This window comes from Channa argus, chromosome 8 (assembly GCF_033026475.1).
Source record: "Channa argus isolate prfri chromosome 8, Channa argus male v1.0, whole genome shotgun sequence".
NCBI classification, from domain to species: Eukaryota; Metazoa; Chordata; class Actinopteri; order Anabantiformes; family Channidae; genus Channa; species Channa argus.
Window position 1 is genome coordinate 12870523 of NC_090204.1, and position 144179 is coordinate 13014701.

Genomic DNA, 144179 nt, shown 5'->3' on the forward strand with positions numbered 1-144179 from the left:
ACAAGCGTACCTCTTAGAATTTGCGTATTGTGCCAAATTTCATTAATTTCACTTTAAAATGCTTGCTCCCCGTTTGGCTAATTAAAATGTTTAAGGGTGAAAGGTGACACCTGCTACCGCAGCCGTGACATGTCTATCACGGTCCAGCTCTCTGCCAGTGTTCATTTTAAACAAGTCTCTTATTTACTCCAAATTGAGACAGATCATCACCACTTAAAATGAGTTCCTTAGCATGCCGCTCTTTAGCAAAGCAACATAAACGTGTTTTATCGAAATGACGAGCAATAAGAGCACGGGAGGAAGCCATACTCCCCTTAGTGCCAGCAGGCAGGCACGTAGACGGATCTTGTCTCTCTGACTAAATTGTGCTTTTTTTTTCCTGAAAATTGGCAAGCTCTGGCTCACTAGAGGCACACTATGGTGTTGTCAATAACAATAACTGCCTGTGGCTTATTTATTTTCCTATCAGCTTTAGTCAGTCTGTGTTGACAGTGACATCTGTTCTCAGCAATATCCAAATGCTACCAGTTAAGATCCATGTACATATTTGAGTTGTTTTGTGTCATATGGCTCTAGTGTATAATTGGACATTTGTGTTTAAAGATTCAATTGACCATCTAATTTGGGTATAGACACACATGTTCTTAAAGAAGCTGACTTGTTCTGTATGTGGAGAGTGTGTTTTAGGGACAACACAAATTACAGGACAAGTATCAATAATCCAAAAACGCTTATGGCCTTAACACACACAGATATTTGTGTCAAATCCTTTTGGATGCTACCCTGAAAACAATAACTCACCATTGATTGAGGGAGAGAAGGCTCTTTAAGCACAGCTATTTCCTTTAACACAAAAGGTTATTCAGTTTAGATTTTATAGTTGACGAACGAATGGAAGTTGAATAAAAAGAATCTGGCCTTTTGCCCTCTTGTCTCTATCTGAACAGATAACTGCTGGTTTTGGACAGCTGTATGACTGGCATCTCCACTGAGGAGCACATTTTTCCACTTTTCTGCCCGGCTCAACCGGCGGGTATGCCGAGAGGCGTTTGCCTGTCTGGAGAAGTGACGCTGGGCTTGTGGGCAAGTGTGTCCGTGTGTGTGTGTCCATGTGTGCATACAGGTCTGTGTAGTGCATGTGTATCGTCCATGTCTACCGCTCTCACTTGCTGAAACATATCGGTCCAAATTTGACAGCGCGGGGGCAGACAGCCATGTTGCAGAATTCTGATCATTTAAATGCTCAGAGGCCTGCTTGAATAGCAGAGGTGTTAAAAAAAAAAAAAAAAAAAAACACACACAGAGAAAAAGATAGAGAGCAGCCCTTCACATGCCTCTATATCACATAAGGGACTGCCTGACACTTTCCTGTGAAAAATAATGCTCACTTGTCAATCTTCCAAGAGCCCGTCAGATAGCCGCAAGTCCCAAGGAGACCTATTGAGGTGTATGCTTTGTTTCATCTGGGGCACGCCTCAGAGGAGATTGGAACTGTTGTATCTATGAATTGCTTTCAAAATATAGGGTAGGAAAAAGAGGGCACGTTTGATACACTACTTGAGCTGATGTGCCCTCTCGCTTCAGTAAAGAACATTTTACTCATTTGCCTGAACAGAAAGACACTAAAATTCATTTTAGTGTCTTTTTTCCTGATGAAGGAACTACAGTCAAAAGCTGATATAAAAATTAAAAAGCCAAAGATAAAGAGCATTTACAGCCTGTGGACACTTCTTTATTTTGTACAAAACACTGTTTGAAGTGCTATTCAAATAGTACAGTTGTTCCTGATCCCTTTTGGAAAAAATTAGATTTATCACTGCCCTAATTACTTAAATTACTGTCTGATGATAAATTGACTAGCACACAATTATGTACAGAAAGGTACTGCATTCCTCCAGAAAAAGCAATTCTCTGTAGTCCATAGCACAAACTATAAAGGTGTCAAGTGATTTATCTATGCAGCAATGGAAATAAAGAAAAACATACCCAGCAGCTTGAGGAAGAGGCCTGCATACCTGTCCAAACAAACATTTCCATGTCATTGTGAAATACAGTCCCTATTACAGTTTCATGATGCATAGCACTGATGCAAGCAAAAAGATCTTAGTTGTACAACTGTGGGAAACATAACTTTCCCAACAAAAAGCTACGTTGTTTTTTCCTTAATAACGTTAACAACTAATGACAATGCTTTAAAAAGCCCAGATCAGCCGACCATGTCTTCAGCCTACAGCGGCCGCATCCTAAACATCCCACGGGTCGTCTTAAATGAGAAGGCTTATATCAGCCCATCTTGTACAGAAAGAGAGAGAGAGATTGAATGTTTTGCAAATTATTCACAGGGATTATAAATCACAGGGGTGTCAGTGTTTCCAGTGATGGGAGAGGATGCTTCCTCATTTTTTAATACAAATGACATGGAAAACAACAGCTGCAGCAATAAAACGCTCTGCCGTAAAAGAAAAGAAAAAAAAAAAAAAAAAAAAGGATAAATACACGTTCAAAAAAAAAAAGAAATGCTGGGGCTCATCATTAAACATGTCTCTCTGCATCTCAATGTCACCTCAATGACTTGATGCATGTTTTATTCTTGTCATAGTTGCTTGTGAAGCCAATTGTCCGATTCATTCATCTCATGATTATCTTATTGGATTTTAATTGTTATCGTTTTCCTGTCCGTAGAGTTTTCTCAAACTCATGAAGAGTGTGCTTTACAATGTGTAGAGTGGTGATCTTGATATTGGTCAGTCCCCAAAAGGCAGTAACTTCAATATGTGTCAGCCTCATTTTTCCTCAAGCATACAGGTCACATAACGTGCCACAATTTAATAACGATGGTATTTTATAGGCAGCACATTCCCTTATACATTGTAAAAGTGATTAAGATCTAATAAAATAATTTGCTGCCTTTTCTAAATGATGGAAAATGTACACTAGTCTTAATTTGCAGCAGCTCCAGAGTCTCAATTTATTGTGAAAGTAAAAGCAAATGGGCGATTCGGAATTTCTTGAAATGACAGTGTGAAATGGCTTGATGCACTATTCAGCACAGCACACTAGTTTACTCCTTTTTGCATTACAGAGACGCACACCACCACGATCTGGTAGAGGCCAATGAGCACGATGGCAGGTGCTCAAAGACATTTTTGTAGCTTGAAATTTAACCAAAAAGCAAGAGCTCTATGACTGTCAAACTTTTAGCTGCACTGGTACAGTATTGATAGACACACAATGCTGCCTTCCTGTCTAACGCTAACCCTGTCAGATCCAATGTAGGCAGAAATATTCATACAAAAGAAATTTAATTATACAGTGAAGGAATTACATAGGGAATTATGCAATCATTTTATGGCCAATAGGTTGTGGAACAAAAACTTTTATCTACCTACTAATGACTCTCCAGGGTTTGACTTGTGCATCTCAAGACATGATGAGCTGATTGCACCAGTGGCAGGTTTAATGACAGAAAAACAGTCACTGACTGTCAGTAGTTGACACTATGCCACTACAGCCAGTCATGCAATATTATAAATCATAGTCCATACCAATGGGGTTTTATTTGAACAAATATTTTACAGTACACTGTGACCTTAATCCCTGAGTTTGAATCATAACATGAAAACTCCACAAAGTAAAGTTACTGTAGCAACCCCCCCCCTCCCTCGCTGACAGCAGTGATAAAATGGCTAATAAATGAGTGATGGGGGACGATATTCTCCAACAGTCAGACCCTCCCAAGGCGAGTGTCACTCTGTTTCTCTCGCCATTTACTGCACTTTGTCATTATGCAAGGCAGCGGCTGGGGTAGTTAACTACACTAAGGCCGGGTGAGAACATGTGGTGACTCTGGCTAATGAAGGTGAAACACAATGACACTCCATTTCCACATTAGCCTCCCCATTTCCCCTCTTCACTTTTCTCTGTGGGTTCGCACTGACCCGATCCTCCCTGCTCATATGTGCTGTGCGATGACTCCAAACACAGGCTCACATGCTCAAACTCATGTTTTTATTAATATACTTATGAGGACCAGCTTTACTTTAACTTAGCATCGTGTAGACGTTTGCCACTGAAATACACTGCAAATAAATCAAATGCTTCAACCATCAATGGCTTTGTCTTGGGTTTTGAAAACACTATTTGTTACCCTTTTTTATAGATGCCCAGAGGACGGATTCTTCTGCCTGCTTTCTTTGCTTCTGCTTAGATTATGAAGCTGTACTCAATGGTGTGATTAGCCTAGATGTCAATGTCATTAGCATCTCTAATTAGTAATAACATTACCATAAATTAAATAGGTTGCTCAAATCTGATACAATTTTGTTAAACCCAAATTCTGGTGTTTCAGTGTTGCTTCTATACGTTATGAGGAAAGTATTCACAATGTGTCTGAACAGAGCTTGCTTGGAGCTACACTATCAGGGTTGCAACAGAGCCATAAGTGTTTGATAAGGACAGTGATTCAAAGATGTCGAGGCTTCGGACATGGTAAAGATGTAGGGCGATTGACCTAGAGGAGATATCTGGGGCAGATGAAGGAGCAACATCAAAGGATAGTGTGGAGTTGTTACCTGATACTAACTGAAGACAGATTCATTTTTTTTCCTATTAGTATTTAAATATAAAACAATGCATACCTCTCCTAATAAGTGTCCTGCAAATATGAACGTTTGGAAAGAAGCCAAAGTTTCAGCACACATAACAAAACAAAAGCCCCAAACCACCTGGGTGATTTATAGTGTGGGAAAGGTGAGGGGAAATATTGAGTAATTAACATCAGCATAGAATTAGTAGATAGAGAGATCATTCAGAGCTAAGAGAAGCCGTGAGCCTCATTTAGTCCATAATTTAGGAAGAAGCAAAAAGATAAGTAAAAAAAAAAAAAAAAAAAAAAAGTATATATTTTTTTAAACTTAATTCATGTTTTGGGGTTAGATGACCTTAAAACAGTGCAAATTAACAACTTTTTGCTGCTTTTCTTTTGACATTTCTTCTTTTCACAAACCACACGGCAGGAAGACACAGAAACAAGTTCAATGTATTTTACCTCCAGCTGGAAACTAAGACTCCCTCATTTTCTGCAGCTGGGAGGTTGCATCTTTGTCCTGTTGGCGAGGTATTACGCTCTACCCCTCAGACATATCCGTTACGTTTTGTATTAATAGTGGACCCTTGTGCAACAAGACGAGAGGAAGTGTTGCAAGAAAACAAACTATTTATAAAACACAGGGTAAAAAAAAGGCAAGGCAAGAAAGAAACTTGTTCCAACGAGCTGAACCACAAGGTGTATGTAAGAAAGATGTGGAGCAGGTATTAACAACTAAACAAAAATGCACACATACCTAAAGAACTAGGAACAGCGACTAACTGCAAACAAAAAACGTGCACACAGAAAAATAATTAGGAGATGGTGAAAAACAGATTAAACCTCAGACCAAATAATCGGGTGGCAGAGTCCAAAAAATATAATCAGGCAGAGTCAGGAGCTGGGCACACACGAGGATCTGGTAGAGACCTGTGGGGACGGCTGGGTCTAAAGAGGAAGGGGAACATGTGAAACTAATAAGAACTGATGAAGTTGCAGAGATCACTATGGAACAGGAAAGACTGGCAACAAAATAAAAATCTGAGACAGGAAGTGAAGCTGGTGAAGCATGAGAAAATGCAGTCCAAGGCCAGATCATGACACTATCAAATTGAAATGTAAAAATAAAAGTTTCCTCAGACAACAGTGAGTGGGTTTGTGCTTGTATTGGAGATGGCTGGATTCAAAAAAATGGAAACTTATGTCTGTTTTTGCAAAAATATGCAAATGCAGGATGACATGCAGAAAAGATTACACGCCACATACTGAGACACTGAATTATTCCTGTAACTTTCCTTTTAATCCTCTATGCTGCTGAGTTTTTTTCCAGGGAATGAGTTGTAGGAACTCCTTGTCACCTTCTCGTAATGGTACAGGATCCGTTTCCTAATCCCTACTAATACTTTCACTTGCAAACATTCTTTTCAGTCATACAAGTGCCTACCACACTGCATGGCTGTTCTAATATTAAGGGAGTGCTGTCAACTTTTTCTAAATGATGTAATGGATTCTCCAGATTGACTCTGAGAAACTCGTGGTATCTTGTACAGAATATTGTAAAGGCTTGGGAATTAAGCATGGAGTGTATGACCCCAATTAGTACTTATCTCCATTACCTCCAGCGCTGCGATCCCATGAGGCGGATTTTAAACGATCATTGTCAGTCAGTATGAGATGTCACAATGACACTGTCTCACTCTGTCAACTTTATCTTGAGAGATTTGGCTTACTTGTTATAAATAAAAGTCTTTTTTGGTATGCAGAGGACTGTGGTGTTACTATGAAAACATAAGTCAGCATTTTTTTCCCCTCCTTTCTTTACGGGGCTGGGGTTTAATAACACTGACTTGCTGCTGAGGGTGTTGATTGGATGCAAAGGTGAAAATCTAAGATGCTGAAAAAACTTGCCAACCAATATATATTCATGAAGTTAATTACAGGACATGCAAAAATGATACATTTTCATTACCATCCCCATTGTCAAATAGCAAGTAGCACTGAAAGGTGTCAAATTACAAATCAGTACCAATTATATAGATATCATGTTTTTTCTTAGGTTGGCAGATTTGTGATGTTGATGAACTGTTGTGCTTTACAAATACAGTAAACTGTTTTGCTGTCACACTGTTTTTATTTGCTTTTTGCTACCTTCATAAGGAATCAGCTTGCACAGTTGTGAAAAGAAAAAATGAGTTGTGGGGACAGCTGTTGGGTAAAGGTGGATACACGGTTATTCATAATAATCAGGTGTGGAGCATGTTTCAGTGACTAGCCTTATAATAACAGTAGGAAGTGCCTCCTTTAATTAGTAAGGTCAGGCACGACAGCCATTATACAATGAGTACTTAAGAAAGTAGTCCCTTTTAATGATAGTCTTAGTTTCCAGGGCACAATGATGCTGCTGAAATAATCTGCCAACGAAAAACATGTTTTTGGATCGGATATATCACAGATATCAAATTTAGCAACACACTCAAGAGATTTATTTGGTAAAAAAAATAAAAATAAACAAAATAAATGGCGCAGCTATTTGGAGAGATTTGTTGATTGAGTTAAAATTGAACACACAGTAAATCAACTACTAAAAAATTCTTTAGCTTCATTTTTTCCCCAACAGTTTCTGATTTTTTGCAGATGCTAAATTAAGCCATTAATCAAAATCGGTGATTGCTCACTGATTTACTATTGTATTTTACAATTGGCGTTCTTATATCACTTTCAACTAACAAGTGCCGTGTAAACCAGCTCATGCCCAGAATCAGGAACAAGAGTGTCGGTTGAATGCTGTATAATCACCTTGCTTATTATTCAGAGTAGTTGATTAATGCCTCTGAGCAAATATGTACACAGGGTCTGGTTAATGTGCAGAGCTGTTTTAATCAAGAGGACCTTTGTTTTGTCCACCAGCATTATACTCTTGCATGGTCATTATTGATCATAGCAGAGCAAGAGTATCTGCAGGAGAAATTCTGTTAAACTTGACTGCTTTTTCCCCTCCACCCACTCTCCTCTGCAACATCACCTTTTACCTCCTCCATCACTCATCTTTCTTTACATCTTTCTTTCCTCTGGAAGCCTTCAAAGTGTAGCTGTAACTCCTCAGAGGATTTCATCCTGCAGTGGGGATAGTGGGCACCCCTGTCAGCTGCCCTGACCCCAGTGGACCTCTGCCACCATCGACCAAGTGACCCAGTGTACTGTTAAGAGAAAACATAATTTCCTGCAACCATGGTGAGGTCCCTGAGCAGCGAGAGAGAAACCGGCAATGTGACTGACACAGGGTGACAAACACTTTGAACTCAGACAACAGGAAATTAATGCAGAGAGCGCAGCTCAAGGCACAACACATTGCAAGCAGCACACTTAAATTGACACGTCTATCTAGATGACACATGTTGATACCTTGGCTGTGGCCTCATTTCCACTTGTGATTCTCTGCATCTGGTTGTCCTCCAATGCTGCTGGCACACTGGCCACATAAAGATAGACCCTGCAGACTCTGAAACTGCCCCCGAATACAAATGTAAGTGGCTTAGCTTTTCCATCCCAGAACAAATCTCAACATGGCATCAGGAACTACACAAACCTAATGCAAAAAAAAGAGGACTGGTGGTTGTGCTATGAAATGACCCACAGCAGAGTTTGCACTTTTATATCAATACACCTTTTGGTGTAGGCAGTGACAGCACTTGGGTTTTGGCCTCACAGCCGCACAACCACAGCATGTAGTCGCTTAACCCTGTGTGTCTACCCAGCTGAAATCTGTTCATTTTTTCATTATAATGTACTCCTGCCCCACCCCAGTTCTTTTATATGAATGTTGGATTACAAATTTAGATTCTTCCCAAGTTGCATTGAACCAAAAGAATATAAAACTCAAAGAATATGGCATTCCAACCATCTACTGAATTTCTAATTTGACTGATCTGCCAGCCACAGCTGTAAGCTATAACATCCAAGTGAGTCATAGTGTGGCTTCTACATGATATCACCTCCAAGCTGAAAAGCCTCGAATGTACTCAAGACAAAACAACCATTCAGCATCTGTTAGGATCCCCCTGGCTCTGCTTTAATGTGTTTGAGCAATTCATGTGCAGGGAGGAAATATTGTAGGGCCACACAAGACAGACAGCACAATGAGCACTTACCATATTGCACTGCACCATGCGGGATTATGTAGCAAATTCCAAAGACACAGTCTGTCTGTTAAATTGGTGGTTCCCAACCCTGGTCCTCAGAGACCCCTACCCTGCTTGTATCTCTGCACTACCCACGGCTGATTACCTGGATCAGGTGTATTCAGTCGATCAGAAGCTGGAAGATACCAATTTATTTGTCTTTCCCCACCCTACCCTAATCTAAGATGGTATCTTCCAGTTTCTGATTGACTGAACACACCTGATCCAGGTAATATGCTGTGGGTGGAGCAGGGATAGGGCACGGCAAGGGTCCCTGAGGACCAGGGTTGGGAATCCCTGAGTTAAATGCTGTCCTGGTTACAACATCTGCAGCAGCTGCCAGACTTGCGCTGTACGTAAAGGGTAAAAACTAATCAATCAGGCGGCAGTGCCACCGTAATCCATTACACTCAACATTATTGAAATACATTCAAATTAAAAGTCTATTTCCAGAGCTCCTGCTAGACGATGTAATAGGCACCATTCATAGTGCTAAGTGTCAATACTATGATTATCACAAATAAGCTCAAAGCAATTTACCCCTCTATTCAGAGAAATGGCTCGGAAGGCGGAAGCATGCCTGACATTAGACCATCTGATCATTTAAATCTATTTTTGATTGTCAGAGATATGAAACCTCAGCTCGGATATCATTAATTGCTTGTTCTCCCTTTTTCAGTCAACATAATGCTTTTCTCCCTTCCTATCTGTAATGTGATCCATTGAAGCTGAGATGTAATTTACATGAGTGGAAAGACATCTTATTGTCATTTGTAAGGCATCAGACATGAAAAAAAGTTTAAAGGGGAAGCTTTAAAGGTCATGCTGGTAATTTCATCAGATAAAAATCCAGGGCTTTTCCTTCAGGAGTGAAACAATTGTGCTGCACTGTAGTGCTCTAGACTACAAATGTATATTTTCATGTGGTTTAACTTACTATAAAGGAACTATGCTGGTAATGTTTTGTTCCTAAATTGTCATACTTAGAAAAACCTTTAGGTTTATTTTAGGTCTGGTTCAAACAACTACATGGACATACAATTTATTTAAAGTGTTAAATGATCAATATTTGATCTGTGCCCTTATTAAATTTGCAGAGTCGCCATCTAATGTGTATTTACACTTACTGTAGTCGGCCAACAAAACAGGGATGTTTGTACTGCTGGCTGTGGGTGAAATAAACAACTGCTATGACTCCAAAACTACAATTGATTTCTAGAAATGCATTCTCATTTTAATAAAATGAAATCAGATTAGATCTCACAACACTTCACTCAAGCTATATTGAAAGTGACCTGCAGTTCAGTAAACATTAAATTATATGGCATTCTGTATATTCTTTTATCTTTTTCATGGATGGGGCTGTCTTTTATCCTTTCATTGCTTTTGGTCTGGGTATAATTGCATTTGAGCATGCGAACATGATGATTATTCAATTTTTAAAACAACTGACCCGAGCTCCAATCATTTCCTAAACAAAGAGAGACTTGTTTGTATTTTTTTTTTTACCATTGCTTGATCATTACAAATTAAAAAAATATTCTGTTACTGCCCTCCTTAACTGAGAGGAGTAACCACTTATTTGACGAAGACAAATGACTATACAAATAGGACAATGACAACACAAAGGCAATGCAAATAATATGAAGAAGATCACAGACAAAAAATGTTCTTGGAGATGTATGCTCGCTCACAGTTGCCGGGACCCTGTGGGACCACTTGGCCAGGATTAGCATGACAAGGTTTCCCGCAAAGGCCTTTCTGAATCTTAATGAGAAACAACAGACATTCATAATATATCTCATATCTTGTCTTCATAGTCTCCTTGCACCTTTGCCACCAGCAAGGAAACTCCGAATCAATATTCAGTTGTAATGCACACCTGTACTCAAGGTCACGACTGTTTTCCCTCTGCTTATCAATTATAAACGCAGTACTGGGCCCATCACCTGCTTTATGGATCCCAGTTATTTCTTACTGTGAATAATTGTGGTTCCCAGGAAAGTCCTTTCATAGATCCTGATGCCTTTAATGTTTTAATATAAAATGGTAACAGTGACAATTTGCAAATTAAACTTCAATTACAGGAAATGTTTTCATGTGCTTTAGATTATGCTAGCATGTGGTTACTGGTCAGTGCATTTTGTAATCAAACATTTTTTAGTTTTAAATTATAGTTCTTTCCTGAAGGTGGTCAACATAATGGTGGTTTTGTGGTGGGCAACTGGCTGCTGATGGATACACACTGATTACTGAGAAAAATATTAAAGCTGGCACATAAACATCAGGGAAAAGTCAAAAAACTGTGGAGAGATTCTGGTTGTGTTGTGCGGGTTTTGTTCAGCTGTAGCTTTTTGCCTTTTTCTTTGATGTTATAGTGAAACTATGTTCTTCTATTTGTGCAAACCTGTTTATTACAATAACAACAGTGTAAAGATTGAAATAGTTATGCCTGAATGATGAGTAGCAATGCTGATGCTACGTGAATACAGGAGAATAATGGATCTGTTTGCACAAATCTCAAAATAATGTAGTTGTAGAAAAAGTTATGTATACTGGCCTGCAGACGCTTGTATACAGCAGGAGATCCTGTAGTTACTGCTTAAGACTTCCCTGCGGCAAGTGCCAATGAGTTTATCAGATAAATGTTAGATTTACTGATGAGATGGAGACTCTCTTCAGAGTTAGCCCTGAACACAAGTAGTAAAATAATACACTGTCCCTATTTACTGTAAAAAAATTTGGTAACAAACTATTTCATAGGAAATTTGCATTTATAAAACACTACGGACATTTTCCGTGTGTGCTGTACTGAATATGTGTCCTAATACATAAATAATCTTCAGCATGATTAAGACAACGGAGTAATGAGACTATCAAGAAATAATAAGATTTGAAAATAAATAGTGAGCTGTAAAAATGATCTAAACATGTTATTAGATATATTCTCTTTCATTCATGCAGACAGAATATTCAGTTGCAGTTCATGTTCATCTTATAGGGCGATTTAAATTGATTCTTTTTGTGTGAAACACTGATTTTGTTTTGTTAGGAGGAAAAGAATCAATGACTTGTGTGCTACAGTAGCTCAGAGTTTTAAAATTTAGTGAGCTGCAGCTCAAATCTCATTGAGTATTGAGATGAAAGGGTCTGCACTAAGGGCAAGGCAAGACACAGTAGTTCTTTGAAAAATCTAAAAGTCTGGGGATGAATTGTTAACATCCCTGCCTGATGAGTGTTTTTTTTTTTTTTTTACAAAGAAGAAGTTTATTCTTTCTCAAGTCCTTAGCTAATATATTGAACCCATATTTATTATTTTCAACGTCTGAAAAAAAAAAAAAAGAAGTCAAAGCAAATTAACTCATTCCACAAGTTAAATAGTTTAAATACAATAAAGAATCCACTGTACCTGCATTGTTATACTTTACCTCACTGCAGCCATTTGTCAAGCTGAGTTTCAATTTCATCATCTCGAAGAGTGCAGAGGCTTAAAGTGTAGTTGTTTTGTTGATTTCATCTTGACCTCTCAAATAAACTGTTTTATCACTCACAATCCTCCAGAGATCCCAATCTGCTCACTGTTTTTTCAGTGTCTCTAGACTTAGTCTAGATTAAATTACGTATTTGTACTGTCACTTCAAAAGTCTTGTTGCAACATGCAACGTGTATTCATAAATCTCAGTGGCCATTTCAAGATCCAACCATCCTCATGTTTTTGTTAGGATATTTCTTCTTGTGATTACAAGAGCTTTTGCAGGTCTCACCTTCAAACCTAGTCATAAGAATTAGCCGTTCCCCCTTGAGGTAAATTGGAACGCCATACAGGCAGAGAATGGTTTATTTCATCTTTTTTTTTCTGAGCCAGTCACTCTCATCCTTTTTTCATTTGAAATCCTGCATCTGGTAATTTCATAATTATGGGAGGGGATTATAAGGAAGGCAGCTGGAGCTGCAGGTTAATTGGATTTTTCACCTCGACGGGACCGGATCTAAGTCGCCCATGGGCCGCAAATCTGCACATTTGAAGTTGGGGACAGGACAAAAGAGGCAGGGGGAAGAAAAGAGTGAGCAGTTAAAGGGTCCCCTTTGACTTTAAGAGTTTGGGAAGTTACTTTTGTGCTGCCAGTTACTGTTTGTGGCTTGAGTGGTTTTCCTTTGCTTGTACACAATTGCTTTCAGCCACGTCAATGGCATCTGTAATTGGCACCGTTTTCGGTTCACAGGAGTTACTGTTCCGGTGGCTACTGCAGTCACTATTGATAACCTCAGAGAAGTCCCCAAATGAATTGAAATAAAACTCTTTAAACGGAACTTTGAACAAACACATCAATGCAACAACAATCAGAACATATATATTTTTCATAGAAATATTGATTTATTTGGGTTGGATTCTTACATGATATGTGTAAACATTAATTTTGTTCCATTAATGTGGGAATGTAGAATTTAAAAGTCACAGAATATGCAATGAGCTTGAGCTGCAAATGTATTGTATGAAGAAACTTTTTTTTTTAAGCTGATGAAGCTTATCACAGTTATAAGTTTATTAAATGGTTTTAAATCTATGTGACTAAAATAGCAAGTGCTTTAAGGAAAAGTCTCATTGCTGAGAGGCCACAGAAACACACTGAAGACCTTCACTGCATTTTGGGATTTGTAAATATAAATAAATAAATGGACTTAAAATTCTTTCATCGCTAGGAAAACTGCTTTCATGCAGTTGCATCATATCGTACGGAAATTCCTTGGATCCTGAAAGTTACTTCTTACCCAGCAATCACAAATATCCATATGTGGCTATCCATTAGTCCCCTGCCTCTGTTTTATCAATAGCACATCCGTCTTTAGCAGTTTCACCCCAATTTTGCTGACAGTATTTTCTCCCTCTGTTTCCAGGGGCCAACTTGCTCCTCTGTGGGAGCAACCGTGCTCTCAGCCCCTCGGCTCCTGGCCTACTTCTGAATCAATGTTTGACAAAGGGGAGTCTCTCCCTTAGCAAAAGAAGGGGAATTAGGTAGCGTCCCGCATGGTGAGAGGGCCACACGCAAAGCTAGAGGGTGCCAGGTCCACATTCCCTGTCAGACAAATAGCCAATCCAGGATCATATTTCCCTGTCATTAATAATGAAAATAAACCTGCTTACCAGCCAAGTTTATCCACCTCTAACGTCGCTGTGTTAGGACAAACAAACAGCAGTTAGAGAGAGGAGAGGAGAGGGTCGGCATTTTTTTGTTTTTTGCTCAGCTCGGTGACTACTGACTCCTCCCCTGGAAATAAGAATCCCTCATCGAGCATATCTTTTTTATTCAAAGCAAACAAAAATTGATGGTGAGAGGTGGCTCTAAGAGTGGTCTACAGAAACAATGAACAATGGCAATGCTGCAACTTAGAACGACTTTTCACAATGAGAAAATTTCTCTGGTGTTTACGGCAGGAAAAAACTGTGAAGTTTAACACAGCAGTTTGAAAACACAAAGGAATGTGTTTCTTTTGTGGGCAGAGTGAACCTTTTCGGGTTCTTTGTTAACATGTATTGGCTCAAATTGTTACTATAACAGAATTTATTTTTTGTAACTTATTTAATAGATATATAAATTTATACTATTGATTTTTTTAAGGAAAGAAAGAAAGCTTTGTGTAGATATAAATTATAGTGCTGTAATACGCAGATAAAATGATGCAGAATGGAAATCAATATAATCCCCCCTCATTATTATGCACATTATTATATCTGCCATTTCAACAGTCAACAATCACCTCAACACTTGGTTCCTAACTGACATTCAAGGGGTCTGTACAAGAGATCACAAAAAAAAAAACATAATTTTTCTATGACAATTTGTAGCCTCAGATAATTGCACAAAATGTCACATAATTGTTGGAAAAGTCAAAACAACATGCAGCCCACAAAGCATTATGTGCACTGGCTCTGACATAAAGTGTATTTTTGCTAAGTCATTTCCTTCAATGCCAAATGGTAAACAGTGTAATTTCCAGCTCCCCTGCTGTGAGCTGTCACTCTGCCTCAACTGGTGTTATATTAAAATGCTTCATAAATTAGCATTGCCTAAGACATAAAGCATATAGAAACTGACTGTGGGCTGTAGCAGGAGATATTAATTAGAACACATCTGACATATAGTTCTCCAACTGCAGGTAAGATTAACATTGACCATTTTAAGGATCCATGGACACGTTTCTACCCCCACGTGACGATTAAAGACAACACCTTGAATTTCTTTAGAGTCAGGCTTCTTAATGTGCTCATTTAATAATTTACTAAGTGGACAATGCTGTAAACCAGTGTCATTTTTGAAGCTTTATTTATGTTACAACCACACAGAGGAACATATACAGTAAAAGTTTCCTACCTGAGTTTTGCATCTTTTAATCACATGGAAAGATTTGGCTTCTCTAACACATATGGTGAAATGAGTTCTCTACTCTGCAGCGATTGAAGAAAAAGCAGAACAAAGAGCAAATAAATAACCTAGAAAACAGATTCACCAATTTACCGTTTGAGGTGCATGGTAACCTGAGTCGAAAGTGTTTTTTGTGTCCATAGCAAAATAATTAAACCTGTTTTCTCAAATAGTACCAAAAGCACAAACCATTAAAAAGCAACTGGCATTTGACAAAAAATCTCACATTTATTTTATTTGTTAAACAAGTGTTGAACTTTACATCAGTCTTAAGTGATGAGCCCCTTGGTAACATGTTTACATAAAAAAACCATGAGCTACAGTAGAGCATGTATATACCAGTGCTGGAAAATATTCACACATTTCCCATTTATTTTTTGGAAAAAAGTTTTAATAAATAAATTGTCCAAACCCAGGCGGAAGAACTACATTTATGATAGAAACTTTATTGTCAAACGTTAATTTCAATTCACCACTTGCCCATCCCTCGGCCATGATTGTTGAAAAGACCTATCCATTCAGAATTACACAAAAAAACTGTGCAATTAAATAACTTTAAGTGGGATTTCTTTTGCATTCCCATTCTACCAAAGATTTTGCCAATGCAAAATCAAATGAACAAATTTCCACGGGCGATTTCAACGAAACTCATTAAGCAAAAAACACTGTTCATAAGTGGAAAAAGTGATAATGCATCTTTGTAATTCGTTGAATCCCCCCCCTCCTCATAGCCTTGACATTCAAACATACTACCATGAATGAAGTGTTAGAACCATAAACACACTGTGTAACATATGTGCAACTTCTACACAATAGTCTCTCAAACTTTAAATTTTGCAATTAAAAGGTTTCTTCATATTTATGTTTTTCCCATGATTTTTTTTATTTTACACTAGCAATACAACAAAATATATATTTTAGCCATTTTAGCCAACAGTTCAATGTACAGTTGAGAAAATATAAGGCCAGGGGCTTGATTGCTAGTGGTTATACAATCCAAACTTCAAGATGGGATGGAAAGCGACTTAGGGCAACCAGGACCTTATATTCCTTTTCTAAAAGTCTGATCAGGAACTTTTTACAAATGGAGTCCATGTCCTGGTCCAGTGGTGTTGATCTGTTTACAATAAAAAAAAAAATCAGGCTTCAACGAGGATGTTGGGGAGTGTATGTACAAATGTTTAACTGGGAAATTGCTGATCTGATGTAGCCGGTGATGTTTCTTTTTCTTTTTTTTTTTTTTTTGCCTTTTTATTTTTTGTACCTTAAATTTTTCTCAATTATTCAACAGCAGCAGCACATTTAAATACATAATTGGCTTGTCTCTTAAAATCAAAATTTGACTCTGCATGTTATGTACAGTCTCATTAGAACTTTGCACTGCCATCACTGTGCACCAAGTCAGTTCATCTGCAAGGAAAGTGGGTAAGAGTGGCATGTTCGGGGAATAAAGGAGATGGCAATGCAGATGGGGAGGTTTGTAAATAACTAGTGTGTATGATGGGGCTTCTAAGCTCTCTTCAAAAATAAACAGAACACTTCCATTCCCTTCGCTAGTGTGTCATCCAAGAGGTCAGGGCTGCAAAAGGGTAGGAAGAGATTTGAGGACAATTTAAATACATTTAAAGGCTTGTCACTAATTGCATCTGTCCTTCCCGTACATCCCCTTCAGGGATGCAGTCCTCTTTAGTAATAGGAATAATGTAGCCATCACTGCTCCCTCGGCCTATCTGATAATAGGCTTGGAGCTGGTGGCCAGCCCCTATGTTGGGCATGCTCTTGTAGTAAACGTCCTCATTCTCGCTTTTCTTGGAGGGGGACAGGTCCTCCATCACATCGGGGCTACTCTCGGGGCATTGAGAGTCCCTAATATTAGGCATACTAGTGTACAAGGAGTCTCTGTTTGGGGACTGCAGACTATCGTCAGGATTGGTGGGTGTCAGCTGGCTGACAAAGGTATCAACTCCCCCATCGGTCCTCACCTTCTTCTGGGGTGCATACAGAAGGGAGTGAGTCCGTTGGGGGATGAGCGGTGCCTCCAGCTCCTGCTGATGGTGCAGCTCGAGGCCCACTGTGTCGCCCATGTGCACCAAAGATGAAGCGTCAGCTACAATAGCGTCGTCTTCACTGCCGCTACCACCCACCACTGTCACCTTTGGCGGAGCCCGCTCCGTGTGGTGGTGATGGTGGTACTGCGGGGGCTGCTGGTGATGGGGTGGATGATGTAAACTGGGGTGCTGCTGCTGTTGCTGTTGGTGGCTTTTGTTACAGGCACGCAGGTTGTTGTGTACTAGCTCGGAGATGATCATTTTCTCGAAGGCAGCATCGTCCAGACTGAGGCCGCAGTCTACTACCTGCACACTGTTGCCAAAGTCCCCGTTGCGGAGCGAGTAGCTATTATTAAAGTTACCATTTAGCGGTAGAGTATCCATTGCACTTGTATCCCTCACTGCACTGTTCAGTGAGTGCCCTGGAAGGAGAGGAAAACGTGAGGGGATTTTACATTAGTCAACACCGATAACCATGAAAGAAACAAGCAAACATTTAATGCTGTTTAGGATGCAGTTTCACAAAGAAACCTCAAGTCAAATTAAGCCATGCCATAAATGTGTTAGTTGGGCAGAATCCGTAGCATACGATATTTAGGCATGCATTATTGGCAATGAGAAATCATTTTACTTTCTCACATAACCATTTAGAGTTTTCCTTTTTAAAATTGCTTTAAAATAAGCAGAGCATTGTGCATTTTAGTCTGCCACATAAGTGACTAAGCAATGAAAAGGATCCCAAACAACATTAAGAAACAAACGGAAAAAGTAATCACCATCACAACACACCGGGCAAAAGTAGATGTCTCACAAGTATGAAGCCACAAACGGGCAAGCTACAACACTTACAGGTTTTCTAGCAACTAATAGGTTGGATGTGCCGAGGGAAAGAAAAGGACAGAGATGGGATAAATGACACAGACAGAGAAGGGAAAGTAGTCATGTATCAACATGGGACAGCCATCTTTGTTCTCACTACAAGGGGAGCCCACAAGCAGCACTCCACCATCACCACACACAGCAGGTGAAAAGACTCACTTTAGACAACTCACATCATGTTTGTCTGCTCAGGCTATCTGGTCTAAGAGCAGCTGATGTACAAAAGAAAGTAAAATGATTTATTGTAACATGAAGAAGAATCACTGAAAAGAACAATAAAATGTAAAGTAAAAGTCTTAACTGCAACTTAGCGAGAGCAAGGGTTCAGCAAAGGAAATAAACAGCTTTATTTTTATAATTTAAATGCCAAAATCAACTTTCTTTTGAAGATTTTTTTTTATTTAGATTTGTGTGTTGGTACAACTTCTGTCCAGTAGTTGGCAAACAGTTGTGTACACAAAGCTGGCAAAGGTCAGAGATTGCCCACAGCCCAGCACTTGGCATCCGTCACAATGACAGTTCCCAGTGAGACCCTGGTCACTAGCAGAACAGCTCAAGAATAACACAGCCGCTGCAGAGGTCAGACACGGTCACGATAGGAATGTCTCAAAGCATGGAGGTCATGGAAAGCAGCAGCAAAAAGAATAAATATTAGTCATTGCATGATTGAGAGAAAAGATAAAAGCAAAAAAAAAAAGTGCTCTGCTCTAGGCTAACACTAGAAAAACAGATGTAAAAATTAGGATGAAGAATGATATTTCAAGAAACATTTATTTTTTTCTAAAAAAAAAAAAGGGGGGGGGGAATGATTGGGAGGTTGCTGGTTGTTAGAGGGGAATAGACAAGAAAATTATAAAAAGACGAGAGCGTGGGAGAATTTAACAGCTGCTGCCATGACATGCCGGTGTTTTTTTGCATGCTAGGAGGCAATTTAGCGTCCAGACAGGTGTTGTGTCTGGGAAGGTGTGAGCGGAATACTACTGGACACTGAGACTGCTGAATGCCACAAGAAGACATGGAGTTTTGGCACAAGGAAAAAAAAAAAAGAAATAAAGGGGAAAAAGAAAGAAAGTAAAAAGGAAACCTTTCTTATAAATATGCTCCTTGTTGCCAGAAAAAAGCAGCACATTTGTGGTCGGTTAAAATCACAAATTAAGCGTAAGAGAGAGAAGCAGAGTCATGGGCATTTGTGATAAAGCTGTCAGATCTCAAAGAATAGTTCAAATGGCTCAGGAAATATTTACTTTCTGCTCAGATTAGAGCACAATTTGGGTATATAATTTTGTGAACCACTTGCTCACTGAGTGTGTGTTAATGGCCTAAAGTAAACCAGTGATTGTGCCAGGGTTTTTGGTTGTTTTTAATAAGCATGCTGAAAAAAATTTACATTTGATAGGCAAAGTTAAGTTTTACTCCCATACTTGTCTCTCTGTAGGTCACTAGAGGGAAGCACAGGGGAGAAGCACAAAACATGACAAAAGATGCCATTTTAGTTTCAAAATATAGCAGCACACATAATCACAGTAATATGCTTAAATGTCATGTGCAATATCAAAAATATGTTTACATTGACAAACTAATTCAAATGTTGCGTTGTACTTTTTAGCTTTTTTTTAGGGGAACTCTTCCTCTAAACACAGTAACAAAGTACCTGATAAATACAGGAGCATAAATCTTCATACTAATGTAGTTTACACTACAGCTTCAAGTCTACACCACTGTTTACAATATCTCAGGGCAGAATGTGTAGTATCCCTTTTCCATCTAAATCATTATGTCCCTTCGTAGTTTGGATAAGAGGAAAATGAGAACACAAAGTGGATCCAGACGAACCACAAAAATTTCAGTTCTACTGAAAAAGGTGTGTTTTTTTCACACACAGGCACACGTAATGCATACAGTCTATGTGGAGCACAAACATACACACATACACATAATAAGAGCTGCATCAAGCCTCTGAGACAATGATTCAGAAGGAAAGGCGATACTGCAAACATCCTGGTTTTTTTAATACTCAACTCAGGAGAGAGAAAGAAAGAAGGCAAGACAGAGAGGAAAAGGCTGAATGCAGGTGAAAGTATTAAGTAAGCACACCTGGCGAGTTAAACACTGGAGCCGTGGGGGTGTTACATACAACTGTCTCAGCCAGTAAGGTGTTATAAGGGTTGTTAGTGCCTTGTGGTCGAAGAAGAGGATTTGTTAGTAGATAATTCCCGGTCATTCCTGAAGTGGCAGAACAGAAGAGCAGCAGATAAGTTTGGTGCAGTAAGCTGACAGTGATTGAAAGTTTCATGAAGAAAGTTAATGAGGGAGATTTTCAGCATGTTGGTCTTTTGAAGCATGAGGTGTCACCCAGGTTATCTGATAAAACGCGACATTTGGCTGTTTATTTTAATTTGTGAATGCAGAAGGAAGTTTGAGACGCAACCAGCTACTCCTGCATGTTCCATAAATATTCAACGTCTGCTAGGCTTCTTCACTTTATTACACTTAGCAACTGTTCCAACTTCTTTTGTTATGTGGGCTAAGGGTTATTCTGAACTCATTACAAGTATAAAAATATTCAAGATATTCTGGCCATTATTGCTTCCTGTCATCAGAGCTGTTCAGAAGTCATATTTACTTATTGTTTTGAGCAAATATAATATTCAAAAATAGCATTTCAGTGATGGTGCAAAGGTTTTGATGTTTGAACCAGGTCCAGATATGAAATCGTTAAAAAGAGCAGAATCCCACTAAAAGTTTTGATATCAGATTCTTTATCTACGCTCAAATTGGCCATTTTCTCTCGAACTCATCTGCCTTTCAGTTTTTCCCCCAGCTTGCAGTGTGTTTTAAGGATCTGAGGTATTTCCACTGCCATTTATCACCTATGTTAAATGCCATCTGTCATGTTGGGAAGTCTCCAGGGATGATTTTAATGACAGGGAAGTGCTTCCAGGAGATAGAGCCCTCCTTTAGTGCACTGACTCTCTAGGGTAACAAGGCGACTACACCCTGGAGTGATCAATATCCAACCTTTACATTAACATTTCCAGGAAACGACGCTGTTGGAGGAAAAAGTTCTACTTCTATATTGTTACTGATGTATCAGCCAGTCCAAATGTGCTTCAAAGCCCGGGTGTAATGTTTTAACTTGTGGGAACTGACAGCAAAAAAGACAGTAAAGGCGAAGAGCAAATGTGACAGGAGTCAGAAGAGAAGGGGAGAGGAGGGAGTGAAGTTAAACTACCTTGGTGTAAACCTTCGTCTCCCTTGCATGCTTGGAAAGCCATTTCAGAGGCAGCAGAAAGCCTAACAACACACTAAGCGCTCCAGGTCAGCCAGAGTTGAACATCATCTTCTCATCATCATATTTGTGCTCAAGCTAAATAATAAATGACAGTTTTTTTTCTGCCTCCCTCATAAATCTCCCTGTAAAGTAACACAGGTCACCTTATGTGCCAGGCAACAAATGGCCTCTTTCTGTGTTTTAGGATTTTCCTAAAATAAAATCTTATATTTCGCTGTTTTTAGTTTTGTCTATGTTTCCCTTGAGTCTGGGTATGAACTCTGGACAGCCAGCACTTAAATAAAAAAAAACTAAATGTTTTTCTAGCCCTGCCCCAATTGACTGATGTTACAGTCCACAATGACGGCGCACAGAGTTAAGGACGGATTTTTGTAATCCTTCACTGGCAGAACAGGAAGACTAGACTATAGGCCTATATCTTCTTTTTCTTAACTACACTGCTACGTCTTTTCAAGCTGAAGGCCTTTATTACGATTACCAGAGAAGGATCTTGTATGCCTGTGTGAACTCATTGAAACTTGGAGGTATTTTCAGTTGGATGATGAAATGTGTGCATGTGGAGAGAAATGATGGTGGTGTGAACTGACCTTGGTTAAGGGTGGAGGAGCTGTTGATGTCACCTGAGATAAAGGAGGACTCAGATTGCTTTCTTACGGTGTCATTCCACATTCTCCTGATACGACTCTGTCAGGTCAACAAGGGACAGTCATTAGGACTTTTGACAAGTCCGCTCACCTTTCAGATTTCCTTTCATTTATTTCCTGAGCACATACTAATCACTACATCAATTGCCTACTAGTAATTAGTGAGGCACAGGTAGTACTAATGCTCACTTTCTATGTATTTTGTGCATTCATGTATATTAAAAAAGGCTGGAGGTTAAAGCGTAATAGGGGCCATTCTGTACAGGACATCTGGAGGTATTGTCTAATAAAGCCTTTAATAAGAAAGGGATAGAGCTTGTTTTGTTTTGCAATTTTGGCTTTCTCCACAGTAAAATGTGCTGGCAGTGCTCTTTAAAAAGTGCAGTACTCTTTCCCATGCACATGACGTTAGTGAGAAAAAAGATTAAAGCAAGTGCTAAGGGGGGCAGAACAGAAAAAAAAAAGATACTCATGCAGTACAGCAGATGCTGCTTGTAAAATGTGGCAGAATGCTTGTGTCTCTTGATCTACAGCTAAAGCTAAAATGCATGATGCACGTTTTTTGTGCCGCAAGTACGTGCTCACGATGAAACTACGAACTCATAAGCAATTGTTAAACTTTGGGGTTTATAACAATTTATATGAGCTGTGTGATGAGTGTGTGTGTGTGTGTGTGTGTGACACTGGGCGAGTCGTTGAATGTAAGAAGCTGCTGCTACCTGTGTACCAGATGAGTAGCGTGCGCTGGTCCGTGTGGTGGAAGTCTTTACAGAACCATGTGAGCTCTCAGTTGGCAGCCCTCCGCAGCAGTACGTGTGGCGGAAGCACTTGCTGTACTCTTTGCGGACCTGAGTGAGTAAACAGCCGAGTGTTTACATATAATGTTGACTTTACATATGACTTAGCTAAGATCTTGAAGCAAGCAATATTTGTTCTTTATATCAGCATGTGGAGCTCTGAGAATTCTCCTTGCTGGTGTAAAGGCTCAGCCTTGGCTGCTCATATTAAGAAGCCTTTCACCTTGAAAGGAACATCGCAGTCTTTGAACACTGTGGATAGATATAAACTTACTTTTTTCTGCAGAAGGCAATGGAAGATGAAGATAAACATTCCTTGGAAAGTGTTGAATATAGTGAAGAGATACGCCATGACAATCGAGGCCTCGTTGATAAAGAAGAGACCAAAGGACCAAGTCAGACCCAAAAGACACAGCAGAGCGAAGGCACCCATGACCCAGGACCTGAAGGACAGCAAACACACAGAGGGGACGGATCCAGCATGAGAGGTGCTTGGTGGGAGAATAAAGACAATTTTATCAGCAAAACCACAAAGTAACAAAAAAGCTGTAAACCAGGTGAAGAAAACAATAACATGACAATGACAATTACACCATCCTACACACTGCACTACACCCCACTGTTCCCACCCCTCCATTCACACACACTTGTATCTCAAACATGAATGCAGTTCCTGCTCCCATAAAGACTAAAAGGAAGATCTGGTTTTCTGTAAACAACTTTTATGGGTTAGAAACACAAAAGAGCATAATCAAAGAGCACGGCAGGTTAAAAATAAGCCAAAGAAAAGCATGAGATACTTTCATATGAAACATACAGTATTTATCTAGTAAGTGTGTTATCAGAACTGAAGAACAAGGCAGATGTGGAAAGAGTTCTAGGAAAAAAGGAGATTCATCGCCTTGTGTGTGAAGGTCCTGTGGAGCCTTCAGACACCACCGGCAGTCACAGTTCGACGCTCAAACACACAACAACAACAACACCGGATTTCAAGATGATGGACATGGCGAAAGCGAACAGTCACAAAGACGGTGGATGAGTAGCTTTGAAGCTGCAGTTTGGGAGAGGATGAACCGGCGAAGGAAAGAAAAATTAAGGAAGTCGGGAAAAGAAAGAAAGAATAAACGAACAGAGAGAATAAACTACAAGCTGAAAAGGAGACTTCTGGGCAACATGTCCTTACTTGATAAACCATTTATTATCTTCATAGCTAGAGAGCATGATAAGCAGGAAGAGAGAAACACAATTAGATCAGAGCGTATAACAGCGTAGGTTAGTCGGCATTTGAATATGTTCAACTTTGATCCAATGGAAATATTTGGGGGGGAACAATAGAATAAAAGCTCTAGCAACAACTAACAACAACTGAAAGTTGAATGTTTTTGCTGTTGAGGATTCAATAACAAAATTCTGTGTGCATCATTTGTTTAGAGAACACTGTCTGTGGCTGAATTTGCATTGATGCCACTGTGTGCGTGTGGGTGGTGTTGAGTGGGTAAAATTATCTGAGGTGTATAGTAAAAGCTTACCCAGGCAAATCTGTATTATAGTAGCCATCACAAACACGATAATTACTGGTGTGGATCGCAGAACAGAGAGAGGAGGAGAGTGATGGGAAAAAAGAAAGCAGAGGGCGTTTGTTAACTTTTCCTTCACATGCAACATGCAATGACACTGGCGCTAAACCAGACCAAACATTGGTGCAAAAATAGAAAGAAAAAAGACCACAAGGAAACAGGTATTAATATAGAAAGCTTTTCTCTAGTAAAAACATAATAAGTTCTAACATCCCAGTACACATGTATATGAATCTGGGTGCTACCATGCTCAGTAAATGTTGTGGTTCCTTGCTAAGGGAGTAGCCATCACAAATAAACCGAGAGGTCAAAAAAAGCCCTTTTCTGATAGTTCCTACTGATTGCACTTTTACCGCAGCGGTGTAATGTTGCACACATTCATTAAGGAAAAATGCAAAAATAACAAACACTGGATAAAAATAGAAGCCCTGCTGCTCGTACACTGAGTGGAAAAGTTGAAATATAATGATGCACGCTGACATGGGTCTGCGCCACTGCAGAACAACCATATAACCTAAACGGAAGAGGCCCTGACATTCAGCCTGCAGTAAACAGCAATAAATACTGTTTTCACAGAAGTGCAAAAACACAAAACAATATACCTAGTGCTATGCAAAATGTTGCTGTCCTTCCCAAAGTGAAACACATCATAAATGTTGAGACCACTTAGAAAGCATAAACTAAAAGGGAGACGGAGATCGTGTGGTGGCAGTTGTGTTGGAAAACTTTTTTTTTTAAAGCTGGAATCTATGAAAGGGTTTGACGTGTTCCAGCAGCAAACACACATGGTAGCTGTCCGACCGTACCCCACCCCTAGCACAGCTAACAGTGCGTAGTTAAGTTGCAGCCTTAGAGTAATGTTTGTCATGCCAGTGGCATTTCTGTGGCTAGTGGCTTAGAGGAAAACAACAGGCGACAAAAAGACAACTTAGAGTCTGTGTAGATATACATATCATGTAGCTAAGCATTTTCTTACAATGGCAAGTTCTAGAGTCAAAATGTCAAAATAAAGAGTTTCTCTGGTAAATGTTCCATCTGATGTGGATAATTAAAAAAAGAAACAACAAGAAAAACAAAATCTAAAATGTCAGTCACAAGCTCAGTAGCCAGTAGTAAAATTTGGCTTGGAGAAGGGGCACGTAATGCATTTTCCCAAGAAACATTATTGGGTTAGAAAAAAAATCATTACCTCAAGAGTAAAAGAGTCTTAGTTTTCCTGGGGGTAGTGTTATACTGCTGATAAGCAGGAGAATGCAGGGGTTCAGCATGTGACGCTTTACTTACTTTATATTCTCCAGTCGGCTAGAGTCTGGTTTCAGCGTGGTAGAGTGCTTCACCATTTTGTACATTGTGATGACCAGGAAGATGAGATTGAGCTGTCAAAACAGAGTAATGGCAGTGTTAATACATGAAGATATATTGCTCAAGATTTTGCAGAAAGAAAGAAAAAAAAACTGTTAATTTGTCCATAAGTATTAAAAGAGGAGAGACTTCAGATCTCTGCATGTCCACAGACTAATCCAATAAACATCTATCGCTCCAGCCGGGCTCAGACGGGCCGACTGGCGCCAAATTTAGTGTCATTCTATATCAATAAGAGCATGGAAATGCATTAAAATCCATCACAGTGAAAAAAAAAAGGAAAGAAAGAAACAGCCACACAACAGCAGTCTGGCAAAGTCAGAAGGGAATGAAAAGACGCAGGAGAAATAAGAGACCCTCATGTTGTACACAACAACTGCATATCATTTTATGCACATAGTGAAATATTATAAGGTATAAGGAGCTACAAAAGGCTTGAGGGAATATGGTATATTTTGTTCGATTCTTATGTGTGGACAGAATAAGAGAGAGAGAAAAGAGCGAGAGAAAGGCGGAGGGAGATGGCGTTTGCTTGCTTGTTTTAATGCATTAAATCTTAAGCGAGCCAGTGGCACATATCAGGTTGAGACAAGGATACCATGTGCACCGTTTCTGGGCGCATTTATTTGGTACCTTAAAAATCAATACAGTGATTTAGAGACACAAAGGCTGGATGGGCCAACAAGGAGCCGCTCCAAATAATTTACTTCAAAAACATTTATTCTGGGGCGAACTAGTCACTGACACAGCATGTACATGCACTCCACTGTAGACGAACAAGACTGTGTTTGTACGGCAAAGGCAGGCATGTATAAATAATGTCAAGGAATATGTGAGAAAGAAAAATTGAAACATGTGCCTCCAGTAGTGCACATAAAAGGACCGGGTAAATATAGTGCATGTAAGGGACACACGCACACGCACACACACACAACAAGCAGCACATTTCCATATCATCATGTTTTTGTTTGAAAGTCAAAACATGAGCAAAACAAATGGAAACACACAGCCATTCTGAAAGCATGGGATAAATGAATGACCTTTGTCAGCTGGACTCAGACCACAGCCATTCGCCGTTAAACAGAAATTCTCTGTGTTCTGGTGCACAGTGCTATCAAAAGACTGCCTGTGATCAATATATCACCCCTCCACATGCAATCAACTCATGGAGCTGCTCACAATAACCCTGGCTGTAAAAGAGAGGGATGACTGGAAAAAAAACCTGAATTGTGAACCTTTATATCACAGACTGCACTGACTGACTTTGTTTCACAGCTATCAGCCATCAGCCTGAGCGTGAGTCAGACAGTGGGGGGAGGAAGGAGGGACAAGAGGGCGAAGACTTTTGAAAAACCCTTTCACACAGCCTGGAGTGGTGACATGGATCCAATGAGACAGAGGAGAGGGACACAGTACATTAAAGTAACCTAGCAGCATGGCACATGTTCCCACCCCCACCGACATGCTTTTGCAGCCCTTCCCGGGGGATCCCCCTTGCTAAAGTGGAGCTGCCTTTCCTCTATCCTTCACTCTGTCTCTGAATCATCACTGCAAGCCATGCAGAAGCACCTCGCCACACTGGGACTGAAGAGAAAGCTTTTTCTGAGGTGGACTGTGTGTACACACTGAACTCCAAATGAACTGCTGGGGATAAAATATTAAAGGTGCAGATGGAGCTGTCCAGATGACAAGAACTGCTCCCGACGTGTCATGATCCGAAAGGCCTTGTGTTGAAGCTATCTCAAGCATACTAATGGCTCCCCCCCAACAGTCATTACTTCCATGTTCCCCTTTCATGGAGCTAATACTCCCGTGCCAAGAGACAGGGTAACCGCTGTCTAAGCACAAGGATCTAAATGCCTTCTGCCAGCTTTTGTTTTGAGTCGGAATTTAGGGCCCATTTTAGCCAAAAGCAAAACGAAAAACAGGAAAGGCAAGAATGGAAAGCAGAGGAAAGAAAAGCATGGCCACCTGAGGTCAAAACCAATGTTACTTGGAACAAACATGGTTTGGGTGGCAGGTGGGGAATCCAGACCTGAGCCAAAGCAGCAGTGTTTTCTCTGACTTTTTCTTGCTCACACGCCATTTCTTCTCCTCTCCCTTTCCTTCATTGACAAGGACAAAGCCAATTTGTAGAAAAAGCAGGGTCATGGATGGTGAAGGCAAACCTTACTCCTGCATCCTCCCCCGAGATGCTGCTTTCCACAGTACTTTGTCTTGTGAGTCAATTGTTGCACGGAATCAGAGGAGCAGTGTGCGAAGCCTGAGCCAGTGCTGTAAAACCTCACCCCTGTCACACATTAGCTCTAGTACAATACATTAGCTCCTCGTGGGGTCATGATTGTATCTCTCTGGTCATCACCACCGGGATCCTGATCATCGTTTCCACTGCAGACACATTTTTCATGCAAAACATTATGGAAGCAAGACGCAATTAAAAAAACAATGAGGGCCCAATTTAGGGAAGAAAACATATTCCTGTGTGGCTGACAGAGCATTTGCTGAGACAGGGAGAAATGGATATTTGTTTTAAAACAATGTTATCTTGCCTACAAACTCACATCGTAAATATTCGGAAAGAAAAAAAACTGTGCAAACACCATTTACTGCAAGACTTTTGCCTGCTCTTCTGTGTACTTCCTCCTCTATTTTTAAATTCCACATCAAGTAGAGATGTCCTTTTTTTGTAAGAAAACTGTGAAATGCGGTCCACTGAGCTTTTATTTATTCTGTAACAACGCATACAAAGAGCTGAACTATATATTTGCTATGAAAGCTCCTAGCAGGCTTCCAATGGCGAACAGAGGCTCACTGGAATTTGACATGGGCTTCCGCTCTCCGGTAAATTTTCAGTGTCAGTTTGATGCTTAACAGAGGTCACTGCATCTGTAGATACAGTACCAGCTATTACGCTGGATGATGAACACAGTACAGAACAAATACCATCTGTCCTCCCAGCACACAGGAAAGACATTTTTGCAGAGCTTCCACATTCCTTAGTGTGCATGAGGGCAAAGCAATACATGATGAGGAAGCCTGAAAGGATATATCTGAGGAATACCACCTGGTATTTTCTTTTCTTTTCTTTTCTTTAGCACAGGGAGGTAAGACTCCCTAAGGTCTCATTCTTCTGAGCCTCTCCGATGGTGCAGGAGATAATAATGTCATGACCAGTAAATAATTGCATGCCTCAATGGGACATATGTCAATATGATATGGTATATGTCCTTCACCCCTGATGGTCCTTGACCAAACAGAGAGGTACCTTTGCTTTAGCTGTTCTCCCTGACACTGTCATATGCTATTTACTATAGGCAGACAAACACAAAAGGAGGCAGATGCAGAGAAAGAAAAAAGGAGCTGCAAAATCTCAAAGTGCCATCTTACTGTATGTACTGTAAGAATGCACACCTTGAGGCAAGTCCTTATCTTTTTTTTTTTTCTTGAAGGCCATTAGGTAATATCTGCAATGGGAGACTTCACGGGGGTTGAGTAAATACAAGGTTAAGGGACACTATCAAATCCTGATCCTTGTCAGGTGGTGAGAGGCAGAGAGAATTGTTGGATGCCTCAAAATGTCTCTTTGCAGCAAAATTAACCTGTCATCACTGAGGAGACTTAAACCATAAATCCTGCTGAGTTTTCCTTCAGTTCATCCAACTCACTTCCTTCATCTTTCTCCAGCATCTCTTTTATCTCACAAAGGGAAATAAAACAGCTTACCATAATGATAAAGGTGACAGGTCCTATAAAACTCCATATGAAATGATTATCCACACTTAACCAGCACCTATGATAAAGAAACATACATTCATTAGAGAAATTAATTTATGGTTACTCGGGCTAATGCCATTAGTGTGCAATTTCAAGGTAATATTTAACTTAAAGAGCTTTTAAGTTAACACCACTTTCACAGGCTGAGCATTAATATGGTTGAACAAAACAGAGGGAAGACCCCAAGTAGCCCCTTTTGATAGCTAGTCTTAGCTGAGATATGGCCATTAATCTACATAAAAGGTTTTTCCTGCACAGTGCTCTTCTCTTTAAGAGAGCATTTACAAACAAGAGGTCACAGGAGGGTCTTTGAGCAGAAAGGCATTAATGTAGCTGCAGCCCCCCTGAAACCACAGTGTTGAGTCTGCCAGCCACTTTCAAATGACATAAAAAATTGAATAGCCAGCCATCCAAAAGGAGCTCAAATGTTTTGGCGTAGTCTCCAAGGATGCACATAAGGTGCCGGCAGAAATGATGAGTAGATTTCTTTTCCGAAGCTGCCACTAAAACACACAGCAGTTAAACCCGGATCGTGCAGCATACATCGTGTCTGCTCTGCATTTTCAAGGACTCGCTCAGAAAGTTGCACTTACGCTTTCTTGGTCCCGTAGCTCCTGTAGTCAATAGCTGCTGAGACTCCAACCACGATGGCGGGGAAGAGGTAACCCGACACGTAGTAGTACTTCTTCCGTGAGTATTCACTCTCAAAGACCTCTACAAGCATAAGGTAAAGCTGGACCCCCTCGAGGCACATCCAGGAGAAGGAGGCCAGGAAGAAGAAATGAAGGATCCCCGCGATGATAGCACATCCAATCTGAGTCGTGATAATAGCAGATTATAAAAATCAAAGCATAAGTATTTATGGAGAAAACAAGAATAAACAATAAGATCACAATTTTGATAACATGGAAACATTATAGTGAATTTCATAAATGATTTAAACATAAAAAGCGGCACTTTCTTTATTGACAATTGCACTTCATATATCCTATTTTTTATTAAAACCTGCTGAAAAAAAGCCTCGTCCATTCAGTGGAACACTTAGCCATGAAAATGATGAAAAAGGGTAATGAATATTCATTCACCACATGGGCTCTGATAGTGCACAGCTTTCCATCAGCATGGTAGAAATTTAAATGCCATTTGTATTGTATGGTTAGAATTAGGAGATTTAATCATACAACTCAGCATCTGAAGCTTCGATTCGCAGAACTATGCAAAGAGAAGGGTTTTGTGCTGATAGAAGTTGAAGTGAAAAAAAAATATGGTATGGATGCAGGCTTAGCCGTGGCAGCTGTGGCTTTAAGTGAAAGAGGGAAAAGACCTGTCAAAGGGAAGACATAGCCCCTTAGTAATCTATATTAATGGTGCTGTCCCACTTGTGTCATGTCAGGGACAAGCAGGGAAGGTTAGAAACAAACAATGCTTAAAGTCTCATCCATTTTATTCTGAAGGGGTCTTTTGTATTGTTTTCGGGTGTAAGAGGAGATAAAGTGAGAGGGAATGAATCAAAACCAAATCAATAGCGTGCAATCGTTCCAGCTTACCCTGGGTTCCGTCATATCGATACCAATTAGGAATATTAACTCAGCAATGAAGAGATTAATGCACAAGTTCTTGTGGATGGTGTTGCGATCACTCTGCAGGCCCCGGAAGAAGCAGAAGGTGAAGATGCTGATGGTGAGGCACACAAGGGACACCACGATCCCGACTCGGGTGATGACAGTCAGAAGCAGCTCATGCACCCTGTCGTCCACCTGGAATAAATAAAAGGGAAAAGAGAAAAAATTAAATATGTTAATAACGAAAGCAGCAAACAAGAAAAACATATTTTTCAATTCTGTACAGAAAGATGAATGAGGTATCATCTTGTTACGGGAACACAACTTCTGTAGAGAACATAACACTGAACTAAATATCCAGGTTACCTTAAAAGGTTTGGTTATAAAAACTAAACTCATACTGAAAGCAGGTTAATTTAATGTAAACCTTTAAATAAAATGATTGTGTCTTTGTCAAACAGAAAACCTACAAAAGTTAACAACTAATGAAGAAAACACAATGAAAGCAGACTGCAGTTTACACAGCTCTTCTCTCTGAACCCCACAGTGACAAAGATAATCTTGAATAAGAATGGCATTTAAATCCAAAAATTCAATTTTGATGTAGGACTAAGTCTTAAATACTACAGGCGTGTTTGGAGGAACACTTTGGGAAAATTCTAAAAACTGAACGAAACATACTGAGATTTCACGGTGTGCCATGATGATGGCGAAGTTGGTGAGGTGGCTGCAGGAGCAGGTGGTGTGTGTTTTATTAGAGTCCAGGAGTTTGCAGCCTTGGGTGGACCAGTACCCCATCATGCTCCTCTCAGAGTAATTCCAGAAGGAGCAATTGGAGTTGAAGTAGTGCTCCATCTGCAGATAACAAGAGATATGGTTAAGTGTCCAAATAATTGACTGCCTGAAATTGAAGTACATGTAGAACACAGAGGCCATTTACCCCCTACTCATACAAAGTATTTTTCTGCACTGATATGGATGACGATTTTTCACTTCACAGCTCTCATGAAGTAATTCATATGTTGTATCTCATTTGGCACATGCTTCCCAAATCAACTGAAGCATAGTTGGGTATATGAGGCCTTAATAACAGAGAAGTGTAATTGTTTGACGGCATGTCTGTGGAATTGCACAATTTCTCTGATGAAAAATGGAGTCACACACGGCCCTCTGGGAACTCTAGTGACAACTTTAAAAGACGAAAGATAATTGGTGCTCCAGTAATTTCATCCTAGATTGTACGGCTAATCTAGGAGTTAATTTCTCCCACTATAAAAGAAAATGGGTATCATTTATATCCCAAAGTTGATTAAAGAATTAGTTTTCATTAAGAATTCACTTAGGTTCTAAAGACTCATTTAAATTGATGTTCAATGACTTAAATAAACTGCCGACTGACCCAGCCAGACATTTACAATTCAAATTGCAGATCTCTGTCTACTCTGGATGTTCCCTCCTGGTGTTTTTTTAATATGACCTCTCTGTTCATTACTGCACGAATACTCACATCAATGTGCTCCAAGGTAAAAATCACTGGGTCATTAATGAATACACGGCTGGACTCCTTGTTGATTGAGGCAGCGATGATGTCAGAGTTGACGGCCACTGACACATTGCGGCCGTAGGCTTCATTAGCCATCTTGATGGTGGCGTTTTCTGTGCTGAGAAACTGGCCCAGGTTTTTGTAAAGGACAAAAACCAGCTTGGCAACTCCTGTAGAGTAAAAGATGAGGATTAGGAAAAAAGCAGCCATCAAAAAGAATTTCGAAAACTTATGAAGAAAAAGCATGCACAAAAGGAGAGCTAAAAAATACACTGTTTTTTTTTTTATGTAAATATTCCACAAAGGAATTTCAAGAATGACAAGAAGGTGGGTAAGTGATAAATAAAGAAAGCTTTCAAATGTGGCCTTGTATTTCTTGATCAAATATCACAGGCCTTGGGGTTTTTGCGATAAGTTTGTCTGCTGTGCTCTTATACAGAATAATGCAGTTGAATACTTCACCCTTTTCATAGGCATATGCAAAACACATGCAAACAATTCAAAGTTACACACACACACACACATATACACACACTGAATAACTTTATTCAGAACAAGCTTAAAGTTTTTTCTTTCTTTCATTTCTTTTGGTATGTTTAAACGAGCTTACCATTCCGACTGTTGAGCTTGACAGTGTTGGCTGATAGCTGAATTGAGATACTGCCTTTGCTGGATTGTGGAAATTTAAAATCCTGAACCTGGCCATCCGTGCTGAGTACATACACATCCAGAACTGTAAAAGGTACGGAGAGGAAGAAGACGGATTAGAGAAAAAAGATGAAGGGAAAAGAGAACTAGATATCGGTCATTACTGACTATTTGACTTGGATTCAAGGGCATAAAAATAAAACACTGAAGAATTTTAAAGCCAAAGTTCTCTCCCTGACATTTCTACACAAGCTGTAAAGTTGCACAGACCAAAGGACACATCAGCGATTCAAATACTAAATCTTAGTGAGAGTCATTGTGAGCGAGACTCCCGCTGAGACTCTTTGGAACATGAATAAAACAGCTACAAGGAGCAAACATCTGAGAAAAAGTCTTCCTTAAGTGGCCAAAATGCGGAAAGAAAGGAAGAGAAAAGGAGGCTGTGGATAAACAATGTAGTTTTTCTGACTCCACAGCAGGCTAATGTTCACATTAATGTATAGAGTTACAAGGTCTAGACGCATACATTTATAAACTAAGCGCGCGCAATCAGAGAATCCAGTCTATTTAATTGTCTGATATTCATCACTTTGTCAGTAAGCGACTCGTTAAACCTAATATGCGTTGTTTTTCCGTTCCCCTGAGGTTTAAACGCTTATTATGAAAACAAAGTCCTTTTTTATGAGGCGGCCTTGTTTTCCTATCACGGGAGTTGCTCTCTGAATGAATTGAAAGTAATCAAATTAACTGAGCTTGCATCAGTTGTGAACACTTGTCATTTGCTTACCACAAACTCTGCTTTACTTACTTATATTGTCTGCAGGAACTTTGACAAAGGCAGGTTCCATGAGGTTGTCGGCAAGGACAAAAGCCCCTTCCTCCAAAGTATCCAATAACATGGTGGCTGCGTGCGTTTGCTCTGTGCTGTTCATGTCTTGCCAGGATTTTAAGGCTTCTGGGCGCAGAAGGTTATCCACTGTGTCCACAATGGCCTGTGTCCAGAAAAAACAACAACAAACAAACAAAACAAAAAATAAAACAAAGATATGGAATAAGTTTAATTTTTTTTTTTTTTTTCGAGCATAAGCAATTACATGCAGACACTGAAATGAAATGTAAAATGCAATGATGAAATAAAATGCTGCGCTTGAAGCATCCCATCTGTCGGGAATTAAAATAAACGTGATGAGAACTAAGAACTAAACAAGCTAAAGGGACATTTTTTGTTGTTTATATGACAAGAACAATTAATTACAGACATTTACTGGGTTTGAACAAAGCCATTTTTCAAAACTGTACTGATCACGAAGGAGAAGCTGCTGAAGGAAAAACGAATGGGAGCCTCAATTCAGATGCAGCGGATTCAGTTTCCTTTTCAAGGACGCTGCGTCGGGGTAGATATTTAGGGTCACTGTATTGAGCCTATTAGGTCTGTCCGATAACAGGATATTAAAAGATGACCTGATGAAAGTCAAAGTATCAGAAGCTGTTCTTAATTATAACAGTCTAATTAGAAATTTGGACATTTGGCATGTAGAAGCTTGTTTTTCCTTTGAGCAGCAGTTAACTCAAGTGCAAACAGTCGCTCCGGAATAAAGCAATGGAAAAGGCAGTTTGTGCAAACAATACAGGTGATGTTAAGTTTTATTATTAAAACTGTTTCCTTGATGTAAATGTTTCTTCAGCCTAACACTTTCTACCCTGTGAACAGCTCAGCGGATAAATTGGGGATAGGATCCGGACGACGCTGGGATGTCTTCAGGAAATAATCAAATCAATGTGTCTAATCAGGTAATCAATGCTGGCTGGTGGAACGGGTGGGGGTGGCTAATGTGATGTTGCGTCAAGTATGGCAGATGTCAGATACTGCTGACTCAACGATCTGTATATCAGATCCTCTCACGCTGTCATTAGTCAAATTAATAATGTCATTTACATCGACACAACCTCTCCAGCACTAAAACCTCGGATGTGAAATCTACATGTTGTGAAATTAAACACTGAAACAATGATGTGACATGTTTGGCGAAGTAGTTTGAGTGCGTCTGTATATTTTCCCCCTCTTTTTACGTGCACATGGGCATCAACTGGCAAATTAGCTGGATCCATTTTAATACCCTCCCAAAGGACAGATCTGGATTGAGGGGAGTGACTTTGGTGGCAGGTGGAGGACACTGATCTCCCTAATGGTAGAGGGATATATATGGCCAAAATATTTGATGCATGAACCTACTCTGATAGCATTCTATGAAACAGGAAAAAATTTGACCTGACTAACCCTATTAAACAGATAAAGATGTTCACCTTTAATTTGTGAAACAAATTACTTCTGTGACCTAAAACCTGTGTCCTTGTGAAACTAGAGCCACATTTTTACTTAACATAGGATTAAAGGTCAGGTGATGGGACCTGAAAAAAAGAAGATTGAATAAATCATAAGTGAACACTCAGAAGCATTTTATTCTTAAGGGAGCTCTAAAAAAAGCAAATTTTCAATAAAGGAACAAATCCTTCAGCAAAGAAAAATGTGAGGGATGTAGGAACAGAACAGCTTGTTTGAGATGTGGTGTTATGCATCCATACGTGCAATCTTGAGTAAACACTATAACAATAAAAACAAAATACACCATAGCTGTCAATGCATAGAGAGAAAGAGAGGGGAAAAAAAACACAGACACATATACACGGATGTGTATATGTGCCACCTCAGTAAGTTCTCTTTGACTTAGAAAGCACTTTGTGTCTGTATGTGAGGCAATTACTCAAAAAAGCAGGAAGCACAGGGAGGAGGGAGTACATGACAGTGCAGAGGGTACATGCTGCTGAACTTGGGCTGGGGCATATACACTAGCACAGGAACAAAGAAGGGGACGGCAACAAGCACAGTGGGCAGAAGCATTGCTCCAGTACCTTCATGTATGCCCTGCATGTCCTTTCTCGCTTTTGAAGCTTTTTTATTAGAAAAGAAAAAGATAGAGAGATGAAAAATAGAGACACATAATGTAAACAGGTTCATGAGCTTAAAGATTTGTGGAAACAAAGTCCTGACTGAGAACTAGATTTATAAATTAATATACGACATAAATGACTGACCCAGCCTGTCCCTATCACCTGGTGCACTGCCTTGTGTGTCTCTGACCTGCTTATGTGAAGGTTGGAGAATGAAAGTACCACTGTGCACCTTTTTTTTAACTAATTTTCTTCCCAAACCCACCTGACACATTAGGTTGGTTTGACTCCTCTGAGAGTGATACTGATACTCAGAGGAGTCAAATTATGCCAAATCTACGAACGCTGCCATGAATACAGATCATCCGCTCTTTGTTTGTCCTACAGCTTTTCTGTCTTTGAAAAGGAACAGGTAAAGGACAGACTCTACACAACTAACAATAACTAATGAAGCTGTGTTGCTGCATTATTTTGTGGAATAAAATTAAATTCAGCATTTGTCATGAAAGGGTTTATTACTTGTCAGTAAAGCCCTGAGCCATGTTAACTTTGTAGAGTGATTCAGCAGGAGAGAACTGCTGAGAATGAAAGTTAATATTTAACTCAATATATTATATTCTCCAAGTTTGTTTTTGCTTTTGTGGTGGGTGTACTGTTGATACCTTGTTAAAGCTCCGTCCTGCAGAATCCTTCTCACTGGGTCTGAGCTCCTGCAGCTGAGCATCCAGGATGTCCACCAGCTGCTCCATCAGCCGCACCGAGGAGCTGACGTCCCCAGCAAAGATTGGGCCTTTGGTGTGCTTGGCTAACTCGTTGGCCAAGTTAGCTGCATTTTCGTTGCCACGGATCTGCAGGGGGAGAAAGTGAATAATGTTCACAAGAATGCAAGAAGACAGACTTGGAGGGTTCTTTACACCCCTGTTTCTAACATCAAATCGCACATGAGTGAGTTGCTGAAATGGGAATTATGAAAAGGGGGGTTAATGTTCTTCATATACTGGATTTGGCAATGGTTAATATGCACCAAGTAAAACAAATAAAGAAATAAAAAATAAAAACATGTACATGGAGAGACTGTTATTATATCTGCTGATGGATCTATGGAACAGAAAACACTGTTCATTATTTTTTTCAGTATTTTTAAACACATACCAAAGTCACGCCAGAGTCTTTTCACAGATGACAAATGCAGCTTTGACTAGACTGACCAAGGTTAAGGCCATCTTTACGATTACATTGAACTTGTTAGGACACATATTATTTTTTTCTATCCCCTGTATGTTTATAAGACACACATTCCGCTTAGAGGAAAAACAGTGAGGCAGAGCTCATACAAACCTTCTGGGCTAGTTGGTTTACCCAGTGGGAGGTACAGTTGCTGAGATCAGGGCCCTTTGGGTGCCAGGCCCCAGTGGAAAGGACACATAAATAAGAGGCCGTGCCTGACAGGAAAAACAAGAACACAATAGTCAAGTTCAATCAAGTCAAATCTAATTTATTTTCCAATAAAGGCAACACAGGACAAGGACATACAAAAAAAAAAAAAAAAGAAGAAGAAAGCGCACACAAACAAACACATTTACTTTCAAATTCACAATTTTATGTAAATTCATAAATTCATTTATACAAATCTTAAGCCACAGTCTGCTTGTTTGTTTTTTCACCACTTTACTGTGGTAAATCTGTTTGAATGCCAACAAAGGACAAAATAAACTGAAATTGTTGGGTACAGCAAACTCTAAACATTCACCAATTTTGTTTCTGCTAAATCATTTTCTGAAACATTTTCAGCTCGTTGTGCCTGTTTTTGCTACAAAGTCGTAAACTTTTTTCCTCTTCCTAATTAGCCCCGTGTCTGATGAACTCAGAGCACTAACACAATTTCACACACACAATCTAATAAGGGATGCACGTCTCCATGCAAGCTCCAGGAGAGACAGCTGAGCCTGCTTCACCGCACCGCAGCCTCTCCGGGCTGCTTTATCGTGTTTCGACCTGAAATGACACACCTAAACCCTAACACGGTTATAAACCGTCAGCGTACCCACTGAAGCTGGTGCTTCTGAAAGATCCCTGTATGCAAGAATATCAGGCAGATTACCAAAATGAGGGATGTTGTCTCGGGCCGCTTCAGGTCACATTGAAAGCAGCAAACACACAGCCCTGAGTGGAGAGGGAGCCCTGTTTACCTCGTGTTCCTTTGGGGCAAGGCCGCTCCACGAGCATGCCCCTCTGAGTCTGAGGCCACACGATGTCTCTTTTCTCAGTGGCCTCGCAGAAGCGCTGATCTAAAGGGAAGGACTCAGGGGTTGGAGGGGAAGTAGTCTGTGGAACCACAGGAGGCAGCTTCGGTGCTCCCCTGCTGCCCTCCTTGTGCCCTGTTGTGGTGGTAGTGTTGGCCACACCCCGGTGCACTGTGGTTGTTGTGGTGGTGGTTGTAGTTCTCTGAGGCTGAGGGGAAGTGGTGACTTCTAACTGTGGTGGTGGAGCTGTGAAGAGAGGGAAAGGTTTTATGTTTGGGCAGAGCATTGTTATGTCATGGTGATCAGGCCAGTGGGGAAAAACAATGCTTTTATGATAGATGGGGTTTGACTCTCGCTGGAATCCATATTTATCAGTCTTTATAATAACACGATGCAGCGCTGTGGATGCAAAAATAAAAACAAACAAATGTTAGTTTGTCCTGAGGTTGCAATGTAAGGTCAGCTCATTAGTGTGGAACCCCAGGTGCACATAATGTGGATTATATCAAGGATCTTATCCCAGTGTGGCAGGTATTCAAAACTTGACCTTCTGGTGTGCAGATGCCTTCATGTGCCACTAAACCTTAACGGTGCCCCCCCGTAAGCAACGTTTTTTTTTTTCTCCACTTGTTCAACAGTGTAATGCTTATACATCAAAGTATCCTGTTGTGTAAATTGCTGCTAAGTGCTTTGTGCAACAGGCGTATTTGCCTTCCCGTTGACTATGGCTTATCCAAGGCACTCAGTCTGCAGCGAACAAGACAATAATTACAGTAACATCCTCTTGCCTGGCAATCATTCTTGCCTGGGAGATTTTGTGGCATGGCTGATTAAATTTCACTAGAGCAACCCAGAACCTGAATGTGTGGCCATGGTGCCTGAACATTCATTTTACAGTTGTTTCCTTCAACAACTCATACTCTGATAAAGCAGGTGTGCAGTAACTCATGCAATGCCTCGGGCAAAAACAATATGTTTCAGTCCTGGGAAAGGAGAAAATAGTGCACTCCTTACATTTAACATGAGCCACTAAGGAGAAACTACGAAGACATTTTTCATGTGATACACCAGAGAAGTGTGAGTAGTACTGTAATTACATTTCATAAAAGTCGAACATGAGGCAGTCTCATAGACGAAATGTTGATAAACACTGGCTATTTGATAAAAATCTTCTCCTCACCATCCCGTGCAAAATAAACGTACCAGCTCTCAAGTCCCCACCTCAGAAGTAACAAAAAAAAAAAACCAAAAAAAAAAAAAACTTGGTGGTTGAATTTAAAAGAATAAGCTGTATTAATCAAAGGAGCCCTGATTGGAATGCAACGTGAATACTGAATCTAATCACATTTGAGTGCGTTGATTTCCTCCATTAGGCTGCCTGTAGAGCATGCAGAGAATGTGAAGAGGTGCTGTTACACTGCTCGAGCTGAGCACAGTCAGTCTCAGTAGTACAACCACTAGTGAAAACATCCAGCAGACAGACTGACGGTGAGTCAGAGGCAGGACAAGAGAGATAGAATAAGTGAAAGGGGGTGGGGGGGTGGAAATTAGACATACAAAGTGAAGACGATGACAGAAAAATTCAGTAACAACGTTGCCAAGCTGGAGAAGAAGAAGACAGTTTCTGTCTTCCTGTGGACTGGAGGAGAGGCAGCCATGCAGCTGGAATAAAACGCCTCCACATCTATTGCCTCGATTGGATAATGCATCGCACTATCCTCACCCCCTCAACACACACACACACACACACACAGACACACACACACACACACTGCTACTGTCATTCATAGACCACACGGTGAGGATCAGAGGCTTCAGCACAGTTGAGCTGAAGGGAAATCACCTTTGAGTCTGACCACTACCTGTGGCTCTATTGACCAGAGGTGATGACTCGGTGTGCTCCCACCTGGTTCGGGCGATAGAACTACATACACACAAACACTCGCACGTGCAAGCAGGTGCCATAAAGGTGTACACAGTTGACTGGCTGTTCTGACACTTTTTTTGACACAGGCAGATTTGGCTGGCCGGCTGGCTGGCTGGCTGGCTTCACCTCAGCCTCCTCTTCTCTCATTCCTCCTCCCCTATCTGTATCGTTTTACTCAACACAGTGAAATTCTGGGCTGCACGGCCTGTCACAGCAGTTGAGAGACAACCCATGGTGGGAGAAATGCTGGTCTTCATTCTGCACCAATACCCTTTTATTCTTATAACCCTTGTTTCTTCATGACTCACTGGGAAGACGCACAGAGGTGAAAGCAATAGTTACCAAAGAGAAAACAAAATGTTTGCAAATTTCTGGTTTAAGTTCCCACACTGCAGCATGGGCCTTCATTTAAAGGAAATGAACGTTTCTTTTTAAACATCTGGGTCAGGGTTGATTGGCAATCTCCCAGAATGTTCTCAAGACACCGTGGGGCCCTTTGTAGGTTTCTCCTTTCCAAAATATGGTAGATCATAACGATAAGACCCCAGTCTCCATGGGTGGGAAGCTCAGAATCCAGACAGAAATAAAATGAAAACGGATCGTTGTTCGGCAGCATGTTTTAAGATAAAGGTCTTGTATCTACAGGCTATAAATCAAAGAGGCATCTGCTGTAATCCAAGCACATTCCTTTAGCATGTCAGCTAACAACTGTATCTTGTCTGCACCCCTCACTGAAGAGGGCTGCTTGTCATGGTTCACTGGGATGTTGAGCTCTAGTTACAACATGTGCAAATATATGTCTTCAATGTTCTTAATGTATTTAGTTTGTTTGCTTTTCATTGCTGCCCACTATCAGTGGTAAAACGGTGGTGATAATTAATGTTAGAGTCAGTTGATAATGGGATTGGCTTTCCTAAAGCTGCGAGAGGGATTGCCCCATAGCGAACTGCATATCTTTGGCTTTAGGAAGGGGATGTGAGGTGGATTTGCTGAGCCAGTGTCTGTGCTGTATGAGACAGGAAAGCTGTGCTGGCATTGCAAAATATTTTAGTTCTTAGTGTGTGCCGCCATAGAACATAGCTGTACATGAAAGAGCTTCATTAGCAAGAACCATTATGAAAAGGACATAAATAAAGGGGGTAAAATAATCCTTTTTGGGAGGTTTCAGTTCATGTTTCTGATGCAAACTAATCGTCTTTGCTGTGAATAAAAAGAGGCTAATGTGAATGTAGGCTTTCCAGAGAGGTCCCTGCATAGACAATGCAGCTTCTTTGACCACTGCTAACCCTGTGTACATAGCATGTCGGCCTGTAATCCTGCCAGCAGCACAATAATCTTATTACCTTTATGCCATAGCTAGGTTTAATTTAATCTAATGAAAGCTGGAAGGAATTAACCCAGAAGTATTAAAATGGACAATCCTCAAGGCAGTAACGTCTTCACAGAGATGTCTAGCTGGATAAGTTTATAATTCAAGACTGGGATGGATGGGTATTGATCTGCTGCAGCAGCCTTTTCCATACCTTTTGTGATTCATAACGCAGACTAGATATTTCTGTTTTCCACTGTGGCAACACATGCCTGACACCACTGAATACCTTTCCTGTGCAATATTCCTTTGATTATGACAAAAGAAGCAAATCCCAGGTTTGGGCTATATAGTAAAACCAAGACAGGATCCTTGATTATTATGTCTCTCCTGCACTCAGCCCAAGGGGAACCTTCAATTAGCTGTTATAGCGTGTGAGTGCACAGAGTGATATTCTCCAAACTACTGCCAATAGTCGGGACAGACTTATTCATGACCTCTTTGTGTGATCTGACGCCCACACACTGTTGCACTTGAATGTATCTCAGTGGTTCTGTTATTACCACTGGGGTTAGAGGTCTGGGATTGATGACAGACAATGAGACGAGGATCCAGGAGAGAAGCACGGCTTGTCGAGTGTTGTCAGAGCATATGCATACATAGAAGTTCTCAGGAACACACACACACACACACACGTGCCAACCCAGATGAGACTTTACCAGCACTCAGTAGTCATGCCGGGGTGACAAATGAAAACCGACAGCGAGTGTGTCTTTTATATTATGCTTAATGGCTTCACTTTCAGTAGGCACCGCATGGTCGTTCATCAGAGTAATGTTTCATACACATTATCAGGTGCTGTTTATCTTGCAGAGGAGGAAAAAATTGTGAAGGAACACACATTTAGCATTTGTTTCGGCTAATTGGCCATATAAAAAGTTAAGAATTATTGGATCTCACTCGTCCCCTCCTCTATCCCCTGCCCTGTCATGGAGCAATCTAATGATGATGTGAAGAGATGCTGCTTAAAAGATTTACCTCTCCTATTTTTGTGGGAGACTAACTTTGTGTTATGGTAAAGGAATCATGTCTTCTGTGAAATGTGGCTCCCGGGTGGTGATCACATCCTCACAGAGAAAGAATAAGTATGTGGAACTTCAAACAATTCAAAGTCTGTTATTGCGATCAGAAGGGGCCATGCTCACTCCTCGTGAGGGGACCAAGTCAATCTACTGGATGAAAAAATAAACGAATAACCCATCAGCTTTCAAGTCGTTTGCCACAGAGCGTAAGTTAATTGAAATAAGGTGTTGAACTGTGAAAAAACGTGTAAATTATTTCCTCCACTAATGCTACTGCTGATATATCTCTGTTGCATGAGACGTGCATTTCAGTCTGTCCTCTCTGGATTCAGCCTTGCTTCCAAGTTCATATGGAAATCGAGCTGTTCTTGAGTATGAAATAGTGTGATGATTTATAATACATTTGTGATGCATTTTGATATCTACCAATAATAACAATAATACACAAAGGAAATTGGATTACACGTCTCTGCGATGCATTCGTAGCAGTGGAGGGGAACACGGCATATGATTGCTTGTGTATCAGCAGTAAATATGAAGAAAGCTGAGTGAAAATTCATATAATTTCCCACGAGTCATGTCCTTGTGATGGTGTGTACAGTATACGTCCATGTCTTAGGGAAAAAGACCTAATAGCTGGATTATGTTATTTACTGCTGTCTCCAGTATATTGATTCGTATTGATTCATATGGGCACAGGGAGACAGGCAGAGTGCACTTACTCACATTCACACGTAGGCACAGTCATGCTTATAAACACATGTACATTCATATGCATCCTCGCACACAAAATGACACCAAAGTATAGAGAACAGACATAGCAGCTGCCAGACTACAGCCTGCTTTTTTTCCCTCCTTGCAGCTTTCTCACTACTGTACGTGCCTCAAATTTCAAGCATTAACTCTAAGTGTGCCAAGCAGACTGATATTTAATGCCATGCTCACAGGAGTGTGTCTATTTCAGGGTTGTACACACACACCCACACATACACACCCACACACACAGATACACATCTAAGAGGTAGCGCATACATACTACATGCATTCATATGTGTACATTAACGCTGTTTTGCTTACAGGCATGCAAACCCACATATGCACAGATTAGGATAACACGTGCACACATAGACACAAATCAGGGCTGTGTGACATAAATCTCCTCAAAGGCATGCGTCAGGGAGTGATGGGGGACCATTGTGATGACTGAGTAATAACTCTTTTACTACGCCTTGTTTCACAGGCTGACTGTAATCAAACAAGAGACTGTGGATCCCCTTGGCTATAGGGCTCAGTGTAACCACAATCACACCCCTCCCTCTCTCTTTTATGTAAAACAACTCTTTGTGACATTCTAAATCACAACCTCGAGTTTTTCTGTTGCCCGCATACTTGTATGCTGCCGGTAGACATCATCTGACCCCACCGGGTACAGTAGTTTAACATCAGCGGGTAAGACATTCCTGGAGCGGTTGAAACTAGCAGCTTGGAGCTATGAGAAAGCATTATCCTGAGGTGAGTTTCCGGATGAGGGGTGAAATGGTCTTCTTCGGCCAACAACTGGCCCTCATGTCTCACGGTGCTGGCGGAGCAGTAGAGACCACGATCAGATTTCGGAGGAAACAGGTGACCTCCCTGACCTCATGTGCTCAATAGCCTTTGCTGCCACTAGACACTGGGTGGTTAGGTATTATCCCACTATGTGATATCAAAGACACTGTGAACACGTCTGTAAATCCCTATCGTGGGATTTCCCACCTTTTATCACCCCAGTTAAATTTACCCCTGCGTTACAACGAAGAATACGACCAGTGGGTCATGGTGTAGACAGAATAACGTCACACTATATCATAAAGTTCTACATTTGAGCTTCCTGGGAGATGTAAGGAATGCAAACGAGCATATTGGGGAACACTGTACACCAGCAGTATAGAAAGTTCTTTTTTTGCTACAGATATACTTCCCATTAGTGCCATCCCAGGATGTATTACTTGTACGTTCTATGCTACCAACACAAAGGCCTCCAAAAGTTAAAGGTCAGCTCACTTTAGGGGATCACCCATTCTGAGATGTGTTCTGCCAAATGTTGTGTACACTGAGGATTTTGTCTGGTTCTTTCTGGCCAGTCTTGTGTAGTAGTCAGTCAACATCAGTCAACATCAGTGTGATCCTGACAACAACCAGCAGGAATCTAGGTTGGGATGTGAGAAAGGAGCAAAAGGAAGACACTTATAATGACAACTTTAACATTATATATTTTAGTTTTCAGGAGTTTAGACTCGTGTATTTAAAACTAAGTCAATTTTTTTAAATCTGTGTTTTCATTGTAATACTAGTTCTGAATACTACAACTGTGTGTGTATGACTCCTGATCTTCATGTGAGTGATGGTCATAGTTATGTGCATACATATTTTAGGTTTCCCAAAGGCACAACTAAGGATTTACACAAATCCAGTCATTTAGTGTACACTGCTCTCTCTGGTCATGATTTGAGCAGTCTGACCTACACTTTAGCCTGACTTCAGGAGAGAAGGCAAACAGATGTGTCGACACAGAGAGAAATGCAAATATCCCGATGTAAGACAAAGCTCGTGTATGACCGTGAAGAAGTCGTTCTAAGAGGAACCATGACAGTCTGCAGGCAGAACGAGGGAGAACAGGAAAAACAAAACGGGGGAAAAAGGGAATGACAGACAGAAACAGCAGGGCAGAATGCAACAGATAATGAAACAGAGAAACAATGAGAAAGAAGCAGACAGAGAAAAGAAACAATGAGAATGAGAGTATGACAGGAGGACAGAAAAACAAAAACAAAAGGGTGATTTTCCACATCAATACCCTCTCCTTTTACACCGCTGTGTCCACTTGGGCAGCTGACAGGGAATTGGGGGAGAGGGAGGAGAGAGTTGTTGTCAAGCCAAACAAACAAATTGGCCGTTTTTAACACATCCCGATCCTGTACCAGTGGAGAACATGTAGGAGGCAGACGTCTGCTCCATTCTACCTGACCATGAGAGGACTGTGAAAGCTTGATGTTGATGCTGAATGTATCCATATCGTGCTCTCCCATTCTCCCTCTTTGTGTATCTGTAAATGTTGCCATGCACAATTTGACCTCTATGTAAGCACTGCAGACGACAGGAATGAACCATAGTGGTGCTTATTAAAGCGCTGTATATTCATCAGACTATAAGAGGTAGGCTCTCTGGGGTGACTGCTAATGCATGTGACTCACAGCCATCTGTAACAGCTGAGGATTTTTGCATTGTGAAGCACTTTCGAACACACAAACTACAGGGCATTGTTTTGACCACATGCAGAGTTTTGTAAGCTAATTGGCAAGTGCATCAGTGAGCCGTACCTTATAATTTCATACAAATTGGGTCATTCTCTTCCTTACGATCCCCACTTGCAGATGTATAATTTGAGAGCGCAGCAAAGATTGAAACTGTATGCAAATGTATTGACATTTGAGCAATTAAAGAGGAGGTCTTGATTTGTGTGGGTGTTAACTGCAGCGCTGGGGGCTTTTATACGGAAGTGATTCAGAATCTAATTTTGCAACAGGGGATAAATAAAAGGTTTCCGAGGCTCACCTGTGTCCCATAGAGGCAGTGAATAGAGTCTGTTTGTGCATACTTCTGTTAAAAAATAGCTTTTGATATGCTTACTCAGTGGTTTGAGGCCACATATCAGAACTTGGCATGAATAAATGCTCCACAGAAATGGGTGCATAATGAGTTTTCTCTGGGAATACCTCATTTAAATCAATTTAATCATCTCACTTACAACATGCGACAAAGGAATATGTCTTTTATGAGCTCCTATATACAAGAAAGAAAACGTGCGTGAAGCGGCGTGAAGTCATGGTTAAATGAGTGGATTATTGTGCTGCTGACCAAAGCCAAAAGAGAGACTTAGTGACCCATTTAATGTCCACTTCCAGTGGAGCCGCTTGTTGGATGTGACCCCATCCACTTCCCCATAATCCTACAAGAGATGATCTTTCCTCAACACGAGAGATGTTATTGGACTTGACAAGAACCCAAATGTCTGCCACAAAGGCTCTCAGCATCACTTTGATGTGATTGCATTTCATGACGGAGCGAATCAAGTTGTTTGTTGAGAAATTGGGGGGAAAAAATGGAAATAGAAAGTGTAGTAAACAGTGGCAAATTCATAAAATATCAGTCATACTACTGGCATCTACATTGTTGACCCTTCCTCAGTGTGCACTTTGAGAATCCCTTGAATGAAATCTGTGGTTATGTATAAAAAAAAGCATATCATAAGCAATTAACACAGCACTAGCATCTTCAATAAAAATTACACATGCTCTGTTGTGCTGTTTTTTTTTTTTTTTGCATATTAAGGTGCGGAACCATCATGTGGTTGGGATAATTTGAGCAAAGCTGAAATGTTATTTTATGTTTCAGTTTTCTACTATTTTATGCTGCTTAAGGCACCTTCAACTTTTTAACACCACAAAAGAATCCTTATAGTTTGTTTCAGCGCCTAGTGAAACAAGGCGCTGAAACAAACATCAAGACATAACAGAGAGGGCGTCTGATGACAGCCAGAAAAAAGTGCCATCATTTATGTGTCAACTAAGCTTTGTGGGAGGACAAGTTTATTGACATCTTGATGATTTTCCTAGACCATTCTCTCCTGATTCCATTGACTACCATCAACATACACTCACTGGCCACTTTATAAACTGGTACTAAGGTGTCCAAAGTGTGCGAAGGAAATATCCCCCGCACCATTACACAACCTGGACTGTTGTTACAAGGAGGGATCCATGCTTTCATGTTGTTTACACTTAATTCAGACCCTACCGTCCAAATGCTTTAGCAGAAATCGAGACTTATAAGCCCAGGCAATGTTTTTTCAGTCTTTCATTGTCCAATGTGGAGAGCCTTTGTGAATTGCAGTCTTGGTTTCCTGATCTTAGATGACAGCACTGGCACCCAGTGTGGTCTTCTGCTGTAGCCCCATCTGCTTCAAGGTTGGACATTTCCTGTGTTCAGGGATGCTCTTCTGCATACCTCAATTTTAATGCTAATTTGAGTTGCTGTTGCTTTTTTATCTGCTCAAACCAGTCTGTCCATTCTCCTCTGACCTCTGGCTTCAACAGGGCATTTTCACTCAGACAACTGCGGCTCACTGGATATTTTCTCTTTTTCGGGCCTCTGTAAACCCTAGAGATGGTGTTGTGTGAAACCCCAAGTAAAGCTCTTGTTCGTGGACAACTCAGGACACCCTGTCTAGTACCACCATGGCAAATTAAAGGTCACTAAAATCACATGTCTTGTGCATTCAAATCCTTGATTTAGACTTCAGAAGATCATTTTGACCATGTTTATGTGCCTAAAGTTGCTGCCAAGTGATTGGCTGATTACATATTTGTGTTAACAAGCAGTTGAAGAGGTCTAATAAAGTGGCTGGTGAGCACATATTAGTCAGCAACAGGACCAGACTCATATCTTAAAGGTGGGTGAATAGAGAAGCCTTAAGGACAGTACTCCAAGAGTGTGTTGCTAAACACAATCTACAGGAGAGAAGTTTGGGTGTTTGTGAAGTCTGACTGTAAATGATGTCTCATGGATACAGTCACACAGGTGCAACAAACACAAAGTACTGGGATGAGTTTTTTTTCAGGTCTCTGATTTTGGTGTTATTGGTAACTGGGGTCCATTCAACCAATGAATAAATCAATAAAGTGTGCAGCCTGTCTATATGCAGTTTATTCTAAGGTGAAAATAAGGCCGTTTCGGAGGCTTCTCCTTGACTGCCCAATAATAATAAGTTTACTGTGTAAAAAATATAAAGGCATGTAAGGACATGCTCGCATTTACTTTTATTAGATAACAGAAAAGGAGATATTGTGGTCATTTTTACAGCGACTGTTTAAAACATTAGTCAAAATGAGTTCGCTTTAAATTCCATGTATGAGAGTGTGAAATTATTTTTTGGACATGACTAAAATAGGAAATTACATTTTCACTGGGACATATTACAGCTCTAAATTTACTCCTAATATGCAAATATTTAATTAAAAAAAAAACTTCAAGCTTCAAACATGTTATTCAGAGTTTGAAAAATAAAAACATTTTTATCTTGTTCCCCATGATTGTTGCAATTTTCTACTACTGTGAAAGCTCTGCATATTAAATTCTGCTTTCAAACCGGGACTATGTTCCTGGTTACTGTCAAACTTGCCTTGGTCTGGCTAAATTGATGCTGTCCCACCGGTTGAACCCAATTTAGCAGCCCCAGCCCATGTCCTATCAATACAAAAGTGGGCGAGCAAACACATTAATAAATATTGAGCTCTTGGATAATCTGTGGAAAACTTGCTTGACCTCAGCGGCTCATCACTGACTATGTTGAGTATTACGTGGATTTAGGACTCTGGGTGTGGAGGGGATTAGGATAATTACTGTTATTATATTCTCAGTGAAAGGACTATAGCAATCCTACACTGGTCGGCCCTCAAGTTTTGACAGTTAAATTAAAAACATACAGTGTGCTACTGATGTGACCCTGGATGATTAATCCTTCTCTTTTGTGTTCACTATCACTTTATTATACAAAACCTTGAATCCTTATACTCTGCTTGCACAGTGTGGCATTTTTTTTATTGCTGATGGAGATTTGGAGTTTTTTCAGCATCGCTGGGGGAATGATCTAACCTTGCCCCAGGCCAGACTTTACACCTGTCCAGGCATGTATGTTTCCAGAGGTGAGAGTATATCCTTCTCTCCCTGTGTTACTCTCTGTAAAAAAAAGGATATGCTAGCAGGGGTCCCTCGAGCCTTAGCACCAGGGACTCAGGGAACGCTCGGATGGTAAACCTCTCCAAATCCTCTAGATACTGATCCCTTATGATATGGTAACTGGCTTCGAGGTGTTGTTTACCACAGAGCCCCACTCACTTCACCCCCCCGAGATGCTTCCCTACACTCCAAAGCTTCCGTAACATATCTAGCACATATTAGATTCTAAATTAAAAATCAGTCAGCTGTGACACTTGATACATAGATGGGGAATACCAAAGAAAAGGAATATGAAAGCGTACTTGACAGCAACTAAAATCATTATTTCAGCAATGCAATTTAACATTGTAGTCTGCAGAAGAAATTATCGGGTGTTTAGGGACTGGGTTCTTACCATGTGCTGGATCAGGTGGGCCAAACTCCAAATTGTACCTCAGGATGTAAAAATTATTCCACACATAAAGCTGGTTGTCTCGCGGATTGTAATCCACTGCTGCAATGTACTGGTACTGGTTGGGAAAGTGGATATCAACATATTCCCCTCGGTTCTGTTTGGTATTGTAAATGTAATCGATGAGACTCTTGCTGACCTCGCTTTCATTGTCTTCGTAGGTGGAGCGGACCACATACAGTACTCCACAAACCATGAAGGCATTGGAGGCTGAGCGCTTATCATAGGCCGTGTCCCAGGTAGCCTCAAAACGTAGCGTGTAGGGGTTCAGCTGACTGATTACTATCATGCCGTTGTTCTGCTCTGTGGCGTAGATGACCCACAGCCCATTCTCATCTACCGCAAGGTCAATGTCTGTTTTGCCGCCCCACTTGTAGGGCGACGTGTCGTGGTAGTTAGCATTATTGATGATGGCCTCACCACTTTTGATTCGAGTCCGCAGGTCAAACTTCACAATGTTGCGGGTACGCTCCTTGTTGAAAAACACGGCTCCATCGTAGACCACAAAACCCGTCCCATCCACCCGGTGGGGCAGCTTGTAGGTGATTGTTTGCCGGGCGTTTTGGAAATCATCCAGGGAGGAATACTCAATGAGAGTGTCTGTCCTGTAAGGAGTCCAAGGCATGAAGTAGATTTTGTCACCAGCTTGCAGTGGATCTTTGCACCAGGCACCAGCTTGTTGCTCCGCTTCAAACAGAAAGGACGGCTCGCCAACGGCTTTCAGAGTCCCAGGACAAAGAAAAACTAGTAATGGGAAAAGAGTAGAATAAGAAACGTACAAAGGTTAAGATTTGAAAAATAAAACAATGCAAAACTATATGTAATATCAATGTAATGTCTAATGTCTTCCTTTTGTTTACAGGTTGTCCACGAGGAGTGGGGACAAACACACATTAAAGAGTGGCCAAACAGTACTAAACAACTATAGCCAATATTCACAAGCAGTAAAAGTATTTTGGTTTTGTGCATAGAAAGAAAAAGAAATAGAAACATTATTATGCATTTTTTTTAAATTATAAAATGTAGTCTGAAACAAAAAGAAGCTTGGCCTCATTGACATTTACTGTTGGGAGTAGAACACAAATGAGGGGAAGTAGAACAGAAACAAAACTTAAAAAAACATTTGGTCCTGTGAAAAAAAACCAAAAAAACCAAACCAAAACCAAAAAAACAACAAAAAAACAAATGCAGCCAACTAAAGTCACTTGGCAACAGACGGGAGAGGTTATGAGAGAGCAGGAGTCAGCATTCTGCAAAATGTTTGTGTGTGCTTAGATGTGTCTTGGTTACACCACCTTTTTTTACATTTTATACCTGAGAGGCTTGTCATTACGAAGTGGTGCAAATGTCACAACCATTAAAATTTAAAAAAAAAAGTTTCAGTAAGAGTCTCTTGAGATGTTTTGGTTGTTGCTCTGAGGCATAGGAGGCATAAGAATCAACAGCGAAAAGAGCAGCAAGTGGTCAGGTGAGAATAATGGGGAGAAGAGTGAGAGACAGGGGGGCTTGGATAGCAAAGGGACAGTAGAAATCAATAGCTTGGAAAAAAAGGGCCAAGAAACACTGTTACCATGGCATGCTATGGAAAAGGGTTGGAAGCCAGGCAATATGAGATTCAGCTGAGTAGCAAAAGCACCCAGAGAGAATGAGGAGAGGAAGTCCCTGTGGACTGCAGCCAATACGCCCCCATTTACATCTTTTGGCTGCTTGTGTGTTGTCTTTTTATGGCCAGCCTCACTTCCCTTGTTGCACTACACTGGCCGTTAACATTAAATTTGAAGGGATTCTGAAGATAACGTCTGCGATGGGTTTGTACTGGCCACCATGGAAAAATAGGTAGTTTACAACCAGATGTCACAAAACAAGGAGCTAGGGTTCGGATTGTGTCTGTTATTTACCTTTTTGCTCCACTTCTATTTTAAGCGTTGGAAGAGAGAATGAAAGGAGTGCAAGGGGAAAAAACAGATTAATATGAATAAACTGTCATTGCTACGGTTATATATGCAGAAACACGTTATGAGACATGAACAACAGATACAGGTACACCTATTCAGAGAAATCAAGAAAGTTATGAGAAAAGTGCCATGCAGCCGCCAGGTCCCTGTCTCAAAAAATGGGTCAGATTAGAACATCTATAATGGTCTGATCACACTTCCAAGTTTCACGATCCATAGCACAGTGGTGGGTGGATTTTCCTAATGGACAACCAAGCTGCCCATGAGTATGTGCTATCACCGGTGCCACAACTTCAGTTCCAACTTCTCATTCAAAGATAAAGAATGTTTGATTTTTGTTTGATACATAGGACATGTGTAATTCATGTCAGAAATAACAGACAGTTCAAGATAATGCTCCATCTAGCTATACTGTAAATAGTGAATATTATTATAGGTTAATGAACATATTTTCTGATGCCACTGTGGCTCCATCCTACATCAGTAAATTGTGATGTATCACTTTAATGAAATATGTGAAATATTATTGTACTTTACATGACTCTAGTTTAATTAAAAAATTAAATCTAGTTACATTAATGGTGCTCTCTTAAATCCACCCACCACCATAAAGCATGCTTACTTGTAATAAATAAGACATTTAACATTTTTCTTTTCTCATTAAAAACATAATTTTAAGTAAGTTGATGCATATTTGCTCTATGTTTACTAAGGGTATATGTTCTTAAATATTATTAAAAAATAAATAAAATAGAACATTGATGAACTCTGTTGATGAACGTTGCTTTTTGAACCGACAAACCCCATTTCCAAAAAAGTTTGCAAGCTCTCTAAAATGTTAATAATAAGATAATATATTAATATAATAATATTTCTTTATTATTAAATATTATTATTATTATTATTTTGATTGTATCTTTTGCACAGTGACAACATATGAAATACTGGCATTTTGAATTTAATAACAGCTTGCAATAGAGTGTCAAAAAGCTGGGACAGGGGCATGTTTAGCACTGTGGTACATCACTTCTTTTTTTAATTTTGGGAATTGGGGAAACCAGTTGCTTTAGTTTTTATTTAAATGTTTTTCCTATTCTTGGTGGATTTAGGCCGCTTCTTTATTTTTGTATTTTTCACCTCATCATAAATATTTTCCATGGGTGACAAGTCTGACAGTTTAACTCCCGGACTCTCTTGCTACGGAGAAACGTTGCTGAACTATGTGTCGGTATGGTTTTACATTGGTTTGCTCAAATAAGAAAGGCCTTCCCTGAAAAAGACTAAATCAAGATTGCAATATATGCTGTTCCTAAACCTTTATATGTCATTCAGCAGCTTCACAGACATACAAGCTACATATACTCCTTGCAATAATGCAATCCCACACCATCAGGGATGCTGGCTTTTAAACTGTGCATTCATAACAAGCTGGACAGTCCCACTCCTCTTTAGCTTGTTGTATGTAGCGTCCATTACTTACTAAATAAATTTTAATTCATTAGACCACAGGACAGTTTTCTGAGCTCAGGCTCACAAAAGGCGACATCATTCTTGGATATTTGGGTTTAGACAAATATAGCATATATACTATAGAATATTTCACGATATTTGCCTTTATCTGTGTTATCAATACATTGCAACTAAATATCTATATTGTCCTAAATATATTCTCCTAACTGATCTAAAGGGAAACTAATCTTGTTTAGCATTATGGCTCCACCCCAAAATCCTTGTGGTGGATGTAATTGATTTAAGACGGTCAGATTAAGGTCAGTTGCATCTGTCAGTGGAGAAGACATATAAAACAAATGGTGGAGCACATCAAATCATGGATGCCATAGAGTCTCTAACCCTAAAGACCTTCATCGACTAAACTCTCTAAGTTTGGACCCACTTTGAATTTTACACTGACATAACACTTGCAACACAACTACATTTGTTGTTTCCTTTCTGGCCTTTATCGTGGTTTGACTGTAAAGATGACAAATAACCTCTGCCATGTGTTTTCAACCCACACACATATTCATGTAAAATTTGAACACAGGAAGCAATATGTGAAGTGTATGAAGTTGGAAACATTTCACAGAAACTTCTACAGCTTTGTACATAGGCAAGAGAGAACAGGGAGAATGTACTGCCCTCACCTGCGACAGGTGGGCTTCAAGATGCTAACTTTACAGGACAATCACAGTTTGTTTGTTGGTGAGAGTGTAAATGCAAGCGTATGTTCCCCAAACTGGAGCACACATGAGGGCCCTGGAGCTCCAATGGCACGTCAGTCATCAAGTAAAATCTTGCAATTTAAGCACCGTGTTTTAAAAAAGGCTGTATCTCCCACACACTTATCTATATTCATGAGAACATATTCAGGGTAAAGCCAAGACTCTGAAAAATGCACATGTTTACAGAAAACAAGTTAAATGTGCTAGTGAAGATGTGTTTTCCTCTTTAATAAATGCTGCACAATTTAGTTAAAAAATTTTATTGAAAAAAATGTCTTCAAGTTTATGGCTATTTGACAGCTGTCTGTTTTTCTAATGCACTTCATTTAATGTACAGTAAATAAGCATCTAAAGTTACTATATCTGACCACTTTGTGTCTTGCAAAATATCAGGTGTTGCTTGCGTTGTGTTATTTCATTATTGTGGAAAAATATCATGACTATTGTATTGTAAGTCAACTGCCCCTAATGTAGAGTTTTACCTTCTATTTGTGAATGCAGTAATATCATTTTTTAGAGATGTTCCTGAGCCCATCCATACATCCATCTATTTTTTGTAACTGCTAATACTGTTCAGGGGCATATGGGTCTGGAGCCTAGTCCAGCTGTCATAGGGCTAGAGGCGGGGCGCAACCTGAACAGGTTGCCAGTTTATCTCAAGGCCAATATAAAGACTTACACAGACAGACAACCATTCACACCTACAGGCAATTTAGAGTCACCAATTAACCTAACATGCATGTCTTTAGACAGTGGGAGGAAACTGGAGTACCCAGGCAAAACCTACGCATGCACAGGGAGAACATGCAAACTCAAGACGGAAAAGCTGCAGCCTGTCGGCGGATTTAAACCGGGGACTTTTTCGCTACGAGGCAGCTGTGCTAACAACTCCGTCACGCTGCTGTTCCTGAGCCCATGCCGTGACTTCCACTACAGAATCATGTGTCTCTTTAAGGCAATGGTGCCTGAGGGCTCAAAGATCCCAGTCATGTATTACTCGTTTTCAGCCTCGTCCGTGTCCTATACAAATTCCCTGAAACTGTTTAATTAATTTTCCCATGCAATCATCGACAGAGTGATGAAACTCCCATCCTCACTTTTGAAAGACTCAAATTGTCAGGGATGCTCTTTTTATACCCGATCACTATACTGTTTATTTGCCAACCAACATGTGAAAAATTCTATCAGGTGTAATTTAAGCATTATAAAAATTTTCTTTTGCTGCCTTGTCCCAAACCTTGTGAAATATGTTGCTGACATCAAGTGTAAATTGAGAAAGCATTAAAAATACATTTTTAAATCATTTCAAATGATTTGAAAATCATTTCATTTTACCCAGCGTCCCAACTTTTCTGGAAATGTGGTTTGGATGCAACACCTGACTAACATCTGAATAATAGGAAGACTTTTACATTATAATTTAATATTATGAAGTCATATGCACAGAGAAAAAAACAACCTAAATATGGAAGGAGTAAATGGAGGTGTAAATCACTGGAGCAAAATACATTAATATAGACCATGTGCACTCACTGTTAAAACACAAGTCCATTATAATTTAGCCAACACGGACAGATTCAAACAAGGCACTCTGAAGTGCAGCTATGCTAAGAAGCATTACCCAGTCCATTAATCTGAGCTGTCAGTCGCTGATTTAAAAGAAAAAAAAATCACAAGACTTAAAAAGTAAAAAAAGATGCCAAATGCCAAAGCACTGCATAAAGGTCACCAAATTGTTTTTAAATGCAACAGCAAGACTGAACATTTCCAGATAATTATTCATGACAAATTTACAAACTTAAATTTAACAAATTAATCAAAAAAGACATTTCTCAGGCTAGTCTGAAGTCTAGGTCAGATTATAAGCTAATTTCAGTTTAGCAACTGGCTGCATTGCTGATCATTTAGCAAGGTGTTGAGAAAATGTAAGGGACTATTAGAAGAATTATTACCAAAATCTTAAACAGGTTACACCAAAGGTGCTGTTCAGTGGCAACTGGACTTGCTTGTAGTTCTTGAGAACATTTAATCTCTGAACCTGAAGGCTTCATCAGTAAAACCCGCCTATAAACTTCATATAAAGGACTTCATGATCGTCACTCATGTGACTCCAACAACGTACATGGATGCGGACATCTTTAGAAACTACAGACAAGTCCAGTTGCTGCCGAACAGCATGTTTGGGTTGTTCTGAAACATATTTTACATGAAAAAAGAAAGATTTACCACTAAGGGGAATTGATTTAGACAAATATTCTATTTGACATTACTTAAAAACCTTAATAATGTTAATTTCACAATTGTTAATTTCACAATTGTAATATCACAAGTAGAATTGCACACGTCGCTTATTCTGCTTCGAGCTACAGTCCGATTGGTTAATGGCAGTGTCTTTTTTCAGATTTTAGTCTTGGAGGGCTTTTCATAAATACTCTTTATTGCAACTCTAACGCTTTAATTAGTGCAGGTTCATATGTGGACTGGAATCTGTTATAATGATTTAGTCTGACCTAGGCTTCAGTGGCCACAATGCAGTGGAAACTAGAGATTCAGAGGGATCCATAAATGAATGCACGCCATTCTGCAGAAGAAATTCAAGTGTGTTGCAGCTAACTAAGAGATCAAACACAGGTAGGAAGCAAACAAATTAACAACAGTTGAGTTATCAGAAGCTGCCTCAGCTGCATAAAACAGAGGAGGCGAGACGATGAACAAAGAGCGATGGTGTGAAGAAAATCTGGAAAGAAACGGAGAACACACAACGGAAGACCTGATGACGTTAGTAGAAATGTAAAAATAGAAAGGGCAATCAGTGTGATCAGAAATCGGGCAGGGGATGAGAAGAGTGAGTCAGATAGCCGAGGAGGTTTCCTGCAGATTGCACAGGGGAAGGGAAGAGAGTCAGTCACTTTTAATATAGAAACAATAAAACAAACATACAAGAGACACACCCCATACCACACTAACCCCAAACACCTTCATCTACTAAGCCTTCTAGGAAATCACTGCTTTCTATCAACTACAGCTAGTCTAGATTGTGAATAATCTGGATGTCAGTTATCAACTCTGGACAGGCCTAATGGCTCCAGCGTTATTTAAATTAAAGCATCAAGCTACACTGAATAAAAAAAAGGAAGAAACACCTAAGGGGACCCAAAACTCATGGCTTAACTTCAAATTTCATAATCTGGTCATCAGTGTCACGTGAAGTTGATGGTTTACTGGCATTAGCATGTGATGAAAAATGAAGATATAAGCATTAAGGACTGTTTATGCCCACTGGCAGTTTCACAAGGTCAGAACAGAGATAGCAACTATTTTGTTCTTTTTCCACCAATTTACAACAGTGTGTACAGAACAGGTTTAATGAGGAAATGCTTTGGATTTTATGTCACCTGATTCAAGCAATTACTACAGCCAATTCAGAGGGCGACTCAGTGCCAGGTGAAGGCAAAATTTACATCCTTGGCTGAAACATGAAGATAATGTTGCTAATGAGGGCAGTTCATGACATGAACCAAATTATGAAGCCAAAAGGATGAAAATGGTGAAAATGTAGGCATCTTATTGACTACAAAAGGACACTTATCGAGAAGTAAAAAATCTCAAATTGATTGTGTGATTATGTAAAGGTTTAGACACCTGAATGAGTAAATTAAACACATTACATTCACTTAGTGGCAAAAAGGATTTATTTCATGGGACTTTGAGGGGCAATGGTTTCTAGTCAAAATGAGGCCACTGTCTACACTGATCAGCTTAATGAGGATTTAGTTCTCTTATCAAGTCTTGTATTCTCGCCAATTCAGGAGACCCTAAGCTTCTGACCCACTGCAATGTTTTATTAGCAAATGTTGGCATTACGCATATGATCTTTTCCATCAACTAGAAAACTGTACTAAGGTTTATGCTATAACATCTAAAATTTTTAGTAAGGCCTTGCTCTGGTGTGGAAAAGCTCAGTAAATCTTCCCCTCTGCCTTAGCCTGAATCCACAATGATCTGGGGTGTATGGATTTTATTTTGGGGAGGAGGAGACAGAGGATCGGAAGGAGATAAGCAACAAACACGGAACTTGCCTAGAAATCACAATCTATCACAGTTTACAACAGGGCTAGTGTGGGAGAAGCTGGACTGGGCTTGTGTGGACTGGATTGGACTGGGAGAACACCAAGCACTTACCGGGGCAGTTGCGATAGGAAACATTCTGTGTTCTTGGTCCTATTCTGGTTGGGCATGGACCTTGAGAAGCAAAAAGACGGCGCTACAGACATGCATGTTTGAAAAAACTTAGAGTGAAGTGAGGACCTGTTAGGATTTCATTTTATTTATTTCTTTTTTTATTTTAGTAGACAGAATTTGGCAGAACTGATAGTCCTTGGGCAAAAGTGTATTTTTCACCACTCCTTATTTCCTTGGTGCAAGAAGGAGGCAAAAAAACAATCATAACAGTGGGTGGACATGAGTGCACCTTGAGGCTAATCCTGCTATTAAGGTTTGAGGTAACACAGCAAGACACCAGATCAATACTTCACTTAACTAAAAGCAAAAAAAAGCAGTTAGGAGTTTAAGGTAGAAGCTACAGGATTTGGCTTTGCTCAATAAGGTGAACCCAAATACTCATTATTGTTTATGCCATTTTTAATTACAGGTTGTCGAAGCCTCAGAGAGGTCAACCTTTATGTTGTAATGGGTTTCACCATCTAATGATGTTCATTAATGCATATTTTTATTCAGCACTGAGAGAAACAGCTTGTGCAGGTTATGTAGAAGTGATCTGTTAAACATTAAAAGTACTTCAGAGCATAGGCTTGTTAGTTATATATGTGCTTAATTTCCTTTTCGGTTAATTCAAAACTGAAACACATCGGTCTACAAAATACTAATTTGAATCTACAAGTGCTGTCAAATACTATCTCCACATCACTCCTACTCTAATTATTTCAGTTCAACCTGATTAGTGATTCTGGCAATTCATCTAAATCATTGTCATTAATCAGTTTGTAAAGGTTACACGGGGGAATTTCGTTCACAAATTGCAAATGAACATGGCAGCTTAAAGGACAAAGGGGAATTTTAATGCAAAGGGCAATCTAAAGATTGTTTGGAAGCTGAATGGCAATGAATATTTTAGCATCCATGGAGCAGACAAAATGTTAACACTATCTCTTTAGATGATATATTGCCTTGTTGACTTATGAGTGGAGCCATTCTGTTCTGTTACATAATGAAACATCTGTTAACATATTTCAACACCTGTTGTATGGGTGTATATTAAGATATCAAGGTGAGCTGTGTTTTTGCCTGATAGAATTCTCCATACAAGACTTGAGTAATGAAACACTCGCTTGCCATCATGGAGAGTCAGCATGACTTCCTCTACTCTCGCTCTATTCTGCTACCACATAACCAGGCTCGTCGATCCGCTGGAAACACGGTGAGCACATCAATAATACAGGGAGTACAGAAGAGGACCAGAAGTGTTTTACAGGTCATATTTCATGAAAAGTTCATAGTGTGACACAGATGGAAGAACAGACGGAGGAAAAGGGTGCTGGAAGGTGTTGCAGATGAAGAAAGCAGACTATCTGGACAAAGCAGGACGAAGAAATGGCATGGGATATGGTGACACAGGAGAGAATGGGAGAAGCGGTACAGAAGAGAGAAAATGAGGATGGGATGGTGGGGGAAAGGGAGGAGGGAGGGTTTTCAATTCATGGCAAAAGGGTCATACTTACTGTAGGGCACACACTCATACTGGACCTCCAGGTACTTGTAAGTTCCTGGGCAGGGGTCAGGGAAGACATCTGAACCCGTGATCACGATGCACTGGGTCCGATTGTTGCACCTATCAGAGGTAAGAAAAAAAAGAGAAACAGATTTTTCAACAATGACTCTTGTACTTAAATACATTCATGCTCGTCTTTTCAAACAAAGCAGAAAAGGATTTACTTCATAAATGAGAAAAAACCCTAAGTAGAGCACCATCTACTCAAAAGATCAAAACAACAAATATTGTTAAATCATGCTCAGTAAAATAAATATTAAGACAAAACACTTAATACATGAACAGTTGCCAAATGTAATGATGCACTGCTTAGTCCCTTAGCTTTAAAGGTAGGGCCAAGTCCACTGTTTTTCACTCAGCTATTGGTTATTCTCCACTCTGTGCACGGTGTAAAAATAAAGCCCTTTGTGTAATGTACTATTCCACGTCTTTTTCAAAAGATCCCATAATCTGTGAATGTGTACAGACTGATGAAAAAATCCACAAGTTCTATGAAATTCTCCCTTTTTGCAAAAATAACTGGCCAAGAGCGTGCTACATTCTTGGCTTCCTGAATGTACTTCAGTTTTCATTTTCTGTTTGTTTTTAACTTTGTTCCTGTTAGTTGTCATCTAATCAAATACAAATTGACTCTTGTGTACACACAAGTGTGCATGCGTGCGCCTGTGTGTGTGTGTTTGTGTGGTGTGTGTGGTTTTTATACATGTAACTGCTCTTTTGCAGTTAAAATTAAACAGAACTAAACTAAAAATAAATGCACAGACAGCACAAATCAATGCAGCAAATGTTAGTGGAAACAGATAAAGTCTTTTTCACACTGAACAACAACTGCAGTGTGATGTTGGAGTTTACCCCCTACATCGGCATTTGGTGCGGTGCATTTGCATAGGATAAACAAAGTCTGCGCGTTTCCCTCTAATGTCCCGACTTATTGATTTGAGCTCACTCCTTCTCTCTACATGCTGAGTAGCTAGATGAGCCTCCTGAATTTGCACCCAAAATGCCATCAAAGGTCTCATTAATGATTACTGCTGCAGCCTCCATAATTTTAGACCCGTAAGGGGAGAAAACAGTACAATACTCATCAAGGCATATTTTTTTTAAATAATAATAAATCAATCAACAAATCACATGATTAGAATAAAGCTTTGGGTTAAGAAGAAAGTGGCACATTTTACTAGATCCACAAAGAAAAAAGAATGATTGTAATATTTCAAAAGTAACTCACACTGCAGCCATTTGAAGCAGTGTCAAAAGTTAATTTGGGTTTCTGCCTTTAACATCTGGAGAGCAGGCATTCTAATTGAGCCTCGTCGTGTGCTCTGACACCTGGGATTTGCAGGTGACCACCCTTTTTCTGTACTGAAATCATGATAATGACATCAATACCCCAAGCAAGCTGTCTTTGCTACCAAGGGGACCTAAAATTCTATTGGCAATGTGAGGAGCCAGATCAATAACAATGTTCTGCTGACTTAGCTGATTTTCCAGAGATAATATTTGCTTCTTCTTATCATAGGCCAGTGCACCGATTTACAGTAGATCATTGGAAAATATATTACTGGTTGCAGAGAACTGTGCTTTGGGTTTTGCTGTTGTTTTGGGCTGCTGAGGTAATCACTGCTCTGTGTCCAAATGTTATTAATATAATATTAGGTAGCGCAGTGGAACAGTGGAGAGTTGGTTACTGTGGAGGTGCAGCGGACTGAACAGACACGGGGGTGGAGACTGGTGCTGTTTAGGTTTCAGATTGGAAACAAGCACATTTTACCTGCGCACCATGAAAAAAAATGCAGTGTAGTGAAGTTTACAGCACAACAATGTCTCCAGCAACTATACAAATGACTTCTGTGTTGAAATGAAACACCCACTAAATCACAATAACAACAGGGAATGAAATTAGCCGTTACTTCTTTTTCTTCGTATTCCTCTTCCTCCTGTTCTATTTCTCCCAATCAGCATGGATGCCAATTAAAATACTTCACACATTTTTTTTTTCAAATACATTTGACAGAGAGGACTTTTTATTTTCACAGGAGAAAAGGGAGATTGGTTTTGCTTTTGGCAATGTTCAAACAGTGTATTATATCACACAGCCATAATAACACAAATTTGTGTCTCTGTTTGTGCATCTGTGTTTAGTGAAGGTCTCAGGGGGCACGTTCACTTTATTAATGACCTTCATGTGTGATAACAGATGAGAATATCAGCATATTGTATTTGTTTTTATGGAAATGAATTACTGTTGTGGAATTAAAACATGCACCTCATGCTGGGCCCATAATGCGTGCTTGTTTTTGTGGGTAATATTTCATGACTCTGCAGCACTTTCCATATATTATATGGTCACTTTGATGATTCTATCCCCTTTGCTCATGCATAAGCATATCATGGTGGAACAATATAAATTACAGTGCTTTATCTAACACATTCAAAAACAAAAAAATAAATAAATTCATGACACCAATGAGACATAGACCTGCCATCATTTCTCAGCCAAATGTATTAAAAAACAGGACAGAAGCACTGGGGGAAAAAATACTTCATATTTCTTTTGAAACAATATTGATATAAGTGTTGATAGCTCTTTCTGATATATTGCTCTAATTTTAGAGCTGTGGAGAAGTGACGTTCTGAACTATGAGATTGTGTGACTCTTATTCCATCTCATCTGTGAAACCTAGAGCATCTCTTGAGATCAACTGAAAACGCCTTGATGACCTCTTCTATGCATAGCTTGAGAGAGCGCATGTAATTGAAATTCCAACCATAAAAAGGTTCAGCATTTGGGCCTGCCAGGGCACAGGTCTCAAAGTGCACACTAATTAAATACATGTAAAATATGATATCTCTGACTATCTTTTGATAGTCTGAGGCTATATAGTAATTAATCATGTACATAATGAATATTAAGTCAAAAGAAAGCTTTTCTCCACTTTTCTCCAGAGTGAAACACTCTGTTTCTATAAATACCTTGATTGCTCTACAGGATTTAACTGAAGCAAAGAAAGAGTGGAACGAGGACTAATTTATTTAATCCCATAATGGAATATAAATCTCTATATTAGATGCAATTGAGCCATAATTATCTTACTTTTGGCATAGGCATCATCTAATTGTTTGGAGATGATTCTGTTTTAGCTCATTTTAGGAAAATTACACAATGCCATCTGTGTGGAAGGAGACATATTCACATTTTGTTTTAATCGAACATTGTGCAGTTTTCATATGAAAATCAACCTTAAATGTTGAGTGAGTGTGAATAGATACAGAAGATAGGGCTAGAAGTTAAAATTCACATAGCCTAAAGCAGATGGATTCTGATTTCTGTGTTTTGTTGGGATATTTGAAAAAATTCATAATTAAAATTTTAAATAATAATTAATGCAGAATAATAAATAAAAACACTATACATGTTGACAATAATTACTTTTTTCTTGAAGTTGACTCACAAGGAGAGAACTACTTTATGCTTTTCTTACTTCCATTTCCTCCACTGGTCTGTTAATCACACAAGTATTCCAAATGTAATCCCATCACATCTCTGACCTTTTGGGAGAGGCAGACATCAGTTCAATTAGAGTGTCATAGAAAATGCTACTTGGATTCGATGCAAATCTCCTTTAAAAATGAGCGCTCCCTGCTGACAGTGGGATGGGGCGTGATAAGGTGCCAACAAGATGTAACTGATGGCACTCCTGATACCATGTATCCACATGCTATTTAACCTTTTCCACTGCCATCATAAAGCACGTCAGAGTGGACATGAAGATAATGTGCTAAATGAAAAATAAATTGCCTTGTGTGAGTAAAAATGCTACAGACCGTATTGCCACACACCAATGCAGAAGAACACATTACTTAAGTCTAAATCATGACCGAACCCGAAACGATTCATAAAATATTTTTTTTATTAATTTTCAAAATTGTTCTGTAAATTGAACCTTTATACTCTCAATAACATTTACCTGTTTCATGTGTAAAGTTCGCTTACATCAATGCTCAATGCAGAAAAACTGTAAATATAATCTTTGACTGTATAGCTATTTCAATGAACCACTGTGGAAAGTCAGCACCACCTTCCGTAACCATTTAAAGTTTCTCATGTGGTACATCACATGCTGCTCATGTGACAGAGCCAGTTAAACTACGGGCAAGATGCACCTTAATTGATGAATCCTGGATTGCTTTGCTGCCACTCTTCAATTTTCTATGCCTCAACCCTCGACAGCATTCAGAAAGCCCACGCAGCCAATTGGAATTCACAACATAAAAAATTGCAGCAGTGAAAACAATCGCTGTGTAACTGGAGGAGAAAGGCGACATGAGTTAGGGGAGCACATTACAGCAAAAGGCACAATCTACTTCCTGGTGCTCCCAGTTTGAATTTCAATCAAATTAGCGTCTCTTAAACTCAAAGTGACCCGTCTAGCTCCATTTCATCTGAAATGCTGATGAGGTTCATGGCACAATTATCAAGGCAGACATCTCTCTCAAGAGGCAGGCCTGTTGATGGCAGACAGGCCACTGAAAAATTAAATCATTTCAGAGCCACAGAATGGCAGCAAAAGAAACAATCTGTTACAAACAGATACACAATGTATAATCACCTCCAATATCAGTATATTTAGACCATTTCTTATGGGGTGGCCCAGTAATGTTTCAGGAAATAGGTCGTTAGAAATTAACCGTTAGCATCCTGCTTTTAACTTGAGTTCTGACCCAATAGCCGGGTGAGAAATCCCACACCCTGTTAATTACTGTCATATGCTTGCATTTATGCTATATTTACTGGAGGTACCAGTGATGCTCATCGGGGGGATTCCAGGGGTCTTACAGAGTCAGGAGGAAAGCTGTCTGATTCACATCCGTCCATCTCTACTATTGATTTTTTTTTTACCAGCTAAGGTATATTGTCATGCCACTGGGGTGAATGGGAATACTACAGTGATATTCTTTAGGTCGAAATATGAGACTGGCCTTTAAAAATAAAGCTGGAATCATGATATAGTAAATTTATTGTCCGTGTATAAAATAAACTGACAGGGTTGTCGGATTTTGTTGATGATTATGAAACTCACTCCAAAAATCCCATAAAACTCCAATGTAATTACAGTGCTACTCATTGATCTGCATACTGCTCACAGTCAAGTAATACTCCAGAAATGTAAATGGAATATCTTTCAAGGATTAAATGATATGGCAAATATATCGTCATACTGCCTAATATAACTCACATATATATTATAAAAGTTTAGTTTTATTCCATAATTGTCATCTGTTGGTATTAATTTTTTTGCTTAATGACAATTGCAGATTACTGTTAATACACTTTCAAATGTGGTACATCATCCCAGATATAGTAAAGAATAAACAGCAGGTTCATGGCTCATGAACTTGTGTACACCCCTCTGAAACATCCAAGCTGAATCTGGATATTTATGAAATCTTAATCTGCTGTGCTTTAAATAAACACTAACCCTGTATGTACAGAGAGGAAGAACAAGGCGGTGTGCTGTCAGGCGGCAACAATGCAGCTCCTCGGAGAGCCATGCAAGCAGTCCTGTCACTGATATAAATAGTGTTAGCAGTATCGTTTAGTTTCCAGAGCGGCCTCACATTAATTGACAAGAACGTGGAAAATAATATTAGTAATTTCACCATTACAAATCAGCTGTTACGTCCTCAAATTAACTCAACCAGATTTGTAAAAAATTAAATCATATTTAAGCACTTGGTAATATCATTAGAAAAGACAAAATCTCCAATACCCAACGGTGACTGGTAATGATATTTCACATAATAATAAACACGGTCAAAGCTTTCCTGTAATCTCTCTGATAAATTTCACATCCTCTGTTAGAGAGCTGCATTGATCATTTTTTCACTGATCTGCTCCTTGGAAATCCCATGATCCACAAGCACGGCAGGATCCATCCATATCATGTTTCAGCAATCAATGACCTTGTTATTGAATGCTCACGATGAAGCTCATTAGTCAAAGAAAAATCAATAGATGGAAGCCACTTTTTCATATTGTATATCTTAATATTTGCTTTTTAGTGAAAATGATTAGTCGAGATTTGTCAATGTCGTCTTTACTGCTCCTCAAGCTACTGTGATAAGGACTGCCAGTCAGATATTAATCAACAACAACCAAACACCAGATGGTTAGTGAGTGTGAAGCTAAATGTATTACAAAATAATATCTAAATAAATTTACATGACTGTGTTAATCTGGTAGGCATTTACTCTGTGGTAAGAATGTGTTGTTGTTGCAACCATTATCATTGTCATCAGTGCAGATGAGCAAATGTAATTATTAACAACTAAAATCCCGAAAAAAGAGAACATGAAAAATCATTTTGCTGAATATTATTATCAATGAATTAATTATTTCAAACTGTACTGCCATGCAGTTTCACATCTGCTGGGGAGGTGTCCACGTGAAAAATTCCTGTACAGATTATCACCCACTTGAGTCAACTAATTGCTTGCAGCTGAATGTTCTAATTGAGCCACAACAGTCCTAAGGCTATTTTCATAAAATCATTGTGCTCATGAATATAATATGCCAGCCAGATATAAAAACAACTCGTAGTGCCAACAGGATCTATCAAACTCAGTGAAGCCTCAATTCAATTCTCCACACTTCAAGACCACATCAATTTTGGATGTTTAAAAGTGAACACAGTTTTCCACACAAACGCTAATGTGATTTTTCCCACACACTTAAATTAGCAGGCCAGGGTAATTATGGCAACAAATATTTTTGGCTCTTCAATGCTTTATTGATGGAGACGGTACAGTAGGAAATACTATTTTTCCCCACACGGTGTGTGCAGAGGGCTGCCCCACATATGGAAAATTTCAGCTGGCTTAGTCTCAGCAGGAGCCAGAGCACAGACCAGAGTTTTGACTTGTGGAGAAGTGAGGAGCTAAGGCCACAGAGCGATGAAACAAACACTGCATTCCAAACAGGCAAGAAAATTCACGGCATTTCTCGAATGAGGATAATTATTTTTGGCAGCTGAGGCATTGTTCATTACATTTGCTTCCTATTTCAGTCTATTCCTGTAAATAAATGGACAAGAGAAAAATATCACTAATTAGTCCCATATGCAATCTTGGGTGTTTGTCAAGCTTTCCTTGAATCTATTTTCAAGAGAGTGGACTGTTTTAAGTTTAATTGCTGGTACTGAGTATGGAAAGTAAGCTGTGCATCTTCAAATCACATAAATAATACCATCAAGAAAACAATAATCTATGTATGTCACTTTAAGTCATTTTTTTTTACATCAGTTTTTCTCTTTTGTATTTCTTCCTGCTGTGTTTTGGTTCTTTTGTGTGGTTTTTGAACTTATGACTTGAGAGAGACATTTTGTACAACGGGACGTTTTCTTTGAACACACATAGTGTATTTCTTTCTTTGCACAATAAAATATCTCAGCAGTGACACAATGCTAAAAACATATTTCGGATATCTTCTGAACAATACTATCAGGCACTCTCACGATGTGCATATGCGGAATGAACATGAGAGCTCTTGAGACACTGGTGGAGAGTTTTAGACAAGACTGGGAGTCGTTGTTAGGCGGTTCCTGTTGGGTCAGTATTTGTGCTTCAGTGGACTGTTTTTGAATGAGTGAGGCCACAAATAGGGAGCAGGCAGGCTGCAGCCTTTCAAGACAGACAATGTGAGTCAGCTATCTGACTTCATCAAATAGGACTTGACAATAAACCCCCTGAATACAAGGGCTCTACTGTTTTATTTCATTATTTTTTATTTCCCAAGGCGACTTACCAGAGTTGCTGACGGTCTCCTACCATCCAATATCTCTCTCTGTGGCACTCATATGTCATTCTATCCTGCGCACTTTGACTCAGATGGCATCCCTATGTGACAACTGGTCTCATGTATAAGGTCTCATGTATGCAGTGTTGCCAGTGGAACCCTGCTGAGGTGCGTGCAAAGGCATGCACCTCAATGGGTTTGTTTTCCACACTAAATCATCCTTTGCACATGAATGACAGTTACAGAGACAGTGACTTTGAAGGTGGGGACATCTCTGTGGACAGTGATCAATCGATGTGTCACTAGGTCGGTGGTACCACGAGCCTGCCCTTTATCTGACCAACAGGGCCAATGAAGATGTGTGTTGAAGTTAACCATTGGGAGTGTATGATCAGGCCGGCATCATTAAATCACATGATCGGTTCAATGGTAAACATCTGTTAATGTGGTATATTATGGTAAGATCAAAGTTTTGAAAAACAAACGCAGACTCCTAAGGGTTAAGGAAATGCCAGTGCTCATTTTATTTATTTGACTGCTAATAAATACATTTTAAGACCCTATAAAAAGTCCTGCAATTAAAACTTTTAACAAATACTATTTATTAAAACTAGAACTGCTCATTATGCAATTGTCTCTGTTAGTGTTATTATTATGATATTGTGTTATTTAGTGTATTGTTGTATAATAATATATATATATGCATAAGATGTAAGCAATGTTGTGTTTGTGGTTGGTCAAAGTGGGGCTAATTTGAACACTATATTGTGCTGGTTAGGGACATCACATTTCAAATTAGTTTCATGTACGATGTTTCATTTATAATATGAGAATTAACTTGTAATTCTTAACAGTTAAATAAATTAATCAAATGAAAAGACACACAATGTTTTATTTTATTTTGGTAGTAGTCAAGTAAATGTAGTTGTTTTTACTCTGTGGGAAATTTCTCAAAATGATGCACTTTTGCACTCAGCTGGCAGATGTAAATAATATCACTTCATCTAGAATACAACAATTTGCTAATTATGTTTAAAAGTATATTTCAAGTGCTCTGCGTTAAACAAGGTAACCTCAATACAATATGTTAACTTTGAGGCCTGAGTCCGACGGTGAGTTTGTGAGGCTGGAAAATCAACAGTCACACAGATTGTATTTACTTTACTAGAATAATTACGATGTGCATGTGTCCCGTACATTGATTACTTATGGTGGAAAACAGCCATCAGGTCTTGCTGGCCAAACACTGAGATAATGTTTGCTGAACAATAATTATTTACTACTGGATTCAGAACATATAACTTCATTAAGACAAAAGTGGTTACACTTATTTTACAATACAAGACACATTTGTTTTGTTCTTCTTCCTCTCTATGGTTTTAAGTTACACACATAGACGTAGGTACATGTTAAATGGATTTTGCTAAGAGCAAGTAGCTAACAGCAAAGTTAACAGACCAGTGTTAGAATACTTTATCTAGATTGCACACGTGTTTAGTAATTACAACAGACAGAATTATTACCTTTTACAGGTCAGATCAGATTTGCAGTTTGTCAGTCGAGTTAAATGAGAAAATGCACGCTATTATAAATTTTAAAATTAGAATTCTGTTTGTTTTGATTTCATTAGTCTTCTCTGTGTATCGGCCATGCCTCACCTCTCAAGTTCTGCTGAAGTTCGTGTTCAAGTGTCTCAGTACTGGTGCTAATGTTAAAGTAGACTGGTGGTGACGTGCTACTACTGCCTTTTACATTTGTGATTGACATTTGCAGTTTTGCTATATTTATCCATCTGACAAATCTTCCTGCAGAGGAGTTTTTTAGGCATGGGCAAAATGGATGGCAGCCAGGAAAAAAACCAAAGAAAGGAAAAGGTTGACGTTGGTCCAGATCTGGTTGCTCAGGGCAACTAGGCAACTGTTACCGTTAAGCCCTGCCAATTATTTTTTAAGGTTTCTGTGACTTTGGCAGATATCTCATTTTGGAAAGATTTTTTTGGTGCTGCACAGACATGTCTGCAGTTTTACCTTTGTGACATGATCTTGTAGGCATCTGGAAGATAGCAGTTGGTGTTCTCCATCTGAAAAGGGTCGGCGTCGCAGATTTTGTCATCTGTTCGGCCATAGTTGGCACTCTCGATCATTATGACATCACTTCCTGGACACCGCAGATCAATGGGGTAACCCTCACAAGACAGCTCTCTTCGTACTAAGCCAAATGGTAAAGCAGCTCGACTAAACCCTGAGGGAGAAGAGAGAGAGATGGAGAGAAACAGAGAAGAAGATCTATGAGTGCCAATTGAAGGGAGATATGATGACTATGAAAGGTGAAAGACGTAGGATGTCAGAGCTGGATACACAGAAATGTAACATTTTTGTGCATGTTATCTTTTCCTTTGACATTTTTTAACACTAATATGTGGACAATGAGATATGATTGGTCTACTAGGCCGACATCAGTATACTAAGTGAACATTTCAGGTCACAACTGCACCAGTGAGCTAATGGCGTTAGTATGTCATCCCCGTGCCTTAACTGGCGCAGAAAAAATCAATAATTGTCATTAAAGTCTAGTTTGTCGAGTAAAATGCCTAGAGAATTGTAACCCTTTCCGACTGTCTGTGTAAGCACACTTAAACAGCACCAACAAATATGACAGCTGACAGAATAGTAAAAAAAATACTTAGAATTTAGTTTTTGTAATTATTTTAAACAGTCTGTAAACAACTTATTTTTTCATTTTTCCTTGTTTGTTTGTAGTATTTGTTTGTTTGTTTCTTCACTTTTTGCTGCCCTTGATTCATTTCAATACGGGAACACACTGTCATCGCAGAGCGTATCACTAGAGAGTTGTGGTTTTCTTGCAATGCTCATTTTTCTATCCAAAATGAAAAAGTACAACAAGCATCTGCACAACATGAGTGTAATTTAATCCACTTTGCAGTGCTGACGATCGAAGGGAGGGCTATTGGGAGGCTGGAAAAGAGAAAAGTTTGCTTGTATGTGTGTGTGTGTGTTTGTGCGTGTGTGTGTGTGTGCGCGCGTGTGTGTGCGTGTGTGTGTGTGTGTGTGTGCGTGCGTGTGCATCAGGGAGGGTGAGGGTGTAGAAAAAAAATAGAAAAGAAATCCATATTGTGGCTTTGTGCTCTGCAAATGTGAAAAGCAAATGCCAAAAGCAATACTTAAACTAAAAGTGAACTTCATAGGTATATAAACCATACCACTCTAAATACAGGATATTTTTAGTCAGATCATCTTTCTAGAGCCATGACAGTATTACAGGAGACTGGCATAAAGCTTAAATTAAGCATAAAGATTGCCAGCTGCCCCTGTGTGTGGACTAAACCACTGGCGATGCTGAATAATAACTAGAGTTTCCCTGCATTCAGTGGAGACTTTGCTGCCTCTTTCAGCTTTTAAATAACAGTGTTGTTACCTGTAACTTGGTTGATGGCTATGTTGTTAGTGTTTCCAAGCCTCTATTTCCCTAATGAGGTTTAGTTCACAGTCACAGGAGAGGGGGGGGGGGGAAGAATGTTGTTGCACTAATTTGTTTGGCACCTGGACAAGTCAGACCAATTCATATATGCAGTTGTTTGTAATTACCAAACACTTTTCATGAGTCATCCTAGGAGATGTTCTTTATGTGGCAACAGTTTACTTAAAGCTTCTGACTTCAGCTCAGCCAAATTGGCCTGGAAAGGCTTAGTTCATATTATCCTATTGGACGCTTCATCAATTAACTACCAATACAATTATCTTTGTCTGATTAAATCCTATGCAGGAATGGCAGGGGATTAGCATTCAGTATTGTTCTGCTCTCCAGGAAATGCTACTGTGGTATTTTACAAAGGAAGATAAATGTCAGTTTGTATTTCCTGATTGTCTGCTTGTGCGTTAATCAGGTAAAAGTCGTACTTCTAACGTGGTCAGAGAAGAGCTCACGGCAAACAAGGGATATGCCTGTATGGAGGAAGGCAGCTGCTCCGGCCATTCTAACCTCTATAAGACTTTATTTGTTTGTGAGCATAACATCATAAGGGAAGGATCTTGTATCCTCTACTTGCTCTTTTTGACAGCAAACTTTCTCATGTGGCCAATAGGCATGAAAAAGTAAAGGCTTTCAAATATGATAGGTTTCAGCCGTATTTCATTTTTGGAGCCCTTATGTCTCTGGAGTCAAAAAGAAACGCTTAAGGTGATAAACAATTTATCAGAGATGTTGGTTTGAGAGAAAAACCCCAAGTGGAAAAAATGAAAACACCGCATGTTCAGAACAGGACTTGACAGCCAATTTTGAGTTCGTGTCAATGCATTGCAGCACTCCAGCATAGCTCCATCATAAGTCAACTACAGTAGTAACTATAAGAACCAATGTTAAACATTCGTCAGTGCCACATTACAATTTTTTATTCTCAAACCTCACTTGAACGTGGGCAATGTATACTGGAGAGGCACCTATTGCTTTTCTCTGACCGTTTTTTTTCTAAAGTGGGGGTAGAAAAATGAGAGAAACGTTTTTTTTAAATAAAGCTTAAAAAGGCCTAATACCTCACTTATCAAATGCTTTCCTATGTAGAAAAGCTGAACATCTGATAATCCATATTCATATATAACATATGGATAAAACCACACATTTCTTTCTGTCAAATTGCTGAGATGGGGCTAAATACTAGCGTGTCTTACAGTGGTCTCACAGACCTCACATGGATCAGTCGGGCAACGGTGACGTATGTGGCTGGGTGGGATACATTAGGTTGCATTGGCCTACTTTGTGGCTAGAAGTGATCTGGTTCTTTGGCCGTGTGCAAGACCTCTGAGCTTGATCTTCAAATCTGCAGCCAAACCACTTGATGCTCTGCATCCCATGAACACTGTAAAAACACTTAAATCACTCTGCAGACCCTTTACAATCTAAGCCTCTGGTTTAATGATTTAAAACTGATGCTGTCTCTCTCCTTAAGTAGGAAAACAGAGGCCTGAGGAAATGAATGCGCGTTCAAGAAGTCTGTAAGTCTCCTACTGGAATACACTAGCAACTTTTCAAACATGCTGATGACAGCCCCTGTAATAAAGGTACATTTTCCTGCTCAAACCTCTGGAAATCAAACAAAATTGCCGTGCTCTAAGCGCACTTTATTTGCCAGCTGGGTTTGTGCATCATGGACCAAAAGTGTGGTCGTAAACAACCTCCAAAAGCCTCTCTCCATTGATTAGGCTCCAGGCTGAACTACTTTCTCCTCCTAGTGTTGGATATTTTTGGTACACGGGGAGATGAGTGACACAGACAAATCAATATGGGGACACCCAATAGTCCAGCCAATATCAGTGCAATAAAAGTGTAGTCCTTATTTCATTGTTCGCCATAAAGTCATTCATTTTCTGCTGTATCAGAAGAGAAGAAATGCTTTAGATAATAAATTTCAAACTTTGAAGTATAGCATAATCTAGCAAAATAATTTCTGACTGCAGTGTTCCCATAATGAAATATCCCTTTGTCCACAATAAATAAATAAATAAATAAAATGCACACAGCTACCAGGTAAATCTAAATCTGCTGTTTGTATAATTGTTGTCTTTAAGTTATTTAATATTGTATAATGGGAGATTTACTTCAAACAAATTTTCTTTCTCTGTTTCATACATATAATATGAAGACACCAAAACACCATCGATCATGCTCTGGAGCGACAATGCACCGCAATTACAACAGAATAATATGATCACAGTGAACTGAACACAAAGAGAATCTGATGCTTACTGTCTCTCTTAACTAAATAATTTCAATATTTAAATGAGCCAGAAAAGTAATCATTATTTTGCTTATGGGGTCATTAGCATAATTATCGAGGGAATACACAATATGAAAATTATTTATTCTCCATATGGTAACAGTAAACCATGTCAAGAATATTAATAAGTAGTGGCTGTGAAAATACTGACTTCACTACTTTTCCTTGACTTTGAGCTTTTGCTGCTAAGTCTTTTAAAATCACACGGTGAATTATCTCAACCATTTATTGGAGTAGCTAAGATCACTTGTTGCTATATTGTGTTTCAAGGACCTTTTTACATGTGAGCTTTCAACGACAGGGAAGCGGCTGCTGAGCCAACAAAATGGCGCCACGCATAGTGCACACCACTGGTGCTTAGGTGCAGGAAGCGAGCCACATGACTGTAACCGAGAGGAATTTTTAGTTGTGTTCGTTTTAGGCTGTCACACACACATACGTATACTGTTTGCCCTCAAAGGGAAACTCAGCACTCCCCCCTTCACAGGTAGCACACACTTCAGACACCTCGTCAAAATATGAGATGTTATTTTACCAGCTTTGATGTACTTTCACTTTGCGATAGTGCATCCAAACCTACACAAGGGCTGGAAAGAGAGATGTCTATCAATCAAACACCTAAAGGGAGGAGTGTTATATTCTCCACACTAATTAAACAGCAGGAAAGTGAAGGATAAAGACATAGTCAATAAAATGTTCTGTGAAAAGCTCAGTCCTGTGGCCATGGCAACATGGTACAGCATTACTAGCCAGATCCTTATCATGGCCTTGTTGACACTCCTCCTAATCAGGCATTCACTCACCCTCCCCACCACCACCACCCCCACCACTAGAAAAGCATTTCAGTGTCACTTCACCAGCTATGTGGCAAGCTTTGAACTAAGCAGTGATCAGTGCCATTGTACAAAGGCAAAGCATTTAGTTGGGGCTCTACTCGTTCTCTCCATAGATTGAAATTAAATAGTAACACTTGAAAACACTGTATATTTTACAACGAACAAATGGGAAATGAAGTAGTTTTCTAAACAGCTGTTTGCTGTCTTTTTTTTTTTTTTAAATGAATGATCACTCAACCTTTTGACATATGCTCATTGTACATGTTGTGATCACATGCTACTAATTGATTTTCATTGGTGCACAGGAACTCTTTTTCCATGGGTTACAGCACTTCATTACACCAAGGGGAAACCTCTATTTAAAGCTTCCAAGACTGGCATTTACTGCCATGTGTAACCTTTGCCACGACATCAGGTTCATACAGAATCTGCAGCTGAAGAACTGTGAGCTATTCCCTCATGCAAGAGGGAACTATTATGAGGCATCTCTTAGGTGCTGTGATGTTTTATTTATTTTTTTCCACAGATGAGCCAAATCAATTGAAAAGTGACCATCTGGTAGGATATGAGTGTCAGTCAGGCAGAAGTAATGAATGAAATGCCTTCCTATTTCACAGAAACAAGGAGTCATTAGGATCTTCATCAGCCATGTCTACCATGGAGTCCCATGAAGCTACACAGCATGATCAAAACCCAAAAGGCACAAATTTGAAGGACATAGAAACCATGTGGAGTATACAGCTTTCTGAATTTGCCATGTTTAACAAAGGGCCAAAAACTTGAGTCTCTCTCAATGAAGTAAAACCGCCCCCACTATAGGCTAGTGTTGATTATGCCGCATAAATGGCAGAAGAACTATTCAGCTTTTCATCAGGGCTATCTTGCATCAATATGGTTTTCATATTAAAATGGCCCTTTGTACCTTGAGTTACACATGCTTCCACAGTTAGTCCAGGGGCAAAGCAGAGGCTGATCAAAAGGGTTATTCAGCCATTCACGCTGCCATCATTGTGGCCGGAGCACAAAAGAGGTCCCCAGATTATTTTGATGTGAGACCAGATAATTTTTCTGTCGAGGGCCAGTAAGAAGTGTGACAGGGACGCTCCTGATGCTTGTCGACTGCCGTTAACACAACACTTTGATTTTCTGCGCTGCTCTGATGAGAGCTAAACAGCTGCTTGTAAATGAGCTAGCATCTCTGCTTGGCCTGCCATTATTCTGCACTCCTGAGCCGACAAGGTCGCTTGCTGGGGGGATTTGGGGTGAAAGAAAAGTGTGGCCTATAGCATTAGCTTGGAGCCACAGGAAACACAGCTTGAGTCCTCTAGGTTTTGCCACCCCAGGCCCTTCCCCCACCTCTCTACTCTACAAGCAAAGGAAGTCTGTGAAGGAAAAGAAACCTTTAAGTCAAGACTCTTCCCACAGTGCTGATTCTATAATCCAGAGATATCCTTTACAACAGCACCTATTCTTAAGAAGTCAGGTCCACACAGGGGAGGAGAAGAAAGAAAATATTGCATATATCCTGCAAACAGCGGGGTACGAGGTAGACTGCTGACTCTGTGTGGCCATTGTAAAAAAGAATTACACTACTGGTTTGACAGATATAAATGTTCTCCTGTATTTCTTATCATTAACTTTCGCTCAAGACTATGTTTTATTTTTTTCCACGTTGTGTGTTGAAACCTGATGTCATTTTTGGGCATGGCTAACAGCGAACGACAGTCACTGGTGTAGAGGTTTATTTCTCGTCTTTAATTCAGCACGTAACATCTGTAAATTATTAAACTCCTTGACAGTCATATTGAAACTATGACTTACTGTATGTGGCACAGATTACTATGACACAACATTTTAGCTCGTGTTTATACCAGTGATAATCACCAGGAACCCAAAATCATTTTGTCGGGGAAAAAACATTGATGTGTTTGCTGTTATTTCATCATCAGCACACTGCACAGTTTAAGAAACCAATGTGCACATATTCATACTCATCTGGCCTAAAGTATTAAAAGAAAACAGATCAGAGGATGTTAAAAAAAAAGAAATATAGAAGAGGAAGTGAAACCCCGTTCACATTATGTAGAGTCAAAACGTGTGGAATACTGGTTAATGATAGGCCTTTGAAATCTACTTGCGCAGTGAGAGTGAGACGGGAACAGAGAAAGATATTGGGAGAGGAGGAAGAGGCAAAGAGCAGCAGGGGAACGAGCATTCCAACCTCATTTGTATTCTCCACCATCCAATTCACTCCAGTTCATTTACATCTCCACTACTTCCATAGCAACAGCAGGGGGGCTATCAGGAGCATCTTTGATATAGGTACATGACTCTGAAAAAGAGCATGTCATTTTTCTGTGAATAGATGCCATGAAAAAAAGAACTGCAATTTTCCCCCACCCCCCCACACCCCCCCTTTTTGGTGTTAAGGTGGGCTTCTTTTAAACAGATTTTTACCCTGTCAAAGACTTTTTTTTACATTTACTCTCTGTCTCATCTCTAACCAGCAGCTGTACACACATACCCTTGCAGAAGTATTGCCATCATGGCACAGCAAGGAAATCCAAACCTGTAGCTTAGTGCTTGATGATTTTATTCCGTTCAGACAAAACATGGACACGGTGGCCGTATGGAGCGGTGGCCAAAAAGGTTTAAGTTTTACTCTAACTCTGAAGAATTTGAACGGATCCGAGGCATCAAGTGTCACCGGCAGACAAGTAAAAATGCACTACACCAGCAGGAAAACATAGCCTCATCAAATTCCATGTACACTTGTATGTAAATCAACCTTTAGGCCTAATTAAGCTCTAAGGGGCTCATCAAGGTCATAAATCCCCTTTTTTCATAATGCATTATTGACTTCACATCATCTGAACATGTCGACTGACTCCACTGGCACAAGCACACAATGTCATCTCACTGTCTAATATCGGATAGCCCTGGGGCCAGGCGGTATTTGTGTGTAAGAGAGAAAGAGAGAGAAGGGAGGGGGGGAGTGCTTTTTAGGTCACACAAAAAAGCAAGGACATCTTCTGGTAATGAAATGGCTGTGATGACCATCGAACAGTAAATTTTTGATCCTAAACAAATGGTCACTGGTAGATTTGAGCCTTGAATTACAATCCCTTTTGAAATGATCACAGAGAGGTCAAGGCTTTTTGCCTGTTGTATAATAGCAGTGTTAGATTCAGTACTGTTTAAAAAATTCAAGAAGTCCTTCAAACCTTCACTAAATTATGAAAATTATTGTGTGAACTGTAATTTAACCTTGCACTTTAAATTGTGCAAATTGAAAGTGGGATGACCGCACTTAAACGTGTTTTGTTTGATTAGTAGTGAACCGATCCTATGAGTCATTCCTGAAGAGAACTGGTGTAGGGCAGTTCCTGTTAAGAGTCCTGGTGCCTTTTAGCGACAGAGTGCTCTTTAGACCTCATTACTCAGCCTTATCAGTGACAATATTTCAAAAGATATCAGATGATCCACACTTTAAATGCGACAAGGATGTGGGTCCTATTTTTTATGACCCACATGCAAAAGACCTTTCAGCCTAGATTTGCTATGTGTTTGTTGGCTCTTGCTCTGGTCTATATTATTTCCACAGTTTCCATTACAAGTGATAAAAAAAAAAACAGGCTGAGACACATTGGGTAGCCCAGGCTTCCTTCTCTGCTCCGATGAAGCGTTTGATGCTTCGCGATTCAATAAGGAAGCATTTCCCAATGGGTCACCAGTGGCAGTACACACAAATGAGAAGGGTCCATCTACTTGGTTTGCATTCCCAAAGTGCACTTCCTCAAGCAGACCACGGCAGTGGTTGCTCTTCCCAAGACTCAGCTCTCATGTGTATGCATTTGTGCCACATTATTCAGCCAGTGCTTCAACTGACCCCCACCTGGCATTTAAATTCCCTGACCAACCGGGTAGTCATGCCCTGATGACATGACTGCTGCTCCAACTGAATTCTTTATGCAGCTCTTATTCAGACTTGACTGGAGACTTGCTGCCTTCCAGGTAAGCTGGATTGTACAGTGACACAATACTACTTTAATACACTCTTCATAGGCACTTGTCTCCTGACTGGATATTCTGTACATCCACAACGTTCTTATCTGACAAAAGCAACACAAGGTAAAAACACTGTATTTATTTATGTATTTTTCTTGAATTATAGAGATTATGATCTTTAGATTACCTGAGTTTTCAAAGATTCCATCTCAAAACACTTGTGGAGAAAGTTGGCCAAACTAAAATTGAATTTCACTCTTGTTTCAATTCATCAAGGATTTATTGGCTGCTATTCATTATATTCCAGAGACTGAATAATATCTTGATGACCTTCTGTCTCAAATGTATTTTTTCCCTCAAGTGAACTGACTGTTAATATTCAAAAGAAACCCACTGCCCCACTGCCCCCAACATTTTTATTAGAAACTTTTAGATTTGGATTAACCTCGTTTGAATCAAGTCCTCAGACTAAGCCTGCTTCCTAGCCTTCTCACTCCTCCATCTGTTTCCAGCCCTCACGCTGTCACAGCGGGGGCACTTTGAAGTTCCCATTTAAGGATTTATCAGATGTCTCTCATGCTTATCGGCCTTAATTATTGCTTGTTGGCTATTTAAAAATAATTTGTGCACATGGGGGAGGGGGGGGGGGGGGGGGGGGGGGCATGTGTGTGATGGAAATTAGGGAACTAGAGCAACTATTAAGCAAGTGGCATGCGTCCAGCTGAGCTGAGTCAGTACTATAGAAGACATATTTATATATTAAGAGGGTTTGAGTCAAAATGACTGGTTTCATTTGATATGGATTTGTAACAATTCCACAAGTGAATTAGTTTGTTTATTTTTCAGGGATTATAAAGCTAAGCAACAAAGACATGCCAAAGCTGTGTCTTTCATGACTTTTTTTTCTTCAGTCCATCTTTTACTTGAGAGTCTTTGACATATGGAAGCACTCACGGGTCATAATGACTCAAAAGGTCAAAAGCTATGGCACACAGGGTCAAGTTGTAGTGATCCTCCAGTGCACAAATGGCCTCAGTTGACATGCGTTATGTTTGACAGCAAGTAAACCTACACTGCTTTTCTCTAAATGATGACCTACAAAAAACAAGGCAATGAGCTAAAACAACTTTATTATTGACTGACCGTATATTTTTGCTGCTTGGATTTGGTCAGGATTTGGACAAGCTTTCCTATAAAGAAAGATCTGAAAGAACTTAGAACAAAGGAGCTAGATACTGAATGTACCAGTAAAACTTTTTAAGTTAACAAGCTTTATAAATGGGTACTCGGGCTTCCTTCAAAAGCCCTGGTTCTAAATCCTTTATATTTATGGGCGTAGTTTCACCACCCCTCGTTTACAGGAGCCTCTTCAGGATTTATAGCTGCTCTAAATCAAGACTGAAAGCAAGAGGACAAAGAGGATTCCACTAAGGGCAAGCAGGGATATCTTGCATCTTACTCTTAAGAGTGAACTGTAAAGTGTGTGAAATCTTAAGCCTTTGAATATATTACGTTCTCTTAACAGAGTCTGTCATTACATGTTCTGCAATCAGTTTTCATTGCACGGCATCCAAACCATAACCACACTTTCCTGTGCATCAGTGAACATGCCTTTTAACAGCATCCTCACAATGAAAACCTGATTACCTACCCCTTGAATACCTGCAGATTGTTGTTGTTTACATTAGGTATTTCAGTTGATATGAAATGGCAAACTCACAGGCATGACTCGGTGGTTACATAAATGGCAGTTCTCATAAGACCACTCCAATGCATTCATTCTGCAGTTGCTACTGTAGCTGAAATCCGAAGGTGCACATGAACTAAATTGCTCACTTTGATAAATACATGTAATTCACTGTGTGAAGCAAAAAATGCACAGCATGCACAGTAACAGTTTGCTCACTTGGCATCAGTCACTGAAAACATTCAAGTCCATAAAGGTAGTGTGAAGGGAATATTGCAATGCTGCACTCCATGTGACCCAGACGCTGCAGTTTAATCACCTTAAAATTCCACAGTACTACAGTGGCAAACAGGAAACCAAGCTACATTTGGCCTTTGACCAGCTGAGCTGGTTCATTTGTCTGGCGCGTGTTGTACATGCTGGTTCCTGTTTGAAACACCATCTATACTGGATAATCAAAAACATTCTCCTCTGCCGCCCTTCCAGACAGCACTTCATCAGCACTGCTTACGTGAGTTCTGCCTGCAGTCCTTGATGTCCACTCCATAGGCTCAAGCAACATGAAAATATCAAAGAACTCAAGTCTGTGCTATTTCTGTTATCATAAGGGTAGCTTTAGGTATTTTCCCCAATTCAAATGCCTTTTTCACTATATAGACTAGAAGCTTCACTCTCAAATCCTGCAAATGTGAGGTAAAGCCACATTTTCATTTTACCACCACAAGAAACACAGGAGCAAACAAAACCCCAACTTTTAAAAGGGAGGCATATCTCTGACAAATCGAAGCTTGCCCACATACTGCTAGTCACATCTGCCATGGCCAGATCAAAAACAACCAACAAAAGCACAAAACAATAAATGCTCCATGAATAATATGTCTTTGGTTATAGACCACTGCACTGGAGACTGATAAGCCATATTTGTTTTCCCATATTATGGATTCAGAGAGGAATCATTGCTGTGTAGATTGTTTAAGATATACTTGTTAGGGACCCACATGAGTCTACTTGTGAAAGAACAAAGTGAGACAAAGCATGACGGTAAAATATGAAGCAGACAGTGACATGGGGGTAGATGACAAATCTAGGGTGCCTGAGTTCCCTCCCAGTGAGGGCCTCGTGGGACCACTGTAAATGCCCATTGTCCATAAAGATCAGCAACGAGAATTATGTGAGAAGGTTGGATTTCACACTAAGTCTGAGGTCCTGTCACACTGAACCACTCTTCTAGACATGTCTAAAACCCAATTAAGGACCATGTTGGAGACTGGGCCACATGTTGAGAAACACAGTCCTGCTGTTTTGTGAGATACGTCCACAAACATGATCAAACAAAGGCCACATCTCGTCCTTATTTTAATGTCCTATGGTTTTTCTGTTTTTATTATTTTCATGTCAAGCACTTTGTGAGCTCTTCTCTGTGAAAGGTGCAATGCAAATACATTTTACTTACCTACATCTTGAAAAACAAAAGTCACTGCTTAGATTTATACAAGCAAAAAAATCATACAAAGTTCCCAGACTACTTTCAAGAAAACAACAAGTTGTGGAATAAATAGCCTCATATAACACTATTTACAGTTCTTCTGCCATTACATAAACACAGAGGAAAGCAAATGCAGTTGAAACAAGTCATTGAGTCTCCTGTCTGAACTGCCGCATCGGTGTCATGGCCAAGATTATGGACGGAGACAGCAAACAAAATAACGAATGATGCTTTCTAAGGTTATCTCTGCATAAATAACCATGAAGAAGAACGCCGATGCAACAGCTAAAAGCCACAGACACCTAACATAAGCCACTAGAATGGCATTAAACATATTTGGTGAGGGCAGTTAATAATTGAGTTTTATCAATTCCGGGATAGCAGAACATCTTTTAACTGCCTCAATAGCCAGGTGACGGGAGGGTCTGGGTTGTGGTGGGAGGGAGGAGGATGGCAAGATGTCAGACCTTTGCAATGCTCTTGCATGACAAACACCAACCTGGAGCCAGCTGTGACAAAGCCCTAATCCAGAAAATCCCTCCTTCCTTTGCTGAAAATCCTAATGAGGATTTGAAGTGCTCGGCAGGGAGGAGACCCAGGGGCTGTGGTTACACCTTGCCACTGCTTACTCTCCCAGTCATTGTCTCCTTATCTACTCATTGGCCAAGACTGGCTGGCGATGAAAGAGACATGACAGCATGGTGGGCCTTCGTACACAGAACCCCACTCCTGCCTGGCTCCACAGGAAGCCAGATTCTGCAGTCTGCCACAAACAACCAGAATAACATCAAGAGGTAGGTGGAAAGACAAAACCAACAGAAGTTGTTTACTAAAGACACATGAGACAAAAAAAAGGTTTTCCCCTTTAGCCTTAACGGTTTTGGTGTTGTTTCCAATATGAAGTAAACTGGAAGATATGAAAGCTCAATTGGCAAATAAACATTTTATAAAATAATTAAATAAGACATCACTAAAGCCTTTTCAAAGTGCCTTAAATACAAAATGCAGTAGCAAGGGAACAGGAGTGTGGCAAAGCAGCAGGGTACTATTTTTCCCCGGATACAATTCTGGCACAAATTAGTACTTCAAAAGTAGAGCCCTATTGCCCCTGACTCTGCAGATGCTTTTTTGACAGACAGTATTTAGATTTAGACAGTATTTTGTTTTAACGTAATGTGCAGACTCCTTCGAGAGTTTCGAGAGAATTTTGAGAGTCTCGAAAACTGCATGAATGGCCACCTTCATGAGGTTACATAAATATGATTTGTGGTTAAAAGAAAAGGCTAACCAGAGCAAACAGGTGGTGGCACAGCACGGGGAGATGCCCAATCCTGTTCCTGCAGGTTTGGGCTCACATTAAGTCCTGGGCTTTTACTTCAAGTAATTACTTTCAGAACACCTTGATTGTCTTTTTCCCTCCATTCACTTCGGGATGAAGGTTTTAAGTCTCTACTCTTTTCCTTTCACATGGTAGAAAAAGAGGACTTTTAAAGGTGCCCTTCCCTCCTGCCCTTGAGAAATCTCAAGCACTTCAAACATTTCAAGCTCTGAGGAGAAACAATACTGTGGTTTCAGGGTGTATGAAGGGAACAGAAATTCTCTATGTCAGGCTTGTTCACACAAGTTCTGCCAGTGAGACACAGCTTTTATATCATGGCAAGCTCTTTATGTACTCTTCACCTCACAGACATAACCGGCACAGACCCCACAGTAATCAAATGACAACATGCAATCTAGAGAAAACAATGGTGGTGGAGTCGCTGTTACATAAAACCCCCCTGACCTACTTCAGAGTGCTTTGATTTCCATATATGTTTAGTATTTTGAGCATTGTGAAGTTTGTAGATTATGAAAACACACGACCTGAACGATAAAGACAAATAAAAGAAAATATTTGTATAAATCACCTAGTATATCAGTGGTGTCTTTTCTCATTAAGCAGTAAAGTTGATCACAATAAGGGAAGACACACAAACACCTGACACAGTGTGACACACGCACATTTTCTCCTGATATATTCTTGGCACTCTGTGTAGCATAGTGCAAACTTTGCCCTCTCTACTTCTTGACACAGAATCTTCGCTCTGCTTTCTTACTATGCCTCACCGCCATTCTAACAATCTTCAGGAAAGCCTTTGAAGAGAGTGCGTGGCTGAGCTAGGTGTGAATTGTTATTCTGTTGCTGATGCAGATAAGTCCTTTCAACCCCACTACACTTGACTAAATTATTTTGGAGAACATGTGAGCCACTTTAATCATCTGTTGCAACGTAAAATTTTCACTTTTTTACGTTTTGTGAAAATTATAAGGTGTTATTACCTTATAAAAAAACACCTTCACCTCATTTCTATTTTGTTGCTATGGTGACATCTGTAGAGGACACCAGTAGGACAAAAGGAAATAAACCTTCTCTGTTAAAGAAAATCATTCCAAATGCCAGAGGCCAAACTTGCTGAAGTAAAATAAAAATGTTAAAGCAGGTCATAGTAAATCATACTGATTAAAGTGACAGATAGGGTTCCTACTTTTTGACCTACTCCACCCATATTGTTTTTGGGGTATTGATTAACTTAGCGTATTGCTTTGACATACAATGAAGTCTTTACAAAGCTGCTCAGTTATTGTAAATGAAGAACCACTGTAGTAACAAAAACTATTAAAACACATCAGATTAGGCCTACATAGCAGTACAGTAAATCAGTCTTTCACTTCACTGTTTGAAGAATGTTTAAGAAGCAATTTGTTTCTAACAATTAAAAAGAAACTACCACAGGACACAATATACTGACTTGTATCCTAAAGTACTGGTGAAACTCTAAAAGCACTTAATTCTGTCCCTTCCACTATGCAATTCAATAGACTTTTGTTAGAGATGTTCCACTTGGTAAACACCCACGTCCACTCGATTCCCTCTGTCTGTGCATCGGGCTTTCATTTAGAAATATGTAGTCTCGAGCCCAAACCACATCTGGATTCTTTTTTTTTTTCAACTTTGGAAATCTCCCTCAAGAAGACATTTTTACAACAGTTTGAGCATGCTGACTAGTCCTTCTTTTGATGAATCAACTGAACATGATGTGGAAAAACTTACATATTATGAGCCTTAAAAATCTCCTACATGATACAGTATTTAGTCTCATATCACTACCCACATTATTATTGATTAAGGTATCTATGTCATAAAAGAGCCCTCTTGGGTTTAGGATTACGGGCATACTTGGGAGTACTGGATCAAATTTATGCTCCAAGATCTTCAAATAATAACAGTGTATAAAACCAGATATTATAAAAAAATAGCAATCAAAGTTGTATGAACTGTATCATGGCCCCAAAAAGGCTGCACTAAAACTGAAGCTGTTTACAAGGAGGACAGAAAATAATAACTACATAGTGCTTTTTTTTTTTTTTTGCACTAATCCCGATGCAACACAGGAGAGTATAAAATAATTCCTTATCATTGGGTAAAACACTTTATGCCTTAGGTTTCCTTTGATATACACATATCCATATGTAATATAATTAAAATAATGAGGCAAATCCCTTTCAGAAACTCATGTCACTGACTTATTGCTGGCACCATGGATGCATTCGCCAATTTGTTCAAGGTACGGTTATAAAGCAAATAAGGAATATGGAAGATGAAAGGCTACAAAAGAGCAACAACATATTAAATACAGGTACAGTTATGAACATGAGTCAAGCCACTGGAGAACAAGACATTGTATAGAAAGAGGTCAGACAGAAACACAATCCCAGACAGCTAGAGTATCAATCTGTATCTATATCTCCTTCAAATGTAAAACAAACAAGGGGGGAAACAGCTAACTTTAAACTATTTACAGCATTTCACTAACCCATTTAATTCAATTATAAAAATGCATTAAAAAGATATTAGGGGTAGATGCAGTTTAATGATGCATGTTTACTTGGAGATATTGTTTATAATGAACTATTTCTGTGCTGATCTCTGCGACTGAGATAGGAAACGGGGAGGTGACGGGGGAAGGGAACCAACAAGAGGAAAAGGTGAATGACAAATGTCATCAATAAATTCTCTCCCCTGCATTGGAGTGGGCATTGGAGTCTCTGCATTTTCTACATGCAAAACTTAGTCTCTGTTTGCCTGAGGAGCATTAGGTTGCCATGTTTTACCACCTGTCAGTAAGGCATTTTAAGGGATACCCTATCGCATCGCCTTTGGCACTGCTCCGCTCCGACACTGTCTACTAAATTTTATGTTCCTGTGCAGCCAAAATATTCAGTTTTGGTAGTGAACGTAATCAGTGGATGACTATGTTCCAATGCAACTTATTTACTGAATGGAACAGGTGCTACATTAATTAACTGAAAGTTAAAATAGCGCAAGTCTGTCACACCACAAACCAGAATTTCACTCCAGGGTCCTGTGTGTGGTTAAGTGTAGGCAAAAATAATGGTTTCGATTAGACGAAGAATGCGGCTTTGTTCATAAGCCTGTTGAGTCAGAAGGGACAGGGTTAAACTTTTTCTTTTAGGCCAGACCACAATCTTTCACTAAACTTAAGCAAGACCTGTTTGTGCCGCAACACAAGCATTTAAAAAAAAAAAAAAACATAGTGAGACAAAGAGAATACTTTGTCTGGGTAGATTTTACTGATATGTTCAGTATCAACAACTGTTTCAGCACATTGTTTTTATGCTAACAAAAAATAAAAGTAAATAGAAAAGTTGTAAAAACATTCTTACAAAATGTATTTGCATTTTAGGTTTAATTATACAAAAACTGAATTTTTAAGGACACAGAGTTGGAACACTGACAAATGACTTTCATGCAGTATCTGGTGAAACCAGGAACACTGCAACATGGGACAGAAATTCTCTTGGGTGGCAACTCTTTCCCAAGACCTGACTTGAGCTTAAATCTAAGTAGGTCTTATAAACTTTTACCTTTGCATATAGTTTCAACAACAAATGTCAAGTGCCGAGATATGTGAAGTACATATGACTGTGGGCAGCCACTTCTAAATTTTGCTTCCATAATTCTATGTTTCTAAATCCACTGAATACCACACACTCATCAAATTTCATCTATCAAATCCAAGCCAGATGATACATGAAAAACACATATGGCATATATTAGGCCAATGTGACTTGTCACAGTGTAAATTAAGCATCTTGAGAAATCATTACCTTGCAAACTGGAAATGCTACATTATTGAGTAAAAAAAAAAATGTGAAGCAGGTACAGTGAACAGTTGGCCAGAGCTTGAACAGTTGGCACCAGTGAACCAGATCTGCAATGGCTCTTCTGATATACTGCATTGAAAAGAAGCCAACTTTGGTTTATTCTAAATCAAATCAGCAAACATCTAAAGTAAGGCCCTTCTATTTTTGTGATTAAAGACCAATATGTACAGGATACGCTTTATGAGATATGTTTTGGATGTGTAAATCCTGTAAATATAATACAGCTTTGATTTAATCAAAGCTAAATACACTATGATTAAAACATTCAAGTTGTATATTCTTTTGAGGTGTGGAATCTGTGTGCGCTTGCCACGATACGGAACATTTTAGTAAGGAATTTACAAATGGATGCAGCTCCGATGCCACTGGGAACAACTGACGCTTTCAAGCAGAAAATCTCAGACAAATCACAATTTACCAACTAATGAAACCACTCAAGATTATCCCCCGTCCGCCTGTGCCCACTGTCCTCACAGCTGCATTACTTACACAAGCACTGCCTGCATGCAGAGGAGCAGCTTTGGCTTGACTTACAATTTCATTGCTCGTGGCACATTCGTAAGACAATAGCAAAAAATATAATTTCTGTCTTTGAGCCTGAAATAATAGTCATTTAAAATATGATGTGAAAAATACTGGCATGAGAACAAATCAGGTTCTTAGAGGAACCCAGATGACTGATTCATATGTACTTACCCTCTGTAGAGTGTACTTGGGTTAGTGTGAGGAGAAACCAGCAGAAGGTGTGCAGTTTCCACAGGGAGCATGCCATGGCGTCGGGTGCTGAAGGCTTGTGGCAGGTCTGTGTAACGGCTAAAAGGTTCTGATTAAAAAAGTCCAAGCCAGCCAGTTTCAGGGATGCTCATCATTGATCCTCTCACCTGTGGAAGAGACCACAAGAGACATTTGGTTCAGATGTGAAATGTATTCCACGTGCAAAGTCATCGTGTTCACAGAGGAATTCACCCTATCACTTTTTTTTTTTTTTTTTATCACAAGGCATGTGAGGCTGCATACGCATTCCACTGCACAAATATGACAAACCTCAAGCTGTGAAATCCTTGCAAGCCACTGAAATAAGCCCCAAAGGTCAATAATGCAGAGCAGGGAAATCTCTTAGTGGCAGCTGAATGTTAAACATTTTATGGGTGATGACATGGAGGTGGGAGGGACCAGAGCTGTCATTAAACGGATAAGGCCCTATTATAACAGGTGAGATCAGTGCTGATTCAAATGACACTTTCTGTGCCTGTTACCAAGAAGACATTTACACCTTCTCGGGCATAAATTTTTAAGATTTTTGACTTTTACAGTGTCGAATTGACATTTTAGGGATTTCTGGCAGTAACTTCACCATGTGCTGAGATTCACTCTTAATTGTGAAACAAAAGCTTCCCGCAGAGTGAAATGTCGTATCAATCCATCAGCCCCAAAAATCTGCCGACTCTCCAGAAGGGCTGCTTCAGGAACTGACCGTCTGTAAAATGACACGGAATCAAAAGTCCACAAGCACATGGCGGAAATGTTAAATTAACTGACAGTAACATTAAATGCTAAAATTATCCATGGGAATAGCTTAGTGAACATTAGCCAAAAAGCTTTCCATCCTGCTCCAGTCATATTGGTTTGCATTAGCTTAGTAGTTGTCTGAGTAATCAATAAAAAAACAGGATTTCATAAGACCTGGATCTATACTGTCTCGTTTGTTCGAATACTGGTGTTATTGGCTAACTAATCACCCAGTATGATACACTAGTACACTTGAAATGGGCTACATTATTATGTTATTTAAGCAGAGTTTCCTGCTATTGGAATTTCAGCTTAAACAGGAGTTCAAAAGTAACAGTGCAACTAGTTGATGGATATTTACTCTTTGCATCCCCACGCTCCAGTCCAATAAACAAACAAATAAAGAAAGAAAACAATCAAGCAAATGGTCACTTCTCATTCTTGTGACTGACCACAAACCCTGTTATCTCTCCAGTGCCTTCCCTCCCAACCCCCTCACTTACATCTCTGTGAGCCAGAATTCCTCTCTCCACAGCCCATCCATACCTGTCCCTCTAGTACCAGTCTGTTTGAATGTTTGTTTTTGCCCTCTTTCACTACAAAAGCAAATGGCCTCCTCCCTGTCATGGATACAGTGCTGGAGCTGTGTAGGGTGAAACCTAATACCCACCTGCACGCCCAGGCATGCGTTTCTCACATCTAACGGCTCCCTTTTGTCTGTGTGTTTACACTGCAGGGCTGAGCTCGGTCCTCACTCCCATGAACCATTAGCACATTCACCATGGGATATAGCATCACTCTGGCAACAAGGCACATAGGACCCCATTAGAAAGTGTTTTTTCTTCTTCGTCTTTTTTAGCGCATTCAAAAACAACATTCCATTTTTTCAGTGTCTGCGGTCTGCAATGTTTGCAGAGATTCAAGGGACTGAATGTTATCCGGCAGACTAGCAGGTAGCAGGAGAAAAAAACGGCGAGGAATCCTGTTTGTCATGTACAGTCAGGGCTGCACAAATCGGTTTCGGCAGGCTCCTCCACACTGGAGATCCACGGCCTGAAGAGTCTTTGATCTATTTTGTCTGAGTTCTCAGACAGTGTAATAATTCATTGCTGAGAAAACATGCAGAGCGCGCACATTAGCCACCAAAGTTATAATTAAGCCTGCCATAATCAGCTCATCTAGTATGACATTAAGCCTCACCTGAGACCTCTAATTTTAGAGCCATTTAAAAGAGGTTAACAGGAGCAGACTACTGCAGCCACAGTGTATTTAGTTTCAGTGGAATAATGTGCAGTCGTATAACTCGACAAATGAAAGTTGATCACGGAGACCAAACATATTGGATTCCAACAAAACCTTAACACTTGCTCTTTAGCTGATAAGTGCATGTGGCATCAATTAAATTTATCAAGCCAGTGGCTACGTGTAATCAGCCTACACTCAAGGTCCATACAGTGTAATGAGGCTTTAAGCAGATTGTCTCCACAATAAAGCTGTATAGTGAGCGTGTTTCCTTGAGGATCTTTATCCACAAGCACAGTGCCTTAGCTCTTACTGTGTTGTCCACTTAGTAAGACAGACAGTGCTTACATCGCACACACACATTTACAAGTGTTGAGATTTGAGTGATAATAATCCCATTCAAAGTAATTTCAGAGTAAAAGTTTGACTACGGTGTTTACTTGGTTCACGGGAATAATAAAGTGTTGGTTAAATTAATGTGAAGTATGTGAGGCAGCCTGCATTAAAGCACCGAAGAGAAATCTATTATGAATAATGAAGAGATTTGAATAGTGTTAATTGTTTATAACATAAAACTTTGCAGAGCAGATTCACACGGGCTCTGTCACTTGAGGTGTTAGGTGTAGCAATACATTTGTTTCACTGTCACTCAACAAAATGAGGTTTATTTTCCCTGCATCCCAAGCCTTGTCATTCTTTTATCAAATACAGTTTCCACTTTGCATCTGGTCCACTCAGTGACCTCTACAGTGCGTGCACAGAATCCAAACACAGGCGCTATGGCACATATGTGCATAAGTGCAAGTTCAGACACTGATGCTATGCCGCCTCAGCTTACAACCTTGACGCGAGTAACATAAACTGTTTAAGACCCTTACATGATATTTGGAATAATCTGTGTATAGTCTTAGACTTGTAATCATTTCAGTGCAGGTAAACACACTGATCTTTCCCTTCAAATTTGTAACTAATGCTGTGGATTTAGTGCTGCATCTAAAAACTGTTTAAATCTATCTGAAGAACACTTGTAAGTTTTCTGTCAAATCATACTGCATCCTTAGCTCGTAGAATGTTAATTTAAAATAAAAAACACTTTATTCCTAATTTCCCATATAACGGAGCACCGTATTAATTACTAACAAAACAGATTAAATGTGTGCATTTCTCTATATTTATATGTCTCTTTGGTGACTGTGGGTGTTTTTGTATTTACATGTGTAAACAAACTATTATAATTCTCAGCCTGAGATAACAGCGATGAATCAATATGATTATTCTTGCCTCCCTGTCATCATTGCTTAGTGCAAAAAAGAGGCCGTACGCTAAACAGACCTCCTGTGTCAGAATGTGATGACAAAGACAAGATGCCTTTAAACAGTTTTGCCTCCAAGGCAGTTGAGACCCCCTACCACGAAAAAAAAAGCAAAATACAGATCCCTAGTACATGGGGATGGGTGTTCTGTAAATCGATGATAACAGTCCTATACTTTAATATATTTTGTATCATGCTGTGAGTGTTTAACATGCTGAGACACCAAAGGCACTGCCTGACTGCCGTTCCCCTCATTAAGAGTGCTGAGGTCTCCCCTCTCAGCTGGAGGTTTCTTTTCTCTCTCTGCCATGCAACAGAAGCTGCCGCAGATCATACCTTTACTGTTTTCTTAATTAGCCCTCAACTTGGATGTGATCACAACACAAGTTTTAACATCCGGAACAATGTGTTGTTTTGCTGGGGTTTTAGGTTTATTCTGGGGATGGAAAGATGATAAAGAGTACCATCATCAACATTGTTTCCTCTAATTTACAGTACCCACGATCAAGGCGATGTTCTGTGATTGTTAAGCGCAGATAACAGACACCACACTGCTTTGGATACATATGAAGTGCATGCAGACAGATGTTTAAGTAATCTTAGAAATGGAGAAGCCATGAGGGTGTGGGCCCAGAGGCTTTAAACATATGTGTCGTTCCAGTAATTGACGGAACTCATAATTGACAACCGAGTGATGAAATTGTCAATTGCAGGAACATTAAATGAGTAAATGTAAAAAACACAAAAATTTTTTTTTCAAGGCAGAGTAACTTGGAGGAAGGGGGTTATTAGAAGGAAGCGGAGGAGGATTGATTGAAAAGGACAGTCTGAAATGTGAATGCAGCGGGGGTCTGACAACAAGAGGCAGATGTGAAAGAATGCCAGGGTCCTTAGACAAAGCTCCTGGTTGTCCCTCTCTAGCTGTTAGAGGGCCGCGGGAGAATAGAGGAAGAGTTGAGCCATTCTATTAAAAGAGGTCTTGGGGAATTGTGGGGGACCAAGAATAAAGAACCTGAGTGGAGGAGGAGGGCTCAAGTTACAATAAAAGATTGACAGCTTGCAAGTCTTGCTTGACCCTTGAATTAGCCCCTGAGCTTTCAACAAACCTCAAGAAAGAGTTGGGATGTTAATTGTCACGAAACATCACAGGGATGCAAAAGAAGGGAAATCTGGGGCCGGAGATTCACTGAAATGTAAATTAGAACCAACAGACCACCACATGTTGAATGAGGAGAAGACATTTGGTTTCTATTGGGTTTTCCCAACAGCATCCTCATACATGAATTCATACATACTATAAGACTCTTCTTATCTATGTTTCTCATGCCCACTTTGAGGAAAAAACTGAAATACCTGGGGACAGAGAGCTCCGTCACAGAACACTCAGCCTCAGCTGTGGAGGAAATATATTCCCAAAAGAGATTGCATTCCTGCTTTGACACTGCTGAAGATGTACAATTTGCAAGCGTAAATCAGAAAATTCGCACTCCAGAGGGGAGAGATTGGGCTGGTGATCGGATGAGTCTGGAGCCCCACTGAGTCAGATGGGACAGGGAGGAATCAGAGGCTGACCCCTCTGCTGAGGGAATGATTGAGAGCAGCATAGGGCCAGAAGAGCTGAATGACACCCAAGCAAACACTGCGTGCCTGCTTGTGCCCCAAACGCAGGGCCAGACTGGACTCAGACAGTAAAATAGAGGGTCAAACGCGCACGCTGCACGACGGGACAGCTCGGCAACTTCATGGGGTACAGAGGGTGGGTGTGGGAGGGATTGGACGAGAAAACAAAGCACAAAGCACAGCATGACGGGGGTTCTTGTTGAGGAGGACCTTTTTGTTATATAACATTTTATTTTTAGCTCAAACCTAATATGACGAGGGATGTCAGCTTAGGATTGCTATTTGTTCACGTTGCTTGTAGTTATGCTGATCTGCAGGTCCTCAGTTATGATTTACTTCAGGTATTAGCCAACCCCTTTCATCATCTCAGAGTACATAAAAGCAATTGTTTTTAAATCTGTGAATAACAATGTTTAAATTAAATGAGTCACTACCTATGTCTTATATAAACCATAAACCGGCATAAAAAAATCCAGAGTGTGTGACATAAGCGCGGTGCTTGTCATTCTCATTCGCTCTTAGTGTTTACGCCATTCATCATTTTTATGAGCCGCTCAATTAATCGATTAGAGTACTCCCCGCTTGGTCAGAACGTATGGCTTCTAAATAAAGCAATCATGAGCTAAGACATGGCATATTGCAGCTCGTCAATAAACTTAGAGAGACAAAAATGGAAATGTTATCAAAAACAAATACTTGCCATGGAAAAAAATCTATTTCAGTTGTATTTTTTCTTATATGTGATAAACATGTTTATCATTTAATATCCCTTCATTTGAAAGGCCAATATGTGATATATGTTTTTTTGTGAGTCTTGCATGTCATTTTTCAGCTGTGTCGGTAGGTGTGGAGTGCTAGATTACCCCTTACCTGAATATACAATATATTAAATCCATAGCCTCATAATCATTTTGGCAATGCAACAAAAATCCTATTAGTGCTGAAAGATACCTACACCTGTCTGTCCGGGCGGATTATAGCCCGATGATTTACCATGGTAACAAAGTTTCAATACAGGTTCCATACATTTTTACTTGTAATTTTCATGTTTTACTGGAAAGTGAAGTGGATTATCTCGAATGAAATTTCAAAATGTCATTTCCACTTGCTGATAGCACAAAACTATTCCTTTCAGGTCTGTCGAGATAACAATGATTCAGCCAGGGCTGTTAAACGGTGTCTTTGCCAAATGTTCCTCCGCTTACGAATTAATAGGCCGACATTAATACAGCAAGATAAATAGGAAGGTCAGGAATGGGGGCTCTGCCATTATATGGGCATCTCATGGTGATAATACCTGCCAATCAAGTGCAAGAAGTCCTTGACATGGCACGATTCACCTTGGTATATGCAGAGCACATGCAATATGTGGTGTATACTCTCCTGTCCAGAAACCTCATCCAATTATTATGTGCACATAAATACATTGCAAGGCTGTTACTCGGTGGGGCACATTAGGACACCATAAAAAAAACATTTGTTGTATGATCCAGTTTGCCATGGCTAAATTAGTCAAAACAAATCAGGGATTATACAAACCAAGCTCGGCAGTGGGCCCAGACACTGTCCCAATCTCATCTTCTCAATTTCAGCACAAGTACATCATTGCTGCGATCATGCAGAAATAATTCAATGCAATGTGGCCACACAAAGTCAAGCGGTGAGGACATAAACAACTGCACATTCAAACACAACCACCGGGTGTCAGGTAAAAAGAGTCTGAGTCATGCATGCTGGCATGCTTGAAACTGAACTGAACAAGTAAATAAACAGTGGAGGTCAGAGATTTGTTCACTTGGGTCACATTGACTGAAAAGCTGTTACTGAGTTCTGGAGCTTGTGTAACTTGTGTGTGTGTGTGTCACCACTCTCATAAAATAACACATTTGTTTGCAGAAGGAGCACTCTTGGAGGGACAAGGCCTGGTTTTAGTCTATGATAATAACGTGCTGTATTTATTCGGATATGCACCAGTAAGCAGCTTTTGTGACCCTCCCCCTTCCCCTAAAAAACGAGCAGCTGAATGGTTAAAAACCCTGCTCCATCCTTCTATTAAGGACCTCACCATCAATAATGCACTGTGATCACGAGGCATTATTAAACAGGATGATTAATTTTTAAGGTAGTGGGCAGCAACACAAAACATAAAGGAGGCAACAGAGAAGATGACATGTGAGAGACATTTAAAATGGATGGGGAGCAGGTGGGAAAATGTGCCATTTAGTCACATTCTTTCTCGTCGAAGCAACAAGAAACAAAAGAGGAAGTGAACATTTATCTTTATAATCTAAAGATGCGGGGAATGTTTTAACTCCACCTTGAATGAAAGATGTGTTATTAAGTAAGTCCTTGGCTTATACTGTATGTACAATCCTGAATTGAGTCACAGCCTATTCTGCACAATCCACCGCTCAATTGTCTAAAAGCCCTAAAATCCTTTGCTCTTTGTTTGCTCTGCTTGTTGAACTACATCTCCTCTTCTGACTGGTGTATGTAACAGTGGCTTAATAACAAATTTTACCTGGAGTCACTCCATCACTGCACTCAATTCACAATTGTTCAGGCAACCATTAAAAACATTTTTTTAACTCTAAATCCATCCTGTAATAATCCTAAACATACTGAAAGCAGTGATTGTGTTTCTAAAGTGGTGAATATTTAGATTTGTGAAGCCTGCAAATGTTTTCAGATTAGAGACACTGTGCATAATATGGCCAACCTTGGCTCAGTTTCTAATTGAAGCTTTTAACCTTTCTGTGGCTCAGAGGAAGGACAAACGCAGACAGCCAAAACAAGGGACACTGCATAATTTTGGTCCCCATAAAATAGAAAACAGCACAAGCTTACCCTTATAGCAGAGGCAATATAATACAAATGACTTCAGCAGAGGAGCGGATCTACTTTAGCATACTATCCCAGTGCTGCCGAATCTATTTTCAATCTAAAAGATGGCATGAATGCCTTTGTCAGACAGGGTTAGCAGCGTATGTCAACCTAAAACAAGGTATAACAGTGTGTCTCGTCAGGAAGCTCAGACAAAAGAAGTGGGTGTAGCCCTGCTGGAACGCAATCACTTGTCAGCCGTAAATCTTCACTCAGTACTGCCCTGACAGGTAATGGTGCTTGTTAAACCTGATGAAGGTATACTGGCCTTTTCTCAAAGACACAGAAAATGACTAAAAGGCATTTAGCTGCTGCTCAGAAATAAATGCTTTTGCATGCACGGCTGCACTTGAAGCATATTCTCAAAAAAGAGGGGCTGTTATAAAGTAAAGAAAAGAGCAAACATGTAAGGCCATTTATACACAGCAGCACTGCAAAACAGAGAAGTTGAAGTTGCTTTGAATTTTCAAACTGCATCATTAGATTTCCCTCTGCAGTTTCAGTGTCGCTGCTCCCTGCCCTCTTCCCACCTTCAGCTGTGAAACAGAGAGGACAGTTTTAGGGCTGAGCCTTCTTCACAGCGTTCATTAGCATTACACCAGCACTGTGTGGGGGATTGTGATGCAAACAAGCTCAGATGGGCTCATTCCGTTCCCCTATTTTAATAACTATAGGATGCTATAGGATCTCACTCCGGCCTGCTCAATGGATCACAGTCTCACTTTAGGACTGAGAGTGTTGATATTTAAATACAGTATGAGAAACGTTTCAGCTTCAGTGTGGATGCGAGAGATGTCATGAAGCAAACACTGACATTCAAAAATATGGACAGATGGTGTGCTACTGTTCAAAGATAAAACAGTCACAATTATAAAATGTAACGTTCATAATTTGAAAAAAGAAAAACACGGTCACATGGGAAAAAAAATTCCTCTTTTGAAGACTATTCCCCAGCTTCCAACTGACCACCATTCAGACCAGAATTGATTAAAAAAAAATATATATATATGTAAATGGATCTGTGGCTTATGTTATCATCCCCTGCCACCCACAGTAGGACAGCAGATACAGCAATCACTGCTTCTGCACCTTGTGTATGTTAAATATGTGTTTGCTCTTTTGTGATAACAAAAGGGAGGGAAACAAACAGAGGTTTCTTTGTTGTTCTTTCTTTTTTCTCTGAATAACTGGACCAAAGTCAGGGAGTCTGAAGACACAAAGAGAGAGAGAGCAGGCACATACAGGAGACTGTCAAGCCTACTACGATAAAACATTCACTAGGAAATTATCTTCCTGTCATAAGGCCCTCCTGTTTTGAATACCAAAGGGATTCAAATTCCCAAACAAACTCTGAAAGGGTGACCAATTTTGTGCTCTGCCAAACGATAGCGGATTGAAGCACAGGTTACACCTTTGAACCGCCGCACAGGAGGTAGGATGAAGCGCAGATTTTAATCTCTGTATCTCTGCGTAGGTAATCCACTGAAGTGTAATTGCTACAGCTCTAAGTTATACAAAATAATGACAGAAGAATAAGACTCACTATGAATATGAAGTGAGCGATGACAAAGTCTCATGGTTGGAGCAAAGGCAATATTTTGACAAGGGCTCTTGCTGGGGAGGAAACTGCTCCTGTGAACATCAACAAGTATTTCTGCGAGGTGGATTTTTACCACAATGCACCATTCAGAGCAACATATTGCACGGAGCCGTGTTAAATGTTTTATTTGACAAAAATGGGCAGTAGATCCATACATTATCAATACTGCTTATTCCGTTTAGGGTCGCACGAGGCCTGGAGCCGATCCCAGCCATTGGGCGAGACGTGGGGTACACCCTCAGATAGGTCTTCAGTTGATTACAGGGTTGACATATTGGGACGTACTATCATTTACACCCACCAGCGCTTTAGAGTCTTTACTGCATGTCTCCAGAGTACCCAGAGGACACCATTGCAAGCCCGGGTAGGACATGCGAACAGCGCAGGCTGCTGCCAACAGGTGGATTCAATACCATGATCTTCTATGTGCCGCCCCAGCTGGTAGATTACTTCATAAAATGTAGGCTACATTTAGCTCTTCCTGTTAACATAATCATCCATTATTGTCTTTGTGCATAAGTACGAGACCTCTTTGCACATCACTAAGTGGAAAGAGGTCTCGTACTTTTTTTTTTATTTACACAATATGGTCTATTCAAATTACAGAACAGTGTTCTCACTTCCTGTCACACAAAGTATGAATTGGAATTTGCACCCTTTCACTATCACCGCCCTCTGCAGCAGCATAAAATATTTTGAAAATAAATCACTGCAAAATACAGAAAACGGCCAGCTAGTTTAGTCTACCACATTTTATTATTTTATTATCAACAAGGACATGTGTGACAAGATGAGTGTAACAATTCCTGAATTCAACATTTTTCAAAATGGTGAGCATCTTATGGGTGGCCACACAAATTAATACATTAACCATTTAAAACTTTGCAAATACCAGCTTTCAGAGCAGTGCCTGCATTTGCAACCCACAACACGTAGTGACATTGGACATTAAAGGCACTGTGCGAAGAAAAAACACAGGTTAAAAGCAGTGACGCACCGCAACTTCAAATAAGAAATTTATTCCTAGCTAATAAATGTGGCCCTGTCCTGAGAATATTCCATCTCTGTCATCCTTCTCTGATTTATGCACCAAAATATCTACAGCGTCAATTAGCACTTTTGTTTGGGGCAATTACTGCATGCTCCAGTTGTATGAATCATATTATGAAAGCTTCATTACACATTTTTGTCTTGGCATAAAATGTTTAAATTTTGTTAAAGTTTAAATACTGAGTATGCAGCTGCAAGCGTGTTGTGACTGCAGAACATTTCCACACTGTCCTCAGGTAATGTCTGCACAACCTTCCCTTTGCTACACTGCTTTCATTATGCACAGAAACCTATGAACCTTTTCAGGTGAGAGAATAAAAGATACATTTTTTTGCTCTTGCAGCAAAGTGAGTAGGCGTTGCAGTTTCTGCAACATTCAAAATCTCAAGCTGACTGTTGCATTCTGCGTTTGGTACCTACATTTCAACACAGAGCAAATGTTCCTGAGGTTCATCATAGGCGGATATTTTAAAGGCCAGCTAAACATCTAAAGAAAATATACCACCTAACCTCCATACTCAGAAAGATGTTATCAGGCAACGCACAGCAAACTTTTCCATCCTTTAGGCAGGTCTCGGCCTCTTCGAGCTGCAGCTCCTCGCTTACCCCCGGGCCTGCTGGACCTATTTCTGATGGTAATGGCTGCAGGAGCCGCATCCTGTCAGCTCACTCTAGACTCACTAGTAATCAGCTCAGGCTGATGAATGACGGAAATGCCACTGGCACCACTTTTTGCAACGACAAAAATGCACCCATGTCTGCCCCCCATTTGACTGTCCTCTTTACACTGCTTTCCCCCCATTTCCATCAACTACTACAGAATAGCACTCATCACATTGGTTCGGCTGCTGATGCTGAAGCTAAAAATGAAACGTGTTGCCGGGCACAGATGCAGTTTGCTGTGCTCACTCAGAGCTTATGTCCAGGCATCATTTAACCTTGCTTTGATTTTATCACTGGGTGGGTCATAAGGTTTGCTTTGACAGCTCTAGTTGTTGTTTGTTATGAGAACACAAACACATTCACTGCACATTAAGGTTAAAACATTTATATAGACTCGCCAATGTTGGCTTTTTGGTGATTCATTACCTGACAACTGATTTGTGTCATCTTTCCCCCGTAAAAGACAAGACTTTTAAAGAAGCCAATTCAGGTTTTAAAGACTGTTTTTATGCGGTTGAAGAAAGCTGTAAAACCTGAAAACCTGACAATTACGGTTTCACACTCAAAGTCCATTGAATTCCTTCTACTCCGCAATCACTGGATCCCCGCAAAACAAGGCTAATTACGCACGTAAAATTATTAGAGATTATTACGTATAATTATAAATTTGCTTAAGAATTTGTAAGAGGTAAAATGCCTTTTTTAAATAAAGAATATTACAGGTCTCCAAATTTGGTAATTTTCGAAGAAAATGAAGGATTAAGCGTCCCAGTAGCAATATTTATTGTCTTTTAATTTAATAATTTATTTAAAATAAAACCTGTCCTGATATTAGCTCTAAGAAAAAATGCTATTGTGCTGTAAAAGATCCATGTGTTACCCATGTATTTGCTGTCCCAGTTTAAAGGAATCAGTAAAGTCAACTTGATTGTCATTTTGGGCTAATTTTATTTCTTCTTGCCTCTTCACATCTCACCTCCAGTGATAAAATACCAGGTGTGAAGTTGAAGCTGCAGTTCTCACACTCATCTTAATTACTAAAACCAGGGGTAGGGACCAAATAGCTGAATAAGAGAAACAGGTCGGTCTAATGGATAAAGCAGTAAGGGTATGTGTGATTTATAGCAGAATTCACACCAGCAACAGCCTCGCACCTCATTTAGAGGGAGGCTTGACGAATTATTAGGGCAGCCTGTATATGTATTTTTCCTGTGCAAATGTCAAAAAGATCAAATCATACATACTGAGGTGTCAATGTGAAGCATTCCAATTTTCATTATAAATACATGAATAATTTCACATCTACATGCACACACACACAAACACATTCAGGAGCTCAACTTATCTGCCATATTAAAGATGTTCATTACCTAACCCCCCGGCAGTTGAGGAGGAGTTGGATCGACCAGGCAGCACTGAATGCCAGGCCCGGCTGGCACAGCTGTAAAAGCAAAGCTGTAAAGAGAAGTCACCGGCCACTGTCGCTCAATCTTCCCCTGTGTTAATCCCACACTTTCTGCATTCATGTCAGCCCCATTCCTCGTGTCCATGCATTGCTTTTCACACTCCTAAGTTCAATTTGGCAGGAAAGTGGGCATGTTGCATCACTTCTCCTGGCTGAAAATCATCTTGGCATTCTTCCCCTCTAATAATCTTTTCTTCTAAGACAGCGTGATGGCTGTGTTATGATGTACAATTGATCCAATAGTCATTTCGTGCAAGATATTTCTTGCTTCTTGTTTTCTTTTTCAGGTATTCACTGAACCAAACAAAGTGTGTGCAGAAATGGAGGTTTAGTTATGTTATTCCAATACTAAATCCAAGCTCTGTGACTTTTAACCGCGGCGTAGCAAATATGAGTACATATGAGATTTAAAAGCCTTTAATGCTCCAGAATCTCTTCTTAGCTGATCAGCTCATCTTCTGAATGGCCTCAATACACAAGCAGGGCAGCATGTGTACAGAAGAGTCAGCTCCATTTATCTGCATTCATCATTCACAACATTATAGACAGACAACCCGCTGTCATATCATACCCCAGACTGTTACTGGAGCTGGACAAATGTGCTGAACACTCAAGTGGTGGTCAGGTTTTACTAAGCCAGCGCTCTTAAACCCCACTGTGTTTCAGAGAAAGGAATTTTATACCCGAGCTTGAATGGAACCACATCCTGGCCCTCAGAAGAGAAATTTCATTTTAACATCTCTTTTCAGGCCTGACATTTTGTCCTCTGTTTTCAACTGTTTTCCCAAGAAGCTTCTCTCCAGTTGACCCAAACAGACACTGTTGCCTCTAGCTTGTCATGGAGAGAAGAGTGATGCGGTTCTATGGGCAACAGAGAGGGAGGCTCTGTACTGAGACAGCAGCAGGTGCAGCTGTGACAGTTGCCGTGTTGTTGCTAGCCCCACACTGTAGTCAAGATGAGGTTCACAGATGTAGCCACTCAGTGCAGTGGTTTATTGGCTGCCTGAAACAATGCATCTCTGTCAAGAACAACTCCTCCTAAGGCCATTTCAGTCTAAGAGTGCTCCGTATAAAACAAGGCGTAGGAAAACCTCATTCTGACACAGGTCAGTTCAGCTCCACAGCAACACAATCAAAGCTTCCCCTGTTCTGCCAAAAAAAAAAAAAAAAAAAAAAAAAAAAAAATTCATCCTCAAGCAATCACTCTGAAATATGGAGGTTTTTATATTAGGTTCGTCAGTTGGAATAACAATAATAATAATAATAATAATAATAATAATAATAATAATAATAATAATAATAATACAAAGTAAGTTGCGAATTTACATGCATATGTTTATTTGCAATTATATAATTATCATTAAATATAATTATATAATTAGCAACATTTTTTTTATCCTAATTAATGGTACAAGCATTTTCACTGTTTGTCAAAACACATTTCTGATTAATTATTACCAAGACTCTCTCGCTTGCATGCAAGTACCACCCAAGGCTAGATTTTTGCCCCAGGTGAATTTTGCAAGACGTGCATTCCAATCATGCGACACTTTCAATATATTGTTCCTGTACACAAAATAATTGGCAAATTTAAAAAAATTTTTAGGACGTGGAGAGCAAGCATACCTGATTCCTGTCTTCAATTCAGTCCCTCAAAGTTGCCCGAAAAGTCCAAACCAGGGTAGTGTTTTTGTAGAATTTCAGAGAAGTGGAGATCTGAGATAATATGACTATTGTTTTCCTGTAAAGCACCCAGTCTCTGCTTGTTCAATTACTGGAAGGAGCCTCAACGAGGGCGGTTAAATCATTTGCAGAGACATTATCTACGCAGAGAGCGAAAGAATGAGAAAGAGAAAGAGAGAGAGAGACAGACAGAGGGGAGAGAGGGATGGAGAATGAGATTGAGAGAGAGAGAGAGAGAGAGAGAGAGCAGGCATAGGGGCCAAACTTTAGTCTGCAGAGGAAACAGAAACATTTTTTGTGGACCACACATGGAGGGTGCTGTGAGGATAAAAGCAGCAGGATCCATGATTCGCTGCAGGAAATTAATAGACTAATACAGTTCTCTCTGTTTCAATGCCAAAAACCACATAATAAGATAAAATTGTTTTCATTACAGGTGATGATAGATATCTATGTAGGTTATAAAAATGTACACGGAATTTATGAGCGAGCGACCACAAACTTCATTGTTCCTCACATATGTCGCCTACAAACAAAACCAACTCACAAGTGCTCATCTGTCAGCGTGAGCAATCATTAAGAGATAATTTGATTGTTTTTTCAGTCTCGGCTGTGTTTGATGTCTCTGGCATGCTAGCAATTGAACAGACAGTTATTTTGTTGATTAGCTTAGTTTTTAGCAACTTACCATGCCTGTGATATTCCTCTGAAACTCCCAGACCAGACGCTCAACTCCATCTGACTTGGCAACTACATTACAAGAACAAAGCTTCCCACTCCCCAACTAAATACTGTAGAATAAAATAGCATTTATCAAAGCTTTAGACTTCCACATTAACCAGAAATCCAAACAAACATATAGGGTGAAAAATGCAATAATGCATATACTTAAAAAACATCCGATATTAAATGTGTCTGGCAGGATTACACAACATTTTAGCATGTACACAGCTGTCCTAGCGTGCACTTACTTGCACGTCTCACAGTTTTTTTGTGAGACTTCACCTTGGTTTATTTGATCATCTAAAATCAACGCTGCTTTGAAAAGTGAATTCAAACATATACACTTCAATCTAGGTAGATGCCTGGTATAGTTGTCTGAATTAAAGCACTGCCAGTACATCAGCATGAAAACAAACAAGAAATAAATCAAAGCCTGCTATTTGTTCCATTTACATCCACTGAATGACAAACCAATTTTTATTTCTGTAGTTTTAGTAGGTTGTTTCTCCAACTGATGCAGCCTCAGCTTAATGTGAATTTTATATTCAGTGATCTGGTTGAGTATCATACTGTACTTAATTGCCAAATAGTATGTAACTCAGCACAGATGTAAATCCTTTGATAAACAGCAACATCTAAAGTGCAGCACCAAAAAAAACATTAAAAAAAAAACACTGCTGTTTGAACAAAAGTAAAATTATACTTTGATGTTAAATACTACTTACCAGTTTTGCACTAGACTGGAATAATGTCAGTCTGAATATAGTGGGAAACACCCACAGCCCAATATGAAATAATGTTGGGAGAAAAAAGGAAAAAAAGGCAGAGGGAGTGGAACTTTTCTCACTTGCAATGAGTCACAATTGTCAAGGACAACAGCAGCCTATATGGAGGAAATATTTTGCTCTGGTGTGTTTACCCACACCATCCCTAAATAACAGCCCTGTCTTGTTGGAAAAGGGGCTTTTAAGTGTGGATGTGCTTCGCTCTCCTATAATCCAGTTGAGACATTACTCCTTCCCCTGGCAGACGTCCGCAGATCCCCCCTCTCTCCCAGCCAGGCCTTGCTCTCGGCTGCTATGGCAGAGCCGCAATAACTGCTGTTTGCTCAGAGCCTTGCCTCCCAGGTTCTCCTCTGTCACACAGAAATTGAATATTTTCCCAAATAGTGTTGCAGCTGTGCACTGATAAGGACAAGTTCTGTACACATAGCACAATGAATGAGACAGGTTGAGAGAGAGTGTGTGTGTGTGTGTGTGTGGTGTCTGTAAATTGGACTTAAAAAATGTATTTAAATAAATGAAAGAAAAGAAAAATTGTGTATAAATGTTATTATAAAAATAATTCAGCCATTTTTCCAGTACAAATGTGTTTGTAATTTTCTAATAATCCTAAAATGATTAAAGTGATAAAAATTCATATACTGGCTGCAATTTTATTTGAAAATGATTACATTTAAAAACATTTTTATTTCGGCTGATAAATTCCTATTTCTGAACAATGCTGCACTGACAGACATTTCTTGGGTGTGACCTGAACGCACACTGGTAATAGTACACAGACTATCTTATCTGAAACCCAGGTCGTGTTTTCAACATGAATGATTAAATTACATGTGCTACGATAAGAAACCGGGCCAATATGTTACACAAATCGTTTTATGACCAGAAAACTGTTTTTTACGACCCGGCACTTTGCACTTTGCACTTCCTTTTCTTCACAAAACCTTTCAGTCACACACAAAGCGAGTGAAGCAATGAGAAGGAGATGCCAGATAAGCTCAGGGACGCTGCCACTTTACTAGTGCACGGAGTCCTATATGAGAGCCATCGGCTAATATCCATGTTGTTTCTTGTCACCAGAGTTTGAATTGACCCTCACTTTCCACTCCCTACGTCCTTGCTGTGTAATGTTCTGCTAGGAAATTATTTAGGCAAGCAGAAAGTTTCACCTGCCATTTCAGGGGCATCGAATCCCCCGCTGCACCAGAGGCCTTTGGCAAGTGGAAACAAATGTTTCACAAAATGGCAGGGAGGGGAACACAGTGGCGCTCAGCGTTTTACTGATTGCCAATCGTAAAATAAAATCAGTCATGAAAGGGAAAGTATTCCGGCCCACCAAAAGCCTGCACGTTACATTAAATTTGCCATAGCTTTCTTTTACAGCCTTGTTTATTCCCTTTAATGGTGAGCAGTTATCCGCACAGTATGGCTCCATGTAGGTGGTTTAGCAACAGAAAAGATTGCATCTAAAAACACAAACCCACAATTTACTCGCCAAATAAGCACCAGAATGTAAATGTAAATGCTTTATCTTGCTGCAACCCCTGACTTCACAGCCTCCATCCGTTGCTTGGTTCTTCTGTGGAGTAGAGCTAACATCATTTGTAAGAACTGCAACTTGAAAATGGTTCTCGTTCCTTACACGCTGTTGGCTAACAAAGAGCGTGATGCTCAAGACGGGGAAAAAAAAAAGATGGGTTTGAACTTTGTTCATTGCACGTTAAAGCACAACATCCCCGTAGTTTAACACAGACACAAACAATCCATTCAGCCACAATGCCACCTCAAAATCACTTATATGGACTCACCAATCACTGCTCGCACAAAGAAACAAACAGGCTGAAATCCATGCTCGTGTGAGAGGGCGACATAGAAACAGAGTGAACACAATGCTGCCACTGGTCAGTGTGTGCACGGTCATACAGAATTCAATCAATAACAAATTACCTTAATAAAGCTAGAGTGGAAGTGCCTGGCTTATTGTTGTAATTTAAAAATATGCAGAGGCTATGAAAGTCCCATTATGATCTGTTGAATCCACCAGTCAAATGTCTCAGCTGTTGTTCTGGGGGGGAAATATCCCATTAGAAAATGAAGCAACAGTCCATAATGTCACAAATTTTGATGTGTTCTCAGTCGCTGGCTTAAAAGTCTTGTGTGCTGAGAGAGTGCGAAATAAAGAGTTGAGAATGAAGTGAAATGTAGCACTTTGTCTCCCCCAAACCCACATAGAAGTGTGCTGGGCTGTATTGATCTGCAAGTAGAGATGAACGCACAAGCAAAGAGAGGCAATCTGGTCCTCTTTTCAGATCAACTGCAGCTGCACTTCTTTGAAACCGGACGCACTTCCACTGAAATAAAGCTATAGACTGAAAAAGGTAAAATGCTCATAATGGCATGCTTGAGCTACACGCACAATGCAGCAAGACATCTGAGAAGGCCATTTCCCTTTTAGGTCCGCATTCACAAGTAGTTTGTACTGTTTCCACTGAGTGTATGATTTTCAGACTCCAACAAATGGAAACATTTCAAATTTTATCCTATTGTTCCCATAAAAAAAGAAAAAAACCCTTTGCAAACCACATGTAAGACATGTATTTCATGTATTTTTTCCTGCTAAGAACCAAATATTCGTTCCCAATGTAACACACTTTAGACTTTGCCAGTCGCTGTACAATTAGTCAGTAGTGTAAAAGCTCTCACACCACTGCAAAAACAAATAGTGAGATTATGCTACACACAACATGTCATGCGGCCCTACTTACACGAGCGGGTTAAGATGCACAAGGCTTTCAGGTTTAACAGCTCACACAGTCTTTCTCCAGTCTTTTCATGCTCAGGCAAAACCTGTGTCAGAAAATACAACTGCTTCCATCGTGGAGGGAGTCTGCTGACCACTTTGAAATGCTAATACGTTTCTTCCAAACAGCTGGAGTTTGTACTTGCATTAATTCAAACAATTTTTGAGAAGCGCAAACGTGAAATAAAGAGGCTTGAAGAAGCAGTGTACTCCTGAAGCCTGAGAAAGACTTGCATTAGCTCATTTTTCACATTCCTGAAAACTCCAGATTTATGCACAAATAAGCTGCCTTTGTATTTCTTTGAATGTCAGTTTGTATGGAGAGGGTGATAAAGTCACTACATCCTCCCCACACTTGGTTTATTCTTTTATTGTCTCTCTTGTCGAGTAAAGTCTTAGACAAGGTCGAGCAGCTTTGCCTATTCACACAGAATTGCTGTAGGAGAACATTTGACTGCATATTGGATTGAAAAATATAAAAATCAACAGATGTCACTTTGTACAGTACTCCTACATCCTATAGGGCAGCGATGATGAATGTGCTACATCTATATTGAACCCCAAACACAGAAGTGACACACGCTCTAGACTCGTTGCTCTCTTTTCTCTTTAAGATGAGACGCACAACCAAAACACACACACACACACACGAACACACAAGATAAAAATAACGGGGGGAAAAAGCTAAGCAGCGTGTGAAGACTGGAGCTAAACGTATCCCAACGCACTGATCGATTACTGAACATTACTGCTGTGCTCCGGGCTGCCAAGCACCGCCGCTTGGCCGCTCTCTGCGTGTCCGTGTCGGGGCGGGAGAGGCGCACACGCCGCGCTGCTCCGCACCGCGTGTGCGCTTCAGCCGCTTCTCTTTAACACATGGTTGACGCGTTTCGAACCGGTAGGCCCTAAATAATAAATGCGCAGTAAATGATCTAATTTTACTGCAACTCTGCGCCGGCTGGGTTTGAGTAAAGTCCAAACGAGCATTGCCGACATCTTTAATAAGTGTTTTCAGTTTTGTTTGTGCCTTTTATTGATTTCCATCACATCCCCTGTGCGCTTAAAGCCCATCCAACAAAAGCTATCTCAAAACTAATTATTACACAGGTAGGCGAGGCTTGACAGATTTTGCCTTTCTTCTCTTTCTTTCGACAAATAGCCTAGTCACAATTATAATGGATTAGCCTGGGAATGCTCTCAAGAGCAGAGTTTCCATTCAGCCGAGCACATCAATCCACATCTGGTTATGGTTTGATTAACCATTTTTCAATTAGCCACGGTGCCCGTCGGACTCTTTAAATTACTACCGAGAAGAGTAAGAAGTGCTCTGTTTAAAAGAATTATTCATTGATCAAAGCAAATTAGCACCCACCCCTCGGTGAAAGGTGACTTTTTGAAAAAGTCGCCAACCGAGTCTCCAAAAGCAAATGGGCGCTGAAGTGACGCGCAGAGAAGGAAAAGTTCCTACTCTCCACATCAACTTGTCAGAAAGCTGCTTAGGGTCTGATTTATAAAGTAATGGTGAGACTAATGTTCGGAAGAAGAAGAAAACCGCTCTTACCTTTGTCGAAAAGCGAAGTGAAGTCAAACAATGCACAGATGAGGTCAGTGGGAAGGAAACGTGAAGAGGGAAACAAATAAAATAAAATGTCAGATTGTGGAAAGACAGTCTGATGGGAACTCCTCTGCAGCGAAGAGAGTGAGTCTGCAGGTCTGAGGCATGCTCCCCTAATTTGGGACAGGGGCTGGTTATCAGGCGGCAGGTCCCCCTCTCAGCCCGTACATTCCCCTACACCGGACAAACACTCCCATGGCAAGCGAGGTGTTGCTGTGCGCTCAGTCCTAACTCATCAACACCTCATGTGCCTTCGCTCCCGACGCAGCAACAACAAGCAAGAAGAGGCAAAGCTGGAGCTCGGGGGACAAAAAGGCAAGTGAGTGACTCAGAGAGGGGACAGACAAGAGTGGGGCTTTTTTTTTGTTGTTGTTGTTGTTGTTGTCAGTGTCTGGTGGAGGGGAGAAGACGAAACGCGCTCCCCCGACGCTTCCCTCCTGGCTCCTCTCAATGAGACAGTGCGGACTGGACACGTTTCGGCGGCTCGCCTCTGGAAGAGATCCCGCTCTCAGTGTTGAGACACTTGGTGGAGGCGGCGCGGAGCGGGCTTCCAGTAAACAGCGCCAGTGCAGTGGAGGAGCAGGCTGCCGTCTGCATGGGGCTGTCTGAGCCGAGGAGCCCGCGAAAACCTGACATGGACTCGGAGTCTGGACCCGTTCACCACCAGCAGCAGCAGCAGCAGAAACTAATCGCATCAACTTGACGCAGGACTCAGCTCAGAAGAGATTCAGCTACATCATTCATAAGAGAAAGGAGGTTATTACTAACCCCCCTCCCCCATTCGGCTCCCTTTTCTGCTTAGAGATGCAACAATTCCTTCCTTTTGGGCACCAGAGGCCCATACTCTGTCACAGTAGGCAGCTCTGCCTGTTCAACCAATGATAGAGGACTTCTTCTACTGTAGTACTACCAAGCATCAAAAAGAACAGACAGAGGTTTTTTTTCCCTCAACATGCCCCACAGGATAACACTCTGGCCCAAACAGAAGCGGTCAAGCTGGTGCTGCTGCTGGTGCTGCTGGTGTGTGGAGCCAAGTGTGTGGAGAACCAACCTTTTTTTTTTTTTTTTTTTTAAATAAACTGTGGCGATCCACAGTTGGTGTTTTCTCCATAATGCAGGGGTTTGCAGTTATGAAGTTAAGCTGTGATCTACTATTGGACTTAAGGTTTCATTAAAGCCTCATAAAAAGTAAAACATAAATTCTCTATGGGAACAGAGAAAATTGAATTTCCAGTGCAGTTGTTATTTTTCATTCTTTCATGGGGGCCTCTATCTTAAAATCAGAAAAACAAAAATCTAAACACATACTGCAGGTCATAACGGATTCATGTTTATTTTCTGCATTTGGTGAAGACTTGGAACATGTTATGATCTGGTTGAGGAATTCTGTCCAGAAACATGATCAGGCAGGACGTAGGTACACACCTGGCTTTAATAAAAACTGTCTTTCACCCACTATGGGAGAAATGTGAAGTTGAGTCATGCTTGCCAGGTGAAGGTGAACGCAGTAGAGGGGACAGACTTATGTTTTCATAAGCATAATTTTACATAATAATACAGCCCTTTTTTGCAAGGGACAAAAAAGAGAAAACAGATGTAATAAAAGGTCACCCAATGGCAGGCATTCATATCTGGAGAAATGTTTATTTATAAGCCGAGAGTAAAAACATGTGGTGTCTCTATGGCTTCATGGCTTACCCTTGCTTTTTTTTTTTTTGCATGAATTCATTTGAATCTGCTTCCTCGGATTGTCAACAGAGGGCATTAGACTTATATTGCTTTTCTTCTGAATGAACATAATTCATAGAACTGTAAAAATCCCAAATAGACAAAACATAAACAGGTGAATGCAGAGATATGTGCGCATCGCACCGTAATTAATTACAAACCACTTTGTGTGGGTGACCCCAGCTTGTGTAGTCGTTTCTTTGACGAGTAACAGAGGTTTTCACATAAATTGTTTACGTGCAATTGTTTATGATAAACTGTGATATAATCATATCTTGCAAAGGCAGATTGCACATAATCACTCACCAAATGGTGCATGATAAATACTGGGGCTTTCATGCAGCTCAAAAACATTCAACGAGGGCAGAAATGATCACTTCATTTTTAAAATATCAAGTTTTTATGTTCCAACAAAACCGAAAACCTAAGTGTCTACTTGCAGGGTGGTAAAGATGCAGCTGCAGCATTTCTCTGTCTTTAAATCAATTGAAAATGATGGCAGATGCTTCAGACAGACCTCAGTCATCCATGGTAAGAGCAAACGTGTCTGCCTATTTCCCATGTGGCTCCAAGCCTGCCTCTTAACCTTCAATTGTTCCCCTAACAATGCTTATTGGTTCCTTCCCAAAATATTTGCACATGATTGACATCTCAGGCACACATGACCAGTCACAGGACTGCTGCTGACCCCAACAAATCAGAGTCCTTTTGTGGATGATGGACAAAGATTTGGCCGAGTTATGCTTCAGAGAACTTTAAAGTCACGTCCAGCCTCCATCTCACAGCCATTAAGCCTCACTGACCTTCATTTTATCGTTTCATTCAACTTTACTGGGCTGACATAGACATTACATTACCTTGTGTTGGCTACTTGCTTTCACATCTGTTAAGCTGCACCTGTAATTGAGACATCACTTAAGATTACAACATGTTTAAGGTTATTTTGTATGTGTGGTGCAAAGTGTGGATAAAATAATCAGCTGTAAGACCCAGAAAGAGGCTACATTTCCCCTTTTTTTTCCTTGTCGCATCCCTTCCAGCCAATATAAAGCACAAGTTCAAAGTGAAGCTTTTAAGTATGTGAACTGCAAGCAAGTGATGTTTCTTCCCCTGCTTTGTTTGCATGAATTCCAGCAGTGTGATCTGTCCCAAACTCCACCACATCACAACTGCACACACTCTATTGGTATTTTCTCACCAATTTTGTCAAGCTGGCTTTAGCGGTCTCCTTGGATATCAAACTCTCGGAGTAGACTCATAATCAAAGAAGGCCTCTCTACACAGTGGAGAGTCCGTTAATATTTATGTAGCCATGGGCAACCATGCAGCTTAGAGTTTTGGCCTCACTTCTGCAGCACCTCGAGGAGCTGCACTGTTTCTTCTCTGGTTGAACTAAACACTGGGCTTTTTGACTGAAGGGCTTGTTTTCTTGTGTGGTACGATAATTCTTTACATTTGAATACGAACAAAGCTTCAGTAAATTGAAGCTCTTTAACATCACTTCTTTCTTCCTTGTAAATATTGATCCTGACATGAGAGGGCACATGAGTTCCAGCTTCATTTAATTTGCTATATTTATTTAGACCTTAACCGATGTATTAATAGGTTTGCTGTTAAATTACAGGAGTCATTTAATTATTATGAACAATTTATTATTATTAAAAAATAATAATAAAAATAATAATAATTTTGATCAACCGCCATTATGTTCACAAGTATCCTGAAACTAAAAAGGGTGCATGTTAACACAGACACTGTTTTGTTTTTACTTTGCTATTGGGGTTAATTAAAAAGGATGGATTACCATATGTTAATGAAAACCTCTTTTTAATTTTAGTTTATTTGCTCCCTGGTTAATCTTCAGAGTATTTTTCTTAAGGGTCATATTTTGTGTTAAATACAATACCAATGGGGTATTTACGCCAGCATGCACCTTACCAGAAATCAATAATGGATAAAAGATTAAGACAGTCTTAAGTCTTTTTGAATCAATGGGCTTTTCTTTGTCTGTGTCCTTTTTTTTCAGTAAGCACACATAAGAAAAGCAGGCCAGGCAATTAACGTCTGTGTAAATGTAAATCCCAATCTGTGTCTGACGTAAGCAGGCACACCAAGTAAAATATTATCAAATCAAGTCCCAATGAATGATCTCATCATTCTGCTCAAATTTCAGTTATTTAACCACTCAGTCTGTACAAAAAAAACGTCGCCATCATCAGCCCCCTCCAAAGAACCCAGGACTTATAATTGACCCAGCAGACAGGAAGCAATTAAAAAGAAGTAAAACACATGAGGGGCTTTAAGATCAAATTTGAAAAAAGCAAGGTCCGTTGTGGACATGTTGGGCACTGGCTTTCACAACTGTCATATAAGTCGACTGGTAGAAGACCACTCTAGGTAAACAAATCATTTCAAACATACCGTGTCGTGAGGTAAACATTTAAGAATCGCTGCAGCTCCTCTACATTCAGAAAGAAAAAAAAAAGACTCTTGCTCTTTCTGAGGTTTGATAAATGGGGCACATGTTGGTTTGAACGAACCAAGGGAGCAACAGATATAGGTGAAGAGTCTCTATTCAAATGTTTTGTATGGAAACTTGGACAAGTGGAAACAGATGCGCTTCACTTGTGACCTATAAAAAAATGATATATGGTCACCAGTAATATGGTTCAGCAGAGGCCAACACTTCCAATTTGCTTCACTTTGCTGTGTTGTACTATCTGTACTCTGTGCTGTGTGAATGTGGACACTTTTAAAAAACAAAACAAAAGATCAGGCATCTTGCACTGTAAACCCAGTGAACACTCAGTATACTTTGAAACGTCTGAGTTGAAAGAAAGATTCATTTATTCATGATTGCAGCACATTTGGAACCAAAGGTTTTCTGTCAAGCTCAAAGTTATCACAATTATAATTCATCAAGTTGATATATTATAATTTCAAAACAGAGTTGCTCGGCACCAGAGAACATCTGTGATGTTTTTTTCCAGTTTAAAAATTTTCAAGGAGCTCTGAAATCATGTTAATTTTTGCATCAGAGTAATTCCTCAACTGTCGCCCACAGATTTTACTTTAATATATCCCTAAATATTCCCACAGCACTGAGAAAAGAATCCAAACATGTTAAACAAAATGGCAATAGTGTACTAATTTGAACTTGGTAAAAGGAAACAAAAGAAGGCTTCACTGCATGATTAACTCTGACATATTTTTAACAGAGCCCATATAGGAAAACCTTCTAAAAGAACAAAGAAACAGCAACAATGCAGCAATTTTCACTTTGACGCAACACAAATGACCTTCCCCTGTCTGCCGAGAGGACAAAGCCTAAAGCGCCCTGATGAAGAGGAGGAGTAGGCCAATGTGAGGAAGACAATGCTTCAAAATCTAGCTTTACCTGGACAATAATAGAAATCAACTTTATTAGTGAAGTGTGCAGAGGATAATTGTCTGCGTTAATACCCTCTAGTACGAGTGGAAAACGCCTTCAATTGTTCTGTCTAATGAAGATGAATGCTATACCGCAAAGACAGAGGAAAATATGTGACCTCACCAGTCCCCTCAGAGGTCAATAATCTTTTAGGATAATTGCCTGAAATTTTAATTGAAGCAAAATCTTACTTAAGCATTCATCATTGTGGACAGACATTCCTCCCTTCAATTTTGCATTCCGATTAATTCTACTAATTTAAAAGTAACTGCTTTGTGCCAGTATAAAGGAACACAATTATAAGTTTTAAATACATATAGCTTATTTCCATAAAACATTACTGTTCTAAAGACAGAGGCTGCTCACCAATGCATAAAAAAAAATGGCAAAATTCATGGTTGCTACCGCCGTAGATGCTTAAACTTATTAGCACGTCACAACAACAATTTTGGAAGGTTTTACAATTTGCCGAAACTTGCACATACGACTAAACAAATTTTTGTTAAGGGCTGATTACTTTTGTAGAGGTGTGTTCCCAGCTGCACGCCTCAGGAAACAGAATGAAATGTGCAAGGTCGTATGCAACAACTGCCAACACCACAAGCACATTCTTTAATACACATTCTTTAATAGGTCTGAAATTTCACCCATCCAAATCATTTGACACAACTGTTTATTAAGCCAAATTAGTCTTTCCAGGCCAATCAAATAGTTTTCCTGATCGTTGGTGTGTTCTTCCTGGCACACTGAAGCACAGATTAATCCAATAGGGGAAAAAGACAAGAAAAAGGAAGGGCAACTCTAATTCCTGAGGACAATGAACTAAATTGTTCTGTTCCAATTTCTCAAGAGATACTTTGTAATCATGGCTAATTGTTGTTTCATGGTAAAGTGGAAAAGGAACAATAGCTGTCGTTCCAGACTTTTAGAGAGTTTGCAAAATAAAGGAGTATTTGGAAGACTCACAAAAGTTCCATATCTGCACACCTGAGATTCTCCTAAGAGCAACACTGCAGAGGACGAAATAAAAACAAACTGCACAGTGCACAGTGCATATACACGTTAAAGGCTAGGATGCAGTGGAAGAGGAAGCATTACAACTACATAGGCAAAAACATACCAAAACTGCAAAATAAAAAATACTTTTTAAGAGTCACACTTAAAAGTAAAAGTACTCATAATACAGCAACATAATGCAGACACTCCAGTACAAACATTGGTTTTAATCTTTAAATGCGAAGACTGCAACCAGCAACAAGACTCATAAACAACTACAAAACTTCCCTCTGATCTGGAGTGAAGTACTCAAGTAAAGGACAAGCACCTTTAGTTTGGACTTAAGCATAGAGCCTGCACATAACGGACCATCCCTGCCAACCTGACAGGATAAGATTCAACATTTCTAGGGTTTTATATTAGCAAGTCTATGTGTTTCAGTCAATCTGATGCAAAAGAACAGCTATGCATTAAAGAGAAAGATACTTTCTCACCTGTGTGCAGTGCTTCGACCTGCTTGAGGCCCTGCATGTTCTCAAGAAAGACCTTGGGTTTTTAAGTCTGTGTGGGTGTTGTTTTTATTTTCCACACATTTTCTCAATAGCAACCTTCGGAGAACTAAAATCAAAAAAACCTTAGCATGAATACCACTTGGATTAGACGGCACTTGACAATTTCTTCAGACTTAACTAACTCAAATATGTCTGCATTAGGGTTTACCAAAGAGGGGAAATGTCAGGAATAACATAAATACCTTTATGAAAGAAGGAGAATGAATAGGGGTCAACATAAGAAATGCTCCACAGGCGAAAGGAAATGGAAATATGCAATGGAACCCATCCATATTTCAGATGATGGGATAGGCTTGCCATGTTTAACCTAACACTGGGATGTTTGATTAACTGTGTTAATCATTTCCCATCTGCACTGGGCCCCTGTCTCTGCCTTTTGATTAAATTCCGACTAGTCTTGCATTGTTCATTATGTGTACTTGTCAAATAATTGACTGCTTGCAGGCAAAAAAAGAATGTACGCCTTTCAATCTTGATGAGGAAGTGCTTTAATATTATGTCATTCACTTTGCATGGCATGTCCAGGAGATGAGTGGAAAACATGGGGAGAAGTGTCTCCCTGGTACAACCTCGGGAAGGAAAGGTTATCATGAATTGGGCCCATCTGGTTTTTAACAGACCTTTTTTGCTTTCCCTGTGGTTCATTTAGGCTCAAACACTTTGGGCTTCCAGCAAAAACTACTGGTATGAACTGATTTGTTCCTAACTGCCATGTACGAGAGTTTGTGGCATTTACCAATTTTCTCACACTTAAGGGGGAAACACACATGTATGACTTAATAATTTTGTGTATTCAATAAACGTAGTGCTTAATTAAGACTGTGTTCACCATAACCATCATAATGACAGCTGCCAGTTTACTGAGAGGTGATTTTAACGGCATATTTCAGCACAGCAGCTTATACATTTCTGTAGTGAAGTAAAATTCTCCCCTTCCTCTCACATTTTAATGCAGGTCTCTGTCCAGCATCATCCTCAGTTATAACACATGACTGTGTAACATCACCTATTGCAGGCTGGAATATTGTCTACCATAATGTCTTTGCGAGTATCGCCCCCCTTGACAGCGCGCATATTAGGCATGGAGTGCTTTGCTTTAGAAAGTTGTTTTTTTTAGCGTCTGACTTCATGTACCATGAACAGTCCCTCTTTATTTCTGTCACAGTACAGTGCGGCTCTGATGACACGTCACTGACAAATGAACTATTAACATTTTCTAATTGCTTTGGGTCTGCTGTGACTAGTTGTGTTTTAGTTTGCTGAACCCTGACAGCAGATTTGAAGCCTGGCACTATAAAATGCTTATTTTTCCTGTCATGATATTTTTATGAATACCGCTTACACACAAACAAAACAGAAAAGGAGCAGTTATATGGCAATTGAAGAGGCGCCGACCTTGCTAATGATCAAATTCTATGAAGGTGGAGATCCTCATGAACAGACACTAATCAGTCTGTGCAGTTGACACTCTGACGTGTAACAAACTTTGGACAAATATAAGAAAATGTTCTTGCATGAGGCCCATTGATTTTTACCCTGGTTAATTCACAGCCTGTTCGGAGACATTTCAGTGGAATTCAATTCACAATATGACCTCGAGTATTGGTGGCAAAAGGAAGATTGAAGAGATTAGGTAGGTGTAAAAGAGCAGTTTCGAAACATGCAAGCCATGTGAGTGATTTTCTTTAATGCCACAGATACAGTATGTTATAATAAGCACTGCATACTGTAATGATGCAGCAATATGATATGATTTGATTGATTTGACTTTATTATTACTTTACCCTACATTTTTAAATGCCTATCCCAGACGGGCTTATAAAACAAGATTTACCAAGATTATTCCTTTAAATATATGTTTTGAAAAATCTGCTCGGTTACTATCTTCTGCCATATTTACTACTTGAATCCACAGTCTTATAATGTCACATTTACACTTTACAGACTCAGGTACCCAAACCATATCTCCTTGCACAGCTAAGAGAGAAGCAGACTTACAGCAATGAAAAATCATATTGCTCTGTTCCTCATAACATCTGACATTTCATACTTCTTCAATCCTACAGAATAATTCAGGACAGGAGAAACAGAAGCTTCATAGAGTTAGATGTAAGTCGAGTAACTAAGATCTTTACATATGTTTAATTTATTAACCAGGGACACTACTAATTTAGAGGACCTTACAGCCACAAGTATTCATGCATTATGAAGGAAACACAAGGTCATTTCTATAGGATACGGCAACACATTGTATAGAAATGACAAATAATACCATCTCAGGTGTCTGTGTTTTACACACTACATCTTCCTTTTTAATTAATGCTCAGCATAAGTGAATCAAATTATAAAGCTGTCAGCCTTCACTAAGAATTCAGACCTGCAGTGATAATGACACCTGACTAGACTGACAGCTCCATGCTGTGTTATTTCTGGGGTCAAGGGTGTGTAACTCCCACTCGTTCAGCATCATCTTTGCTCCCACTCTTAATACTGTCTTGTTTGTATAGTCCTTAATAAAGGAGCACAGCACTTTGTATGCATATGTGCTGGGCTGACAGATGCTTCTTTCCTCCTCAAGGATAAACGGGTACCAACTACTCAACATGATTAGCCTTGTAAAATAAGTATAAATCAGATGACGTTAATGTGGAAAAAAGATAGTAGGAATGGTTTATGGTCACATAAGGCTCTGTTTTGCAAGGCTGTAATGAGCTGAGATCACCACAATCTGTTTCCATCACTCCCATTCAAAACTGCCTCAGTGTGGAAGTGAAATGAATTTACTCGCATGGTTCCACAAGAACTGTCTAATGATGGACTTTTAATATTATGGGTGCCTATTGTCACCACCCTACTCACTGTCAAATCTACAAAAGAGACTGGATTTAATTAAACAACTACTTGTGCATTTCATCTCAATTGCTATGGCAACATCTTAACTTCCCTTGCCAGGCTGCAGGTTTGTACTACATCATGTCTCGCTCCTTTTCAGCTTCACACAAACTGCAGCCACGAAGATCACAGAGGACCCGCTTTCACTTTGAAACTAGTGTATTTTTTCGGGTAATGATATTATGTTGTTGACAGAAAACGAAAAATCCTTGTCGCACTTGTTATTTTGTCCAAGTTGAAGGAAGAGTGTTGCATTTTCCATTTAGGGCACTATTAGCCCTGGAAATGAATGTAACAAACATGTTTTTAAACCACTATTTGGGTCAGATTTTTTGCAAATGTCCCTGTTATGATCTGGACACAGAAGCACAGTGTGGCAGATTAAATGAAGCTATGGAGACAGAGAGATGTCTATCTCTTTGTGTGTGTGTGTGTGTATGTGTGTGTGTGTGTGTGTGTGTGTGTAAGAGGTTTTCTCCAAATTACTAGAATGAACCCATAGGTCACTGGTTTGTCATGGTAAACATAAGCTGCTGGAATTGAGTTCACAAGCTTTCCCACCATCACTCCGAGGTGGCAAAGGCTCAGCCACCACTGCATTCTTGTGTGTCTTACCATTAAGACCCAGTGAATACCTTGGCGACAATGGTCATGTGGTCAATAAGGAGGCAGCAGTGGAAGCAGCTCAGACTTGGGCAAAGGGTGAGCACTTTGGAATGGACTCATTAAGTCACAGCTGTTGTGTCTGGAACAATGAGGGTAGGACTCTTCTCAAACCTCTCCAACACCCAAACATTAAAACCTCAGTGGAAGATGTGCTGCAGAGTGTGTGTGTGTGTGTGTGTGTGTGAGGGGGGGGGGGGGGGGGGACCACAATGGGTGAAGGTCTGATGAAAAGCAAGGACTTAGTAAATATTTATGGGTTTTTGTGTCTGAGTTTGAGAGGAAGGTCCTATTTGAAAAGGCTTTTACTTGTTGAATGTTTTTCTGTTTCAGCCCAGCAGAAAATCTCATCACTACTAAAATAGAGAAAACATTTACTATACTACATTTTTATTGGCAAGTGCTTATTTCCCATCTGGGTATCTCAAGTAATTCAATGCTAACCTACCTTTTGAATTCACAATCCCCCTCAATCCCACGCGTCTTGTCGACACAGTAAGAGGAAGCCAGAAAAGCAAAGCCAGTGACCTCTCCACGGTTTGGGGGTCTCAAAATTATAACACCCTTCCCCTCCTCACAAAGCAGTCCCCTGCTGCTGCAGCCTTGGTACTGCAATGCCAACACCATTGCCCTAGATTGGATTAGAGAGACAGCTAACTGTGAGATGAAGCCGGGCTCGCCACCAGTCCCATTTCTCATGTAAATGCCACAACAGTTCACGATGCCCGACATAATAGAACGGATACATCACAGTAAAGGTTCCCTTGTCTGTGAAATTACAAACAGTGACATTGGTTGGTGAATTTTTGGGGGGGTTTTTTCATTTATGTAAAACTCTCAGAGCACCAGGGAAATAACTAGAGGAGTCATTCTCTGACTTGTGTCAAACTCTGGATTTGTTCACTGTTTCTTTTTTCCCTTTCCGTCCTGGAGTCAGTAATGTGTGCTTTGGAGCTGAGGGTTGATGTTTTAGGATTCCGGAAACCGGCCCACCAGCAGGCATGAAATCTTAACCTCTAACAACAAAGTTGCCATGATCCAGCATTTACAGGACTAACACCAAAGACAACCTCACCAATAAATGCTCAAACCATGCTATCAGGCTAAAGTGGTAAAGCTGTCTTCAATCCTCCCCATCAGTGTTTTGTAGATGTATTTCTCCGGTGGGTGGCTTTAAAAGTTAGACACACAATGTAAATATTGCAAAAGAGGCTATGTAAACAGGTCATCACATCTAAGAATTCACACGTTGTCACTTGACTTAAGAAATCTACACTCCAAATGACAGAGGAGCCGACATCCACTCAAATGTTTATTTGTGTTTAGGTGTCTGCAGATACCTCCTGTTTCTCTAGACGACGTTTTTGTGAGATCACCACTGCACATCTTCACATGACCCCTCGTCACTCAAGACCGCTTACAATTTCATAATAGGGTGCACCTGGATCCTATCACCAGCAGTTTGTTCTAGGCAAAATGTAATTAAAGTTAGTGGTTTCACATGTAATTATCACAACAGAGTCTGAGCCTTGTGCACCCTGGGTACTTTGCTTAAAAAAGAAACCAATGTTTGTGTTTATCTTTTTGAATTAGCTGGGACCTGCTATAAAATTAAGTTGGATCTCTGAGGGTCCTTTTTAATAATCATCTCAAATCCTCTCTAACACATGACTTCATGCTTCATCACATGTCTGTGCTGAGGCCCTTCTAAATCCTCACAAACTTGTAGTTTGTTTAAAGTGAGTAGGAATATGATAAGACGTCTCCTGAGAGGTGGGAGTCAGCTGCTTGGTCCCCTCCCAGTTAAGTGCAGTGGTGTGTATTGGTTAAGCTGGTATTGGACCATCTCAAATTTGCCTCTTAGTGTCAGATAAGCATACACCATGCCCTCCCCTCCTCATCACCTCACCACACACGCACACACAGTGCAACCCACTTTCTAAACAGCACCCCCGCACAGCTGTCTCCCTCCTCTGGGAGACTTTGAAGGCCAACTGTGCAGCCACGGAAATGAGCTGCTAATCCCTGTACAGGCTCCCGAGCATATTACAATGCAGAGAGCCATCGGCCCATCAGCCACTGTGTATTCTATCCATACGCATGCACGTCTACGTTTAGGCATGTGTCAATCTGTTTGAGTACCAGCTGCATAAAGCAGTGTGTGTACATGAGAAGGTGAAAATTATTGTTGCTCCTGTCCGGCGTGACCTTGGTAATAGCGATGTATCCCCTCTCAGCATTTGCTAAGAGCACAGCCATTTGCTATTGCAGGAGGTAGATTCCACTTCTCTTCAACAAGTGTTTTAGCTTCCTCTTGCTCCCTTTCATTGGTGCAAAGTCATAACTGGTGCTTATGAAAGTGAAATGAATGAGAGTGTAAGGGGATGGATAGGAGGTCATGGCCTCAGAGCCTCTGGGGAGTGAGGACGCATAAACTCATCACCCGGTACTGATGGAGGAGCGCTCACCTCGAGCACCATCCTTATCCCTCTGGCCCAACCACCTCCACCACATTTTACCCTTGCCACAAAGGCAAGTGCATAGGTGTGATACAGGAGCAATTTCCTACTCGAGTGATGTTCACAAACAGCCATAAATACCACATTTGAAGGTATCCCAGTGTGATCACCTGAAATCAACATGATTAGGAGATGAATACAAGAGGCCAGATCAGCATGCCCTCTCTTTGATACCACTCATGACTGGTGTAATTGCAAAGGTGAACCTTTGTTTGAATGAGTGCTATCATGGAGCTGTTATGAAATCGTGCATTTTTAACAAAGGAAAGATGATTTATTTATTTATTTTTGTCCACAAATACCAATTGAAATATTCATATTCTGTGCCAGCCTTAAAATTAGTTGGTCAAACTGATCTGAAAAGTGTAAGCAGCTGGTACTGTGATTCAACAGGTATCAAGTTTCCCTTTAAGTCAGCCAAGTGGTGAAACGGATTCTCCTGTAACACAGCAGTCATATGTGCAATCCACAAACTGGATTCATAAAATAACTTGTAAAGCATTATTTAAAAAGCCATAGGCTTCAAGCTGTGAGTCTCCCTTGAAGCCTATACATGTTAACTGAGTCTGGCTTTTGATGGAAAAGACATTTAACACATAAAGTCCTGCCAACGCTCTGGTTTAAACATTTTAAAATAGACTAGGGAAGAAAATGTGTTGGAAAGTTAAGACATTATTGAAACATAATTTCATTTGTGGACTAAATATTTGAGATGTAAAGAGCAGACAGTTTTAGGACTTATCTCTGACAGTTCACATGCAGAGGCTTTAGACCATAATAGACAACATAAAAAAACACACCATAATATATACTATCCACTATCCTCCACTAAGAAGACAGACCATCAAAAAAGCCTGCAAGGACTTTCACTGCTTTGAATTCCACAGATACCTTGACTGTCTACAGGCATAACAAGGGCAATTTTTCACAGCTACCTGTCCGTGACACATTGTCCACTTATCCATCAGCAGGCTTCAAAACGAACGCATTTGCCATGAGTTTTCATCAGTTTGTGACGACTGGCCAGTCAAATCTCACACAAGCCCACATTCTGAAAGAGAAGGGAAGAGTGTAAACACTACATTAAAACTGGTCAAAGTCAAACCAATACTCTCAATTTAAGAAAAAGAAGAAAACAATTTTTACCGAAGGAGAGAGTCTGACAGATTCTGAGAAGTAGGAAGTCAACATCCACAACTATCTTACAATTCAGTCTAATCATTGCAAATGTAAGAGACCCTAGTTGTGGATTGATGTACGTCTGGCAGACTTGGGTGGGACAATTGTGTATGTAATCAGCAATTACCGTAATGACAGTGCTGACATACACTGTGGTGTTGGGTTCGAGCGTTTGTGTGTCAGGGGGCTTGAGGGGGGAGAAGGCCCAGGAAGGACGACGGTTTGCTGAAAACCCTGTTGAAGTCTCTGAGTGATTGCTTGTCAACAAAACACTCCTGTTTCAGACAGAGTCAAGGCTCAGGTGGCTCCAGTGGGTCCTTCTACCTCCACATGGTGTTTCTCAGGTCATGCCTGTCCGGAGCACTGGCGCATTTCCACACTCCCCTCCATCTGTGTCCCATTCCTCCGTACTTTTCCCTCTTCTTTACGACTTCTTTTCAGCATGTTCATTCTGCTACCTAAACTCCTGAGTTGTGTTATTTTCTTTGCCAAATACTTGAATAGGTTTCAAAAATGAATGTCCAAGACTTATATTGAGCTTGGTGATTGTTATCTAATATTTCTTTCTTTCTTGGGCTGACAGAACACCCAAATAGTAAATAGTAAAATATAAATGTAAATCCAAGGGGACAGGTTTGGGATGTGTAAAAAGCAGGAGTTTGTTAAAACATGTTTCTCAACAGCTACAATGTGCAATTGTAGTGCTTTTCTAAATGTAAAAACTTTACAGTTCATTGCAAAAGTAGTTACTACAGCGTGTTGTCTTAACACAAGCTGAATTAAGTCAATATTTTACGTTGGGGAGATGCAAAAGTACACATTAAAAAAACTATCTATGCATGTGGATCATATGCTGCTTGGTAATCAAAAAGCCGCTTCTTTAACAAATTATTCCAGCAATAAAACAGTTAAGCACATACATATAAAACACAAAGTATGAGATCTATTAGCCATTATATGCACTTGACAGCTTAAGCATAACTATTATCATACAGGCGAGTGTGCAAGCAGTCGTTCCAATTAGTACATGTAAATGAAAGGGCCTAATAACCACGGATGAATAATTCAGATGTAACACTGGTGTCACATTGATTTGTTCATACCAAGAGTTGTGATAAAAACAGCCTCTTCATTATAAATGACCACTGAATTACTCATTTGTGTCATGGCCTGAAGAGTGATGGGGTTTCAGCATAGTAAGTGCTCATCAAATTATATTCGGCAGGCCATAGCCTGAAAATTATATTCAACAGGGCACAGGCTGAGTTTATTTACTGACTCACAAGAGAAGTATTTGAATATCAAACAAAAGAAAAAACGAATCCCTGACTCTACTTTGCAGGTAGCTGTGATGTGTTTTGTTAAATATACAAGCAATATTTGCAGCTGTGTGCGCTCACGAGCAAGTCCTGCAGAGCGTGTAGTTGTGTCTTCTTTGGAAAAGTAAGGATACATTTGAACTTGTTTACCTTGCTCTATGCTGATTGCATTTTCATATTGAATTTAGCCAGCGGAGTTGGAGCTAATTCAAAAGTGCAGTGTGCTGTGCTGCTACTGGAAAAAGGGGATATTGAACTGAGCTAATGTGCATTTCTATTGGCAAACCAATGCACTGTAGAATTCTCTGACTTGATAACATCATTCTACTTTCACTGTTACATAAAAGAAGTCTACATGCTCCATTGTACCCATTCCAAGAAGATCGCTGCATGGACAGACAGTTTCAGCCAGGCAGAAGCTACCTGAGAAAAACAGGACGAGATGTTTTCTTTATTTGTAATCGCTAAATTTCCGCTGTCATTAAAAAAAAAGGCAAAAAAGGAATATTGCTCCTGCCGATTGTGCTGCCTCACAATATGTGTGTGGGATGGAGGCTGTCAAGTTTTGACTGTGACAGGATTTAAATAACAGATTGTTATTGGCCTAATTATGGCACTTCTGCACTGGTGTGTAATGTGCCTGAACCAGATGAATGATAAATTACCAGTTTGTCTGCTGACTGATGAGACCAGTGCAAAGCTATTTCATTTAAAAACACACAAGCCTACTGACACTGGCTGGAGCAGCAATAGCTTTGTTAACCAGTGAGTCCTGACAGCTCACAACGGGAGGTGTGCCATAGTGGTTCATAGGTCTGTGTATGTCAGATAAAAACGAAAGTTCTCACTGGATCATGTAGTTCATTGCGGGCTGCAACAACAGCACCTGTATCACCAAATACAGAGAATGGATGCTTGACTGGGCAACTTTAAACCTGGGAAAAGTGGTGGAGACGCAACAGGAAGAAATCAAAGTGGGCAACAGATAGAAATAAACACGAATAAAAGATCATCCATTTGAGGAAAAAGACAGATTGAAGTTCAGAGAGAGAATGACAATTAGAAATGGAGTGAGGAGAGCAAGCCAGAGCAAAACCTTCCAGCTTGAAAGACCCTAACCACTATATCTCCTGCATGATAAGGCTCCAGAAGCTTATCAGTCAGTGGGTAATTTCAATTAAAAGGGGTTTTGCAAGACAAGTGGTTAAGTACCTCAGAGGGAACCTGTCACCACAGGAGAGGTGGCAGGCTGCCTACACAAGACAGTGGGAGAGAGCAGAGGAAGAAGAACTGAGTGCTGCATGAATGGCTGGACTTGGCCCCGGTAGCGGCACGTGATGAGCGTTATTGCATTAGGTCCTCGCCAATCACATAATGAACTCTCTGTCAGACGAGACAAAAGTCCGGCCACACCCCTGCAGCACGGCATAAAGCTAGAAGAATGCGATCGGTTGGATTAACAATGAAGGAGCCCTGAAGGGAGGCAGAGAGAGGCCTTTTGCCAGAAAGAGATAGGAAGATTCTGGAGCTTAGCGTTGTCAAATGTTTTATTCAGCCATGACCGTGAGTGCTGCCAAACAGATTAGCCTGTTTACCACAGGTTCTCATTTAAGAGATAAATCTTTAAATGTTGGATTTGGCAGTGTGAGGTGGGGAGGGGCAGCATCCGTGTCACACTATGTAGAAGTGGGGAGACACATCCAAATCTACTGAGAAACAAAGAAACTGAGAGTCAGAAAAAAAACTTTGGATTAACACAGGTTATGTAAATTAATGATGTGTTCAAATTGCCTCAGTGTATCTCTTTCTCCCAAACTGAGATGAGGATTGCGCCACATCCACGACAAGCAGGCTGACAAAGGTGAAGATTTGACTGTGTTCTTTGTTGTAGCTCTGTTGAATTCCCGCCTCTCTCCTCTCCTTTCTCTCTCCACTCCTTTTGTTCTTGTCTATTACGGCGGGGGTGATGAGGCTCCCCTGGGCGTGTTCAGCTACAGAAGCCCCAATCTCAGTGGATAATCATCTTCGAGATACATCAACAGGGCAGTTGTAATTTTAAACGACTGGAAAAATGAGTGGACGGCAGAGAAAAAGCCAAGGAGGAAAGAAGACCGAAAACAACAAGACAGTCTGTTTCAAGACAGCTAGCCACATTGTAAGAAGAATTATGGTTCTCCAAACTACCTTTCCTCTCAAAATGTTTCCTTTTTTCATCTAGCATGGCACATTCCCATCACATTTGCTAACCTCCCTACTGTTTCTGAGCTGAACGCACCCACAGTTTGGCTGTGAAAGCCTCAGTTCTCAGTCAACTTGTTAGAAAAAGACCATGCCAAGTATTCCACACCATTTCCAATTAATGATGCTGCTCTTGGCAGCAAAGTAGTAAATGACTACCAAGAGGGTTGTTTTATTTCCCAAGATGAAGTACACCCAGCTTCCGTTTCTCACTCAAGAATTGATAACTAGTACTTCCTATATGACCCAGTTTCTTACTAATGAGAGGTCATCACACACTAGGTATAAATGTCAGGGGAAATTGCTGTCATTTCTGTTGGGCAATTCTTTAGTGCTTTATTGACCTTAAGGGACAGAGCAGGTATTCCTAGCAAGTGGCAGGTGGATGAGTTAGGGACCAAAACGGACAAACTACTGTAGGGCAACTTTTAATGGAACCAATGGGACCTGTGCGTGTTTGTGTGCACGTGCGAATGCTTCGTCCTGGCATGCACAAGACACACACACTAACAAACACACACACACTCACACCACAATATAATAGAGATGGCAACTGGCTGATGATAACAGTGTCACTTAGAATGATTGACAGATGGATTGTAATGTTGATGAGCTGTGCGTCTAACTGACCATTACATTTCAGGATATTCAAGTCTCAACTGTCATTTCTGCAGTGACACATGAGACTGGGAGCACAATCTGTCTATGTGCAAAACAACAGCATTCTCTGGAAATCCCATTGGCCACCTGGCTATCTTGTTCAAATCAATAACATCGCAAGCTATCACAGCTGTAGCCTGAGTGACCCTCCAAAATGGCAGCCATGTGTCCAATATAGCATAGCGAAGACCTTCCCTACCCTGCTCCAAATATTCAGAGTTAGGTGTATTAAATAAATCTTGTGCAGAAAATGTTTTCTTTCGGTGAAGCCACAGTTGTCGAACTGGCTCTCAAAGTGCTCAAAATCTGAGGTAGTGAAGTTTAAGAGTTTCAAGTGGGCTCAAATGTTCAAATCTCAGAATTAACATAGGTCTTGACATGGAATAGCAGGGAGTTGTCATAGAGAATCATGAATATTCAAGCATGTGACCTAGTTTGATATGCTAGAGCAGGACAGTGGGGTGCAGGGTAAAAATCCATCTGAAGTCAAATGTACTACAGCAATGTAGTAATGTGAATCCATGTGGGTGGGATTTAATTTTAATTACTCAATCAACTGTTGAGCTACCTTGTGCTTTGCTTGGTTTCCACACCTCCCAGTCATGTGACCATCTTGAGCAGTGAAGTCAAAAAAAACTGTGATAAAGCGTTTTGATTTTACAATGAGGACACAAATGCTGTCCCTCTCAAGCTGTCCACCACGAGAAAGATAAGTCCCTCGAAGACAAAGTGTGAACACCCTTCCTCTGAATCACGAAGCAACATACTGAAGTACACAAATGAAAAGTGTTTCATTCTTCCCAGACCATAAGTTAATAAAAAATCCACTCTGTTGGCACCAGACTGTCTGACACAAACTCAAATTGATTCCTAATTAAGTTTGTATAGATTTTTATCCAGCTTTTGCTGGTTACATTAGAGCTTGACTAGTCTCATTTTGCAGTGGAGTGTACAGCAAATGCAACCCATGCTCCAGGCTCAGTGTGTACCGTGCATTGCAATAGCTTGCTCAAATAATAACGGGCTTTGAAGGACAATTTGGCTTCCTTCTACTCATCGGTGAGCAGCTGCTGAAGGATGTATTTAGGGTCACCTTTTTTCACTGACAAGCCTTTTTTTCTGAGTATTAGGATTCACATTTTGCAATTTAATGCTAAATGGGAATCAAATAACATATTATTTTCACATCAAATAGAAAAAAATGCACTTTTGTTGAAAACATGCAATTTTAAAGGCATTATTCTATATTATGCCATACAAACTCAGAGTTTATTAAAATAAACATGTAATTAATTTCCAAAAAACAGCTAGGGATTCTGTATGCAGGTTTCCTATATTAAGTTCTGCATGCATTGACATGAAAAAGCAAGTTAACCCTTAACACTGCATCAGTATGCAAATGTGTGTGAAAATATGGTCAAACCTAATCTGTCGCAACTGTGAACAAACACATAAATAGCATAAATCACCTCTTGTTCTAGTTCATACCTAATATATCATTCAAACTTTCAGTGTGAGACTCTAGGCTAATGACATGAACAAAAGCTAATTGGAGTGAGAAGTTCACAAACTTGAAGTTCAATTAACGCAACACGATGTGGTGTGGAGCTATGTTGATCTATAAATCTATAAAAACACGTTGGTTCTTCACATGAAGCATCTGGTCATGAGAATCAACAAATATCTCAGAAGACTTTCTATTTCTATTCTATTAGCTACCAACTTACTATCTTACTACCATGACATGCAAAGGGCAAGATAAGCTGTACATCAGCCCACAATGAAACTATCTGTAAATGGAGACAATTGACAGTATTGTTGGTTGGTTTTGAGTCTAAAGGCACAATGCAGAATGCTCAATGAGGGGAAAAAAACTAAATCTGAGACCTAACAGCTAAGGGCTTAAGGGAATCTTTGGAGCTGGATAATATCTGTGTTCAGCAATCTCCCATTTGCAGATCATGGTGCATGGTGTCCATAGAGCATGGCGTCCATGGCAGCGAACCAAGAAGGAAGCTGCTGCTCTCCAAAAAAAGAAACAAATCACTGCACAGCTTTTGGATAAAGAGCAACTTGACACTCAAGCATCCTACTGGAAAAGTGCTTTGTGGGCTGGAGAAAGTAAGGTTGAATTGTTTGGGAAAACATGTTTCACTACACATGGTGTAAAATGGGAACCACATACTAGTATGAAAATATTATCCCAACAGTGAAACAGGGAGTGTGGAGCATCTTGATTTGGGGCTGCTTTGCGGCCTCAGGCCCTGAATAGCTTGCCATTGTAGAGGGGGAAATTTCATTCCAAAGTTTATAAAGACGTCTTTGAGGATAACATCGGCGTGGCTGTTCACCAGATGTAGCTCAGTAGAAGGTGAATAATGCAGCAGGACAATGGCCCTAAAGATCAAAGTAAATATACTGCATTACTTCCAATATGCCTGTTGGAGTGGCCAAGTCAAAGCCCACACTTTACCTCAGCACTTAGCTCTCCTGTGGAATGACTTCTGAGAGTCGTTCGCAGCAGACATCACATCCCAAAATCCTAAAACATCTTTCTGATCATGCAGGTATGATTCACAGCTAACGGAGGGGCATGTTTGAGGCTATTGCTGGCAAAGAAGAATTAAGCAGTTATAAATTCAATGCTTGTTTCCATCAAGGACTGTTTGATTTAAGTGTTCAATGAAAACATGAAAGAGTATAGTGGATTGTTGTGTTGGTTGATGGAGGTCTGATCACAATTTACGACTTTTAACAATTAATTCAGTAATTCACACCTTAATGCACACAAATGGCCTCTTCCCCAGTTGTTGAAACAGCTAAGCAGGACAAGTTGTAAAACAGGAAATACTTCGATATACTGTACCATATAAAAATCCTACTATGTCACCAAGGGCATGTTGAGAACCTTGGGCTTGCCTAGTGCTGCCATATTCGACTTTGTTGGTGTCTTACTCGGTGTGAGTGTTTTGTGATTAAGGAGAAGGCAGGCCATTCATCAGACACTGCTGTCCATTCAGTCCTCAGTGGGCCCTGTCATATAGTTCTCTGTCCAGCCCTGAGCCATGGTCAATCTTCAGCCAGACAGCAACCTCCCTTTGTGATAAAAGAAAAAAGTTGGAAATTTATGGCCGATCGGCAACAGACGTGAACGTCTCCTAAGGGAGCACATAAAACACTGAGGAAAACAGAGTGTGAGCAGTAACACACACATTTGTCTTTTATGGCTCAATGTACTGATAATGATGTTTGATTTCCTGTTATGTTCCAGTGAAAGGTGAGGGAAACCGAGGCTGGAATTTAGATGCCCTGACCCACTGCTGTAAATGAGCGTGTCCATAATGTAAACTTTTCCCATTAATTCCCAAGGGATTAACACTGAAAAAGATAGTTAAGTCAATCCAGGGCCCCGAGGTGCTCGCTAGTGAACACTAACATCATAATAAAAACGATGCAGCGAATCTTAGCGGTATGCACTGCTGTTGTTTTTCTTATGACGATGGACTCAAGTCGGCTCAATGCAGCTCTTTGCATGTAAAAGGGAAGTCAGGCACCATGACTTTCCCATTCTTTGTATAATATGTCTTTGATGGATCATGCGCATATTTAAATAAGGGTATATGTGCTGCACGTCGACAGTCCTTCATTAAAAGACTGAAATATTCCCATTTAATTTGGTGGAATCCCCAGTGCCGTATTTATTGGTTGTCCCTGGCAATACGGTGGAACATTAATAAAGCATACCAATATCATTCAGCTGTGGGATAATTAGGCAGCTCATCCCTGAGAAGATGGTATATGGCACATAAATTCTATTAATAAGCTGTATATTGGTTTAAGATCTGGAGGCCCGGATCTAAACTTGTCATGAGAGTAGCACAATATTATAGCACCTTGGTTCTGTGGGGACAAGAATTAATGGATGGTGTCTTCAATTAAAGTCGAAATAGGTAAACATTCCCCTCCTCACGGTTTCATTTTAATAATCAAATATATTATAATTATGACAAAATTCAGCTCTTTCTTTAGTATTATTCTATCTTTGCAATGATTAGCTTGAATTTGCTGCGTTGCCTATGTAAGTAAATCCTGTGAATGCCTAATAAGGGACAGCGAGCTAAAGTTAATGCTATTAATATTTTTGAGCTCTACCACTGAGGGAAAAACTGCAATACCCTCTCTGAGATACCTTAAAATAAAACATATATGACAAAAAAAAAAATGCTAAAACACAGCTACTCTGGAATAAAGTTTGGATAAACAATTACTTGAAAATCAGATCTATTGCAACCACAAATGGGCTGGACTTAGATGTCAAATGAATGAATTAAATAAGGGAATGTTGGACAACCCTAACCATAATCTCTACAAATTATCATATATATATATATATAGTCGCAGCAATAATTGTAATATTTTCATAAAAATTTACTCAATTGTTCTTTGTTCTGAACAGTTTCATGCAAAGGCTACAGAGATCCTAAATAGTGTCAGTTGGTACTGCTAAAAACACTTTCTGTGCACAGAAGTATACTGACAGGAAATCAACTTATTGATAAATGGATATCATTAAGTGTAGCACTAAAAAGTTTATAGCATATTACAGACACCCACAATCACCCAAGTGGCACGAAAGTGTGGAGGGGGGAGAAAATGTGTTGTTTTTTTTGGTGTGGCCTTCCTCAGAAAGACTGCACTTCAGTGACTTTTAGTTTCCCACAGTAGCAGCAGCTGTTTGTTTTTAATAATCCTCAACGGAATATCCATGGAAAATATCAGATTTAATAACATCTACTAAATACAATCAAAAAGCACCTCAGACATAACACATTGTTTTTTTGCCTTAGCCAGGAACATCATTTTGGCTCCCGTAATGAAAGGGAGGTTGTAATTTGCCACTTTGACTCACTTTTAGTGATTTATTGTTTCTGAAAGACCAGCAAGCAGCATGGTCCCTTTCAAAGCTCTGCCAGCCGACTCAGAAGATGGACATGTACTGTAGAAGATGCCAAAGCTCAGGATTCAGAGTGTCTAAGGCGAACCCTCCAGCGCTGACTCTCTCTCCCTGCTTTGGTTCTAATTACCTCACTGACAGAGAAGAGGAAAGAGGCGGGATGCACAGTGGCACAGGAGCTGGACCAGAGTGGCAGAGGAACAACTGAAGGGCGGCTAAGTGGAGCCAGGAGAGATGCTTAGGTGGAAGAGATAGCCTGAATCCATGTCTCCAAAAATCTTCTATTTTTTTCTGTTCTCTCTTAACAACTGTCACTCATTCATTTGTCATGCAGCCATCGTGTGCTGTGATTCACTGGGCTGTTTCATATATGTATTTGTGAACACTTTCTAGACGTGATAGTTGCCTGGACCAGTACCACTCCAGTCCTCAGCTTGAACTGATCCAGACCAGACACAGTAGCAAACAGCTGCCTCGCTTACACTAGCGCATATAAACAGAGGTTGCCCACAAATTGTTAAACAAACATTGAGCGGTGATTTTCTAAATGCCTTCATTGCATCCTCAAAGAAAAATGCTGCCACTCCCATGAAAAATGGCAAACTCTATTGATTAGTGGCCAATGGTTGACTTTAAGTGGAAATTAAAATGAGATGTGCTCTGCTGGACTGAGGCCCAGAAACAGCAAACGCATTCTGGACCTTTTCGTCTTTAAACTGCAACCATGACACATCTTGCTTAAGCCTGTGGTCTGAAAAATAAAAGATTACACAGATTGCAAACAAGTACAAATACTCTTTTCAGCAGAATTGACATGGCACCAGGCCCTTCCTGATGCACAGTATTTATATTTCTATAGGCTCTTTTTCTCTCATTCAAAGGAAGCTTTTAAAAAAAAGCCTATTTCCACAGAGATACTTTTGTTCAGCTTTGCCCAGTACAAACATGGTCTATTTACAAAGAACATAAAAAAAAAAATTTAACATTAGATAGATAGATCACTTCACATGTATTATTCCCAATGAAACCTATATCATCATATGTTTCATATTTGTAATGTGCATGGCGCAGACCTTTAAATCAATTAACAATGATTGAGCATTGAGCCTTACATGCTCATGGCCTCGTCGGAAAGTGAATAATATGCTTTATGTGCGACCCACTTCATCTGGCAGCAAGCTTTTAGAAATGCTTTAATTGTTTGTGAATGGCTATCGATCTCTTGTTGGCTTATTAGCTATGAATTGGCAAATATCTCAGTAAGAAAATGTCAGTGTGCTGGCAGACATGACGTCACACACTTTGTTGTTTCAAGACACTGATGATGATTCAAAAGTCACCGACACAGTAGAAATTGCTCCCAACTTCTCCCAACTTTTTTCTCTCAAACATTTATTCACCATACTAAAATATTGTCTCGATATAGGATATTATATAAATTTAATAATCAATAATGTTGATCATATCTTATTTTGAAAACAGTTTGTTTTAAAAAACTTTTGAAATACAAATGCCAAATTATCTGTGGTTCCAGCTTTTGATTATGAGGGTTTTCTGCCCACTGCTACGATACGCCAGCAATAAAGGTATTCATGATTCATGAAATTCCAAAACTAAATTATGGGGCAAAAATACTTTGTACTTGATTGGTTACAAGGATGAGCATCTGTGACAGACTTCTAGAAATAAAAATCTATGTTGCTGTTATTGATATATATTGATGATCCATTGACAGCACCTCTCCACAATGAAACTACATTATGCAATGTTTTGGGGTCAAGCTGGCTATATGATGTAAATCAAAATCAGTTCACCTCCTTTCCATGTTCAGATAAGTTATGGAGTATATCTTTAATAAAAAAAATAATAAAAAAAGAAGCTGAATACTAAACCTTAAGATTTGAAGCCTATTTGTGATCAAACAAAAAAGGTACATACTTTATCTTTAAAGCAGGAAATTATTTTCAAAAATAAATACATTAAAATACATTTTTAAGCATGTGAATTTATATTCATGAAATATCTTTTGACCTAGAGGCAAAAAGGAATAAAAACAAGCAAAATATAGCCACTTTTCTTTCCCCTACTCAAAAAGTAGTTCTTATTTTGAAATCCTTAGAAAAGCAAGTCTTGTGTTGTGGAAATACTAAACACGGGGAAGGGAAAACTGGGACAGTTTGTGTTTTGAAACACTTTAACTGGGCAGTGACAGCTCTGTGCAAAAGCAAAATCTCCCTGTCACAGTGTCCTTCAGCCAACACACTGATGCCATTCATACAAGTGTGCAGCTTTTCTCTGTGGAAATGCACAGCTCTTGGTCAGTGAAATGTAAAGAGAGAAGCTGTATGGCGAATGAAGTGCTCTCAAAACATTTCAGTATGCATCGACTGGATTTGCCTATTTCCTTCACCTACTGTCGATCGAGTCATGTCTGGTTGCCAAATGGATTCACTATCAGCGACGGTGAAGTGGCAGAAGACCCACTTAAACACAGGCTGAGCCCAGACACTGATTTCCTGCGAGAAGAATGTCTGGTTGTCTTCCCATGTCACAGAGCAGTGCTGATGGCTGATAAAGGTTTTACCTCTTCCTTTCCTGTCGCACCCCTGATTGGTCAAGAGCAGAAGCAGAGCTCTGGGAGACACCATCTTTTTTTTTTGCCAATGTGAAGTAGAAGGACCTCAGAGATAATTGTGACAAGTTGTTGATTCCAGTGTGCAGGTCAAATTTCCCCAGGACAGGGGCTACTTTCTGGGCAGAAATAACTCCCAACCAATGAGGAATCGAAGCCAATACAACTCATATTATCAGGACTCAGAATTTGTTCCCTTGAGATTTATTTACTTATCAGCTTCCTCAGTAAGACAAACGTTACACATAAACTGTGATGGCTCCAACTGACAAGCCACTAATACACCAGGAAGGGCTCCTTGCAGATTTGTTTGCTTACCTGTTGTTGAAATGTCTGTCAGTGGAAGGCAGTTACTGTGGGCTGATTAACTGTTATTGTCTCAGTTCAGTGTGAATTTCAGATCATAAAAACAACACAACTCTAAAAAGAAATGAGTTAACTACTGTTGTGTGGTTTTATAGCAATATCGAGCTCAAATGGATCCTAACAAGTCAGAAAATTAGCAGGTAACGGCAAGATCATTTACAACACACTGCTGTGATTTTCAAAAAATGAGAAGTTCAACACAAATGTGCAGTGGTTTATGAGCTATACATATAAATATTTGGCAAGAACAAAGGTTTCCCCCTATAGCACAGCTAAGAATAATGATAGCCACAAATCGATTTAGCAGCAGAGCACTGCCTGACACTAAAAATGCAAACACACTTTTGCCAAAAGCCTGACGTTAACAGACGATTTCCCAAGGAATGGTTTGTTTTGGGGCCTAATGTATCTGAGCTATGTCAACAGCTAGTTTCACATGTCAGCAGCGTTGTGTATTTAAACCTTCTTACATGTTTGATCGATGGTGCTAGTGAGTGATCTGCAGGGCTTTCATTTGTGTAGTCTTTATTCCAAATGAGTAATCATGGGAGATATGCAGACCACTGCACATCTGGAACATTAGAACAATGGAAGTTAAATGATGTAATAGTGTATATACAGTTCTTTGCATTATGTTGTCTCATCAGTAAGAATATATATTTTGTATATGAAATACAATGTGCCAATAACCTTTTTTTCACTTCACCTTAATCATTATTTGTTTTGTACAGTCTTTGTACTAACCATTCAAATTTCACCATTCTACAGCCATTTGTTAATTATCACAGTTTATAAGTTGATTTGCAGCAAAATACTTTCACAGTAGAATTACATTAATGACCTGGCATGCCCGTCAACACACAGGAGGTGAAAGCAATTTTACACTTGGCCCACAGAGACCACGATTCTAATTTGAATAGTCCTTTGTCTTTTTGTTTTTTGTTTGGGCCATTTATTTATAAAAGCACATGGGAGCTTGGTGGATGGAAAACACAAAATATGATAATTATAATAATAATAATAAGTGTGTGTCTTATTCATTTATGGTGGCCTAATTAAAAATGTCAACTTTTTATTTGTTAGATTTATTTGCGAAATACAGAGTTGTGATGGAGGAAAAATAGATGAAGATCATTAGAAGATTGTTCAAATAATGTTAATGCTAGGAGTAATATGACAGCTAGTTCTAAACAAGTTTTCCTCCATTTTATTTTTTAAATGAAGAAGAATATGTGGGTGAAGCAGAGTTACAAGAGTTTTTTTGTTTTTTTTAATCAAACTCCTAAATTTATAATTATCACTTAAAAGCGAACATGGTTTGGTTCAAATCACAGTGATCTGGAGCTGTAGCAAGCTCAACACATTTCATTAAATTAAGTACAAATACATAAATGAAACATTTAGAAAAATGAAAAACAAAATAGTGTTTGCTAAATGGAGGTAGAGTTCAAGAACCCTATAATATAACTGGTGGGATTAGCAAGTCATCCCAGAATGACGTGATGCAACACATTTATGCTTATACCAAAAAACCCAAACGAATTCATCAGCTGTACTCACAAAACTACACTAAATGGCACCAATTTGATTTGATGCCCATCTACAGTTGATGTCATATTTTTTGCGGCTCCTTAAAGGTGCACTATGTTTTGAAACATAAAATGGATCAAATGTGTGAAATGCAATGCGAAATGTGTCACTTATGGTGACAAACCCACAGATAACCTTCATGCAACTCTGCACTTCACATCAGCTCTATACAAAGCAATTTGATGCTTTCACTTCATTTTTTTTGCCTCATTTGTTTAATGTTCTGGTTCAGTCTCACTGTTCTCATAATCCTGTTTCTAGTTGAAGTATGCAGCTGTTATCATGAAAAATGTTCTCAGACATTCACAGTACTCTACCTGCCCAGCACCAAATAGCGCACTTAACAAAATTTGCCACGTACAGCATTTCATTGCTGAACACCTCTGGAGTTAGTGGAGGCCAAATCAAAGTTAAAATAAGAAACAACATCAGATGTAAGCGACTGTGTTGTTTTAGGTGCAGCCAACGGAATGAATTTGTGCTTAAACCCATATGACAGTAGATGCCAAATTACACCAAGATGGTTTTTAATATTTTACAGTTTTGCCTGTAAGCTGATCTTAAAGTTAACAGCAGAAATAATGCTGTGTTGATGTCACAAAGCAAATCACCAGCAGTGTGCACTTGCATGCACTTGGCCAACCAAGCGCTGAGCTTAATGGCTGTTGCTGTTTAGTAGAAGTTTTCATGCAGGGTGAAAATGTGTGTAAATATAGCTGAAAACTCCAATGTCATTCTTTGAAATGAAGCACCACACAGTGATTAGGATCGTGTAGATTAACCCTCATGGCCACACTTTCAACAACAGTAAAGTTGATCAAATATGTGATTGATGTGTGGATGTAATACACATCAGAAAATTGAACACAAAAGGCAAACGTACAGCCCAGCTTTCTAACAATATGAGGTCCTGGCTTGTTACACTCAGCACTTTAAGTGGTTTGTTTGAGGAGCGTGCTCTCTAAAATTCCAATCACTGCAAAAACAAAGCACGTCTTCATTCTTACATAAACATCTGAAGCCGAGCAGATGGGTCTGAATCCAAAGGTCACGTTGTCATACCACAAATGGACTTATGATGCAGACATATGTGGCAGGTCTTTAGAGCTTATGAGCCATGTTGTCTGGGGTGGCAGCTAAACATCAGCCGTGCTTGTAATCCACAGCGCTTAGCCTCCTTTGGGAGGCACCTTGTCTGCGCACATGAGTACTAACCTCAGCCACACACGAAGCTTTTTAACTGTATCCTTCAGGAGGGCTGATCCAGGCTACAGGACCTGGTTCAGAGAGAAAATCTATGCTGAATAAAATCTAATCTCATGCTTAGCTTTACTGCAATTTCCAGAGTAAACACTTTTATAACTTTAATGTTTGACAGTGGTGAATTAATGAGTAATTTCAGAGATTAGAATTGATAATTTGAGCTTTGTTGTCATGTTTGATCAGCATTTACCAACTTTAAAACTTCGGGAAGTTGTTATGCTGTTTATGTTGTTTACATTTCCAAGAATCAGAGCTCAATTCTTTTTGAACAAGGGGAATGATCTCTCTAGTTGGACTTGATCTCTGCAGTTGGACTTAACCTAAACTGCTCTTTATCCGAAAATACTGAAGTTATTACTCAGTCTGAACGCCAGCATTTTCTGCCCAGCTGCTTCCTCTGTATCTACAATTCAGGATTTAATCATAATCTACAAATAATATCCCAAATCCCCTTCATAGGATCTTTTTATAATCTGCAAAGGAAGGATGCAAAGACCTACTTTAATATGAATTCTGTTGTAATCCCGCCATATTGTGACGTAGCATCAGGCATTCAGCAAAGCACAGCTATTCCATGTAGTTCAAGATTGATTATATAAACCCTGCTTCTATATTATTTGCTACAATACACAATGAAATTACAAACAGTATGGCTTTTTATTTAAAGTACACATAAGTTAAACAGTGCCACAAGAATAGAATATAAACAAGAATAAACACAAGGGTTTGCATAATTCATTTTGATAAATAAGGTCTCAATAAGCACTTAGTATTAAAGTATTAATATTAATAATAAAAACTATATTATTATATTATATTACTATATTATTATTTTAGTTTAAAGGAACCTCTACGTGACACTGACATCAAGTGAGTCAACTCTGTTCAATGATTAAAATCAGGATGTTCAAAAAGGAAAGAAAGAAAGAAAAGATTAACCCAGTAAGAGATGGCTGAGAAAAAAACATTGTTTTTTGAGCATATTAATATATCCCATAATTTGCATCTTGACTGAATAGTCATGGAGCATATTTTGGAACTGTTGTGATAGAAGAACTGAAGTTCAGTGGGGAGGCTCAGAGACACTGGCACAATATAAGAAAAAAGTTCACGTGTTTTGCTGCAGGTGCCTCCCTTTCCACCTGCAGTCCAAACATATGCAGCTCAGGTTACCTGGAGACTCTAAATTGCCTGTAGCGTTGAATGTGAATCTGTCTATGTGTTAACCCTGTGATAGACTGGGAGTTGGCCATCCCAGTGCATGCTGGGATAGGTACCAGGCGTGCACGACCTTAAAATAGGAATAACTGTATATAGGAAATGGATGGATGAGTTTCAATAGACAGTTTTAATGTCCCATGATGGTATAACTCATGTTTCATAGGGTATCAAACCTGACAAGAATACACACACACACGCACACACACACATATATATAGGAGTTAAATATTGAACATATTTTAAACAAATCCTAAAATATAAAGAATGAACATGGAAAGTAAATTGTGGTGTCAGCTCTTCATTTTAGATTCATAGGACAATATTTATTACACTTATTGGCTAAAAACAAAACCACTACTATTTAGTGCCACTGCAAGTTTTCCACCACATAATTTTAAAGACTTTACAAGATGGTCTTATTAATAATGAGGGACAAATTTAGGGATGCTATGTAGCCATAATAATACCAAACAAGTGCTTGAAGGACACCGGGGCTTAATAATCCAAATAAACAAAATAAAAACAGATAAAAACAATTTTGCTAGATTTACTATAATAGTGATTAATCATAAAAAGCTCAAAACCAAAATACTTCCTCAGAAGTTTTAAACTTTTCCCTCTAAAGAAAAATGTGGAATAAAGGATTTTAAAGCAATTTTTGAGCTCCCTGAAATCTTGTTTTTCATAATAACTGATAGTATGTTTATACCTCAAGTACACGTTTCAAACTATTTGGTTTGTTAATTTATGCTGATTAACTGTTTCCCTGGTAATTGTGCTCAAGTAATTAGAACATAAATCTTTTGTGTGAATTCCTCGCATAAAATCATTAATTTGACTACAGATTCAGTGACAAAGATGACACATAAAAACCACATACATAATGTTTTTCAGTTTAAGCAAATACAGTATATATCGAAATGTGAATCATGCCTGGGGCAATTGGAGTTACTGGAAAATTATGGGATGAAATGAGGGCTCAACATCCCTTTAACAACCTATGATCATGAGCTCAGATGGTAATTTTTAGAACAAGGTCCCATCAGGGGTCTAAGCGTGCAAGAAACTATCTGCAGGTCTATCATAAATGGCAGTGGTCTGCCGAGGTGGGCTTATCTGCATTCCTCTGCAAGACCCCTGGAGGACTGGACAGGACATAAGCCATAAATGATTTTCTTAGCACCGCAGGTCTTTACTGTGTTCAAGAAAATGACCAGAGTATATGAGATAAAAGCAAACGTGTTTTAGTGCCCCAAGAGTCACGATAACGTGAATGACAATGTCGAGGTTATGGGCCGAAGTAGCAGAGGGGGAGGGACACGACGAGGAGGTTAGGAGAATGGGTGTCATTATGGTTTTGTTGTGAACTATTATATTTCATCACCTACAAATGTGTATGCAAGGTTAATAGATACCCGAAGAAAAGTTTTGATCTACCTTCCTCTATTGAAAAATTACCAAAACACATTTTGTAATTTCCCTATTTATTATTAACACGTGTCCTAAACCTATTACTTTTCAAGGTATTTACAAAACCCGTCCCTTTCCTGCCTCCTTCCTCTAAGCCAACAAACCTAAATTGGAGAATCATTGGACAAACTTTTGCATGTAATCATACACATATTTTATTCATGTAATGATATGCAATAATAGCTAAATCCTTCTGTGTCAGCAGTTCCTGCATGTGTGGCCCAAACACAGCATCCTGTAACAGAATAGATAAAGAGTGTTTGCCAACAGATAGTAGAATAGGCCTCTAAATTTAGGATACTTAGAAATGCATATTTCTCTGTAGTGGAACACACTGCGCATTTTGCATTTTGTCCAGCTTAATTACACAGAATGTTGTGCCCTACTTATATCTACACACTTGAGTCTCTGCAGCAGGGACCCAGCATGCAATAATAATACATTTCAGCCTCTGCTCCTTGACAGACAACGTATCAAACTTTGAAGGCAGTAGCCCCAATATGGCTAAGCTGCATCAAAAAAAGTGAAAGCTGACAAGTATGACTTGTGTGTGGTGAGGAACAAGCTGGAAGAAAGTGAATCGCACTGCAAGAAAAACTATTTCAACTCCACTGTATCGTATTTGAATAAACCACATTCTCCACCAGTGGGGGATTATGACTGTCCATTTGTCTTGGCTGGGCCACCACTGTTAGGGAGATACTCCCTCTCTGTGTCTCCACCATGCAAAGTTAAAAGCGACACCGGCGACTGCTGCAAGTCATTTGTCTCTGGTAACACTGGTTCGCAGGAAGCCAGGACCTCGGCTCTAGTGGATGATACATTATTGCTATCACTTGCCCTTGTTTAATTACATCCATGTATGGGGTCTCGTATCATATCTTTCAAAGCTTATCAATCACAGGGAACTTTTAACCAGAGTCTGTGTTATTGTGTCATATAATCCTGTGTTTGACAGAATATGTGAAAGAATATTTCAGCAATAACTTAAAGCAGTATGGTGTCACGACAACTTATCCAATAATACAGTTTATCACCACCATAGAATATAAAACTAATTCCTTTTCCTGGACTGCAAATGAATAATGAACGCCACGTATAGATCACTGCCTGAAAAGCCTTTGAGGAGCTTTTTTTTTCCTCCTTTGAGTGACTGATTTTGATTTAAGCCCAGTGTTTATTTATGGGATCTCATTTGATTTCTTCACATTGCTTTTGTGTTCTATTATATACAATATACAAATATATACAGTAACATTTAATCTCTGCACAACATGTGTTGTATACAAAAACAAACAAAAAAGTGACATGTTTAACAAATAAAAACAGAATGTTAAATGAAATGCATTTGATATGTTTTGCATAACATACATTGCCTATGAGTTTTATGTTCATTTGCATGCATGAGTTTCCAAGGGATTCTTGGGACTGAACAATTTAGATGTCTGTTCCATGTTATCAGACTGAATATCGTTTGCTAATTTGTTTGAATATAAGCATATTTTGCTCAGTGTTGGCTGTGAGTGTTATACAAGTGTGATTCTACTGTGTTGATACCACAAGTGCGAAGACATTTCGTAAGGATGCACATAAATTCATTGAGACAAATAAATGCATGCAACTCCGTTTGCAACGTAGCAATTTGTGGTGAACAAACAGTTGTGTTTGGGCTCATTTTGCTGCCTGTAGCTAATCAAAACACATACATAAACTCAAATGAGCTCTGTGTGAAGCAAGATATATCTTGTTCTGTACTACGACACAACTCGATGGCCAATTGATGCCACTTAATACATTCAAACACTTTGGTCTCACTTTGTGACTAATGCAGTAGCCGCAGCATTATTTCTACTGGCATGAATAAAACTCACTGAAGAAATTCACATATTTGTCTGACATGGCAACACTCTGGGGAACAGTTGGTGTGTGATTGTGGGCTTCTCTGTAGTTTATATAATGTACAACTAAACAATCCAATCCAGCCCATGCTGTTAACACACTTCTTGTATGTTGCAGGCCCTTGTCCTGCAAATGTTTCCTTTAATTCACTTTTTTTTTGTATTATTTGTAAGCATTCCTCATGCAATAAGATCTGTGTATTCATACAAGAATTCATACAATTTACTACTCTACATTCAGCAGCTGCAATATTAGCTCGGGTCTTTTTCTTTCCTTCTTTTCCTCTTTTGATGAATTGAATCAGAAAATCCCTCTGTGTTTCTCCAAGAAGAATATTTTCCTAAGCAGCAAGAATGCAACAAATCCACAATGAAAAGAAGATCAACTCAGTCTTGACTGATATGCTTCCTAATCTCTGCTTGAGAGAGTGAGATGAATCTCCATTTTGAGTTTGCCACCAAACTCAATCGCTCCCTGGATGACTAATGTGTTGCTGGGACAGAAGCTTTGCAATGTGTTGTGAGATCTCCCAGGGCCTTTGTGGCTCTCACATGCTGGACATCCCCATTGAGACAGTAAAGAATAGGTGGTCACTAGGTAGGGACACAATGAAACAGAACTCAGGGATTGGAACAATTGCTTGAGCTGTCACGGGGTGACAGAAACTGTAATTAATGATATTTTCTATTTTCACAGAAGAGAATGAGCATCTGACAGAAGCATTATTAATGAGTGCAGCCTTGTTGGAGGGAATAATGGCAGTTTATTAGCAGCAAGACAGATTTAACAGAACTCTCTCAAACAAAGGTTTAGACACATTGAAAAATGGAGACAATCTGCCCTAAAGATCCAATGGGACAAAATGTTCAATACAACAAAATGTTTGTATTGTGATCATATTCTTTTTTTCCTCCCTCAAACCATCTGTTAGGCAAGTGGGTTATAAAAGAAGTCAGTTTAGTTATTCTCCAGAATCTTCTCTTCAAAGGGGAATTGTTGATTGTGAAATAATATTAAGCAAAAGATTTCTTTAACTATCTCTGTGCCTATTAATATATACACACTGTGATATGACAGGTACACAAATGGATATTTTGTAGCTATACATAAACAAAAATACTTGAATTTTGAGTAAAAAGGTGAATTATTTAATGGGAATTAACAGTTTACAGCTGCAAAATAATATAAACAAATGGTTATTACACTCATGCTCTTACCTATGGAAAGATTCCTTTACACCATACATTGTACAGTTTCTGCTGGTGGCGTCAAAACAATTTGTATTTACTGGCAGCATCCATGTATTAAGCATTTTTGAATAAGGTGATTTTTTTTTAATCCTTTTTTTTTCTTTCCAGTTTCTTTTATTTAATAAGTCTAAACGACAGGGACAATAGTTTGCGGTCACAAATCCAACCAATCACACTGAGAAACTATGCAATTACCTTGAAATTGTTACACTATTCCTTACAATATCTTATGGATTTAGGCAGGGAATAACCATTTTTGAAGAAGTGCTGATAATGGCAATATCACCACTAGGCATAAAAGATTTGTGAGACATATTCCAGCAGTGTTTTAACAGATACTACTCTGCTTCTTTTTTTCACTGGCCTGAAATATAGCTTTGATGTGACACTACAGGCATATGCCATTGAATAGATGTATTAGATGATTTCCAGAAATTAAATGATATCCCCCCCAGAACCTATTTTCAGTTCATGTAATTGATTCTCATCCAGCAAGTTTGACTGTATTATGTTTGTTTGAAAAGTTACAAGAATTCAGCTAATTTCTCCCCAACCAGGCAATACTTAACCAGATTAGAGTGGCCACTTCAAGCTTTGTTGATGCATCCAAGTGAGGCAGGGCAGCCCAGCTGCAAAAGCTGATCAAAAGAGAGAGGGGGAATGTGATATTAGCATCAAGTGCTTCACCGAGTGACTCAGACAAAAACATTGAAAAAAACATCATTATTAGACACTTCCTTTACCCATGTTTGGAAGTGAATATATCTGTCAAGCAGCTGTGTGCATCCATACATGGCATTGATTCTTACTTTAACCAGCATTATAAGGCGATTCCTCTATTCCCTTTCGCATCCCGTTATTGGTAATATGCTAATGACATCCGCTGTGATTAGTGATTTTCTTCTAATCTTTATTCCACGGTGGCCTGAGCAATCACAGAGGTAGAGCTTCAAGATTTACAGCAGAGAGCTTCTTCTGACTGCTCTTCCCATCTGCCCTGACTTGATTTGATTTGAATAATAACCAAAAATTGTGATTCAAAGGCCACTTTGGTGCACTACTGTGCATTTGCAGATTCAGGAAACACACTGAACATAGGAAAGCCTGTCATGACCTAACCTGTTTTGGGTAAAAGGAGGAAGTTCCTGGCTCATGAATATTGCTTAAAATTTTAATGTTTTGCATGTGAACATGCTAAGTCTATCAGTGTATTAACTTTTCTTTCTTGTGGGGAGAATTTATCTGCTTGTTTTTCCTCTTCATTCTGACACAAAATTAAATTCAATGTATTTCACATCTGACACTGAACAGGAAGTTTACACTTGTGAGAAACCTTATCAAGAATGTTTCGTTTCAAATCCACACTTATTTAACCCAGTGTCAGAAATGACTTGTATTTGATGAAACCTGATTGAATTTGTCTGAGACTTTTGTGCTACAGTTCTTGTAGAGTCTATATAAAGTCTATGGTGTCCCCCAGGGAAAGTGGGGGCTTTCCAAATAACTGTGTGGTCTCACAGTGCTTCTAACCATTTCAACTGGAGTTCA

At 39.7% G+C, this 144179-nt stretch overlaps 1 protein-coding gene across 28 annotated transcripts; it reads right to left on the reverse strand.

Moving 5' to 3' along the window:
- Positions 1 to 15067: 15067 nt before the first annotated feature.
- On the reverse strand, positions 15068 to 108554 carry adgrl2a (adhesion G protein-coupled receptor L2a). Of its 28 annotated transcripts, none has more exons than XM_067512726.1 (26): positions 107737 to 108553; positions 87540 to 87724; positions 69837 to 70050; positions 59965 to 60074; positions 49993 to 50793; positions 38450 to 38749; positions 37599 to 37702; positions 36923 to 37108; positions 36222 to 36260; positions 34120 to 34303; positions 33274 to 33396; positions 32628 to 32833; positions 31802 to 31975; positions 31106 to 31315; positions 30152 to 30372; positions 29508 to 29574; positions 25707 to 25798; positions 24375 to 24419; positions 24029 to 24055; positions 23120 to 23288; positions 22768 to 22896; positions 21992 to 22088; positions 20207 to 20335; positions 19534 to 19551; positions 17168 to 17655; positions 15068 to 16302 (listed from the first exon to the last, which is right to left on the reverse strand). In XM_067512726.1, exons 2-26 carry the CDS (start codon positions 87613 to 87615, stop codon positions 16264 to 16266), a joined length of 4248 nt encoding a protein of 1415 aa, XP_067368827.1. In that variant the 5' UTR covers positions 87616 to 87724; positions 107737 to 108553; the 3' UTR covers positions 15068 to 16263. The 28 variants fall into 28 exon arrangements, with proteins under 28 accessions (XP_067368827.1, XP_067368812.1, XP_067368814.1 ...); XM_067512729.1 differs by lacking the exon at positions 15068 to 16302 and adding an exon at positions 18286 to 18324 and having other exon boundaries at positions 17515 to 17655; positions 107737 to 108554; XM_067512730.1 differs by lacking the exon at positions 15068 to 16302 and adding an exon at positions 18272 to 18324 and having other exon boundaries at positions 17516 to 17655; positions 107737 to 108554.
- Between the last annotated feature and the right edge of the window lie 35625 nt (positions 108555 to 144179).

Bases quoted from the DNA above. Each gene is read 5' to 3' on its own strand.
- adgrl2a (XM_067512711.1), bottom strand. From the start codon at position 87,615: ATGGCATGCTCCCTGTGGAAACTGCACACCTTCTGCTGGTTTCTCCTC. The intron at 60,075-69,836 runs GTAAAACTGCAG...TACCTCTGATAG, and splicing joins TACAAGATCATGTCACAAAG to GTGCAACAATCGGACCCAGT. The intron at 33,397-34,119 runs GTAAGTAAAGCA...TACCTTTTACAG, and splicing joins AGTTCCTGCAGACAATATAA to TTCTGGATGTGTATGTACTC.